The 144179-nt window shown below is 37.1% G+C and overlaps 3 protein-coding genes across 4 annotated transcripts; 2 read left to right on the top strand and 1 right to left on the bottom strand.

The window, feature by feature from the left end:
* Positions 1-19808: 19808 nt before the first annotated feature.
* Positions 19809-21175, top strand: LOC134795081 (uncharacterized). The gene has a single exon (XM_063766916.1). The coding sequence runs from the start codon at positions 19900-19902 to the stop codon at positions 21103-21105; it is 1206 nt and encodes a 401-aa protein (XP_063622986.1). The 5' UTR covers positions 19809-19899; the 3' UTR covers positions 21106-21175.
* A 1455-nt stretch (positions 21176-22630) lies between these two features.
* LOC134795176 (dentin sialophosphoprotein-like) lies at positions 22631-26592 on the top strand. The gene is made up of 3 exons (XM_063767006.1): positions 22631-22727; positions 23685-25960; positions 26234-26592. The coding sequence occupies exons 1-3, from the start codon at positions 22713-22715 to the stop codon at positions 26346-26348; spliced, it is 2406 nt and encodes an 801-aa protein (XP_063623076.1). The 5' UTR covers positions 22631-22712; the 3' UTR covers positions 26349-26592.
* A 336-nt stretch (positions 26593-26928) lies between these two features.
* LOC134794910 (alpha-N-acetylgalactosaminidase) lies at positions 26929-121101 on the bottom strand. Of its 2 annotated transcripts, none has more exons than XM_063766762.1 (11): positions 120901-121101; positions 83204-83458; positions 81508-81682; positions 45717-45810; positions 39685-39860; positions 38782-38943; positions 37475-37672; positions 34138-34302; positions 33515-33591; positions 28847-28990; positions 26929-28735 (listed from the first exon to the last, which is right to left on the bottom strand). In XM_063766762.1, exons 2-10 carry the CDS (start codon positions 83359-83361, stop codon positions 28885-28887), a joined length of 1311 nt encoding a protein of 436 aa, XP_063622832.1. In that variant the 5' UTR covers positions 83362-83458; positions 120901-121101; the 3' UTR covers positions 26929-28735; positions 28847-28884. The 2 variants fall into 2 exon arrangements, with proteins under 2 accessions (XP_063622832.1, XP_063622833.1); XM_063766763.1 differs by having other exon boundaries at positions 28847-28991; positions 33519-33591; positions 120901-121100.
* Between the last annotated feature and the right edge of the window lie 23078 nt (positions 121102-144179).

Here is a 144179-nt window from a genome sequence, read left to right on the forward strand (position 1 = left end):
ACGTCCGGAACACTTATTATATACACCATTCAGTGTGCATATGTAAAAATAAAATGTTATCGAGGTTTGAATGTCAGTTTTGCACCTACTCACCCCGTTTAAAGCTGACCACTGACTAACAGTCCGCCGGACGATATCGGCCGGTCAGTTGTTCGGAACTGTCAAATTTTTGTTCTAACTGGCAGTCCGGCGGCCTGTTAAGGGGCCCACTGATTAACAGTCCGCCGGACGGTATCGGCCTGTCAGTTAGAACAAAATTTTGACAGTTCCGAACAACTGACAGGCCGATACCGTCCGGCGGACTGTTAATCAGTGGGCACCATTAGTCAGTGGTCGGCTTTACGGTACCTACTAATTAAATAGTCGTACCCTACTTGTAGTTTTTGATCTACAAGTTTTATTCCTACAGATAGTATCAAACTATACGGGGCGAAATTGTTATCTCTGACCATACCCAGAGGGGTGGATATGTGGGTCAAACTGAGCAACTTCTACTATGGGGCCAACCAACAATCGCGAAAAAAAATCAGCTGCTCTATAGAAAACATAGACTCTGATTCACCGAAATGCATGAGACGGCAGATTTTTTAACACTGAAATCGCGAAGGCCCATAGTATAAGTTGTTAAGTATGACCTACATATTCACCCCTCAGAGTTTGGTCAGAGTTAACAATTTCACCCTGTATGAAATATTACAAAAACTAGCGAAAGCTACGTGTCAAACGATAGAAAACTGCATATTTTCTGTCAATTCAGTCATCGTATGATTTTAAAATGAGTGTTTTGCTTATAAAATAGATACTTCATACACACAAAGCTTGATATAATGCCTTATGTTATTGTAAGAAGATATACCGTAAAATGGGGTGAGTAGGTGCAAAACTGACATTCAAACCTCGATAACATTTTATTTTTACATATGCAAACTGAATGGTGTATATAATAAGTGTTCCGGACGTTTGTATTTTAGTTTTTATTTTATTTTGGGTAGTTCCATTTCATAACTTTGACGATAAACAGGAATCCCACCTCACCCCGTAGTCCCTCGTATTTGGGGTGAGTTGGGTTTTCATACAAAGGTGATTTTGGAAGATTGTTGGATCGATTTTTTTTATTATGAGTATTACTATAGCTCCATTTTAAATTGGAATACATTATTTTTGTAGCAGTAGCCTTAAAAACTCACCTCACCCCCCTCTCAATCCTTCTCTCCCCATTCATAACCCATAGCTCCCCGCGAAACCTACTCACCCCGTTTTACGGTACTAAAACAATTTACAACTACATAGTATTATAAGCAGAAGTTGAAAATATACTTCCAGTTATAATATTAGCTGAAAATTGTTGAGCATTAGAGTTTTCATTCGCCACGACATCTATTGTTAACTAGCAGTACTGATGAATTCCGCTACTGGACGCTAGATGTCCACTCCGAAATAACTCGCGTTTTGGTAAGAAAACTGATGTATGGAGTTACCACTCTTACATTACTTATATTACTCTATGCTATGCCACAGAATAAATAATAGTACTAGGTACAGAAGACTCACTCTCTAACGAAACGCGTCTGTTACGATCAGCACAGATATGGCTGCTGGGTGGCAACAGCGCCACGCGCGGCTTATGGCTTTCCCCAAAATTGGGGCGGAACGGATGTACTTTTAGCTACCTGTAGCAAAGCGACGAAATCGCGGAGTGAGCCACGCCTGGTTTTGGTAAGAAAACTGATGTATGGAGTTACCACTCTTTCATTAGGTACTTATATCTCTATGCGATGAACTGTATTACAAATACCTACTTATGTAGGTACTTAGGTACGCGTGTACGTACCTACTTTAACTGAGAACAAAGACTATGCTGTTAATAATAAAGAATACTATTCCTTAGAGTTTCCAGTTAACATGTGGAATGCATACAAACGCATAGTTTGTTTATATTAACACGTGAAGCTATTCAAAGATCGGATCGGAGATCATCTCATATAAGTATATTGAAACTCATACCATACAGTACCTATATCAGCCAATAGGTAGCTAATAGAACATAAGACCAATTCTAAGTATATATATTGAAAAATAGAATAAATGTGGGATGGATGAAATGGCGACAGGTCTCTGGAACAACTTGCGATCCACGAATGCCCCTTAAACTTAAGGGGAAAATATACAGAACGATCGTGAGACCTGTTGTAATGTATGGATCAGAATGCTGGGCGTCGAAAGTAGCGGATGAAAGAAGAGTGCACGCAGCGGAAATGAGAATGCTGAGATGGATGTGTGGAGTGACGAGAAAGGATCGTATTAAGAATGAGTATATAAGAGGAAGTTTGAAAGTAGCTCCAGTAACGGAGAAAATGAGGAGTACTAGGTTAGCGTGGTATGGGCATGTAATGAGGAGGGATGAATGCCATATAGGCAAAAGAATGTTAGGGATGAATGTTGATGGACGGAGAGCGTATGGTAGACCCAAAAAACGATGGATGGATTGTGTGAAAGAGGATATGAGAAAGAAAGGAGTGAGTGCTGAGGAGACGAAAGACAGAGGAGAATGGAAGAGAAAAACATGTTGTGCCGACCCCACATAACGTGGGATAAGGGCAGGGGAAAGAAGAAGAAGATATTGAATGAGGAATGACAAGTTAAAGCTGATGATAATTAAACAAATTATTAAAAAATGTTAAAAGTCATCCCAATAGCGCTTCTTCGCATCATACTTAGCTCAAAGGCCCAGATTCCTTTGTTGTGTCTATAATATCATTAAAAAAATCTGGAAATACCACTACCTCTAGGTACCTAAGTCCAGAATTTTCAAGTATCGTGCAGTTAATTAGTATTTACCTTATTTACTTTAATTTCTTTAGCCGATGACCGATGGAATCTACAAGTTTTGTCAAATCTGGTGCTCAAATATTCAAGGGTTATAATTGCTATAAGGTAAACGTACTGGTGCTCGACGCGGTCCCAGTAGGTACATGTCGTCTTGAAACTTAAGTCATTGTCAATAGAGGTGACAGCAAGGTGTCATCTATTGGGCATTATCATGTCGGGACTAGTACATTTACCTTAGGTACGTATACAATATATTTTAAAACAATATAAAAAAGTGACCGAAACCGTACTAAAATAAAATACAGTTAAGCTTATAAACCATTCTGAAATAAATTAACCAATTAATTTCTTTTCGCACACGATTTCTATACAGTGTGGAAAGATAAGTCGGGCCCTGGAGGGAAACTACTACCTTAAATCCTTAAACTGGCTTATTTTACTTAAAGGAGACATTCCTTTATTTTTAAGAAGAAACAAAACTGCATTCAAAGATTTTCTAAAGCTCGGTTGCCTCGCCCGGGACTCGAACCGACTAAAAATTCCAAAAAATAAACACTCGCAATTTTATTCTACTAGTCGATACAGTTAACACTTTCGCAACCGGGCAAAAAACGGCGCACTACCCCAGAAACCGGTCGTCTATATCTGCGTACAAAACAACCCGCTGGGCGGGTTGTCCGGCATCTGAGTAAAGTTTACGAGTGCCCGAGAGTCGGGTACGCGGTGTCGAATGTGTTAATGTTAAATATAACATTTCTCCAAAAATATCCATAAAATCTAATATTTAGTATTCAAGATTTTTTTAGACAAGCCAAATTGAAGAAAAAAGGAAAAATCTTTAAATGCAGTTTTGTTTCTTTTTAAAAATAAAGGAATGTCTCCTTTAAGTAAAATGAGCCAGCTTAAGGATTTAAGGTAGTTTCCCTCCAGGGCCCGACTTATCTTTCCACACTGTATAATTTCAATTTCGCAACTAGATTGCGACTGAATCGTACATTCGATTCGTGTCTACAATGTACTTTATTTTTACTTTTACCAGACTTTTACTTTTACTAGCACCGTAACAACCACTCATCTCTTTTTTTAATAAGATCTTTCTTTATACTTTACGCAAGAAATTAATATCATGTTTAGTTTTTTAGTAATTAGATAGAGTTAGGTTCGGTTGCACGTTGCTGACTTGCACCAAACCGCTTGCCACCGTTAAATTATTAGTAAACATGATATGATTTTATACAAATTATTAGTAAAATAGTTATGCTAATACCTAGTCCCAACTTAAGAATTTAATCGGCTCTTGGACACACCTAAATTTAATTAAGTAAGTACACTTTAGAGGTAATTAAAATATCGAAAGAATTAAACAACGGAGCATAGCCGTCGTAGTAAATATTATTCTAATGGTAAAAATATTTTTATAACACTAAAAACGTATAACTTATAAATTAATGGTACTTAATTATAATTATGTTTTCCAGAATGTAAGCCGTTTTTACAGAAAAGTCTTAATGACATAAAATTAGCGAAGATTTCCAAAACGGTATTCTTAACTACCGTTTATTTTTAGGATAATCGTCAGTTAACTACCTATAATACACGCTAATACTTTAAGTTAAATAACCATACACTTATTTACTATCTAATTGACCACAATTGACTTAAAACCACATACAGGAAATTACACTTAGCAATGTATACTTGAGTCGCTTAACTTCAAACTCGGGTATATCCATCTGTCAGATTATGCGATTTTGGTACTAAGAAAAGGTAATAGAGTAGATATTTGCTGAGGGTCGAATGGATTTACCCGAGTTTGAAGTTAAGCAACACACTTTAACTACATTAAGTTAATGTATAAGTTGCTATTCTACTCACTAACGAGTTTTTTTAAACCTGTCCAATTTCGAATATAGAAAATAGACTCACCGCTCGGTTCATCATGTCAACGTCACGTCACTTCACTGTGTAAACACGATTGTTAACATGATTTGTTTATATTGTTCACGTTTGTTTATTGTTATGTTTACGTGCACGCGTCCGTCCGTGTACGCCCTCACATGGGGAATGAGATGAGGTCCGCGTTCTCGGAGTTTGATAACATTGCTATTTTAATATATGTCGTCAAATAGGATGGAATCGGAATATAAAATGGGAGCGTGTTTGAGGTCATCGACATTAGGGTGAAATGTAGAGTTTGTTCTATGAATACGTTGGTACATCGTTTGCCAAATTAAAACGGCAGATGGGTTGAGTCATTTGCTATCTGCTCATGCCTAGAAAAAAAATGGCCATGTTTTTTTTACTACTGCGCAAGTAAAAATTTTAAATTTACGAAAAACTGGCATAGAGCTGAAAAAAAATGTGCGCAAAATTAAAAATTTCTAGGCCTGGGAAGATAACAAATGACTCAACCTATCTGCCGTTTTAATTCAATGACCTTTTATTTATGTAGACGTGTGACGTTCATAGTTGACAAAATTAAAAATTGATCCAACGATTTTGACAGCTTGACAGGTTGGCGTCACCCATACGCCTAACTAAATATAGGTTCCGGAACCTATATTTAATGGCTCACAATCGTGCGCCTGGTACCATATCTAAGTATCTCAATTTACTTACATCTATGTTTTAATTTGGCAAACGATGTACCAAACACCTTGTATATGTATAAACAAAATGACTTATTAAAGTTTTTACAGATGGTAAACCACGTAATTAAGCAAACAAATAAAACATGTAAGTACTTAACAGGAAAACCAAAGTGGTTTACTAAAAATGCATCTCGCCTTTCTGAATTATGATAAAGTTAGACCAAGAAAAGTCTGCAGCGATTTTGATAAGCCACGCAGTGGAAGCGTTATTTTAAACGTCAAACTTCTATAAAATTATGACGTATAAATAACACTTGCACTGCGTGGGCTATCAAAATCGCTGCAGACTTTTCCTGGTTTAACTCTATCTGATTACAAAATCCAAAAATATCAAATATCTAATCCAAAAATTCATCATGAGATAATTAAGGAAAAAATACTGTATTATAAAATCAAAACAGTGGCTTAGTCCGAATATACATATATTAAGTAAACTAGTTTTTGCCCGCGACTTCATTTGCGTGAAATTAGTTCCATCAGAGTAAGTATAGCGCCTGGATAAAGTCTAATGGCAATAATTTTGAGCATAATATGCTTAAAAATTGCTTACACCAATTAACAAGCAATTCATTATTTTTCACATTTTCACCCCCCGTTTGACCCGTAAGGGGTGAGTTCTGGGATAAAAAGTATCCTATGTCCTTCCCCGGGACTCAAACTACCAATTAAATGGGTTTAAGCGTGAAGAGGTAATACACATACAGACAGACACACCTTCGCATTTATAATATTAGTATGGATTAGTATGGATATTAAAGGTCGAAAGTGATACAACAACATCATCATCATCATCTGCAATTTAATGGGGAACAGTGCATTTTGTTTCGGAGGGCCTACCGCGAACCACGTTCGACGTATTGCCTCCCTGTCGCACTTGTAAATTCGTACGTAAGTGTGACAGGGAGGCAACATGTCGAACGTTTCGCGGTAGGCCCACAGAAGAAATGTTTAAATTTTCACGGAAGTTTAATCGATTTCTTCCACTCATTATTTGATTAACGTTGATGAAGGACCGTTACGAATAGCAAAAACACTTGCCCATTTAAGACCTTATCACCTCGCAATAAGAGCCACGAAGTCAGCAGCATCAGCGATACGTAGGTTGATTGAATGAATGAATGATTGATTTACGATTCCTCTTATGATTCGCATACCTCACGTTTGCTTACGTGCTTATGATAATCGAATTATTGTGTATGAACTTTAGCATCAAAGTAGGTTTATGTATATTAACTATGTAGAGTCTGTGCGGAAAGAGAAGAGTCGTAGAATGTATTGGATCCCATACATTTCACGACTCTTGTCTTTCCGCACAGACTCTACCTACTTATATTATAAATGATACACCGAGAAAAAACGCAACATTACATTTATAAGGTGGCTTCATTCATGTAAGTGAATATTCTTTAAGTACCATATAATGAAAAAGAATATGCTGAAAAAAAAAACGCCGTACAAATGATTACTGTAAAAACTACGCAAATGAATCACTGGTTGTCACTGGATATCATTCAGTCTTAATTACCATGCTTTTTTCTCTATGCCTGAAACAACTTTTTAGAGTTAGACTAAGAAAAGTCTGCAGCGATTTTGACAGCCCACGCAGTGCAAGTGTTATTTATACGTCCTAATTTCATAGAAGTTTGACGTTTAAAATAACACTTGTACTGCGTAGGCTATTAAAATCGCTGCAGACTTTTCTTGGTCTAACTCTAGTGTCACCTGTCGCCTTAGTTACAAATTCTTATTTTCATCGTATTAAATTTTACCAAACATGTATTTAAGCGGTAGTTATAGGTAAGCCATTTCCATAGTGGACCATCTTAGATCATCTGCTAAAACGTATTATCAAAACTGTTCCATTTGTAATAAAGAAAAAAAGAACGGGTTGCACTCCGGGAGTGCCGGCAAAAGTTAAAACTCGATGACATTGTAACAGTTTTTCGATCAGGTCACGTGTCCGTCTTACGTCTTACGAATCTTACGGTCACGTGACCTGTCGCGAGATTAACATTTTTTCCCCATCACAAAAAGTGCACAGCGCCGCTAAGGAAGTTTTCACTTCAAATAAGTTGATCCACCCCTACCTGTCTATCGAAGTCTAAACAGATAAAATGTTGATATGAAGCAATCAGCGCAGGACTGAGTAAAATGGCGTGCTCTTTGTGTTGCAGGCCAAGACTCATTTTGGGTCATCGCGCCAAACTAGTAAGTAGTAAGTAAGTAAGTAGGTAAGTATAAAGTTTAATGTGTTGTGTGGGCCGACTTTATATTTACCGATTCCCAGGCGGCTTGGCTAGTTTTTTCTGCTGGTGGGCTCTCGCCGGGAAATTTGGCATAACTACCATAATCATATATGTGACAAAACTAACGTCACAAACGAATCTGTTCCGGGGTATCAAGAATACTATTATTCATGTCAAAAATATGTTTACAAGTTTGTATCATATTGCGTTGGAATAAGGCGAAAAATGTGTCCATATATTTGACGTCATTGTAGGACAAAGTTGAACTCTAGATAAATAATGAGATTACATGTCTGCACGGGTTGCGATAAAATCCATGTTTACTTTGTTTGCCGGAAACCTTGTCTTTATTTGAATATTTATTGAAAATGTGTAATTCATAATATTAAAAAAAAACGATTGTTTTTTTAAATTGACGTTCATCGTTCAGGGAACTTACATGTACAGTCGACGTCAAAGATATGTTTACACTTTTCGCCTTATTACAAAGGAGTAAGGTGCGAAAGTGTAAACATATTATCTTTGAAGTCGACTGTACCATAAAGAGCGGCACAAGATATTAACATTTTAAGTGTGAATTAATTCCGATTTGGGCCACAAGATGGCAGTCTAACAAAAAATACAACTCCTTTCTCATCATCGGCACAGAATAAATAATAGTACTAGGTACAGAAGACTCACTCTCTAACAAAACGCGTCTGTTACGATCAGGACAGATATGACCGCTAGGTGGCGACAGCGCCACGCGCGGCTTATGGCTTTCCCCAAAATTGGTGTGGAACGGATGTACTTTTAGCTACCTGTAGCAAAGCGACGAAATCGCGGAGTGAGCCACGCCTGTCATTGGTTAAACATTAAAAACGAAATTATTTAATAAAACTTGTAGAAATTTCATTATAAAATAACCCGTCATGATTCCTCTTATGTAAGTAATAACATAAACGTGATTTTTATAGTACATTGTGCAACATGGGGCGTAAGTTGAATATTGCAAACGTGAGTAAGTTAAATCGCGACGGCTTGCCGGAGCGATTTATAGACTCGAGTTTGCAATATTATTACGCCCCGAGTTACACACAATGTTTTTCATCACACTTGCGATACAAAAATTAAGTATAAAGACAAAAAACTGTTAACTATGGCACTAGAAACTTCATAACTCCCTAGAGAGAACGCTTTTTCTATAAGTCCCGCTAAACCTGCGTGCAATTCCACATTTACTGAGCGAGTGTGATGAAAAAATTTAAGTAGGTAATAAACACACAAACGATTATAATATCAATACATTGAAATGTCACGCGCACGCGTCTGCGCAAAGAAATATACTTAATATTTTAATGGCATTTTAACGGCTCAGCGCAATCACTAATGACAGTAATGAAATGACCATCGGCCTTGTGAAGATAGCCTACTTAAAAGCACTGCTAAGCAAATACGCTAAATACTTAAATATTGACGTCTGTCCAAAGACGAGTTTGGTCAAAACAAAGATTCATTGAGTGTATAAGATGATAATGTCTATAAATTGACAAATTCGCGCTTCGCAAATCCTCTCTCAATTATCCTCTGACAATTCAGTTACCACAAAACATATGGCGCCGTACCATACCGACTTCTGACAATTCAGTTACCACAAAACATATGGCGCCGTACCATACCGACTTCTGACAATTCAGTTACCACAAAACATATGGCTCGGTACCATACCGACTTCTGACAATTCAGTTACGACAAAACATATGGCGCCGTACCACACCATCTACTTCAGCTTTTAGACTCGGGTGTACGATGTCTTTAGAAGCTAGAAGCAATCATTCTTTGGCCATACGATACCATACTACTGACGTACAAATTGTATGAGGTCCGGGCTACCGTACGTCTCAAACGCCATTACTTTTATCATCATCGTCAATATTTAAGAGCTATGCTTTTAACTCCCTCGTACGACACGACAGAAACTCTATCTTTTATTTGGCTGAGATATGTGAGCCTGGGCCTTCCTCTGCGTCTTTTCCCCTCAATCTTGCTCTCCAGCCAAATCTTCCGCCATTACTTTACGTGACTTATAATAAGCGATATAAATAATAAAGATTTATTATAACAGAATTTACTATCAAGACTTATAATAATAAATTCCACAGAATCTTGGGTTTGAGCAAGATGTATGGAATTATTTTTAAAGTCTAATTTTAAAGGCGGAAAGGAAAGCCGTGATAAGTTTAGTAGCTCCGGCTTGATTAAGAACATTACCTATACTTTATTGATTCGCGGCCACAATATGTACTCAATTTGTACTTATACCTATATGCATATCAACAACTAGTTGAGTTCGTGGTATATATTGTTTACCATGCGACGGCCACACGTGCAAATGTGTTTATGATACTAGTGCTAATAGGGTACTACCACCACCAATTACCAATTACTAACACGGTAAGCAAGTAGGTACACATACATACATATAATCACGCCTATTTCCTGGAGAGGTAGGCAGAGACCACGGATTTCCACTTGCTACGATCCTGACATACCTCTTTCGCTTCCTTCACTTTCATAACATTCCTCATACACGCTCGCCGGTTTAGGGTGCTCTTGACCTGGCCTTTCTTCAGGATTTCCCGTTGTAGAACAGTTATTTGTTTTACAAGGGGGAAAAATTGTTGTTTAACCTCTCGTGCTATTAAGATTCCAAAATTGAACCATGAGGGTAGCGATTGGTTCGAAAAATGGAATCTTGAGCGTTGCGAGGGTTTCAAGGCACAAGGGTTAAACAAATTTTGGCACCGAGTGAAACACAAAATTTTTCACCACACCAACACAAGGAAAATAGTCACTATAGAATATCAAACAAAATCAAAGCAAATCGATTCAAAATTAATGTTATTAAATATGTAATTATCATTCAAAATCATCACATAAAAGTCAATTCTACCAGCAAACATAAGAAAACAACTCTGCATTTGATTTCTTTGTCTCACATGGGAATAAAATGCAACTTTCTTATGAGTTTTTGAATAATCAAGAGAGCCTTTAACAGCTGGTGTGGTGAAAATGAAATGAAGAAATGGCAATATTATTTATAATATTCATATTTTTCTTACGTAGTGACAGTGTCGACACACTGTTTCCTTGCCAAGAGTGGCTCCTATAGCATTGTTACTGCTAACTTGCCATGTCGATGATGTAAACTTATTGTGGTCAAAGTAAAGAAGAACAAATTAACTTGTGGAAGAAGTACCTAAATAAGAACTCAATGTTATTTGATTTCAATATCTTTTATGTATGTCAAATCATCAGATCATCACTATCGAGGCAAATTAAACAAATGAAAAGAAGAAACAGATTTTTTTAGGTTATGTGTAAGTTCCATGTCCAATTTTACCTTCTTATGGCTCCTCTTCACGTTGGGCCAACGCCAACGCCAACGAGGCACGCAGCCATGCGGTAGAATGAGATAGCAATATCACTTGCTCCCTCTAACGCATAAATGCGTCCCTCGTTGGCGTTGGCCCAACGTGAAGAGGAGCCATTACATGACTCCTGTTAGCATCGTTTGTTTGTGTTTGTAGATCGTTTGTTGTGCTTAATACAGACGACGTCAAAGATATTTTTACATTTTTCGCCTTATTACAAACGAGTTCGAAAGTGTAAACATAACTTTGACGTCGATTGTACAAAAATTAGTGATATTATTACTATAGATTTGGCATCTCTTCTTCTTAGTCGGTACACTCTTGCCAGAGTGGTCGTGGTCATCATTGTGAATCTCGATGAGTGATGATCTTGCTAATACGGCGCCATTCGTCGCGGACTGCAGCTTTCCGGGTACATTCGTAAACCGAGCACTTAGTTGCGGCCTTGATCTGGTCTGTCCATCTCATTGGTGATCTACCACGTGGCCTGGTGCCTTCGACCTTTCCCTGCACTACGAGACGCTCTATGGAGTCATTACCACGACGAGAAACATGGCCGAAGAAAGTCAGAATGCGTGATGACTCCACTGTGGTTGATAGGCGCTGTCTGATGCCGAGTTCTTTTAATATGGAGTCATTTGTACGAAACTCTGTCCACGATACTCCTAGCATCCGTCCGTAGATTTGGCATACCTACCCTAATATAACAAGTATTGGGTGTTAACAGTCTCATAACTAACAACGTGTGGAGAATTTGTTTGCGCTTAGAGCCCTTACGTAAATCCATGTTTGTACAACTGGGGTGATTCATTGAACAAAATAAAATTTGGTATCTTTTACCGTCAGAATAATTTTAACCACGCATTTCTGAGGCCAAAAGAAGGAAAAAATTTAATATGAGTTTAGGTCAATTTCGCCAAAAAAAAATTTTTTTTTGTTTCTTTTTTTTGATGTTTTTAATGTATTTGTACATAAAAAATAAATGTTATTGGTAAACTTGTCACTTAAAATTGATTTTTACGTGTTTTTTTCGTAAAACCTACTTTTTGCAAAGTGTTACTTGTCACTTTTTGACATCTATCAATAAGGATATTTAGACCACGTCCTATAGCAGCAACATCACCATCAAAAAGGCCTTTTACACTATGTAACAATAAAAACTTGTATTTTTTAAAATTAATATTATCTCTGAAACTAGGCGAATTTCAAAAAAGTTTATAGGACATTTTTGTCTCTGAAATACTCGTATGATCAGGAATACGCTGTTAAAATTATTCGGTTTCCTCATGTTACACCGTGTATATTACGAGTACATATAATGTTTTTGTCATTAAATGTATTGCGTAATGTGTATAGGTAGGTACCTACATAGACGCTTCATCATCTCATCATCATCTCAGCCTGCTCAGCCATAAGACGTCCACTGCTGAACATAGGCCTCCCCCTTGGACCTCCATACGTGCCGGTTGGAAGCGACCCGCATCCAGCGTCTTCCGGCGACCTTAACAAGATCTGTCCATCTTGTGGGTGGACGTCCTACGCTGCGCTTGCTAGTCCGTGGTCTCCACTCGAGCACTTTTCGACCCCATCGGCCATCTTCTCTGCGTGCAATGTGGCCTGCCCATTGCCACTTCAGCTTGCTAATCCGGTGGGCTATGTCGGTGACTTTAGTTCGTCTACGGATCTCCTCATTTCTGATTCGATCACGTAGTGAAACTCCGAGCATAGCCCTCTCCATAGCTCGTTGAGCGACTTTGAGTTTTGAGATGAGGCCCATAGTGAAAGACCACGTTTCGGAGCCGTAAGTCATCACTGGTAACACACATTGTAACACTGGTAACACACAGTGGGGTTAGTGATAATGTTGAAAGTATAAATGTTATAATGTACGAGAACCAATGAAAAAGTTTTAATAATTTATAAATAAGTAGGTACCTACTTCATTTTAATTTTGCGATTATCACCTACCCATTCCTTACTTTGTGAACTAGTAACATATTAACAAAGATTCCTTGAAATCTTATATACTTACCTACTCAAACTTCAGGGGTCAAATTTTACTGGAAATGGTTTATAATAAGCCACTATATTTTGTGAATTAGATATCCTTACGTTATTACCATCTATCGAGCAAATTAGGCACTAACTTAGTTAGGTCACCTGTGTTAAAGTGACATCTTTGTTGATTATTATTAAACTTAACTTCGCCATCTTGTTTGACATGGATAGTGTTTGATAGTGTAAGGCCACTCACACAAACAAGCGTTGAGCAACATTTTCTCAATTTCTTAATGATTTTTCAATAATATTATTTAATAATTGGTCATTATTTTTCATTTTGCTAACATAAACGATCCATATTACCTAAATAACAAGGTTTAAAGTGCGGGAAATCAACTTATTAAGAGAAAATCTGTAAATAAAATTGAATGAAATTCGGATAAGGAGAACCACCAAAAGTAGTCACAATGATCCACTAGTTTTTCTAAGGTTAGCGTTTCTGCAGTTTGTACTCGTACAATGTAGTAGTACTAGTTAGGGTTCCGTATAAAGGGTAAAACGGGACCCTATTACTAAGACTCCGCTGTCCGTCCGTCCGTCCGTCCGTCTGTCACCAGGCTGTATCTCACGAACCGTGATAGCAAGACACTTGAAATTTTCACAGATGATGTATTTCTGTTGCCGCTATAACAACAAATACTAAAAAGTACGGAACCCTCGGTGGGCGAGTCCGATTCGCACTTGTAGTACCTATACCTACACCTGCGGTAATATGTTACACAACGAAGGCCGCAAAAATATGTGATTCGCTCTTATTGCGCTACAAATCTTGTTAGATTTTTTGCTGCCTTCGAAGAGTACCTAACATATTCTTGCAGGTGACTGTACTAATATATCGCTAATGATGAGCTAACGTAAAAACAATTAGAAACTACACGAAAATATTAACAATTACATTAAAAACTGAATATCCGCTATTAACGGATAGCAATTAATAAAAATAGTAAGGAGCTAAATCGCCTAACTGTTTACTCAATCTTTATTTATATGAATAACTCTATTATTTATCCATTACAATCATCCTTTAGTGCGGTTAACACTTACTATCTAAGTATTGTGTCTAAAATTAGTTAAGCAACCTAAAAATATCTTGAACCAATGAGCAAAACTGTGTTCACTTCTTTCCTGTAGACATACCCAAAAGTTAAAGTCTATATAGGTTAATTGTACAGTTCTGACGAACACACAAGTTTTCTCTTTTTTTTTCATAATCATAATCATAATATATTTATTGTGACTATAGGTATACATAAAAGGTGTTACATTTCATAGGTACTAAAACCATAGCCTACCATCTTAATGGTGGACATGACTATTTTGTGGACAATAGTTAACAGCTGTTGGGCATGTAGGTAATGATTTTATTATACTTATCCAAATAAAAGGAGTAGCTTTTCATGTGGATCATCATCTTCCTCGCGTTATCCCGGCATTCTGCCACGGCTCATGGGAGCCTGGGGTCCGTTTGGCAATTAATCCCGAGATTTGGCGTAGGCACTCGTTTTTTACGAAGGCGACTGCCATCTGACCGACCCAGAGGATAAACTAGACCTTATTGGGATTAGTCCGGTTTCCTCACGATGTTTTCCTTTACCGAAAAGCAACTGGTATTTCTTCTATCAAATGATATTTCATAATCATTAGGGTGGTTCAAAAAACATTTTTTTTTCCTACGAGGCACCCCCTTATTTTGTTACACTTATTATGCTGATAAAATACACCAAGTTTCGTAACTTTATCTCAACTACAAGGGGGTTCTCAACCACTTTGAAATTTTGTATGTTGTATGAAACCCAAAATAAAGTATTTATTATTCAGAATTTTATTTAAGTATCTGTGTTCACACTGTCTATTTGCACATGTCATTTATAAGTTTCAAAGTAGAAAAACATTTTTATTTCTATTTTTTAGAATTTTTTAATGTAAGATTTTTTGAATTTCACCTAAAAAAATCATAAAATTAGAAACACAAATGTTTATTTACTTAATAACTTTTAAATCACACTTTCTAATAATGTCAAAACTACTACTTACATAAAAATTAAAAAAATTAAAATTTTTTTTTTTGGATTTCATACAACTTTGAAAAATTTCAAAGTGTTTGAGCACCCCCTTGTAGTTGAGATAAGATTATAAAACTTGGCGTATTTTGTTAAAATGAGGGGGTGCCGCTTCTTGTAGCTAGAGTTTGAATTTTTCCCATACAAACGTCATCATCATCATCTCAGCCATAAGACGTCCACTGCTAAACATAGTCCTCCCCCTTGGACCTCCATTCGTACCGGTTGGAAGCGACCCGCATCCAGCGTCCTCCGGCTACCTTAACAAGGTCGTCTGTCCATCTTGTGGGTGGACGTCCTACGCTGCGCTTGCTAGTCCGTGGTCTCGTGGTCTCCATACAAACGTGAACCACCCTAATTAATCATACAATTTTATTTCGTACATAAGTTCCGGTACGAGCCGGGGTTTGAACCCGCGACCTCCGGATTGGAAGGCGCACGCTCTTACCGCTAGGCCACCAGCGCTTTCACACATCTTTCACACATCTTTCACACACCTTTCACACACCTTTCACACATCTTTCACACACCTTTCATGTGTGTGCCCCTTTTCATGTGGATAAGGGTCAAATAAGAAAATTAGCCTTTATAGCCCTTTTGAGTATGTCTACAGGAAAGACGTGAACACAGTTTCGTGTTTGACCCTTAAGGATGACTCACGTTAGACCGGGACGTGTCCGGGCCGGAGCTTCCGGACCTCACTTTTCTATGACATAACAGGCGATCACGAGATGCTTTCCATTGAAAACGATGCGCCGGAAGCTCCGGGTCGGACACGGCCCGGTCTAACGTGAGACATCCTTTATACAGTTTCATGGAACAAATGTAAGACAGATAGGCTAACATATACTTTCAGAAAACTTCTGAAATGAAAAGAACAGTTTCTCATTTCAACAAACGCTATTAAATACATAAAATATTATCGTTATCATCATTTCAGCCTTTTATGCACTGCTGAATAAACTTTTCTTCGAGTTCGCCACCTGTCTTGGTCCTGAGGGTTTACCGCGAAACACATGAATTCCTCCCTGTCACACTTCCGTACCAATTTACAAGTGCGACAGAGAGGCAACACGTCGAACGTAGTTCGCAGTTAGGCCCTCTGAGCTAAAATCTAATCTCATCCAAAAGTGATTCGCAATCTTCCGAATGTCTAATACCCATCGACTTAAGCCTGGCCGCAGACGTTCGGAATTTTCCGTACGTAATGATATGTGTCAGCGAGACAGCGCTATGCATTTGTAGAGCGACGTCCCGTTCCCACCTGTCATTCCGTACGGAAACAGAATGAAGATTCTGAACGTGTGCGGCCAGGGTTAAAGGTCACCAGTCGCTCTTTTCGTCTGAAAAATGCATAGTTATTCCATACTGACTGAAGTAAAGGATGACGAACGCTAGAGCAGTCCGGGTCCGGGCCAACGCGTCCGACACTTTGTTTTCTATGAACGTATCATGTGATCACCCATCATAGAAAAGGGATGTAACGATACATGATTTTGCCGATACGGATACCGATATCAATGACACAGTAGTTAGTTAATAAATAAAATAAATAAGGAATTATATACTTAATATGCATAAAACATACTTATGTATAATAGACACTCGATTTTGTGAAGTGTGAAAAACTGTAAAACATACAAAGAAATGCCAAATAAAAATCAAAGAAAACAATTAGGTACATATTTAGGTAACCGTCAAGCAATCAATGCAAAAGTAAATCCAAATCAGTAAATATAGTTCAATTTAGGTAGATTTTTTGTTATGGAAACAAAGTTTATTCAAATTATTAGCAACGTCATTCGTTTTCTATTAGAAAACGAAATGTTGGACGCCGCGGCCCGGACCAGGACCGTAGCGTGAGTCATCCTAGAGTCGCAAAACACTGACGATAAAGTGACAGTGACTCAATGGTAAAACCTAGAAATTGAGAGCTATTACATCACTCTTTTTTAGGGTTCCGTACCCAAACCCAAAGGATAAAAACGGGACCCTATTACTAAGACTCCGCTGTCCATCTGTCCGTCTGTCCGTCCGTCTGTCTATCTGTCACCATGCAGGCTGTACCTCATGAACCGTGATAGCTAGGAAGTTGAAAATTTCACAGATGATGTATTTCTGTTGCCGCTGTAACAACAAATACTAAAAACAGAATCTAATAAATATTTAAGTGGGGCTCCCATACAACAAACGTGATTTTTTTTTGCCGTTTTTTGCGTAATGGTACGGAACCCTTCGTGCGCGAGTCCGACTCGCACTTGACGCACTTTCTTAACATTTAATTGCCACCTTTGATCTCTATTATTTCCCTCTTATTTCCCTATATTAACTGGTATGGGAAACCTGTCTCTGAATTTTCCCAACATGCATTGTTACAGCATTCTAAGAGATTCAGTAGATTTACTTCAATGTATCACGCATCGCTATTGCTAAAGATTGTCAAATGTTAGATGTGTAAGGGCCTCTTTTTTTGGCCAGACTTTAGGTAAATTTGTAGACTTAGAGCATTTAGTAACTGGAGACGCTTTGGCTGTCATTTTCTGTACAAAACAGTCGCGTCAAATGTATGGCTATATGTACCTACATAATTTGTACGTAACGTACAAATTAAACGTTAGTCGATACAAAAGTTTGCACAATTGTGCAAGGTTTTCGGCAGAGTGGTAAGCTCTTAAAGGCGACTCCGGTTATTAAAATAAATGCTCTAAGTTTGTAGAGCTCCTTTGTGGCAACCTAGGACCCTAGTCCTAGGTTGCCACAAAGGAGCTCAAAAAATATTTAATGCACTTATAAAACAATGTGATGCAATACGGAAAACAAGTGTTTTTGAATAACAGAGTTTTAAAGCGTGAACTCCATCAATTTAAAACTATTTGAAGTGGTCGACTAATGCTTGAAGATCTAATTACCTGTTAATTATTTCAGTTATCTTGGTCTAACTCTATTATTGTCCTACTAGGCACAACAACTCCCATCAACCTTCAGTGTCCTTGGTGTTCAAAAGGTTTAGGTCATACCTAATCTTCTTTACCGTACACCGCACCGTAACACATTGTAAGAGAAACGATGAAACAACATTATTTTAACACTTTTTGGACTGGAGATCTCCAGCACCCTCACATACCTCACGTCCTAACATACCTACTAATGTTACCTATTACCATAACGTAACACGGAGGTTCAACGACCTAAGTAAGACAGGTTTTACCTTAGAGAATATAACCAACGGAGACGCCATGTCTATCATTTTCGGTACAAAATAGTCTGCCATTTTTTGCGGGGGAGGGGCATATCAAATGTATACGTAACGTAAACATAGCCATGTCAGATAAACGTCAGTCCATACATTATTTTTTGACCGACCGGTCTGGCCTAGTGGGTAGTGACCCTGCCTATGAAGCCGATGGTCCCGGGTTCGAATCCTGGTAAGGGCATTTATTTGTATGATGATACAGATATTTGTTCCTGCATGAGTCATGGTTGTTTTCTATGTATTTAAGTATTTATATATTATATATATCGTTGTCTGAGGACCCACAACACAAGCCTTCTTGAGCTTACCGTGGGGCTTAGTCAATTTGTGTAAGAATGTCCCTATAATATTTATTATTTATTTATTATTATTATATTTATGTGATTGACATGAGGTTGACCATTGGCCGCCTATTTTCGACAGAGGGGAACGCCTGTTAATGACCACTCCGTTTGGTTTTACTGACGCAAACTTGACGAGCATGTAAACACTTTTTGCTATGTTAATTTACTTTTATAATGACTTATGTGTATTGAAACCACTAAGTTTTACAACCTTGCATATTGTCACGTTTGTGGGTTGTGGTTAAGATGTGTTAAGAGGTAAAAGATTTGCTTAATGACTTAACTATGACGACGTAGGTAATACCAGTCATTGGCACCCAGTTTTTGCGAGACTGCATCTACAGATACTTTATACGATTAAGGGGCCTCAGGTACTATGATTTTCGTATGTATACAATCGAAAGTCATTGGAAAGGCCATTAATATATGATCATTGTCAAGAGGGCGCTGTTATACTGATGTACGACAGTTCAGTAAAGTATGAAAAAAATAGTACCATTGAAATTCCGCAACATGGCGCGTGATCATATATTCCTGGTCAGCCTTTAAATACACCTAAAGACGCAAGCGTACATATATAAAGTATAAAAAACAAACAATTTACGCTTCAATGATAGCATCATAGTATTTTGAAAGTTGTTTCCGACTCTACTTAGACCCTAATTGCGTATTAAATGTTTTCTTCTGATTATCTATCTAAAACTTAGGTATTGGATCAACGATATTCTAAGAAATAGGTAGATTAAACTTTGCCATCTGCGAGGTATTAAACGCATAATGATGCATTCCAATAACACTTTGAATCAACCCAAATTCTGTACCTAAGATATTAAAATAACTAAAGATAAAAATACACTATTTAGTATTTACCTGTTAATTCATCCTTCGTTCCTTCGAAACTTATTTTAAGTATTTTGTGAACGCATTTAATTATTCATCTGACGTGTAACTTTGACATGAAACTAACACGTATGTTTAAACGTATTATACTTTAAATTTTTTGTGTCCGATTCAAATATAAAAATTCAAAAGTGCTATTTAAATGTTTCACAGATTATATCTTTTGGTTCTTTGCATATTCAACGCTTCTCCAGGTCAAAGATGTGTGCTGAATTCTCGGTCTCATTTTGGAGAACCGTTGCCGGTATTTTTAAGGAATGGAAGACTTTTGGAGCCCGACGATCGATATGGCAACGTGGAGATGAACAGCGGAGACACCTTGACTCTAAGCTGTGGGAGCTCAGGGCCTATATCGCACCCCAACGCCATTCGGCAGCTCAGAACTGCTACTATAACTTGTGAAGCTGGCGATAACTTTAGAAACGATGATTGGCTAAACGCGCCGGCTAGTTTCAGCCAATTTCGCTGTCAGAATCCACCGGACTATAATAGCCAACGCACGAATCAAACTTGCTTTAATGCGCATCATATCTACGAAGTTGGGTATCAGATTGACAATGAATGGTACCCGGTATACCAGTCCTGCTTCGATGAAAATGTCCTAAGACCTGTCTATGCAAAATACACCCAGAAGCCATATAACGCTATGTATCAAACGAGAGTAGATAGACCTTATTTTAAAGCGGATGGCAATTATCGAAATATTCCAGTGGAATCTTTGTTCTCTCCGTGGGAACAGAAAGCAGCTATCGGAAAGCTCGTAGGGTCTGCTATCGACCGCTACGTTACTAGATCCGAAGAGATGTCTAGAGGCCACTTAGCTGCGAAAACAGACTTCGTATTTGCTTTCGGGGAAAGAGCTACATTCCACTACGTAAACTGTGCGCCTCAGTGGAAGAACTTCAACGGAGGAAACTGGAACACCTTAGAAGTTGACTTGAGAAACCACGTCCACGCTGCAGGATACAATACAATAATATACACGGGAACTTTTGGAGTGACCAGCCTTTTTAACCAATATGGAGAACGAGTTGATCTCTACCTTGCAAATGATAATAACAACAATCCGGTGATTCCAGTCCCTCAATATTATTATAAAGTGGTTTATGATACGGATTCTCGCAAGGGTATTGCCTATGTGGGTGTTAATAACCCGTATTACACTGCCAGTGAAGCTAGGGACCTGTTTTTCTGTGAGGACGTGTGTAGGGGCAACCCGGAATTTCGCTGGTTGACATGGCGCCCGGATAACCCATCGGACGGATACACTTTTTGTTGTAGAGTTGAGGATTTTCGGCGTACGGTTAATCATTTACCGGAATTTGAGGTTACAGGATTGCTAACGTGACTAAATAAAATAAATATGTTCGTTGTGTACTGTTCTAAGTATTTATATTTTTATAAATATATAATTTATTTGTTATCGTTTCATTTAAACATTACTGTATTATATTTTTGTGTGTTATCAACATGATTAGAAAAACAGAAATAATTAGGTACCTACTTAATTTGATACCTACCCTATTTCTACATAGATAACGAAGTCAGAAAACCGGTTTAGATATAGGTATGTATTATCACTACACCTAAAACAAAGTGTCTGTCTGTTTGTTTGTTCTGGATAAACTCAAAAACTACAATACGAATTTTCATGCGGTTTTCAACTATCAATAGAGTGATTCTTGAGGAAGTGAATAAATAATGTCATTTCTTACTTATGATCTAATCCTAATGTAACTTCTTTTTTGGTAATTAAATAGGTAATAAAGTATATTTACAAACGTGTGCCAATCACGGAATAGGTATAATGTGTTTCGAGCCAATGCCCTCTTCTACAGATAGTGACCGTTATGAATATAAGCGTCTTTATTACCACTATGCGAATATAATAACACAGCCCAAATATTTCCGTATATCTATAGGCAATTAAAACTGACTATTGTGATATTATATGAAAACTAGTCTAATCTGAGCGTAATTCCTACACTGCCCTACCAAACACAGACACATGAAAACTTATCTATACCACACCAACTCTAAAAAGCATTTATTATAAAAAAAAACCAATGAGAGGGTCGCATTTTAATCACAAGAGTGGTAAAGTAAGTTCGAGTTGTTTTCTCATGTTGGCTAGTGGAAGTGACTTATGTTTAATAACTTCATTATCGTTCATCATTCTTTCTGTCATTTCTGATTCCACCATTCTAATCAATTCACTGTCAGTAGTAATGTCATTTCTAGTATCATTACTTTGACATAACTCCAATACTGACGGAAATTATTTAAATAAACTTCATTACTTGCCGTCATTCCTACATCACAATCCCTACACTATCACTAAAAACGTCATTCCTTCAAAGTAATGTCAGTATTCATGATAGTGTCCGGCCCATATTAAATGTTGTTTTTGAAAGATAAACATTAGTTCGTATTTTTCTCGCGTTGGTTTGGTTAAAAATGATGTGTTTCACTCGTTGGCAAAGTTTGTTTAACTCTCTTGCCTTGAAACCCTCGCAACACTGAATATTTCATTTTTCCAAACAACCGCTTCGCTTTTGGTTCAACTTTTCAATCTTTTGCTTGCTCGGGTCTCGGGTATCAATATTAGCACGAGTGGCTCAATATCAGCTTTGTCCCCTTGTAATTTCAATATTGGTTCAACTTTCTATTATCATTATCAAATATGTATATGGATATGTGAAATGGTTATCACATAATGAAGTCACTTACTAAATGAACATCCTAGTGTGTAATTAGTTTATAGCCTCCAAACGAGCTCAAACCGACCTAGGAATCTAAATGGATATTAATAGCCATATTGATTATGATTCACAATCGTTCATTAAACGTTAATGCATTGAAGAAGGAAATGTTATAATTAGGCTGGCGGCCAAGATAGATGCCATTTGCTTATTGTGATTTGGTCAGGCTGTGTGAAAGTTGTGTTTGTACGAAATGAGGATATTTTTGGTAAGTTGTATTAGTTATTTACGATACAAGTGCGAAATTCCTAACGAGTGCTTTAAATCGACACGAGTTGCGAATTACCTATGTAATATGTATGTATTCGCACGTTATCGTACAACATTTTACAGTGTAGTGTACCTTTAAATTTCGACAAATTTATTTAAATCGACGTAGTTACGTAATATACTTATTAAGTTATTATCGCATAGGGTATCGTAATGGAGCACCATATGTACTGTAAATTATGTTTTGATAATTTTAAGTTTGCTGTACTTCACATTACTAATGTTAACAAGCTTCTATTACTTGGAACCTGATTAATCTGATTATCAAAATTGGACCACGCTAAGTTTACATACGTGAAGTACAGGGGGTCTGCCGCAAAATCGGAAATCGAGATTTCTTTATCTGCCTAATATATATCGCTCGAATACGCAAGAGTTAACGAAATATCGTGTTTTCGCATTAAGCCCTCAGCGCTAATAGAAGAGAGATATTATGTACTTACCTATCTAATCAGTGCATAGTGAGATAGGAGTCTAATTTAGGTACCTAATAATACTCTAAACCTGATTGGTATTGTCTCAATTAAGTACAGGTTCCATTTTGTAAACTAATGCAAGAGTTGGGGGCATGAATTGTGACAATTGAAATACCAACTACCTACTTACGTAGCAGTGGTGTGGATTATTATATAATTTTAAGACTTGCATAGCTAATATAGCTATGGTAATTTTATATAGTGAATCTACACTTATTTACTAAGCTATTTCTAACCTACTGATATAATATGATCGTGGTTTTTCACTAAAAGTGAACGTCACCGCATCAGGGCTTGGGTACCTACCCTACTCAACGAAAAAAGTTTTTTTTCGATGCTTTCTTGAGAAGGTTTTTTTACCCATATTAACATGATATTATAAGGGTGTGACTATAAAGTATAATTCTCTACTGTTTCAGATATTTTTTTCTGCGGCCATAATAATTGCATTAGCCGATGCCCAACGAAAGCCTAACATCACCAAACCGGTCGTGAACCTCGAGAAACGACCACGTACTCCAATATGGCACCGACCTGCCGAGGAGAGAAGAAAACTATCAATTTTCCCAAGAAACAACTTAAAGTTTGTGGTCACCCCCAAACCCGTGAAGGACGAGCCAAAGGAGTCACCAACTCAAAGGCCGCTAATGAGAAAATTTATAATGCAGGACAAGAACGGGGAAGGAACATGGTCATTCGCACCAAGAAAGCCTCTCATGAAGACACAGAGATTCACTGTGACTGTGGCACCGCCAAAAACTAGCAACCAAAAAGCCATTGACCATATGGAATCTGAAGAATCAAAAAAGGTTCCAATTGTGATTAGTAATATAAACACTAAGCCAGAATCAAGTAAACACCATAATATAAACAAAGGAAATCTAATTGAATCGGCGGAAATAAGAAAGGACCATTCAGCATCTAAAAACTTACATAAAGTTGAACAAAATATTACTAAGGAAGTCATTCTACAAACGGCAAAGACAAATGAAACACAAACAACCCAAATAGTTCAAAAGAACGATACTAAGCCTCGACCAACATTTGGTGAAGACTTAATCGATGTACGAAGTTTCAACGATGACGATGTTGTTTTGGATACAAACGAAACTAAAAACAAGGATCAAATTGAGTATGAGTCTCTTAATAAAACAACTGATACGCTTAAAACAGAGGAAGATACAGTTGAAAGCAGAGCAGTTGATTTAAATGAAATTAAATATCCAATTGACCATGACAATAATTCACTAAACATGCACAGTGAAGGATCTGACAATCACAAAGCAGGACAGATTTTGAACTTCAATGACCTTGAAATCATGTTAGAAAAAATTGTAAATATAACTGAACAGTCAAATATTAGCTCAACATCAGACTTGAAAGACAATGGTGCTTTCGTCATATTAAATAACGAAACCAGTATAGATGAAATACCTCAGTTTGATGTCACAAAACCAAACGATTTTTATGATGTTATAACTCTTAGCACTGATGATAAAGAAAATATTCAGGGTTCCTTTAATAAGACGAATGAAAAAATGCCCCTTGCAAGCGAGACCAATGTATTAAATGGAAAAGATATCAATGAACATGTAGCGGAGACTTGGATTGTGGGTAGCTTGGAAAACCAAATAAATATTATCGAGAACGACACAGCTGCTAATAGTGAAATGTATCAAGAACAAAAAGAAAGTGCAGGTTTAAAAGTGCAAGAATTTAAAATAAATACTGATAATGCTTCAAAATATACCACTGAAGAACTTACAAAAGATAATAAAAACAATTCGGATACCTCGAATGCGCTGAATCTTTCACTTGAAATATATGAATCTAACATGCCTTTGAGTATAGAAGAAATTTCAAGTGATTGCGACGAAAATAATTGTAACGAGTCTACGCCAGGCAAACTAAACTTAACAATCGAAGAAACCTCTAATGAAGAATTAATTGATAATTTGTCTTTCGGCGAAATTTCAAACAAATCGACCAGCGATGCGTCCAACGATTACGCAGAAGAGCGTTCTAATGAGTCATTCATGAATAAACCTGTCATCTTACGTAATGAACCTATCTCAAATGAATCGTCTTTTAATACGGCAGGCGAAGAGTTATCTAATGAGTTGAACGCTGATAAATCTAATAATTTAACTGAAGAAATTATAAGTGAATCTTTAGTAGAATCGTCTGATAATTTCACTGGAGAGCAATTCTCAAATGAGTCATCTTCAAATATGGCTGGAGAAGAGTTCTCAAATGAATTTCTCGCAGATAAATCTATAAATTTTGAAGGGATTTCAAGCGATTCCATGATTGAAAACTCCAACAGTTTTTCCGGTGAACAAATCTCAAATGAATCATCAAACATAACCGAGGAAGAGACATCCAACGAGTCTTATTTGATTGATGATATTACAAATGAAAGCATTGAAACCTCTGAAAATATAACAGAAGAGGAATCTTCAAATGAATCATCATTAAATACAGCAAGCGAAGAAATATCAAATGAGTTCATTGAGAATTTTTCAAATGAAAGTATCGAAACATCTTATAATTTAACTGCAGTGCCACAGGAATTGTCGACTGACAATTCGGACAATGTTGCTGATGAAAGGATACCTGACGAGATAGTGGCTAGTGAGCAACGAACGAGCACAGAAGAAATTGCGGAGGAGGCGTTGATAAATAGATTTAAAAGGTAAATGTCATATCTTAGTGATTTGTACATTAGTTTGTTTCTTTAATCAACATTTTTCTTAATTAACAGATTTCAAGTTTATTGTAATAATGGTTATTTAAATTAGATTGTGTTCATAATTACCTTAACACAGACTGGAATAGCAAGACACGTTCGAAAGTTTCCATGAAAATACGATCGATAATAATTAGCACTGCATCTGTATGTGCGGCCAAATGAATAGATTTGAGTACACGTATTCAATTAAAATTATGTTTTATGTATTTGTTACAGGAGCAATAATATAATTGAAGAAGAAATCTTACCGACAACCGCCAGTGGGTTCAAATACACGGGCCACGAAATCACACTAAATCACGATTTGAGTTACAAGAACATCAACGCCTGAAAAAAAGCGCAGAGCAATTTTTCAACAGTGTAAATATATGAATAGTAGGAGTTGTTTTTGTTTAGGGTGAATATACCTAATGTATGCGTAGGCCGCTCAAAAATTTTCAAATACCTAATACATACTAGTATCTTATAGGCTTATATGTCACATGCCTAATTATAATTACGTTCTAATTACTTAATTACGTTATCAATGTTGCAGTTCATTGTAGTAAGGGATGGCAAATCACTTACCCAAAATTTGCCTTAAGCACATAACTTCGCCATTTTTTGATAACATTTATATAATAATTCAGCTACGTGGGTACTTCATGAATTTTGTTTAGATCATCTATAGTTCGTTTTTTTATCATTAGAAAAATACTACGCGATCTTGATATTATAATAATAATCGTATATGATTCATAATTGTTAAATATTTGCCGTGACTTATTTTTCAAAAGTGTTTTTCAATAAAAAGACTAGTATAGTTTAAATGTTCCGTATGTTTGAAATTAAATTTATTTCCAAGTGACTGCTTAGTATAATTAAATTACGTTGTCTAGTATTAAGTTACGATTTTAAATAAAACAAGCTACTTACATGTATAATTATTTATTATATTCTTTACAAAAAAACTTACAATTACAGGCACCTAAAAATGTACATCCTTACTCTAACACGCAATGGCAAAAACGATCCTCACATTTTGTTACACGAACTCTGTTCTACTTGATCACACTGAAATGAAATATAAATAAATGTAAACTAAGGCAAGAAAACCAAAATATTATGACGGAAGCCCACAGTGGCACACTCCGAAGAAATTGAAAATTTTCTTTAAGTATATTATAAGTCTGAGTACGTTACAAAAATATATATGTGATACCCTGTTTTGAGATCTTCCTCGCGTTATCCCGGCATTTTGGTATCGTCTTGGGTCGTCCCATTCGTTTGTCGTCAAGTTCTTAAATTAGTCCTATTCTGCTTTCGTCACTCATTCTACATTGAAAGCCACCGACGATTGTGACGAATGTAGAATGACTGACGAAAGAAGAATAGGACTAATTTAAGAACTTGACGAAAAACGAATGGGACGACCCAAGACGATACCGGCATTTTTGCCACGGCTCATGAGACCCTGGGGACCGCTTGACAACTATGTACACCCAAGAATTGGCTTAGGCACTAGTTTTTACGAAAGCGACTGCCATCTGACCTTCCAACCCAGAGGGTAACTAGGCCTTATCCCCAACTCCCCATTTTACAAGATGTTACTGTGGTTACAAAATCGAAATTCGTTTAGATATTCTTCATCTTACTAAAATTACATAATCTGTTTGTTTGCTTTCGTGTGTATTTTACCCGACTTCGGCGATGCGAGCAGTTTTGACAGCTGAAACAAATGGCGCTATACGTTGCCATACATTTTGAGGTGACTGGATTTACCCCGTTATGTATTACGGAGCTGTAAACCGCCATCTGAACAGCTGTTAATACAGCTAAATTTTGTTTGGTTTTGTTGTTATTTTCCCAAGCATTGGGCTAAGAGGGTATTTCCACACGCTACGCAAGTACGCATCCCTATATTTTTAAATAATTACCCCAGTTAGCTTAATTACATTTATAGTGTACGCCGCTGTGGGTTCCGCCTCTACGGTAACTACAGACACCAATATTACAACAGAGAACAGACTGGGAGCCACTGGGCACATTTACAACAGGATCTGTCAATTGGTACAGGGATAAGGTCCACTATTTAATTACAATATACTTTAAGTAGGTATTTCATACCTTTAAAAAGATTAATCATGATTCCCAGATTTATGATTGCAATAAAAAAGTAACTGAGATTTTGCTATCATCACAGGCTCTTTAACATACTCGTATAAACTAGAAACTGAAAAAAAGTTAAGAGGGTTGAAAAAGTGGCTTGAATGGGTTCGTATGAATACACTTTCGTGCACGGCTTTTTTTTCTAAATTAGCCGGACACATTACTGTGTGTCTAGGTTTATCACGCAGATTAACAGAAAAACGCCAATGTACAAATCACTGTCTCTTGTCACACAAAAACGAACCATACCCCTATACCACAACTCCACTTCAGAAGCATTCCTCAGGCTGTCCCGTACAAACGCATTTTATTTCGTAAATTAGAAGTATACATTTTTTTCGGTTTTTAAAGCCGATGATTATTTTTCTGGACATATTTTTGACCATTTGTCATAGAGAAAGCTCTTATCGACGCACCTGCTTTTGGTAGCTGTATGCTACTAGCTGTCACTACTATTTTGTTAGAACAATAGAGGTCACTGAAAATCAATAACTTGAGCGGCTACACTTGTAAACCTTTAGAAAATTCTCGTTTGCACGGGGCAACGGTAGACAACTTCATGGAATGCTCCTTCAAGGGTCATTCTCTGAGAATATGTCTGCGTTTGCCTCAATTGCCACGACTCCTTCATACATTTTGTATGGATCACAATAGACCGCAGACATATTTTTGGAGAATGACCCTCAATTGTACTCGCGTTCAGTTCTCGCTAGATGGCGTTACTTCTTCAGCCGGAACACGTCGTTGAGCGGCGAGTACGGCGTCCGCGTCGGGATCGCGTTGTACGCGAACGCGGGCTGCGCGTCCGCGCGCAGGATCACCACGCCTGTTGGGGAAGGGTGGGTTAGGATGTCGGTGTGGTGGCAGCGCTGAAGAAGACTGGTATATCCGAGCTGGCTATACAAGTATACAGTCACATGCAATAATATGCACAACGAAGCGTGCTAAATACGACACGCTCTTATGGCTGTACAAATAAGAGTGGTAGATATTTTTACACGCGTCGTTGTGAAAAATATTATTGCACGTGACTGTACATGCGAGAAGCGTGTATGGTGTGGCAGTATCACACAGTACCTATACATTAAACACGTTTTATACAGCTCTGTCTATTAAGTCCTCTTTAGCACTACAACTGACTGGTTTACCTCTTCCAATAAAGTTTTTATACAGGGTGGAAAGGCACGACGATCCTTTCCGGAAATGGGAGATAGTTTAGCCTAAGCTCTATATTTTCTCCATAGAAACTATGTTAATATGGGCAACCGTTTCTAAATTATGACCTTTTAAATATCCACGCAAAAAACTACTTTGTTCTAACCCTAACAGGTGACAGGGTCAATGAACTTACTTGTAAACAATCAGTATTCGACAGGAAATTATGCTAATTTGTTGCCATCTAACCATTTTTAGGTCTGCTTACAGCACGGTAAGAATCATTGCAGGATTTTCGCTTTCTTAGTGGTTCCACTTGTTCAATACTTGAATGAAATAGTTATGTTATTCCTTAATATTAATAATACTAACCACAACATTGTTTACAACGACAGTTCAAATGGTGACATTGACAACCACTCAAAAGTACGCAATCGTCTTATAAATATCTCTGGTTTCCTTGACTGATAAAAAGGTTTTAGTTTCTTAACACGTTTCACAAAATTATTTTCGAATAATTGGAAACTATCTAAAATAATTAAAAATAACAAGTAGGTTGTGTTAGTTGCACCAAAGACATATGTAACTTCGTATAAGACGAATAAAGTCTAAGGAAAAAACGTGCCTCGGAATTGAAGCAAAAGTCATTCTCGAATAGATGGCGCACACACCTTTAGCCTATCCTCGGCTAGATGGCGTGACGACACCGTTTCATATTTAACAATTTTAACACATAGATATCAGTGAATGAACATGGATCAAAATGATATAAAAATAATAAAATCATTTATCCATATATATACATGTTTTGATAACTTTATACGTTTTCATTTTGAGTTTTAGTCGTGTGTCGATAGATGGCAGTAAATTTACAGTGACTACAAAATTTACAATGACAGGACCCCTCTATACTATCTATTCTTTTTGGTTGCACCAAATGAACTTGCAAAAATGAAATACTAAGAATAAATCAAGAATAAATACTTCTTCAATACCAAACTAACAAACCTTTTTGCGTGGTAGGAAATAGACAAGACGTCTGATGTTTGAAATTAAATTTTCATTGAACTATACTTATTGAATGTCATATTCTTCAAATAAAAATGTTAGATGCTCGTGGCTATTTAAATTTGTGGGGCTGTGTAAAAGATATGGTGTACCAAACCAAACGGAATGTGAAACTGCGGACGAAATGAGACAAAGGCTAATTGGTGCTTTCTGCGGAGGATAAATGACGAAGAGCATGCACTATATCGCATGTGCATCGACATACTCGGGTACGGGCTGCGGCGGCGTTGTAATACACGGAGGTACATTTGAACACCGTATGTGAAAAGAAGATAGTATTAAATATTGGAAAAAAGTAATTATCTAAGAAAGTAATAAAATTGTTTGTAATATTTTTGCATGCATTTGATTTATTTGACATTTATGCGTCATTCATACATCATTGCGATACTGTCAACGATCGGAAAAAAGTGTAAAGTCCCGAGCTTTCCCGACGGAGATCCTTAATCTAGCCGTCATGTGCACATGCTATAGGGTTATCACCACAGTTAAAAAGTAGTATTTTTGCAGTTTTTATTTTTTACTCAATTAACGATTCTTACCATTACCAATAGTCTCTGTATCACTTAAACGACCTAATACTTCCGGGAAGGATCGTCGTGCCTTTCCACCCTGTATAATACGGTAAGGGCCACTTGCACCATCCCACTAATCCGAGTTTAAGCGTCTAAAACGTTAACCTAGTGTCAAATTGTACTGGTAACCATGGTAACTCCAGGTTTAACCGGTTAACTCCGGGTTAGTGTCATGGTACAAGTGGCGCTAAGAATAGAGAACATATTCTTGACATCGATTCTGTTTCAACAATTCGTTAAGGTTTTCATTCGGTTTTGATACCACCTTGATTGTCATCACGCGCAACAATAAGTGCGAGCGAGATGAACAGACTCTGATTTCATCACGAGCACCAATCAGCGTGCTGATTGATCAGAATCGACCTCAGTTTATGTTTATTCTACGTTTAGTAGAATAGAAAATTTAATATTTAAATAAAGTAAAGAAATTTAAATAATATTAACTAGTTTTATAGGTTAAATTATTGCTTGTATTATAATACAGTATATTTAAGAATTATTGTTATAATTTATACAAGCTAGGTCATTGTGAAACTCGCCTGACAAATTACGGGCCAATTCGAGTTTTAGTTACTATCTGATTCCGATACGATACTGATAAATTCACTTTTGACACTGACAGATCACTATCGTATCGGAATCAGATCTAATAACCATGTAAAACTAGAATTGGCCCGTTATTAGTGTTATTTGTGTCATAAAATTAGTGCGTGAAAACGAGAATGGGTGCGCTTGGTTTACGTGCAATGTGCATCTAAAATCGTCGAGATATTTAATTGACCTGATGAATCGGCAATCTACCGAAAATTTCAAACATTTTGCCTAGCGAATGCTTACTGTATAATGCGTAGTAATTAATTTGGGACCCAACGACGTAATTCAACCATATGTGAAATGAGCGATTACCTAGCTACCCCAAAGCATACATAGGGCATACTGAAAATTCCTGGACTGCCGGCCTAGCCAAGGTTACAATCGCTATCGCTTCGACAACGAAAAGCATTATGTCTCTCTATCACTCTTCCATATTAGCGCGACAGTGACAGTTGCGTTTCGATCGCTACGGAGAGTAAGCGATTGGCATCTTGGCTACGCGGCCTGGCCACTTAGAAAAAATAAGGATTCTCATATATCAGAATCCAGAAACTTTCAGTATGGCCCACGTATATGTGTAAGCCTTATGATTGGGTCCCAGTACCATACCTTCACCTCCTGTCCTGGGCCTATACTATAACCGCGTAAATCGAAATTGCAGGCATTTTTCTCTGTCACTCTATTTACGTCTTAAAGAGAGTAAAAGAGAAAGATCCCCGCAATTTTCGCGGTAGGCCCGCTGGCGTTGAATGCTGCTACCTTACACCGGTAATAAAATAATATATAAAGCTTTCCCAGCTGGCATCGGGTTTGTAGCAATACAACACCTTATGAAACACCGGCTGCCGAGTGAATTTAGGGCTTCCATTCCAAAACTTTTTAAATAAACAAATCCTGATTGCGACATCACTAAATTCCTCGAGAATATGAAGTAGGCCATTATATTAATCGTAGGTATAGACGGGTCTCTATTGTTTCCCATAAAGTTTTAAGTCATAATGTATTGTTTGTCCGCATTTTCATTAGTCATAATTTGGGTTTTCTCAGGAACGTGTAACTTTTCAGGATTGTCATAAAACAAACCTAACCTAACCTTACGTAAATCCTGAAAAGTTAACGGTTTCAGAATTATGATTAATGAATCTGACAATCATTACATTATGACTTTCAATAATTATGTTAAACAAAGGTAGGTAAAGACATCTTAAAGTCTATGAACCTACAAGTTTCGTACGAAGCAAATATTTAGTTTAATCTCTTGAGAAATATTTTACAATCAATTCATCAATAGAGATGTTGACTGTAGTGAAAAGTATGAAAACACAAGATTTTTTTTTTCTCAATCAAGGAATCATTTCTGGATACAATTTATATTCAAAGAGTAGATAACTAAACCGTAACGTGAAATATTCAAAATTAAATGATTTGAATTAAAATTGAAATGCTTGTCACGTTGTCAGATACTTGTCATACAACAATTTGAATTGTCTGATGTTTTTGAATTTCCCACTTTTCTCTAGAGCAGCCATTCTTAATGGCTCCACTACACGATGGGCCAACGCCAGCCACTCCAAGGGACGCAGCCATGCGGTAGAATGAGATAGCAATATCACTTGCTCACTCTAACGCATAAATGCGTCCCTTGGAGTGGCCGGCGTTGGCCCATCGTGTAGAGGAGCCATAAAGTGTGCTGTGCAGACCACTAGGGCTCCGCAAACCCTCTCTGTAGGGGCTCCGCGAGAAAAAGCGAAAACAAATAACCAGAGCTCTCCTATATCTTCGGTCCACAGTTAATTTGTCAAACGAAAATTTTTAATTTGGAGCTCCGTCAAATTGCCAAAAAAGTTTGAGAACCGCTTCTCTAGAGTAAATGGCTGGTCCTAGTAATAAAAGTCCTAGGTATGGAAGCCCCAGCGATGTTAGTCCGCGCCCAGATACAGAACAAGCGCAACACGTTCTACCTGAGGGGTTCACTTTCACTTTGATCTTCGTCTGCGGCGACAGCACGCCGTAGTCCACATCTTCGTACAGGTCCTGGAGAAGAAATAAGGACTTTGTTATGTTTGAAGCAAATCTATTAACAATTTTAGAATTGGAAGTTGGCAAAACGCTCAAAGATATCTTTGGTAGCCAACGGGCTCCTGTTTCACCAACTTGACAATTGACACCTGACATTGACAATGACCTGTACATTTCTGGGTCGGTACGTAACGATGTGCATAACGCCAAAATTTACTTGTTAGACCAAAAATGTACGGTGAAGACGTGGTGTAATAGGAGTCAGGCAACGAAGACTAAAGAATTCATAGTTCCGCAGTGATTTTGAGGGTATGACTTACTTAATCATAAGGTAGGGCGAAAAAGATAAAAGGAGAGAGAGGCAGGAGTAGACCAAGACCAAATAAAAGAAAAACCTGAATGGTGTCGTGTAGTATCAAGAGGTCAAGGATAAGGCATACGAAAGGGAGAAATGGAAAATACTCCACCAACAAGAGGATACCTCTTAAATTGAAGAGAAGGGAGTAATGCGGAAAAGACATTCTAAGCTAAAAGATCAGGGTGTTTAGAAGACCGCCTTACCTCGACTCTGTACCCAGCAGGGTTGTTCAAGCCCAGCTCCCGTAGTGTGACGGCCACATCGGACGGCGTTCCGTCCGTCCGTCTGTTGACGAAAGCCACGGCGTACGAGTAGTATTGTCCTTGGATGGGCAGGATGGGTCGTGACCAGATTTCGATGCCTCGATGCTGGAATAGAGAAACAATTTATGAGGTTTATGGGCACAGTTAAAGAATTTGATTTCCTACCCATTTGGTACTTAGTCACAATGACAATAGTATGAAGTCTCTAGCGACTCATATTTAAGGCGTGTCCAGACGGGGACAATTTTTCGCCAATCTGATTAAATTGTCCGATCGAATCAGGCCGTGCGGACGCAAACGCCGATTTGGCTCGCCGAATCCAACCGCCGATTATGACCGATATTACCGATAAAATGGGGTGCGGACGCAAGAATTCCAATTTGTGACGCTAGTAGGTATTCGCGTTTGGGCATTTCTTTAATTTAGAGCGCTCAAATATCACCATAAATTTAAAATTGGTGAAAGTGGTCAAATTGGCGTTTGCGTCCGCACCACCTGATTTGATCGGACATTTTAATCAGATTGACGAAAAATTATTCTTGTCTGGACAGGCCTTTTTGTCACTGCGACAAGGTACGAAGTGGGTCGGAAATTTAATTCTTTGACTGTACATACATTAGGTGTTATATTATAAAATGATAAGAAAATCAACAGGCAGCGGACTCATTAAAAGATTGGCGATTTGCGTAAGACAAGAGGGATCACATTTTGAGCATTTAAATAATTAATTTACAAAAAAATACCCACTTAATTTACTACGGCAGTTTCATGTATGTTTTTAATTTGATTAAAATGATTAATTTCACGTTGTTCCTTTCTTTTAAAATACAATGTTACTTAAGCAGAGTTATTATTTTTTAGCTATTCTTTCGATTGGCATCATAAAAGTAGGGTGATTTTTTTTTGACATTTAAGTCGGTTCGGTTCCCAGACGAAGCAAGTAATTTTTAGAAAATCTATGAATGCAGAATTACTAACGTTTAAAAATAACATAAAGTCTTCTTTGAGCAAAATACACTATCTACGATATTTAAGGTACTTCCCCTTTATGTCCCATAAGTTTGGGACACCCTGTATGCTTACTTTAATGAAAAATTATGTACAGTCGGTGTCAAAGATATGTTTAAATTTTTCGCCTTATTACAAAGGAGTAAGGTTCAAAACACATATCTTTGACGTCAACTGTACACAATCAACTTCCTATTACATAGATTACAATCTTGTTTACATACCTCAAGTGTTTCATTACTTGGAAACTGTTTATAAATTGATTAAATAAATTACAAAAACTGTTTATATAAGAAACACGACGCCTCACAATCAGTCGATGAGCAATTTTCAGACAGGATGTTAACAACTGTTCATTTTAATTAGACATGCTTTTTATATGAAGTTTTTGCTGAAGGAAAATAAGTGTTTAGTGTTCGGATTGACTTTGGTAAACCATAAAGTTACTGTGTCATTAATGTCATCATAATGTAACTAAAAAACCGGCCAAGTGCGAGTCGGACTCGCCCACCGAGGGTTCCGTACTTTTTAGTATTTGTTGTTATAGCGGCAACAGAAATACCTACATCATGTGTGAAAATTTCAACTGTGACAGACAGACGGATGGACAGTGGAGTCTTAGTAATAAGGTCCCAACCCTTTGGGTACGGAACCCTAAAATGCAGCGCTTTGGTAAAGTATGAAGTCACTTGTCGTTATAAAACGTACAATCAGTCTCGATACTTTTCGATTGCGTACTTATAAAGAAAATAGTATATGCTTCCTGAGCTACAGTATAAAAGTTTGTGACCAAGTAGATAAGTAGAAATTTTGTGGGTAGTTTGGTAGACAAAAATGAGAAGGCACCGCTGATTGAGGCGGTGTGATATAGGCTAAGACTATAAACTAGTGGCTCTGTGAGCTGTAGACCTCGCGAGCAGAGCTTGAAATAACATGGTGCTAAGAGCTTTAAATACACCGTGTTTTTTTTTGATTTCCGTTAATTTCAAGGGTGCATTCCTGAGCTTAAATCAAGTAACTTTCTCAAAGACACCGATGTTCTAATTAAGTCCATTTCGGAGATAATCCATAATTTATTTTTTTACTATAAGGCCTCTACAAGCGTGTACACTTGCCTTAGGGCCGGCTTACATATTGATTAGTGTTTAGAATGAGTTCATACATTTGCTACTAAACTTAAGTACAATCTCGGTCGATTGATGTACGAAATGACATTGATATGTCACAGATTTCAATTGTTTGGTTGAGTTAAATGTAATGCCCGTGTTACAACAACGCTATATGCTACATTTAATTACTTTTTAAACAAAAAAAAAACAAAAAAGAAAACAAAAAAAATTTTTTTTTTTTGAAAATTAACTATGCCATTTAGTTCTTATAAACGTACTTAACTATACCCCGAAGTTAACGGAATTCAATAAAAACACGGTGTATAGTAAATTAAAGAAAAACAATACGAAATTTATGTGTAAAAAAATACAAAAAGTTATAATATCCCAGCATACAATTACTGGGGATCGAACCCAGACCCTCTGTGCAAACAGAAAAAGCGAACGTTTACAAACTGAGCCAAATAGTTCTTAGATGGGTTGACGAAATTTAGCTACTCCTTCTCAAATTAAAATTAGTTAAAATTAAATATCTAAATACCGCCTAAACCAGCGATAATTTTTTTCTGCATTTTTTGCTATTAACTCTGTAAACATGTCTCAAAAAGAAAAAAGTCTTATGATATCGATACGACTATTTGTTTAGGCGCCAGGTATCACGACTCCGCCATTTTTAAAAATTTCCAAAAACCGGATTGACAAAAAAATTTTATTTAGTCATAAAATTCGGTCACAAAATTTCACGAGAATCGGTTAAGAATTGCGACCTGTAGAGGAGAACATCCGGACATACGAAAGCAAAATGCCCGAGTCAAAACGTAGACCTTCGCTTCGCTTCGGTCAATTAAGGCGACAAGAATTTCCTCTTGATAGATCTATAAACCATTTAATCTTTCCTAAATAACTTACCTTGTATAATATATCCTCTTGCCCTGAATTCCCAACGGGTCTTGATCCACCTCAATAATCTTCCTATTCTACAGTAAGTATTCAGATGGTCCAGAGATGTAAGCTCATCAGTAGAGCTGCTGCCAATATGGCCTATATCGCGAACGTGTGTTTTAGATACCCGCTTCTGATAATATTCCTGATTCTGATGCTGCTTTTAGATAACCGCTTGATATAATAAAATGCCATTTTATCCTTGCTTAAGCGCTTACCTTGTATATCCTCCTGCCCTGAATCCCCAGCTGGTCTTGATCCACCTCAATAATCTTCCTATTTTGCAGTATGGCCTTGTACTCTGGCCGGATAGTCCGGAGATCTACGCTCATCAGTAGAGGCGCTGCCAATATGGCCCATATCGCGAACTGCGTTTTACTCTGCTCGTATGATAAGCCGAAGTTACCGATGATAAGCTGGAAATTGAGAAAACAACGTTTAAAAAATAGTGTGTGTCGTGTTAATATCATGTTCGTAACGTCAGGCCAAATAATAAAAGTGCAAGCTATTAATTTCCGTTTCAAAAAGTCGTATACCCTTCCTGAAATAAAATTTAATATCAGTAGGAACACATCCGTTAACGTTCTAATAATTATAGTTTTATTAATCGATTAAGTTTACTGTTTATATGTTATCGTGTTATGTGTTGCACGAATAGACTACGCCTTATAATGCAATGAAACGAAGTGTTTTAATAATAAAAGTGAAATGTTTATTATCCCCCTAGCCTACTTTGGTGGCCCACTGCTGGGCAAAGGCCTCCCCTCGTATATTTATTATATTGATTTGAAACTAAGTGTGCCTCTACTCTACGAGAACATAGCTCGCTGGGCGGCAGTCCATAATGCGCTGTCACCGCAAACCGGGATCAACAACGAACAGTAGGCGAACAACACGCGAACGCGAACGTGAAGCGATGCGGCGCGGGGTGAATCAATCCTTTGATACCTATAGAAGTGTCTTACGTGGACGATCTCGTTGCGAACGCGAACGCCTTGGGCCCGCCGCGCCGCGCCGCGCCGCGTCGCGTTCGCGAGTTGTCCGCTTACGTAAGACGCAGCGTAGATGCTCAAATATCGGAGGAATCTCGAAACATGCGCGTAGAGTGTAAAAGTTCAAAAATATAAGCGTTAATTTAATTAATTCAGATTAATAGGTTGCCAGGGTCGATAGTATCCTAAACGGCTAGTATCACGTGCTGATAATGATCGAAAGCTTATTCATCATATCAGCCCTTTATCGCCCACTGCTGAGCATAGGCCTCTCTTCTAGTTCGCCACTTGTCCCGGTCCTGAGCTAATTTCATCCAGAAGTGACCCGCAATTTTCCGGATGTCGTCCACCTAACGAGCCAACGGACGCCAGGCGCTTCTTTCATTTGAAAGCGGCCACCATTCTGTTAACATTTTAGTCCACCTGCCATCACTCTGCCTAGCAACATGTCCGGCCCAATTCCAGTTTAGTTTGGTAATGACGAAAGCTTATTGTTTACTTAATACTATTCTAGGATATATTCTAATTCTAACCATGTCAGGGTCGTTCCAATGTCCAGGCCCGGCGTTCGGCACGATCACGTCCTGGTGGTTTCCGTAGTAGTCTATGATAGACTCGACGGAAGCCCAGGAGTCTTGTATGTCGTCGAAGTTCCGCCACAAGTTGCAATGCTCGATGATGGAGGAGAAGTTTGGCTGGAATTTGGAAATTATACGTAATTTATTGATCATTCGATTAAAAAGGCCGAGGACTAAGACAAAAAGAAAGAAAAAAAGCATAACTGGATTAAATTTTTGACAATATCAACCAATCAAATGGTAATTTTTTCGTCTACGCAAAAGTATGATTTATTGGCCAATGTGCATAATAATTTAATAAACTATCGAGCTTGAACTTTAGCCTACATCTCACTGTAGATATCGTAAAAAAAGTATTTACGCCGCCTTACAGTGCACTTATATTACTACAATTACGGCTGCACTAACAATTAAAATGATATAGTCGACCATACATACCTTATGGTCGACTATATCATGAAGCGAAGCGCTATAGGCGCCCGCAGTACGCAGATGCGTTTGCCAAACTCAGAGTACAGTCGCCATCAGATATATCGGAGCGGCCAAGGTGTTCACAATATCTGAACACGCACTCTAACGCCCTGACAATAGAGGCGTGTTGAGATATTTTTGAGCACCTTGGCCGCTCCGATTTATCTGATGGCGACTGTACCTACCCTTGATTCATATTAGCCGGCTACATTAGGATGTCCAACTTTCCATCTGCATTTCAGCGTAAGTATATCTAATACACAGGCTGACTGCAAGAGTGGGTACACTATTAGTCGACCAGTCCGGTTGAACTTACGTCCAAACTCAATATGCCTTCGCTCTTCGTCAGCAGGTTAATTTAGGATAGTATATAAGTTAAAATATCACCTGCATTCCAGCATATATCTGATATACAGGCCAACTGCAAGAGTAGACCATCTGTCGTCCAGTCAGGTTGAGCTGGCGGCCGAATTCAGGGTACCCGTGGTCCATATCAGCAGGGAGGGCGTAGCACCCGTCCAGTTTCACGTAATCCACGCCCCATGACGCGAATGTGGCGGCATCTGGGAAAATAAATGATTGTATAATTTACCTACGTGTTAACCTGGATCGTAAAAATGAATCGTATGGCATCCTTTTTTATAGTCGTCGCACACGACAAAAATCATTGACATACGTATATCTAAGGACGGGTCTTACGGGCACTAAGAATGGTGCTAGTTCAGCGGTGTCAATCACAAATTCAAGCCAATCGTGCAATCTAACGCAACTAGTCGCCATTGCCACCAATCGCGCGCGTGATGCGGACTCATCAACCAATCGGACTCATCAACCAAATGGTCCTCGCTCAGTTTGGTGTCACGGTATGAGCCATATGGCACACTCCGCGACGCTGATTTTCAGTAAGGCCCAGTGGATGGACTAGGTAATGGCACCCAGTAAATGGATTATATGGACCGAATGTACAAAAAATAACGGAAAACTTAAATAAAATTAACAATCAAATTAAATAAAATTTGCCTACAAGTCTTCTGGATGCTTGTGTGTATGTATGTAGGTATGTAATTAAATGTCTATGCGATTGGTAAGTGTGCGTGTGCACGGTTGCCTTTTGCCTCCTCGAACCTCGTGCTTTCATTAACACATTCAATACCACTAAGTGCTACGGGTTACGCTCGTAGCGCGTAGCCACGGTTTCGTCGTATGTAGCGCGTAGTCGCTACGAACAGTGTACCCGACAGTCGGGTTCTTGGTGTTGAATGTGTTAAAGACTGCTAAAATCATTTTGATTGCCTTGCTTTTGATTTTGCCATAGCCAGGTAAAAAGAACTCACACGTTACACACGTGCATGGATATATAACCATTTAGATAGATAACCATTTATTAGCTTGGCTTTAAAAAGGAAATTGTAAAACGAGTCCATCATAAGAATGACACATTAAACTGCACTAATGAATGCATCAGCCGGCAATTAATCTTGCCAAGGCTGCGTAATTGAGGAAGGCAGGCTGTCCCGATCGATCGCTTCTGACAAATTGTGCCATAAGTTGGTTCCTATGTGTAGTCACCAGTTTGGCACTGACATAAACGCTAAAGAGAACGCAAGTAATATAAATATAAATTAATTTGCTAGAAATGTGGTAGGTACAGAAATAAGGTGTTAACATGCAATTATGCGAGTTCAGCACATTTCGCCAATATGTTTTTTTAGCCTACCAGTATCTTAGCTTTGTGTTTTGAGCAATTTTGAGTTTTTATATGTTTTCCGAGCAAAGCTCGGTCTCCCAGATATTACCTATTATTTGTTTAATCGTATGGCGCATTATATAATACAGATACCTACAGTATACCTATTTAAAAGGGCTATACCTACATTACTAGTAGGTATTTGTTAACGTCGGCTAAACCAAGTGTTATATAACATATATTCATTCAAGTCATAGCTAGTTCATAAAACCTACAGGATATTGCAAGTCCTAGCTAATGGACTTGCCCAGGAGACACGTCACGAGTATTGCAACACGCCTTTGGACTCGCCCGATTACACAATTCAATATCAATTGCATTTAACACTTTACATTCCAATTGTAGTTTCTTTAAGTGTAAGATGAATTTAAAGCATGTATAATAGTTTTTATGTAATGTGAAGACGTTTATGCCATAAATTACTGCTCAGCTGCTCGATATGTTGGCTCATAGTGGTGTAAAGATTCGCCCACACTGGTGCTCAATAGTAGATTGTTAACCAAGGGTTGAAAGGCACCCATTTCTGTCGAGGTAGTTTGGCGCTCGAACGCAGTGAGAGCGCCAATAGTCCGAGACGGAAATGGTGCCTTTCACCCGAGTTAAACACTCTACTTTTCATATCGAATGCGAGGAAACCAAACAAGACAAGGCAATTTTGCAAAATCAGTAATTGAAGTACCCATTAGACCAACGGCCATGATTTTTTTCCTTAGGACTTACTTGCAATCGGAGACTTTACATGTGTGAAGATTAATAACCCCTAGCGAAAATCATTTAGATTGCAATATTTAGGAAAACACACATTTTTTAACAAACTGCAGTCATTTTAAAATGATTTGTTCATTATAGTATGAAAATCAGCGGGATTGCCTCTTACTTTTTAATTTTATACTTTTTCGTTCTAAAAGCCGCAACACACTACCGGACCGCACCGCGACCTTGGTGCGCCGCACCACATAATAACATAATAAAAGTATATTAAATAACAATTTAATTAATAATATAAGAACATTTTATGTTGTATTTTATTTTATTTCATGAATATAGTGCTAAATAACTTTAAAAACCAATTTAATATCGTACAAACGTTTAACTGTGGCTGTATAAGATTCTGCCTTTGCTCATTTACGCAAGTGTAAGGTTTAAAAAAATATATTTGGTGTATTCCTTTTGGTTCCCGCCTTATGAAATCGAGTAAATAGAAAATTCATGAAAGAAATCAAGAATAATATGTTTTTAACAATTAACTTACATAATTTTTTATAAAACCAGGATCAACGTGGGATTAGTAAAATAAACAATTACCAATTGTTCCAGGCGAGGAAATAAAGACTATTTTTCCATTTTGTTTCCACCCAGTTGTTCGTGGGACGGGGACGCAGAGGAGTACACCACTTTTCTGCGCTAGAGCATAAACGTATCACTTTCTGCGCACCTTTTAGAACAACAACGACCCACTTTCAGAGCATGAGATATGAAAAACAACTAACGTTATGCACCGTACACTGACGCTACTCAAAATGCGCAAAAAATACGCAATTAAATTGAGCTGCGTCAAAACCGCAACAACTAATTGAATACATGGCGTTCTTATGGACGTGATCATACCGGGCAAATATGTAGAATACGCATCTGCAACGTTTATGAAAGTTGAAAGAGGGTAAATCTGTCGTGTCACTCATGTGTCATATGTCGTATAATACATGCCAATAGGGAATATTAGGCAAAGCTCTACGTAGGTGGCACCACTAGCACATACAGTAAACAAACCTCATTGACATCATCAATGACACATCATGCGTCACTACTGTCACTAGGTTAATCACATGGCCTACCGTGACACGACAATCAAAAGTTCGCTTTCTGCCTCTCTATCACTCTTGCTTATTCGATCGATAGAGAGGCAGATAAAGAAATTTCGATTTTCGCGTTTCACAGTTCGCCTTGGTGCATCAATGTCATAGTGAAAACTTGTCAAAAAACTGTTTAAGGCCTAGTATCTATAAGTTACTCTATGGTTTACTAAACAAATTAGTGCTGCACTCTGGGGGCAGAACATTGCAGTAATACTCCCTATTAGAGGAATTTTAATTAAAGTTGTACACTACACTTATTTTGTCACTACACTACACTGTCAAAATATACTAATATTTCTTGACCTCCCCCGTGGACAGTACACCATAAATTAGTCGCTTCACTGCGTTTACGGTGCGTCTTTGGAGCAGTGGTGTGGCCGAGTCTTTAGCCTAAAGTAGGGTAATAGTTTTCTCTAGAACGTTGATTTGTAGTCTGTCCATTGTTCGAAATGCAAATATAATTGAAATCGACGATGACAAACGAGGTTTCTTGTTATGACGAAAATATAAATTATTTTATATTGTTTTATTATGTAACTCGAATGACAACAATAAATAGTTAAGTGATATTTCTTTATGAACTACTGGATTTACTATGGTATAAAGATTAATGAAATAAATATTAGCATCTATTTGTTATTTAAGCCCGCAGGTTAGTAAGCGGTAGGCGTAAGTTTGGCGTGCGTGCCAAAGTTACCGAATGCCTTGATTATGTAGCATTCTTTAATAATGAGTTTAGTAATGTTTCATCATGTAAACATACATAAAGACAGAATATATTAGCTGGTATGCACATCACAGCAGGTGAATACTGCAGTGTAACCTTTTGAGAACCATCGCTCATATTTAAAAACGCCAGGCACACGCCTACATAATTAGCAACGCTTGATTTCAAAGTATGGAGGATATATTGACAGCGTCCGCAAACAACACTTAGTCATGAGCAATAAACCTCCATAGCGTAGCTTAGTTCTCTCTCTCTATCACTCTTCCATATTAGTGCGACAGAGACAGTTGCGTTTCGTTCGCTACGGAGCGTTAACGATTGGCATCTTGGCTACGCACCCAGGTGCACCATCCCACCAACCCGGGGTTAAGCGGTTAAACCGTTAACCCAGTGTCAAATTGTATTGGTAACCATGGTATCTCTAGGTTTAACCGGTTAACGGGTTGGCGGTTGGCGGGATGGTGCTATAGTTCGTTTTTTTAGCATTAGAAAGAAGGTAAGCGACCTTGACATGTCTTTTAATTGAAAAACTCATTTTAAAAATCTGTAACTATTACTTATGAAAGCAGAAGAATATAGATTATCGTATTAGATTCATAATTGTTACATATTTGCCGCGACTTATTTTTAAAACGTGTTTTTCAATTAATGGCCCAGTTAAATTAAGGGTTTCACCTCGGAATGAGAGATAATAAGCTGGAAACTCGTATACACCTTCGTTATGACGTAACAAAAGTTCTCTTGAAAGTCGACGCATATATCGTGTGCGCGTCGGAAGTTATTCCAGGTCAAAGGTCATAAAAATCGGTTTTTCGCGGATATCAAATTTTCTATAACTCCAATGTTGTTTACATGTATGTAAGAATTGTAGGGCATAAAATTTGCGACGAGTTAAGCATCAAACATTTCTTCATGCCATTAGCCGTTTTCAAGATATACGGCATAGAAGGCGCAGCGGCACGGAAAACGCACTATGACGCAAGGCGAGCTGGTAATCTGTGTGAATAATACCATCTATAAAGTTTTTTAATCGTTAAAATGACACTTATGGATCATACATAGATTTTAAAACAAAAGTGGCCCCTCCTGTGGACATTAGTTAACAGCTTGTGTGTAAATAAGTAATGATTTTATGACATAGTTTAATACAAAAAGGGTACCACTTTATTGAGGTTTAATCAGGAAATTAAGCTTTATAAGCCTTTAACTTAAGGTATTTCTACAGGAAAGAGGTAGATTTTAAGTACTAATAATATAAGATAATGTTTTCACATGCTTTAATTTAACTCCCGAAATCTTTATCTGTAGTTAAAATAGCGAGTTGAAGTAGTTTTCAGTTTATTCTTATTCATTTTCTTTGTTAGAAAGTACATTGTTTTTGTTTCAAAAATTCAAAAATAGATTCCCCATCCTTAATTTATCCGGAAATGATATACCACATGCCCTAATATTTATGTATAGCTTTAGAGATATGATGATTCAATTGAAGCGCGGCAGCGTCGAACTTCCCCCCTCACCCCACTAAATGTGCCGTGGCTCTCGATGGCTCCCGGTTAGAATTTACTCAAGACCAGCTAAGAATCAACTGTGCCAAGTTTCAGCGCTTAGTCACAAAATGCAAGGTGTCGTTCACTATCCAACCAATTAATAGTACGTATGTCTTATCACTGCGCTTTCTGTGCCCTATATCTTGAAAACGGCTAATCTCATGAAAAAACGTTCGATGCCTAACGTGTCACAAATTTTATGCTCTACAACTCTTCCCTACATGTAAACAGCGTTGGAGATATAGAAATCGTGATATTCGCGAAAAACCGATTTTCATGAACTTTGACCTTGAATAAGTTGTGACGCGCACACGATATATGCGTCGACTTTTAAGAGAACCTTTAAAATGTCATAACGAAGGTGTATACGAGTTTCCAGCTTATTATCTCTTCATTCCGAGGTTGACCCCCTTTTTAGGCTTAAGATGACTGGCCTATAAAAGACATGTCATGATTGTTTAACTTTTTCTAATGCTAAAAAAACGAACTATAGTGGCGCTAAGTATTCAAAGTGTAAGGGTAAGTAAGGGTAAGACGAATACCTCCGGCAAGATGTCCAACGACGCCCGGGTACCCGGCGCACGTGAAGTTACCGTAGTCCTCGTAAATGCCGAACTTGAGCCCCTTGCTGTGTACCTGCAATAGAACATTTACCTCGTTAGTCTAGGTCTACTTGGGTTGCTCATACTCATTTATCCATAAAGCCAATTTACATGTCAAAATAAAATTAGAACTACAAAAATGAGATCAAAATTCAAAATAACTTAAAATAAAAGTCAAACTTAAAATTAAAGTTACGATTAAAAACAACAGCCAATTTACATGTCGAATTAAATTAGAATTACGGTTTAAATTAAAATAAAATTGAGATCGAACATAAAACTTTACAGCTTTGGTTAGAAATGAACTTCCACTTGTATTACAAGTTACAAGGTTTTGAGAATCGGGCCCCTGGTCTACTTTCTATTACTTTTGACTAATATCAAGATCAGCCCTTTATAAAAAAAACTAAAACATTAAATTAGAAAAAAACTCGAGGTATGGCAAAATCCGACCAAAATTGTTTGAAGAAAATAAACAACTTCGCAATTATCATAATAGGCAGCTATAAGTACGTTAGTTTTTTTCTTATTTCCTGGTCTTAAAATAAAACAATATTATTAGAACAATCACAACATAACTTCGAAAAAACCACAAACCAAATCATAGTATGTTAAACTATGGTAATAATCTCTTAATCTAAATAAGCAACTTGATAATGAAAATGTTGGAACGACTCTAATTACGAAGTAATTACTTAACTATTGTTCATTGTAATAAAACACATGAACATTGCGATATCTCGTTTGGAAAAACTAACTGTGGCGGAGAGTCAGATTTATCTTTAAGCTGAAGCTAATTTGTGACGTTCCATGCATAAAGGGTCCTTATGTACATGGAGCATAAGGACCCTTTAGGCATGGAATTTTTGGCTTTCTATCCGACTACGACAAAGCCAAAATGAAGGAGGAATATGCGAAAATATCAAAAAATTGAGTGGCCGGCCTGTCGGGATAATTTTTTTTTAATCCATGCAGTCATAAAGAGGGAGAGGGAGACATCCTAGAAAAAAAAAACAAATATTGTGACCATCTTCCTCCTTTAAAACTTTGAAGTCAAAGACACAAATAGATAGTAATTAGTAACACATCTTTGTTGCCAGAGAAATAAGCATGTGTTCCGATATATTTGGTCACTTTACCCGTCACTCTGTGCTGTGAACTCAAAAATTACCTACAAGTATATGCTACTTAGGACAGTGCGCTTTTTTAGTATGGGATTGGGTATCTGTACTAATATTATATGATCTGTGCCGTCACTATCATCTGTTTGCTGCTCACTGTACCTACTCGTTCTATTCACTTTTTAAAAATTAATCCATCATTAACTATCGCGATCATTGTAACCTTTTTGCCTGTCAGAAAAAATGTAACCGCAGATTTATGAGCAGACAATCTGCCCATTGTCCGTCATTCTGTTACAAAACGACCAGCAAAAACGATATCTATGATCGTAACGATAATTTAAAGTCATTCACTTCTGGTGTAATAAGTTAAAAGTCAAGGTTGTTAACAACAAAAGAAAAAGAATTGTCCGTTAATAATGCAATTATTGGTTATATTTTTTCTCCTACTTATAAAAGTTATAGTTAGCATTGATCTTGAAGCACAGATCAAACACGATAAAAAAGTATTTGATGCAGTAAGACTTGAAACAAATCGTTTCTGGATTAAATGCTATTGTTTTGTTTCAGATAGGTACTCAATAAAATACAAGGTGTCCATAATACTCACTAACCATTTTACGAAAATTTAATAACTTTACTTTTTAACTATTGATGTAAAATGGGAGTCAGCTGTAAAATATACTGTTGAGGAGAGTTGCAAAAATTTTTCAAACGTTTCGAAATTTGAGAAAATTATTAAAGAAAACTCAGAAAACTTTTAGTTTGGAAACGGAAAATTTGAATCCCATACAAACACATGGTAAAACTAAAACTTTTCTATAAGGAAATTTCGCAAATTTGGTCCGTTTCTGACTACCATCAGTAGTAAAATAATGAATATCTAGATAGTAGACCATTAAGATCTTTGCAAAATAAAATAAACATGTCTTCTATATAACTATTAAAGTTACAACAATATAGTTACTCAAGAACAAAACAATAATACAATTATTACGCATCTGCAACACCCAAATAGTTAGGAAACACAAATCACCGTATCAAATCATTAGGTACACGTCTCGTGTGGTTTCGCGAATTGCAAAATAATATATAATGATATATTTATAACGAGGTTGATGTTTCAATTTAAATCAATAGTAAAAGTTGTTTGACGAACGACCTAGCCAGTTCCAAAATGTACTTTCGCCATCATTATAATTTAAGAAGTTGTTAAAGGAGATTTATGATTCCAATTAAAATATAGATCTTTGTTTAAAAATGATTTTATTTTTCGTCTGCACGAGATCACGAATGAAACTAATTGCATATAATTATTGAAACAATTAAATGCAGTATTTGCTCTATTGAGCACCTTATTTCAAAGAGGGTGAATATTTCGAAGATTTATGTGATCGTGAATTTTTATTTGGTTCATCTCTTTTTCATTTTTGATTTCCTAATATTATAAAAGGCTGATCTGTTTAGATTTTACATGACCGTTACAACTAGCGGGATTTTATTACCTATACCAAAACAGTAAATTATAATTTGATTTTCCCTGCACATATTGTATGTATCAATTGTTATAGGTAATACTTTGAACATTGGCTAGAAATTATTAGGCCGATCTTTTATTGGTTATCAATTTTTTTTCTTATGATTAGTATAAAATTTGGTTGGTTTAAAAGCTGTAGTAACTAAACTAAACTGTAGTTTTTGGTTGAATTCGGAGGAAGATTTTTTGGGACATACAGTGAAATTGCGCTTATATTGTAATCAGAAACACTATCTACTGTCTCTCTGTCACTCTTTATTAATGCGATGGAAACACAGATAGCGTTTCTTCGCTACGGCGCAAACGACTGTCATCTTCGAGTGAATGAATGAATGTTGTTTATTCTCCAGCAATATAATGGTACTCAACTACAAACTAGAGATGTAGGCAAAGTTGCGTCTCTAATATGTTGTCTTTATAGACCTGTTAAAATTAACATTGCATTTTATTGTTCTGTTAATTGCAAAATGCCAGTAGCATCTGATGAAATAGCATCAACATTGCACCATAAATGAATGTTGCAATGTTTGATTTACTGCCCGATTCGAACTTTAAGACACGTCAATTAATATATCTAGAAACGATACGGATTAGATGTGTCAGTGTCAAAAGTGACGTTTTGTTAGGTTTGTTCAGAGACTAGCACCACGGTGTATATCTAAAACACGCAACAACATAAGTTTTGTAACACATAACTCCGATTTTTAAAACAAATGCTAAGAGCAGCACTCATGACATACATACAAACGAAAACATAAAGTCGTAGGGTAATTCGCCAGTAACTGGCCACTGTTAGTAATTGGCCACCCTGAACTAAAAATGAATTCTATTCACCTATAAACAGAATTCATTTTAGTATAAGGCGGCTAGTTATTGAAACCTTATACTAAAATTAATTCTGTTTATAGGTGAATAGAATTAATTTTTAGTTTAGGGTGGGCAATTACTAACAGTGGCCAGTTACAGGCGAATTACCCAATGTAAATACATCTTCTTCTTTTGCTGTCATATCCTAGCGGGCGTCGGCGGCCACCTTTGCAAACTATTTCCTATTCTTGGCCAGTCTTGTTAGCGTGGCCGCGTCCTTGATATTTGTCCATTTATTGATGTTGTCGAGCCACATCATCCCCCTTCTACCCCTCCCCCGTTTTCCGTCAATTTTTCCTTCTACGGGTATTATAACTTTCAACAGATTATACTTTTCATGTCTATGTAGATGTCCAAAATATGCAACTTTCTTCGCTTAACTGTGGCTACTAAGGTAAACGTACTAGTATTCGACATGCTAATGCCCAATAGATAACACCTTGCTGCCACCTCTATTGACAATGACTTAAGTTTCAAGATGACATGTACTGGGACCGCGTCGAGCACCAGGGGCCCGTTTCTCAAAAGCTTGTAACTTGTAATACAAGTGGAAGTCCCTTTCTAACAAAAGCTGTCAAAAAGTGACATCAGCTTGTATTACAAGTTACAAGCTTTTGAGAAACGGGCCCCTGTACGTTTACCTTATTTCCTTTTTCTTTTTAATTATTTTTAGGATTTCTATAGGTATTCGTTATTCTTGCCATGATACCTACTCTCAGCTGTACAACATTTCGAGGGCCAGATTAAATACTTTTGCCAGAAACTCAATGACCCCCATATAAGTGGCACCTGATGAAACTGCACCGACGTTGCACCATAATGAGTGTTGCAAATTGCAATGTTCGATATATACTGCGCCGATTCGAACATCGAAGGCTCGGCGAGCCGGGTTCATTTAAATGCCTATCATCGGGCACTAGCCGAAAGGGTAGCAGTGCGAATGTAAAGCTGGGTGCACATTATTGAACAAAGGTACTGAGATTTATCGTGACTTATTGTTGGTTGGACTAGATCAGGGGTCTCCAAATCCCGGCCCGCGGGCCAAATCCGGCCCGCGACACGTTCCAATCCGGCCCACCGACACCCAAAGCGAGTACCCATTGTCCGGCCCGCGGGAGCCAGGCTCCAGGGGTTCAGCATTCATTGAGAGTGGAACTGTTCCTAACAGCAGCAACCAGACACCCTCCCCCGGCGCAAAAGCCGACGGTGGCCCGCACGAAAGTTTCTGAGGCGCAATATGGCCCTCAGGTAAAAAATTTTGGAGACCCCTGGACTAGATAATCCAATTGAAATAGGTTTATGGCACAAATTTAATTTTTGGTACAAGCTTTTATCGCTGACTGTACTTTTTCCACATGCAACGAATACTCATCGAGACAATTCTATAAACCCTAAACTCAATTAGGTTGCGTTGTTTTATCACAGAGTTCCTATGCCCACCTCCTGTCTAATATCTACCAACAGGTTATTTACTCTTATTAAAATGATCATTAATGAAAAATCATTAGCATTTTGATGGCCTATTTTGATTTTCATTTTGTTTAATAATTAGCAGTGTCAGAGGGATCCCAACACCTGTGTCAGTGTACACCGTTTTATATCATGTAATCCAACTTCGAATTCGAATAAAATAAATCGGACAAGTGCGAGTCGTGTTCGCCCACCGAGGGTTCCGTACTTTTCAGTATTTGTTGTTATAGTGGCAAGAGAAATACATTAGCTGTGAAAATTTCAACTGTCTAGCTGTCACGATTCATGAGATACAGCCTGATGTCAGACAGACAGACAGACTGACAGACGGACAGTGGAGTCTTAGTAATGGTCCCGTTTTTACCCTTTGGGTACGGAACCCTAAAAAGTAAGCGTATCTCGGGTAAAAACAAGCGACGACGCGCCAGATTTAAGCAGGTTTTCTAAGGGGCCCACTGATTAACAGTCCGCCGGACGGTATCGGCCTGTCAGTTAGAACAAAATTTTGACAGTTCCGAACAACTGACAGGCCGATACCGTCCGGCGGATTGTTAATCAGTGGGCGCCTTAAAGGGTCGCACCCGGGCAGACCGCCGCGCGCAAGCAAATATATTCGCGATTTTGTATTTCGAACGAGAATTATAAATTGTACAAAATTGGACTACTGGGTCTAAGACACCTTCCTTATACTGTGCCTGTGTGTACCAGCCTTACAGCTCGAACCGCGTCGTGCGCGTGCGACGGTTGCGCCAACTCGTGGGAACGCGCGTTTCGAAACACTGCGCAATGTAATGAATAATGATAGCTAATAACTTCCTGCATCTTCCCTGACGTAGGCATATGTCAATCATGCAGAAATAGGGCGGTTTTATGTGATTAACTAGCGACTCGTCCCGGCTTCGCACGGTTTACACAAAACCTTAACATTATTATACTTACCTACATCTAAACCTTCCACAAGAATCACTCTATTGATAGGTAAAAACCGCATGAAAATCCGTTCAATAGGTTTCGAGTTTATCGCGAACATACATACACACAAACAGACAGACGCGGCGGTGGACTTTGTTTTTATAAGGTGTTTTGTAAGAAGTTCAGATCACATCATCATACTGGCATAATACACACAGATAACAGATAACATGAGTAAGAGCTACTTGCACCATCCCACTAACCCGGTGTAAGCGGTTAAACCGTTAACCCAGTGTCAAAAACTACTGGTAACCATGGTAACTCCAGGTTTAACCGGTTAACCCCGGGTTAGTGGGATGATGCAAGTTGCGCTTAGAACTGTAATCCCTAAGTTGTTGGACCGATGGGTAGTAAAAATATTGCCAACTGCAATTTTTTTTTCTTTTATTCTGACATATTTTGTGTGGGTGGGTTAGGTATTATGGTGGATGTGTAAGTATTTGGTCTAAAATTTTTAGAGTTTTGAAGCAAACCCTTTTCAAGAGACCAAGAGAGTTACTCACTCTTTTAAAAGTGTAATTGCGGCTTTATAGTTTTACAAACATTTACAATACGACAGTTGACATCAATATATCGGTGGTTCTTTGAAAATTTAGAAACTGGCAATTCTTGCTAATCTTTATTATAGCTGGCTAACGGCCTGATTAGAACTTTAAGATACGTCAGTTAATAGATCTAGAATTTCTAGAAACGATATGGATTAGATATGTCAGTGTCAAATGTGACGTTTCTTCAAACCAAAACGTCACTTTTAATACTGACACATCTAATCCATATCGTTTCTAGATCTATTAATTGAGTAATTTCGGAAAATTGCCGACCGAAATAAGATCATGCGTAAACGCGTTCATTGTCCCATTAACATCAAGTAGACTCCGCACTTTACTTGCGTAGCACGTCGTGGGAACCGATCTTACAAGGTCCGCAGATATATCACGAGATACCTAACTATGTTTCACTTATACTTATTGTTAAACCGCCATTGTTGGCTGTTCACAGCGCTGTAAGGGCTGTTTCAACACTGATTGTAATCTGGCGAAAAAAATGGTCATTGTATATTGAGTTACATTGTTGAGATAGGAATTAGGTCCTTTTTGTGGTCCGTAGCGTACTCCCTGACGGCTGCGGCGAATGTTTCGCAAGCAGTCGTCAGTAGAGATGTACCATCACGCTCCGCGATTGTTGCACCATTTAGGGTCCTAGCTAAATTGGTTGTTCAATATGTACGCTATAGAATTTCCAATGTAGCAAGACCCCTAAATGGCATAACAATCCCGTGTGGTGACTGTACCTTACATTACAATCGTGATATGCAACAAAGTAGTTGCCTTCGAAGTTCTATTTCTGCTTTGTATCCAGTTGTCAATAGGCTCGATGACAAATTTTCATTTATAGTATCAATCGATCAGGTTTGTTTTTAGGATCATATGTCTATATGGGACCTATTGCATTAAAGCAATACAAAAGTCAGAAATGATAGTTAAAGTCCGAGAGTCGTACTTCACTCGCGAAACGCTCCTCACAAAACGATAAGACGAAACGAGAGTCCATCTTGAAGTATCGGACAAAACAAGAAAATTGCGTTTTTGTCGGGGAAATATTGCGTTTATGTATATATTTGCTATACAATATTTTTTTTGATAAAATGTAAGGAATCGAATAGTCACCTTACTTGTTACCTTTTTGGAAGTTCAAAAAAAACTTAAATTTTGAAACTTTCAGGTCCTGTGTTTTTGTATTATTTCCATATATTATTTTACTATCCACATTATTGTGATAAATTGCTTATTTGCTATCTATTTTAATAGATTTTGTTATAAAATTCAACATGTGTCATCATCCATATTAAAAACTCTTCGACATCAAGAAATATAAACCGAAATACGTCATGTCCTTTACGAAGGGAATAATTACCAATAGCCGAGTGGTTCAGGCACCTGTCCGGTAAACGGGGTCGATGGTTCGATTCCAGCTCTGGACACTGGAGGCTTTGGTATTTTTTCCTTCGTATATTACATTTATTTCGGTTTATAGGTTAAATAGTAGTGTGTCTACTTAAAAAATACACAAATTAAAATATTTTAATGGAAAGTAATTTAATTTGTTCTTAGAGCAGGGGTCTCCAAACTTTTTTACCTGAGGGCCATATTTCGCCTCAGAATTTTCGCGCGGGCCACCGTCGGCGCCGAGGGAGGGTGGGTGTATCTGCGGTTGCTGCTGTTAGGGCTGAACACCTGGAGCCTGGCTCCTGCGGGCCGGATTGGACCGCTGTCGGCGGGCCGGATTGGAACGCTTCGCGGGCCGGATTTGGCCCGCGGGCCGGGGTTTGGAGAGCCCTGTCTTAGAGTATCAAGAAATATGGCTTTTTTATTTGTTTGTTCAGTATTTTTAGACTAAATACAACAAAAAACTACAGATAAGAAGCATCACCAAACCAGTGAGATGAGCGGTCACTTTGACCAAATTAATAATCGCATAAATAATTTTGTCTTGGACATTTAATGTCTAATCAATTTTAAGATGACGAACGATGGAATAGAAAAGATAATCATCATAAAAACTCTTTAATGGGGCCCACTGCTTAACAGTCCGTCGTTCAGTTAGAACAAAATTTTGACAGTTCCGAACAACTGACAGGCCGATACCGTCCGGCTGACTGTTAATCAGTGGGCCCCTTTAGACTACCATCCGCGCATGCACTTATAAATGCTACATGTAGCTACTAGACTGAAACGACTTTCAATGTTAAGGTCCACCGTGGCTCTTCCTATGTCACATCCACAATTAGTCACACCTATCTGTCTCAATGGTCTGATATTCACAAATTTTTCATACCAGTATAACCTACACAGCAGTGTTACCCCGATCTCAACTCTATACGAGTATAGCTCAAATATTACTGGACAGATCACACTAGAGTTCAATATGGCTCATGAATATACCGTAACGAATGAACTTCATCAGGCGAGAAGCTCCATTCATTGTATACTTCCCAGTAACATTATATTCAGAAATAGGCGTATTGTCCAAATAGTTCAATGTTAAGACGAAACAGGAGCTGAGTTTTAAATATTTTAGGTAAATATACCCGTCTCGCTAACGGAAGCGGCACCTAAAAGTAGTGCGATAAGGACAAGGCGAAAAATCCTGCGTAAAAATCTCAAAAATCGAGATTTCGTACTCCTCTGTTTCCTCCTCCAAAACTTACCCAATCGTAACCAAATTTGGAAATCTAAATGATTATGAAATTATCTGTGTCGGACCGTTTTGCTATTTTGGCTAATTGATATCAGTTTTGAATGCCACGCCTCTCATTGCGGCATAGTCAATTAGGCCATTTTGGCCATTTTTGAAGGGCTCTAGCGCCTTAAAAAACAAAAATATCAAAAAAAGCAAAACGGTCCGACACAGATATTGACAATATTAATCTGTGTTGAAAAAATCATTGCTCTAGCTTCAAAAACCACGGAGGAAAACGAGGAGTACGTTTGTATGGAGAAATTACCACTCCCGTTGGCTCTTAATCATTCAATAGTATCATTCGACTACTACATTTATGCAGAAATGAGTCTTATTACAAATAAATTAAGGTTAACATTTTTAGATACGGTAATCATACGAGCTTTTAAAAGTTAGCTACTCTTTAGTTGTGGTATTGAGATTTGAATAGTTATTTGTATTGTAATGTCAAAGAAGAAGAAATTCGATGCGTGGGCGTTGTTTGGTTATTTAAAAAATAGTTACAGTAAAATTTAATACTATGACTTTTCCATCACAGTAGTCACGGAACAATGGTTATCCGGACCTTTGGGGGGCATGCGCGGAGCTGCAGCCAACACGTAGAGTCCCTTTTGAGACTTTAATTAAGTGTAAAGGGTACATCGAGCGGATGCTGTCTTTGCCCGTGTCATGGGACGCACGCAGAGACAGCACCCGTCAGGGTGTAAGGACTATTGAGTTGATGCAATCTAAAATGAATCTAAAATACTATGACTATTATTACAATACAGATTTTTGTTTTCAGCGAGAACTCAACGCGGTATGTCTCTTTTAGCTATTGCAAAAAAACCCAAAGGTATGAATTTATCCTTTTCACTGTACTAATTAGCTACTTACAAAAAATAGCTCTCTCTGTCTCTCAATTTAACGTTTATCACGTTTACGTGTCTTACGTGAAATATCTGTTGTACTAACTGTTAATAATTAATTAAATTATGACAAAACCTATATTTACAGGGAAATAAATTCAAAATCCATGTATCATCTAGTAACTAGAGTGTCGAAACGTCAATCAAATACGAAAATTCAATGCAAATATTAAATCAAATGACAAGTACCTAGGTTAAAACCTGACCAGGCGGCTTAGCACGGTCGCGCTTTCATCCCTTGTCACCATGCCTGTCACGTTCTAACAAGTATGTAAGTGCGAAAGGGACGCGCATAGTGATAGTCGATAAAAATGGAACCGTGCTGAGCCCGCAGGAATATATAATCACGCGCCATGTTGCGGAATTTCACTGGAACTAATTTTTTCATACTATACTGAAGTGTCACCCTATACATGAGAATAACAGCGCCCTCTTGACAATGATCATATATTACTGGTCAGGCTTTATAGTATCAGAGATACATTGATTAAGTAAGATGTGTAAAATCTAAAACAATTTCGTGCTTCGAATTTGACAGGTAAATGAGATGGCGCTGTAGGTACAGCTCCATACATTTTGCGGTAACTCTCGTTAGTCAAAAGTTGACGTTTGACAATCCAATGACCGCAAAACATATGGCGCAGTACAGCGCCATCTGTTTTGGATGTCAAAATAAGGAGCACGTTTTTTTCTTAAGACTTTACCTCTCTATCACAATCAATTCTCTTTGATAGTATTCTACAATATTTAAGCCAATGTCAATCCGTGGGAATTCGTTTCATATCGATAGCTCTATCAAGGTCACAGCGAGAGTCTAAAATCTGGGCCAAGTTTACCGACTGTTTACACAAAATGACGAAACTTAAAGAAAAATCACGCGACTTACGACCTTTTGTAAAATTAGCACAAATCGACCGACAAGGAAAATATCACTGTGTCATTTTGTCAACTCGTATTTTATCAACAATAAAAAATTATCTACAACTCTATTTGTTCATGTGTAAGGTCTAGTTTACCATAAAAGCGGTAATTAAATACGAAGATGTCAAAGAAATGGATCGCATTATGCATTATGGCATGACTGGTTACTTACCATTGATAATTAATTGCACGGTCGTCAGGTTTATAAAGTAAATAAATACGAGTAGAGTGACAGTAGAACTAATGCGAATTAACCTTTCGTTTTATCGGACTTTGGTATACGGAATGTTAAATAGGAAATACTACTAAGATATATAAAACTGTCAAAATTCGTAATATTGGTAAACTTAATTTTATACAATCAATTTCTCCGCCCGTGAGGTAAGGCGAGGCGAAATAAGTGACTTCATAATATTAGTACTTAATAAGTTTTTGCCTAAAATTTAATTTTTGGTACAAGCTTTTATGCTGACTGTACTTTTCTTTCCACAGGCCTGTAATACTCATCGAGACAATTCTAAAAACCCCAAACACAATTAGGTTGCGTTGTTTTATCACAAAGTTCGTGCATTGCATGTTAATAAAAAGCTTGTGAAAATACATATACATACTTTTATTGAGATTTTATTAAGTTTAGGATTTAAGACTTTGTTTACATAATATATCCAAAAGTAAAAACATTTGTGGGTGATGTATTACATGCAAAAATTAAGTGTTATTGTCCTTTACTCTCAGGAACAGCACGGCTACTATGAGTATTTGACACGCTAATAGCTACTGCGTGAACGTCAAGTGTCAACTCATGGTAGCCGTATAGAAGAGACTTTTGTTTTTGTGTTTGACCCACATATAATATTAGAACCTCTTTTAGATGATGATCTTATAGATTACTGGATTGATTCAAGATCGACATAAAAATAAATCTCTAAAGCATCAAAACAAACAGAATCGTTTTAGCTACATCTCAAGAAGCTCTGGCCTCGTGGCCTTGTACGTGCTTCTTGAAATAGAAGCAGACGTACTGAAGATGAAAGTGTACGGAATCCGATTAGAGGAACCAGTGACCCTTGCAACGTGACTAGGGTCTGAATTAGTTTACCCACGCTGTATAGGTACCTACTGCAGAGAATATCTTATACCTTTAAACGGGCAATTCTTGTATATTTGTATATATTTCGGGGATCTCGGAAACGTCTCTAACGATTTCGATGAAATTTCCTATATTTTTCGAGGGCAAAAATCAATCGAGCTAGGTCTTATCTCTGCGAAAACGCGCTTTTATGAGTTATTACTAAAATGTCATACAATGGTAGAGGAGAAAATCCGGACATACGAAAGCAAAATGCCCGAGTAAAACAAAGTTAAAACAAACAAACTAACCCTTCGGTCAATAATAGTGATGACAAACGAACAATTTACCTACCAGCGTGGCTACCACCAGTTTGGCTCTAACATAATCGCTATCGAGAATGTAATTTGATATTTGGCAGTTGCTTTTCGGTGAAGGAAAAACATCGTGAGGAAACCGGACTAATCCCAATTAGGCGTAGTTTCCCCTCTGGGTTGGAAGGTCAAATGGCAGTCGCTTTCGTAATAACTAGTGCCTACGCCAATTCTTAGGATTAGTTGTCAAGCGGACCCCAGGCTCCCATGAGCCGGGATAACGCGAGGAAGAGATAATGAGAAACAGCCTATGGATAGATAGATGCCTACAATCGCTGACCCTTAAAAGTTTGTAACGATTTGCTATATGATGTTATCTTCTCGAGAGCCGGATTTGAATGAAACATAAGGAAGTAATCGCAACAATCTACACGATAGTACAAACTAAATTATACTTTGAAAAGTTCAAGACCAGAGGCTCTCTTACCCATTCAGTTTATTAAAATATTAATTAAATACAATCTCACTTTTATAACGTAATCCACAAGTACAAGTACTTAGCCACATTCATTTTTGGTCTCAAGGTTTTTAATATAAACGAGTGGTATTGTCCTTTGCAAAATAAAATCAATGTGATCGAGATATTGAGGAATTGCGATTGGGCGTGACCGCCAAAATGGGAAGGTTTTGTTTATAAACATTACATTTACAAAAGTGCTATTATTACGTATTAGTATTGATGATGTGATTGTAACACTTACATGCTAATCTTATGATCTAAATCGTAAAAATGAATTTGATTTACATAAATCGAAATGGTCAAACATTATGGTTAATTATAAATATAAAAGTAATTGTTTGATCGCAAGGGCAGTCAGTTTATGCGAAAAGCAAGTACGATTTTTTTTAGATTAATTGTCAATGCATAAAAAAAGATCGTTCTAAAAGCTGCAACAGACTACCGGACCGCAGCGCGACCTTGGTGCGCCGCACCACGTAATAACATAATAAAAGTATTTTAAATATTAAATAACAATTTAATTAATAATATAAGAAATTTTTATCTCGTATTTTATTTTATTTTTATGAATATAGTGCTACATAACTTTAAAAACCAATTTAATATCGTACGAACGTTTAACTGTGGCTGTATAAGATTCTGTCTTTGCTCATTTACGCAAGTGTAAGGTTTAAAAAAACATTTTTGGTGTATTCCTTTTGGTTCCCGCTTTATGAAATCGAGTAAATAAAATTCAACGAAAGAAATCAAGAATAATTAGTTTTTAACAATTTATTTACTTACATCATTTTTTATAACAAAAGGATCAACGTGGGATTAGTAAAATTAAACAATTACCAATTGTTCCAGGCGAGGAAATAAAGACACTATTTTTCCATTTTGTTTCCACCAAGTTGTTCGTGGGACGGGGACGCAGAGGAGTACACCACTTTTCTGCGCTAGAGCATAAACGTATCACTTTCTGTGCACCTTTTAGAACAACAACGACCCACTTTCAGAGCATGAGATATGAAAAAGACAAGATATATGTAGACATTGTAAAAACATGAATAAAGACATTCGATGAAGTGTCAATCGGGAGCATGTCTTGTATTACAATCAAAAGTAACGAAAATGCCTCATTTTGCATGGAAATGTCTGCGCAAACTGACCTGATTTCATTGCTCTTCAGTGTATCGAGTAATCAAGCCAAACGCAAGTTTGATTATTACAGGAAATCAACTTTCGTTTCATTTCATGCTTAGTTAGCAACATCCGCTATTGTAAGTATCTATGTCAAAGAAAAGTAAAGAAAACCAGTGGATAAGTCTGAGAGTGATATTTAGGTCGACAATTCTAGAATCTAGAAACCTAACGACGGAACTAATACAATTGAAGGATGACTGAAGAAAGTTAGCCGCAGAAAACAATTTGCTTTACTTGAAGCGTAAACGCATAAAGGCAGTTTTGCACCGACTTTGCAGCAACACGGAGCAACTTCAACTTCATAAATTTGACCATATCGTGTCGTTTGTTAGAGTTCCGTACCCAAAGGGTAAAAACGGGACCCTATTACTAAGACTCCGCTGTCCGTCTGTCACCAGGCTGTAGTTAGGTATCTCATGAACCGTGATAGCTAGACAGTTGAAATTTTCACAGAGGATGTATTTCTGTTGCCGCTATAACAACAAATACTAAAAAGTACGGAACCCTCGGTGGGCGAGTCCGACTCGCACTTGTCCGGTTTTTACTACAATAGGTACCACTAACGCACTGCAAACTTTGCCATGTAAAACCGGCCTTAGAAAACAATTTAGCTAAACATCATAATGCTCGCTACATCGACTTAAAGATCGTTGCAGCAATTTTTTGTCGCAATATCAGTGAGACAGTGACCCGTATTCCGAAACAGTAAAGTTCAATTTGCAAAACTAAATGCTTAGGTAAGGAAAGCCGGTTGCGTTTAGATATGGTAGCCAATGATGTGCTTGGGAAATTTGATCCCCATGTTATGTTGGGTAAGACTTACATCGTGCACACTGCCTCTTCTTGGCAATGTATCTTACAAGATACTTTTAAACCATCTTTTTTATTTTTTAGGGTTCCGTACCCAAAGGGTAAAAACGGGACACTATTAGCAACATGCGGATCGCCGCAGTTCGTTGACTCTGTGACGTAAGTCGTAGGTAAATAAGTTTTTTGCAAAAAGAAATAAAGTGGGTCGAAATGGCTTGGTTTCGCAAAATCCATAAAAAATTAACAGGAGGTAATATAATTTATCTAACCAAAGAAAAGAACGAAACACGCGTTCTCCAGGACACAAAATTTAGCAAAAATAAACCAACTGTTGCCCTTGACTTTAGAACTAAAGTCATCGAGGTCAAGTCCATACCACAACTTAATAGCTATTCACCAAGCTCACCGATTCGCTACCGGTCAGCTTAAGACCAAAGCACGATAAGAATCTACGGGAATATACTTCAAGAAAAGAGGCCGTAGCCAAGATAAGAATCGATAATAGACAAAAAACCGGCCAAGTGCGAGTCGGACTCGCGCACGAAGGGTTCCGAACCATTACGCAAAAAAGGGCAAAAAAATCACGGTTGTTGTATGGGATCCAACTTAAACATTTATTATATTCTGTTTTTAGTATTTGTTGTTATAGCGGCAACAGAAATACATCATCTGTGAAATTTTCAACTGCCTAGCTATCACGGTTTATGAGTTACAGCCTGGTGACAGACATACAGACGGACGGACAGCGGAGTCTTAGTAATAGGGTCCCGTTTTTACCCTTTGAGTATGGAACCCTAAAAATCAGTCAAAATTGTAAATACCCACCTATCGCGATGCCAGATGACGAAAAGTCACGTCGTCATTTCCATACATAATTTTAAATTCGCTTAGCCAGGCCCCTAGTGCATCTTATATACAATATGTTTGAACATGGACTTTTGTTGTATAAAATTGTGTTGGATGCAACTTGTACTGTCGCCATCCGATATATCGGAGCGGCCTAGGTGCTCAAAAATATCTGAACACGCACTCTAACGCCTTTATAATAGAGGCGTGTTGAGTTATTTGTGAGCACCTTGGCCGCTCCGATATATCCGACTGAAGGAGACTGTAAGTGCTCGCGGCGTAGCATTTTACACATAAAATTGCACGGCGGCGCCCTCGCGCTCTTCGTAAACTCTTCGTAATGGGTTATGTATGTGTGTAGTCGAGTACACTAATATTTTGTGAATATCTAGAGTTCAGTACGGTTACCATCAGTTTGTCACTGACATAAACGCCGTCGAGAACGTAATTTACTTTCTATACATCCCGTTTGCACTAATATGCGAGTGCGAGCGAGATGTATAGAAAGTAAATTACGTTCTCGACGGCGTTTACGTCAGTGACAAACTGATGGTAACCGTACTGGTGTGTCACTTGCGGCAGAAGTATAATTTTCTGTATTTGGTCGTAACTGCAACACGTTGAGCTGGCGTAAAGGCCAGAGGTAAGTGTAGTTAAAGTTCAACCCGGGTAATGCAATCCGATCTACCTATTTAAACCCAATAATAAAATTATGCTAGGTACTTGTATTATTATGCATTAATTTGACTTGATAAGTGGCGACCGTGGTTAGGTGAATTGTAATAAATCGTATTTATTCCTTTTAAGCGACCTAATTTGATCGTACTTACTTTACAGGGACTACACACAATGATACCAAGTTTCATTACTTTGTAGTTTGTAATACCAAAAACAAGGCAAATCGTTTCTTCACGTCGATTCTTAATTTTAAGGATGCCTTCGAGATCAGACGTAAAATACCAATAAATAGGACTACAGTCAGCAGCAGAAATTGCTAAGCGGGCGAGGTGTTCAAAATGAGCGCATTGTCTTAACAATAAAGTCGCGTCAAGCTCATTTGTCATTGTCAAGGTAATTTTGAACACCATGCCCGCTTAGCAATTTCTGCTGCTGACTGTATATTGTCATCTGGGCTGCGGCCCTACATTTCGTCGTTGCAGTGTTAGCTTTGGTTGGACTATTTGGAAATTAAGGAGGATTATGTACTATCTATTATCAAATTATTAGATACACATAGCACAAAAAACCGGCCAAGTGCGAGTCGGACTCACGCACAAAGGGTTCCATAACATAAATATTTATTTTATTCTGTTTTTAGTATTTGTTGTTATAAGTTGTGTTTGTTAGTGTTTGGTGTTAGCGGCAACAAAAATACATCTATGTGTTACGATATATTTGGTCACTTTGACCGTCTCTATCTATTTGACGCTGACTGTACAGACAAAATGACTTTATTAGTAACCATAAATATACATTATAAACCATTTATGCACTCCACTTTACTTCCAATACCGATGACTGATAAAGAAAGCGATATTAATCATTACAAATCACGGAATGAAAGTTTTTAATATGCATTTTAAACTCTGACGCGGAACTCATTCTTCGGAACAATGATCCAACAAGCAAAATATACTTTATGGCGACGATTTAAGGTTTCTATTTCAAAAACTGTATCTTGTCAATTATGATTTATAGTGTTTAGGAAGTTTCAATTGAAATTCTGTGTTCCGTATTTGATTGTGAAAAGGAAAAATTGGGGCATGATGATGGTGACTATTAAAATTGATGTGAACTGGTTTCTCGGTACTTTACTGATTTAGTTCAACAAATTCTTTTTGACCTGGATTTTAGTCATAATATAAAACACAAAAAACCGGCCAAGTGCGAGTCAGACTCTTGTATGGGCCCCACTTAAATATATATTTTTTTGTTTTTAGTAATTATTTGTTGGTATAGCGGCAACAGACATACATCATCTGTGAAAATTTTAACTGTCTAGCTATCACGGTTCATGAGTTACAGCCTGGTCACAGACGGACAGCGGAGTCTTAGTAATAGGGTCTCGTTTTTACCCTTTGGGTACGGAACCCTAAAAATGGCAAAGATTAAAGGTCCATTTATTCAAGGGTGGTTTAAGAGAAATACATACTTGTTGGACATTAATTTATATGAATTTTAATGGTTTCCGTAGTATGAAAGCATCGAGCAAGCATATGACGAATTAAGAATAGGTACATAAACAAAAAATCTATTTCAAATTTAACCTTACAAGGTAAATACACGAATGAACAGAAAATACCTATTATGTGAACTGTCAACACAAAATTAAAATTCCTAACACCTTTTCCCAGACAAAAAATTGAAAGCCATGTCATCGGCACCCGCTAGGAAGTCAAATAATGGCATTGTTGAGTTGTATGTCTGTTCTATTCAAGTGTCACTGTCAATAACCTGGTTGTGTTCAAGTTGCTTAGCAAGTAGATTGGTTAGGCAAAACGGTAGCAAAAACGGGTATCGTCTTGGGTCGTCCCATTCGTTTTTCGTCAAGTTCTTAAATTAGTCCTATTCTGCTTTCGTCACTCATTCTACATTCGTCACAATCGTCGGTGGCTTTCAATGTAGAATGAGTGACGAAAGCAGAATAGGACTTATTTAAGAACTTGACGAAAAACGAATGGGACGACCCAAGACGATACCCAAAAACGCTCGAAATTCGTGTGCGTGAAAATGAAAAGAGTTGATGAAGTTTGACCCTAAAGGGGCCCACAGATTAACAGTCCGCCGGACGGTATCGGCCTGTCAGTTAGAACAAAATTTTGACAGTTCCGAACAACTGACAGGCCGATACTGTCCGGCGGACTGTTAATCAGTGGGCCCCTTAAAGTCAAAATATGCCTCTAAAATAGTTTAAATTGTAAAAGTTCCGAAAATAGGATTATCCGTAAAATCACGAGAAAACTAAGGCAAGCATAAATTTTCGTCATTCCTGAGATATTTACAGTAAAAAAAGCCCATTTTTTTATTACCACCCCCGGGAGTCTAGTTTTCCATATTTTAAAATAGGTATTTGTGAAACAAGTAACTAAAACTGACCAAAATACCATTCAAATGACAAGTCCTTGTTATTTTTTTTCTTCCAAAAAAGTCAATGTTTCAAGTTACTATTCTAAAAACTACCAAACTCCCAGAACGTTTTACATATTTATTTTCATAAACAAGCCTAGCACTAATTCACTAAGCGTTAGTTTAGCGTTTGGAACAACACCCTGCACTGAGGTGCCAAGTGGCAAATTTACATAAAATCTTCTCATTTATTAACAGACAAAGTTTGTTCACCGCCTAATGCAAATATGTTTATGTTTATGCTGATTAGAGTTCATTAGACGGGTGAGATGCGTAAAAGGATTTTATTTTGCATAATTATACACAAGTTTCTACCCGCAACTTCGTTTGCGTGAAATGATGATGGTCATTCATAAAAACTATCTTATGCTTCCATGAGCCTCAAACTATTTCCATACCAAATTTCAACTTAACTGGTGATAAACATAAATAAAAACTAAGCGCTGAAAAAATCTCCGCTCGCATAAAGTGGCCCATTGATTAACAGTCCGCCGGACGGTATCGGCCTGTCAGTTAAGGGGCCCACTGATTAACAATCCGCCGGACGGTATCGGCCTGTCAGTTAAGGGGCCCACTGATTAACAGTCCGCCGGACGGTATCGGCCTGTCAGTTAAGAATAAAATTTTGACAGTTCCGAACTACTGACAGGCCGATACCGTCCGGCGGACTGTTAATCAGTGGGCCCCTTTTCACTGATGTTAATGATTAAGTAGGTAAGTACTTAAGTAAACACTTTATTGTACGAAAAGAAAGGAACATGGCTACATCAGATAAAACATAAATAGGTATATGGTACAAAGGCGAACTTATCCCTAAGAGTGATCTCTTCCAGTTATTCTCTTATATGATTAAATCAGATCGGGGAAATCCTGAAGAAAGGCCAGGTCAAGAGCACCCTAAACCGGCGAGCGTGTATGAGGAATGTTATGATAGTGAAGGAAGCGAAAGAGGAAGGTATGTCAGGATCGGAGCAAGTGGAAATCCGTGGTCTCTGCCTACCCCTCCGGGAAAAATGCGTGATTATATGTATGTATGTATGTATGATTAAATCCAATTTTGGATGATAAATATAGGTATTTATTACTTAAATCTTCGAATTTCGAAGTTATGTCTACATTATCTAGTGAGTACCTAAAGACGCCAATAATCCGATATCTGACTCTAACTACTTATAATATAACTAATATACTCGTATCTTTCTGAACATTAGAATTTGCCCGATACTTATTGTTAATTTAACTCTATTGCCTAGGCAATAAAAGTTACTGGTAAGCAAAGCTACCAAAAGCGGAATGGTTAATTGTCTGGAACACATCTTAAATAAATCTCCTCTTAAACTACCATTTCACACCAATTAAGGCATAAGAAATATTGCAATATAACACGAATGTAGATCAGTCGTTGAGCGTTGAAATATGCAGTTAGTCGCAAGAGATGATCTTGATGACCATTATAAATGACTTATATTCTGTTTATGCTCCAGATGACAGTTTATGCTTCAAGGAGAGACAGATACCTATGGTTTTAAACACAAGTAGATCACGCAGTTTTGCAGGAGAGTGTTTCTTGACGTAAATCTCAATAATGATACGATTATGCTTGACAGTGCACTGTGTATAATTTGTGGTTATAATATTTCACGCAAAAAGACACTTTCAGCCGTATTCGAACTTTAAGATACGTCAAATAATAGATATGGAAACGATATGGATCAGATAGGTATGTCAGTGTTAAACAAGTGTCAAAAGTGAGGTTTCTACAAACAAAAACGTCACTTTTGACACTGACATATCCAATCTATATCGTTTCCATATCTATTATTTGACGTATCTTAAAGTTCGAATATGGCTGTTTGTATCTCCCGCGTATGATTTTCATCATGGTTATTTTTGTAAACGATTATTTAGTAATTTTTTACAAGAAGGATAATAGCTATTTAACATTGGGTACTTTGAAACTTGAATAATATAAATGAAAGGAGTTATTTCAGTAATTTTAAGAAACTGTTTGATATTTGGGAATTTCATGCTTTAGTTATTTTGAGACAAGGACAAATAAAGGCAATGGCAATATAAAATTAAGGTGCAATGACACTAAAGAAATTTACTTACAGTTCTTTATTATTTGCGATACTAAGTTGCGGCGCATGCGACGTCTAAATATGTCTTTACATTGTATGCTAAATAATGGGCTTTCAAAGTGATAATTCATCAGCGCTCACTAACTAAGATTGGCAGTAGAATATCATTATCATTAAAATGGTGTTACTGATCTGATCAGTGTCATTAATGGTTGTTAAATAAACACATTTACACGCAGCGCCTGTCATATCAAGATGAAAGGGGGAGACCGATTTAGATCTAACCATTTGTTAAGGTTTTGATCTGGTTTTGATACGACCCTGATGATCGATATTCGAGTATGTACAAGTAGTAGATACTTTAAGCACTTTCTCGTCCCTATAATCTAATACCTTTAAACGAGCAATTCTCGGAAACGGCTCTAACGATCTCGATGAAATTTGCTATATTCGGGGACAAAAATCGATCTAGCTAGGTCTTATCTCTGGGAAAACGCGCATTTTTGAGTTTTATACGTTTTGCGAGCAAAGCTCGGTCTCCCAGATGTTCTCTCTTAAGCCCCATTCAGAATCAGAATGCTTTAGGATACGTCAAATATTACGGCTAGATACGATATGGATTAGATATATCAGTGTCAAATGTGACGTTTCTTCAAACATCAACGACACATTTGACACTGACATATCTAATCCATATCGTATCTAGCCGTAATATTTGACGTATCTTAGGCCCAGTTGCACCAACCACATTTAACAGGCTGATTGACGTCAAACAGCAGTGAAGTATGAAATTTCCCATACAAATAAAAGCGAACGCTTTAACGGTGACAGACGGTTTGGTGCAACCGACCCTTAAAGTTCGAATCGGGCAGTTAATTACTATTTCGATTATAAAACCACCAAAAAACCTATGATCCAACCTTTCTATAGACAAGCATAATTGTTAATACTCGAAAGTAAAAGTCAACAAAAACGATTGGTACACTTACCACTATTATCAAACAGTTAAACGCCTTTACATCACACTAATACAACTTTCACTTAACTCCATGATAAGGCGATTAAGTGACATTACTGTGCCTAGATGATTGGGTAATGGTATTTGGTTTTAATAATAGCATTTAATTTATACCTATCTCAAATCCATACTAATATTAGGAACGTTACGTATAGGCCAAGCAATAGGAAGGAATAGAGGGAAATGCTAGGAATACAATTTTTGACTCCGTAACTTTGTTCAGACTAGTTAGGAGGTGAACATATCAAAAGTCCATAGCCCCGGTGCTGGGGGGTAGAGGGGGGGTAAGAAGGTATAATTTTTCGGTTTTTCACTTATATCTCGGAAACTTTGCGTCTTAGCGACATGACTACTTAGACAAACCGAAAACTGATAAAATTTGTTGCAAGTTTTATTTAGTCAAGTTTTTCGATATCTTGAATAGTTTTTGAGACATCCGCTCTTGAAAGTTTATTTAGGGCTCTCAATTTTATCTTGATATCTACATCAGTGAAGCTGCTAGGCCGTGTTTGGTATCATTTTCGTGTAAATCGGGGGTGCTGAATTCATGTATGGCATCATTTTTCGATGTTCGCGGTAGACCCTCTGCGGCCGAGTTTTGAATTTCTAGCACTCGATTTTAATATATCACCACTACTAGTTACTTAAATTCTACTAATAGAATTGTAAACGAGTAGTCAATACCACTATATTTCCAATTTCTATTGCTCTTGCAAAATATCAATTCACCGTTTTCCTCAGATTTTTGAGTGACGATTTTGAGCTCTCGAAATTCAAAAAGCGGCCCCCTGGCTCAAACTTCATAAGGTAGAGCTCTTTCCCACTGACGTACAGTTCTTTGCGGGTCCGGTTTTCTGCAGGATCCCGTTTTCTGTAGTATGCGTGCAGGATCCCGCAAACAGAATGCTCGCGTGTGAACGTTACTATAAAGTATGTAAACTAACGAAAAACATTTACTCAAACCCGTTAATGTGTAGGTCACACCGTCACACTGAGCAACTTTTACTATGGCACCGACCCCGAAATCGCGAAAAAAAATTTGGTTGTGTCATACATTTTGCTGGTTTAGCATTAAAATTTTCTATGGGAGAGACAATATTTTTTTCTCGATTTCGGGGTTGGTGCCATAGTAAAAGTTGCTCAGTGTGACCCATTCATTAACGGGCTTGAATAAATGTTTTTCGTTAATTTACATACTGTATTAGCTCGTATACCTACTACTAAAACGGGATCCTGCAGAAAACCGTACCTCGTAGTGTGTTAAGCGGAACAACATTTGCTGCTCCAGTGATTGAATGATGAAGTGGCACGTTTCCGGTTCAGCATGCATGCCGATCAATTAAGCAAAATACACGAACATATGCGCACGCACATATTATATTGTGTAACAATCAATTATCAATCGATGGCGCGAAACGGATGATTGATTTACATATGTACTCTTGGTTTTACAAATTCTACCCTTTTTGTCACACTTATATTGACTTATTTTAAAAACTTAAAAACATTAACTTTCTTTGGATTAAAAAAAATGTTTAGTGGAACTTTAGCAATTCACCTAAATATATCATATGGGAATTTCTGTTTAAAGTTGTACCAAGTACCGTAACAAAACGGGCAACAAAACTTTGTATGAAATTTTGGGGACACCTTTTTTCTTGTATTAGGATCGAAAGAGCTCGTGATTCTGAGTGGAAATAATATGGCACGTATTTAACCGGTCAACTAATCGAATCTGGGTAGTTAAAAAAATAGAAATGGGTACTAAAATTAATAGTTTGGCAACAAAAACGGAGCCTTAAAATATATCAATATGAGTTGTATTTTAATGCCGTTACAGCTTTTGATTATTTTTAGGCAGGTACCAAGTATTTATTTGGCAACTGAATTATTATATTGGAGACCATTTACGAAGCACATTTTAAAAAGAAAACGACTATCTATTAATTCAAAAATGAAGTTCTTTTAAAATATTTTGCTTTGTCATTACACGGTCAACCTAACACGCTCCTCCTCGCTTTGCTCGTCGTCGCACCTATCTGTTGACTCTAGCAGAACACAGTGGTAACTATTGAAATTAGTAATTAAAAATTTAAAGATCTAATAGTATAATGGCCAAGTAGGCGTTTCATGATTAGAAATTTCGACTATAAGTATACAGGTGTTTTGTGTAAAAAGTGACCAATATTCATTAAATTTAACTACTTTCGTGTTAAAATACTACCTACCTGAAACGACATGCTCAGTTATGACTATAGTTGATTACTTAGGCGTGAACAACTAGATGACATACTAAATTTTATGATCGCTTTACAATATTAGTTGTAAATTAATTATTTTAGTCGCCAACCTATCACTTTAAGTTCCCTATAATTTTTTTGGGTGGCTTGATTTTGCTGCCAGTTTTTTTAATAATATGATGTTTATATTTGAGGCTAATATATTTTTTTTGGCGCTAAAATATTAATGCACAGCCAAATTATATTATTATATGCCCAATGAAAGTTCCTGTTTAATATTTTAGTTCCCCGGTTAATAATAAGCCAAGTGATATCATCATCATCATCATCATCATATCAGCCAGATGACGTGCACTGCTGGTAATAATATAAAAATTCCAAAATCTAAAATGTACCTAAGTTTAAATATAAATGCCCACATTTAAAGAACATAAATATGTATGTGAAAACGCCTGGAGGAGCTATTGGTCCATGAAACATCTCATGAAAGGTGATCTCCCATTATCACTTAAGAGGAGACTCATGGACATGTGCATACTTCCAATTCTCACCTACGGTGCACAAACTTGGTCTTTGACAGCGTCTCAGAAGTCCAAACTCGGGGTTTGCCAGCGAGCCATGGAGCGCAGCATATTAGGTGTAAAATTAATGGATCGTATCCGGAACACCACGCTGCGCTCAAGAACACAAGTCATCGATGTAACTCGGAAAGCGGCTAAGCTGAAGTGGGACTGGGCTGGCCATGTCTGTCGTATGCCGAGTGAGCTGTGGGCCAAGATTACCACAGAGTGGCAGCCCAGCTCAAAACGGGGATTTGGCAGACCACGTCGGCGATGGCGAGACGAGCTAGACTCCTTTTTAAAAGAATGGCCGAAGACTGCTCAAAACCGGGAAGAATGGAAAAAACGGGGGGAGGCCTTTGCCCAGCAGTGGGACACAACAGGTTCTCAATAATAATAATAATAAATATGTATACCTATTTAAAATTTCTAGATCCTAAACTTCTACGGTAAAAGCACTTAGATGTTTTTACTATTTCGTGAGTAGTTTTTGTTTATCATCCTCGCGTGTCATTTACGTTTCAATTCTACTTACTTGCCATAGTAAATTAAAATCAATGTCACACCGGCTATGTGTAAGAAATTTACTACAGTACATACCATACTCGCAAACAGTTGAAAAGTAGACAGATCGCATTCGCAGTCTATCATAATTAAAAATGTTACAGTATCATTCAATGTCAATACTACAAATACTACAAGAAACTATTTTATCTCCTTGAAATCATATAAGTCACAATTGACGATTGCACGAAATTAAATTCTAACCAATTTTAAATAAAGTTTTAAATCGCATAGCTTGTATGAAAGATGTGACAGTTTAAAAAAAAGTGTGCTAAGAAAAAAGCAACAATAGTCGCACGATCTTCACTGGTGCGATTACACTGGTAGGTGCCGTATAAATTGAACTGTATTGCTAGGGTAGTAAAGTGTAGTATGCCTTGAAGTAAAATGGCCGAACTATTTGCGAACTCTTTGTTACGTCAGTGGCGCGCGCGCCGACCTGAGGCCACTTTCTCGCGCACAGAGGCACTGGCTACTTACAGTAGGCGATCAATAAAAACGATAAGTATAAAAAGTAATGACTTTTAGACACACAAACAAACATCATTATCAGAAGGCACTCTATTGCACAGAATATAACTTCAAAAAATTTGGCGCTTGTACTTTAGTAAAAAAGAATCAAAATAAAACTCGGCATCCTTACATTTTCTGAAAAGTTAAAAGAGTAACGTTCGTAAGCGAACTGGTGGAATCCTTACTGTGTTATGCCGATATTTATTAGTTTTATTACTAAGTACATACATAATTTATACGAATTTGTCTTTATAGTTCCCATTTGATATTCGCACATTAATTAGTATTTGTAGGTTAAACAGAAAATAATAATAAATCGTTCTTTCTTAGTTTTTGACGATTGTGATGTAAATTCTTATAATTTTGGCTTAGGCAAAGTTGTACTGTAATTTATTTCATGAAATAAATAATCTGATCTAATCTAATCTAATCTAATCTAATCAAGCACTAGGTAAGTGCTCAACAACTAACAAACATTGACATTGCTGACGGAAAGTTTCCGAAGACAAAATTTAAACTCTTGAATTCCTGTGAACTTTTCGAAAAGTTTTCAAAAGCTATTCCACACTTTTTCAATGTTTCTGCATCTTGCATATCAGATGTTTTAACCTAGCCAACGAGAATTTCACGACTGACCTACTGTCTTCCACTGACCTACTGTCTTCCTGTACCAACTCGCGGTTAGGCGTCTGTCACACTGCGGTAAAAAACTATTACCCCAGACATCTCTGTCGCATTTGCGGTCGTTTAACGCGACGTGATTGACGGGTTGGGGACTTCCTTGTCTAGCTTTAGTATTAGATTTTAGAACGGTTTATTGCGTAAAGCCCCTTTTAATAAAATTAATATCTGGGAGACCGAGTTTTGCTCGGAAAACATATATAAAAACTCAATGTCTATGTAGATATTTTATTTCATTAGGATCATTAAAATAAAAATTGCCAAGCTTGCATTTTATTATGCAATATGGCCCAGGGCCTAGGTGACCATTTTAAAATGATCTAAACATAAAGTTATTGCTATGTATGTAAAAGTGTGTGCAGATTTTGAACACTTCACCCGACTTAGTGGCTTCAGCATTAATTATGATGGTCATATCACGCCGATAACCGCATCCATCATACGTCCGGAAATGTATTTATAACTTAGGTCTTTATTTAACTCAAGTTTAGGTAATCTTTAATTTATTTGCTCGTAAATATTTATAAGTTCAATGATTATTCATTTATACACGTGTAAGCTTGCCTAATGACAGGTTCACACCGTAAACAATAGAAGTCATTAGTGATTTATTAGTAAACAAACAAATCGACTTATCGATTTAGTTTCACGCCCACCTGTGAGCTCATTCCACCATATAACCTCGATACTCTGACATCTGCGATTTTGATAGCCCTGACTGTGCCAGTGTTATTTTAAACATCAAAGTTCTATGAAATTATGACGTATTAAATAAACACTTGCACAGTCTGTGCTGTCAAAATCGTTGCAGAGTTATCTTGGTCTAACTTTAATTTGGTCGGTGATCTTTGAAAGAGCTAGTGTTGGCTAAGACCCTAGTCTTTTGTGTTCTCTGTTTTTACAGGTTCTATAGCTCCAATCCATTCCATAGTATAATATATAATATTAAAATTAAAAAGGCGAAGTGTGTCTGTCTGTCTGTCTGTCTGTTACCTCTTCACGCTCAAGCCGCTGAACCGATTTAGTTGAAATTTGGTATAGAGATAGTTTGAGTCCCGGGGAATGACATAGGATAGTTTTTATGTCGGAAATCATCCCTGAAGAGAGTGCAAAGGGGGGTGGAATTGAAACAGTTAATGAATTGCCTAATAATTGAAGTAGGTAAGCAATGCGCGAATTGAATTATTGCTATTTGCATTATCCAGGCGCTATACCTACTTTAGCTGCTGTTACTAATTCCACGCAGACGAAGTCGCGGGCAAAAGCTAGTTATATTTATACATCTAGGTAAGAATTGTAGATCATACAATTTGATACAAGTTATATTCCCAAAAAATTTTTCATGCGGTCAACCGTTTTAAAGCTAGAGGGCACAGATGGCGACAACTCAGCGTTTGCGGTCTCATACAAAATTAATGAGTCATCTTACATGCTCCATCTACAAGTGGTCTGTGAAGGAACAGAGGCGTGCATATGAATAAGCTCGTTGCAAAACGTGTGGGTGCCAAGGATAGCCGTCCATCTAGATTCCCACGAGAGTATTTACCACACCATTTGTTAATTTATCATAAGTAAATAAACGTTTACAATAACAAAACATGTGCCTTTAAAAACTGAGGAGTTCCCTCAATTCCTCATGGATCTCACCATCAGAACTGCACCAAATGTGGGACCACCTTGGAGGTAGGTAAGTAGTTCCTTTTGAACAAAAAATAAATCATTTAAATCGGATCACGGGTCTCGGAGTAATCGATGAAAATACATAAAAAAATATCAAACCGAATACAGAACCTCTATAGAAAGAGTTCTATGAAATTGAAGTCGGTTAAAAATAAACCCATTGCCTCGGGCTAGTACTCAAGGCTAGGCTAGTAACCGGGGCGTCATGTCATAATGATCGCGATCCCAGTACGCCTCCCCAAACGACACATTGTGGGAAACGCCGGTGTGGGTTTAGTGGGTAGGCTCAGATTCACCAGCATTTATTCACCATAAAGTATCATAAGGATTATCTACATTGTATATTCCTCCCCCTATTTCTCAGTAGAAAGAGCCGGGAGAGTCGTACATACGTGGTACATACACCTCGAAAACGGGTCCACCCCAGGCCCGGGGTGACGACGTGTACAGTGCATAATTATTTTCCTTCGTATTTCCACGGAAACGTACGAACGCGTCTTGCTATTTCAGTCAGTCTCGGTACAAAAGGTAGGTACTGAGGTTGAGTGAAGTAGCATGACAAGTACGAACGTTTCCGAGAAAATACGATGGAAAACAATTATGCATTACACCCGTAAATGCATTCCGACACCATCTAAAAAATGTTACATAAAAGTTTTTCAATCTTCCATTTGACATGCATCTTAAGTATTAAGGGGCCCACTGATTAACAGTACGCCGGACGGTATCGGCCTGTCAGTTGTTCGGAACTGTCAAAATTGACAGGTCGATACCGGCGGACTGTTAATCAGTGGGCCCCTTTATGCTCAGCTTCAAATGTAACCAAACTAATAAATGTAGTAACGAGATGACAGGTACCATTTATAACAACATGAAGACTAATCATGTAGGATTATTACAAAAGCTTAAGCCAGATATGCCTACATCGTCACTTTACACTATCGCCTACGGAAAAACAGTTTGTTATCATTTTAAAATGCTTAATGTCCCAGCGCGCATAAGTTGTTCGCAGAAATCGCGAAGCGTCTGGTTGACGTAACTGGTGACCGAAGAGCTGGCGGCTACCTCGCACAACGTATCAGCATTGCGATACAGCGAGGAAATGCCGCCAGCATCCTTGGTACAATGCCTCAAGGGTCTATTTTAGATTTAAGCTAGTTATTAATTTCGTTTAGTAGTACCATTGTATATACATGGTGTGTCTGACCATGGGGCTTTAAATCCAGGGCTTGATTTTACTCGCTAAACTGAGCTACTTTTACTATGGGACCAACCCTAAAATCGGGGATAAATGTTTGGCTTTTCCATAGAAAACGTCGACATCTGATCAGCCAAAATGTATGGAAAAGTAAAAATTTTGGGGGGTTGGTGCCATAGTAAAAGTAGCTCAGTTTAGCGAGTAGAATCGAGCCCTGGATTTAAAGCCCCATGGTCAGTAACACACTGTATATTGTATTTCCAAAATTCGTCATTAAATGCTTTAATTAATAACTAGTTGTAACCGCCTTGCAGGTCAGGATTTCGACGACTCAAATAAAAATCTGCAATTCTTAGTGAACTGATATAATCTTCCAAAGTACCTACTGTTTTACAAGGCTTCTTTGACAAAACCGTTAAATGCAGAAGTGGTGGTTATTGTATGGAGGATGATGAATAAGTACTATTATAGCCTCCTAAGGCCCAGCCATACAAATTAAAAATGCAAAATTTGGTTCCAATCGAATATGATTTAAATTTAATTGAACTGAATAAGTACTACCTATAGATAGGACCTTGGGCCTTAGGAGGATAGCATAGTTTTAGATTTTATACAAATAAAAGGTTGCATTCGCAACATTAGTACTTATTTAAACATTATATATGACGCTGATATTAAAAGAGGCGATAATGTAAATAATCACCTTGCTAAAACGCCAAAATATCAAATTCTTTATTTTATCTAAAACCAAAGATCCGAATGATTTATTTATGACGCCTATACAACATAAACATTTATTATGTCATCTCCAAACAAGTTAGACAATCAACAAGACTATTTTTATTACATCCATTAGTATAATAATATTCGCTAATCCTGTCCATTATAAAAATTCGTGATCTATGAAAATTAGCACATTCCTATCTAATTTCTAAAAAACCAGCAGTGATAAAATTGAATCGCAAAATGACCTCACGTGTATAGTTTTACTGAATAAAGTTTTCCAAAAGCCAGGTGAAATTATACCTTGTATCACTGATATAAGATTGACATTTGCACGATTATTTGACCAAATATGTAATAAAATTGATAAACTGCCTCAGTATATGGGCGTTGACCTGGCGGCCAACATTATGCCTATTAACGTGTTTATAATGGTTTACTGATCTTGCTGTTACCATGGCTGTTGCCTACTTAAGCAGACGTTTTTAAATAAGATATTGAATTTTAATTTAGCAAATTATATCATAAGGAAGGAAAGCCGAAAACATACGAATGTATATACAATGTGTATTTATTGCACGCCTTCCCAAATGGTTTGAAATTCGGTATAGGTAGAGATAATTCGAGTCCAGTTTTATCACGGATGTCATCATTCTATGCAAATGAAGTCGCGGCAGAAGCTAGTCTTGCAGGAATCTGTACACAGTAGCATTAAAAATCTGGGTTATACAGATGTCGTATAATCCGCTTTTTGCACACCTATAATTCTCCCTAACGATCCTTATGCAACAGATTTAAAACATTGATCCGTATAACGCAACTGAAGAGTCGTGGGAACATCGAACGAATGTAAAGTTTAAACCATTCATTCACTTTTATTCATCATTAAATAATGAATTTAATGATGTTATTCAATCTACAATTAATTGGGGTTTTTGTAAGTGAGTTGTTAATGGAGTGTCTTTTGTCATGGAGATAGTTAATTCAAGCCATTCAGTAATCTAGATGTCAAAAGACTATACTAATGAAGCCTATATCAATGTGAAAACAATTAGCTGAAATAGCTTGACGACGTGCTCTAATGGATAGGGACGAATTTAATATTAGAAATTCATGAATTAGTTTAATATGGACACGTAAAAAGTTTTAAATACAGGGCATATTGGCTTCTCTACACCATCGGCAATGATGGCCCACGGCCCATTACAGAATGGGCAACGATTCCATCGTGCATCGTGCACGCGCACAATCATGGCCGCCACATCCTTTGTAAGAAATGTAAGAAAGTAGACATAGACATAGACATTTATGTTCTATCTGATCTAAGGGCGAACTTATCCCTAAGAGGGATCTTTGCCCGAAAACCGACACTATGGCGATTACGCTCCATCATCGCCGAACGCCGAACATGGGCTACTGTAGGCCATTAAGCCCTCCACACGATCGGGATCACCTGCAATCGCCCATCATGGCCAATAATATTCTTCTTGATGAAGATGGCCAATAATGTAGAGCAGCCATTAGATTTTTCTTATAGAACTTCCAGCTTTTTAAAAAGTACGCCACGTCCACATGAATGGATTTAGACCCAGTCGCGGATTTGCAGTCTTTGCCCCAGGCCCTGGAGCCGCCCCTTTCTCAGCAGCTCAGCACCCATCAGATTGACTATATTTTGAGTTATTTCTTGTTATCATCGGCGAATTTTTTGTCACAATTCGCACATCCGCCAATGTTTAGACCCCATTGGTTTAAAATACATGTGCGGGAATCGACCAATGGCATATTGGTTGTAAATGTTGTAATCCATCGGAGCGGAGAACAGAATCTGATGTGAATTATAACCAATCCCCAGTGGAAATGCAACCTAAATATTGCCAAAACTTTTAAGTGTCCCTGTGCACAATCTCCTTAGAGCATTTAATCTGGAGTCGCCTTTAAGAGCTAACCCCTCTGCCGAAAAACTTGCACAGTTGCGCAAACTTTTGTATGGACTGACATGGCTATTTCTACGTTACGTACAAATCATGTAGAAATAGCAATACATTTGACGTTAATATCGCCCCTCCCCCGCAAAAATCGGCAGACTGTTTCGTACAGAAAATGACAGCCATGACGTCTCCAATTACTAGATGCTCTAAGACAATCTCTGAGAAAAAAAATACTCTCGTTTCCAGTGTTACCATTTCACTTCACCCATTAATCTCAAACTTTTTCCGAACATTCTCAATTTTCCTTTCATCGTTTCAAGAATCCACAGCTAGTTCATTGACTACACCCCCAACTTTACTTACACAAAAGCCTAAATCGTATGAAAATAGCTGTCAGTTACAACCTTGTTTAATCAAGTGATAATTCCAATGTGCGTGAAGGAATTACGTATAGATTGCCTTTAATCGGCAAGTAAGCGATTCATCAATGCGCTAAAGAAGTTGGATTATGACTAAATTTTGATGTAACTGGGTGTAATAGAGTATGAGAGAGTGCGTTTGAGAAAAACCGGCTATCAAGTGCGAGTCGGACTCGCGCACGAAGGGTTCCGTACCATTACGCAAAAAACGGCTAAAAATCATAAGAATAAGAATCAGAATGGTTTATTGCCACATACATGAAAAATAACATATAGTTAGAATTACTTAAGTACTTACATAATAAAATACAACCGTTAAATTATCAATTTATACAGATTTTTGTATTAGGCAAAGGGTTCCAGTCTCAGCGTGTGCCAGGCCTAGATGCCCGGCGCTGGTTTTCAGACCGGTTCCTCATGTTTGTTGTATGGGAGCCCCACTTAAATATTTATTATATTCTGTTTTTAGTATTTGTTGTTATAGCGGCAACAGAAATAATCTTTGAAAATTTCAACTGCCTAGCTATCACGGTTCATGAGACAACCTGGTGAGTCTGGTGACAGACAGACGCACAGACAGATAGACGGACAGACAGACAGACAGACGGTACAGCAGAGTCTTAGCAATAGGGTCCCGTTTTTACCCTTTGGGTACGGAAACCTAAAAAAAGATCTATTAATGAAGCCACATTCGTGAGGAGTTTTGATAAATTGATGGCTAAAGTAATGTTTTAATATGAGTTACAACTACCTATAATTACGGGTTTAACGAACTTAGGCACCGCTATACAATCGAAATTACGCTCTCATTTTAAAACGACATGGTTATATCGACGACGAGATCCGTAGACGAACTAAAGTCGCCGACATAGCCCACCGGATTAGCAAGCTGAAGTGGCAATGGGCAGGCCACATTGCACGCAGAGAAGATGACCGGTGGGGTCGAAAAGTGCTCGAGTGGAGACCACGGACTAGCAAGCGCAGCGTAGGACGTCCACCCACAAGATGGACAGAACCCGGAAGACGCTGGATGCGGGTCGCTTCCAACCGGTACGTATGGAGGTCCAAATGGGGAGGCCTATGTTCAGCAGTGGACGTCTTATGGCTGAGATGATGATGATGATATCACATGAAATTTGTTATATATTGTAATACGAATAAATTAGAGCGAGTAAGTAGAAGCTTTGCATACAAAAGGCGAGTTGTTCAAAATTACCTTGACACGCTAGTCGCGTCAAGATCATTTTGAACACCTCGCCCGCTTAGCAACTTCTGCTGCTGACTGTGTAACAATGTACTAACTAGTATAGGGATCGAAATTTTCCGTTTCTACGATGAAATTTTCCTTAAATTTCTGAGAAATTTCCGAGATCTTTCCAACTGTTAGATTTTTTTAGGAACTTTCACATCTGTATCTATATTAGGTAATACTCAAATTTCACCTTTTTATACGAATATATAAGCAAAGTATGAAAAGGCATTAAAGACTTATCTGTTTCAAAGATATGTATCACATTCGACGACATTGCGACGTAGGCGTTATTACAATAGTAATAACGCCTACAATACCATTTTAGCATAAAAAATGGTTATATAATTGCATTAACATAAACATTCCAAACAGATTACCGATGATACAGTCCATATGTCAACCATAGACAAAGAAATGATAAGACACGAATAATATTATAGCCACAAAGACAGCTAAAATATTGGTGGTGGGATGTTTAGCGACCTGTCTGGCCTAGTCGGTAGTGACCCTCTGCCCGATTCGAACTTTAAGATACGTCAAATATTACGTCTAGATACGATATAGATTAGATATGTCAGTGTCAAAAGTGACGTTCTTTGAAGAAACGTCATATTTGACACTGACATATCTAATCTATATCGTATCTAACCGTAATATTTGACATATCCCTAAGTTCGCATCGGGCCGTGTTTCTAAGCATACAAATTTCAGGGTCCAGATTATCATAATGCATTGCATACGTTGCGCACGTGGGCTAGTGTGTCTCTAGCTTTAATGTTGCATGTTTGTTGTTATACGTTAGCAACGCCTGTTACTTTGTAGAAAAACGAGATTTTTGCATTTGATTATCGTTCAATTCACGATTTAGATTTCCTCTTTTGACCTTTTCGCTAATCGAATTTTGGCCATATTTTGTCACGTTTATTTTTGAATGCCAAAACGTGGCGTAAATTTTTAGAACGTTAAACAAGATTTTACAAGTTTTAAGTTCTTGGTTTAAAATTATACATATTTATTATGTTATCTCAAATAACATAAATCTGTCACACAGGATAGAGACATTTCGCGTACGCGGTTGCGGGTGAATATTGGATTTGGTTTTCACCGTGTTATGGACAAGGTAAAACGCCGAGATCTGAGAGAGATGTTATTTATTTGTTTTTTTTTGGAAAAAAATTACCACAATCTCACCTGATGGTAAGTGCCGATGCAGTATATTAAAATGTGACGTGTGTGATACCTATTCATGTATGAACCCGCGCCAGAGTCAGCAAAACGCGCATGAAAGATGCGGATAGTTCGAAAAACTTGCCCAGCTAGAAGATATTGATGTCAATTTTAGCCAGTCTTTCTCCGAGACCACGGAGACAATGCCGTACTTAAAAAAATTAGAGGTAAAAGCGTAAGCGGAACTTGAAGTAAATTTGACAGATGGATACGCTAGAGGACAAAATATTTCAAAATTAGGTACCACTAAACAAAACTACACTCCAAAATCAATAGTTTTTTCACCCTTATTCAAATTTATGACGTGATTTAAACGACATAGAGTAGTATGTGTATATCTGACGATACATAAGGTATACCCGCAGGGCCGTCTTAAACTATGCTGGGGCCCCTGGGCACATAAGAATTTGGGTCCTTTTTGGAAAGTAAAGAAAGTTAAATTAAACTAATATTTTTCTACAATGATTTTCTATTTACTATGGGTAATCAAATATAGGTACTGTTACTGGCTGTCCTTCGGGGCCCCCTGAGGATGGGGGCCCTGGGCACGGGCCCCGTGTGCCCTTATGGTAAAGATGGTACTGTATACCCGGGTAAGACCGGACTATTTTTCAGCGAGTTGGAAGGACGTCACAAAAAACTATATTACTTACACTAACTTTTACCTCCGAATGTTTATTAAGTCAATAATAATGTGTGAAACTCGTGAAAATTCAAACAGTTCATAACTAAAGTACTTACATAGTCAGAGAGACTCTTCATGCCGTACGGGAACCGTTCCCGATCCGGCACCAGCCTGCCGCGAGGGTCCCGTTCCCTCTCTGGCCAGCAATCGTCCACGTTGATGTATTCGTATCCCGCCGCCGCGTAGCCCTCCGATACGAGGATATCCGTCATTGTTCGGAATAGTCGGTCACTGGAAATAAGAAGTTTGACTGAAATTTTACAAAATATTGTCCTCGGTTACCGCAATAGTTACTCATGGAATAGTTAAAACGATTGAAACTGATTATATCGCGTATATATAACCCCGCGCACGATGTAATCCGTTTCAATAGTTTTATTTCATAAATTTTACAAGCCAGTGGCGTAGCTAGGCGTGGGCGAAATGGCCTCGCGGGAGGCCCCTTCGGGCACATTGAAAGAAAAGGGCCTCGCAGATGCGACTTCGCCCACGGCTAGATTAGTTCACGCTAATACCTACGCCACTGTTACAAGCTTTTATTTAACTTGCAATGTTTGTATGTTGGGGTCAAATCTTGCAAGTTAAATTAGACCCATTTCCCACTATTCGATTGAGCTGAGATTTCACATTCATATGTAACTTGGGTGACAATGCAATATTATGGTACCATCGAGCTGATCTAATGATGGAGACAGGAGATGGCCATAGGAACTCTGTAATAAAATTTCAAACATCGGATCACGTCGTGACGTACATCAGTCGAATCGTGGGCATATATGTATTAGGTATATCGCATGCTAAATTATGCGTTATCGTTACCCAACGCATGCTAATCTGGATCTGTTGCAAACTCGAACCCGCTTCCTTGGACGGTAATCATTCATGCAATGCGAAACATTTAAACTTGTTGAAAAATAATCTCATAGTAACTATAATCACGGAAAACATATACATTATGATCCTTGCAGTTGACTACGAAGCTAAAGGGCCACAAGTCTTAAGTAGGCGCCAGTAATAGAATTTTGTGCAATATACTCGTATATTATAGGTTCCCAAATAAAGGGGGCATGAGGAAAACGTCATGTTCCGCGCCTTGTACTTATTGAGCTCTCAGGTTATCATAGGTTTTAAGTTCGCATTGATCTTTTTAGGTACCTATACACATATGCACATTGCAATATGCGGGTCCACACAAAACGAGCCGCCTCGTGAGGAAATTGCCGCGCGAAGCAGCTCGGTCTGTGTAGACGTGCCTCGGCCGCATTGTCTCGGGCAAAGGGCCTAATCACGTACAGCTACTAACGTCATCCCGAAAACTAGTGCTATCTGAAGAATTGCTATACGGCTGCCTTTCCACTGAGGCGGAGATGAGAGGAATCAACCAATAGCTTGGACGCTATCTACTGGAGCGGAGAAGAGATGTCGAATGTTATTGGTGGAAAGGCAGCTTAACGTGTCGGGGATGGAACGCACGCTCCGAGCGGGGCTGATTTAGACGGCGCGCGAACTCGCATGCGATTTTAGTTACCTTGCGGACTGTTGATTACGTCAAATTCAACCGACCGATCAAAAACCGCAATGTAATGAAACTCGCATGCAAGTTCTCGCATCATCTAAATGAGCCCCTACGTACACGCTCGAAGTTGACGTCGACCATTACATTGGTGACCAAACATTATAGTAGTTGGCGCCATTTGTACACTTAGCGCGTGCATTTCGTGGCCTTCAAGTACTCATAAACTTATAACTTACCTTATACAATTCTCAGGATCATTCTTACAGTCAGTGTTGCACCTAAACCGTTCCCAGGCCAACCACCCCATCGGCGGCGTCAGGGCCAGACCATTGTCCAGCGCTAAACTCCTCCCCACCACACACAACACGAAGGTCCATACCGCCACTGACGCCATCGCGGAAATACTAGTGTTATCTAGAGAAGTCTATACTCATAGTTTGGTACACTGTTGGATTTGGAGACGCGGAGACGTCAGGCATGTGACAGGTTATCTGTAACAAAGAGAAGGTTTTTTGTAAAACGGTTGGTTTTCATAGGTTTAATAACTTTAATAGAGTTAGACCAAGAAAAATTTATAGCAGACGCAGTGCAAGTGTTATTTCAAACGTCAAAGTTCTATGAAATTATGACGTATTAGGTAAATAACACTTGCACTGCGTATGCCATCAAAATCGCTGCAGACTTTTCTTGGTTTAACTCTATAATAAAATAAAATAAAATATTGTTTTTAAATGTTGTGTTTAGTGTTTGATATTTAAGGGCACTGGTATATTATATTTTTTACGGTTAATTTATACATAAGTATTTAAAGTAAGTTTGTTAATAAAAACCTGAAAATTATAATCGAACAGTAGTAAGTATAATAGCCAATAATGGCAACTATTTTTATTTTGTCAAATTATTTGAAGTGTACGTCAAGGTAGGTACTTACTTTACTCTTTGGTCAAGACGAAGCAATTTCTACGAAATATCGCGAAATAGTTGGCACAAAATTAAATGTGGGTTAGAAAATCGTTACTCGTATTTTAACATTTTATTGCTGTGCGTGTAAATGTTCAATATATTCGTCTTTCTTCGTATTACTAATTGTTTAAATAACAGGAGAAAGTGAATCTGTAACACACGTTTGTCTGTGTATAACAACTTTTGGCTATGTGTTTTCAAGAAGAAACTAATAAATAATAACACCACCCTTTAGGCTAAATTCATGGATGCATCGCCAAAGTTTCAAGGTTTGAAATATAAAATAGTAGATAAAGTAGTAAATAGAAAGTCCATCCATATCATGGTATAATAATATACTCCGCCTGGTACTCCATTCCCGTCTTTTCTAGGTCACCTAACTGACACGGGCCTACGTCATCATGCGACAGCGCTATATGATAATATGCGATAGCGCTATATATAGCGGCCATGTTGTTGTGACGTAGCCCCGTGTCACTCTGGGAATGGAATACCATGTTTTATTAGACTATGATCCATATTAAGTGATCAGCAACGCAGGCTTCGTCAAGTGGACATAAAAGCAGGTTTGAGTAATTTTTACTAATACTTCTTAAATGTAATTTAAATACAAATAGATAACTGGGTCACCAAGTATGTTTTGTCGCAACTTAATACCTACATATCTACGTCTATTTATTTTATTCTTCACGCTAAGATTTTGATTCGATCGAAAATGAGTGTCTTTTTCTATCTGGAGTGCCGTAACAAAATATACTTAATGTACTTATTTATGTTTAGTTTGATATCCTACGCTGTATAACGGTTTAATATACATTGTATTACAAGAATATGTTGATCAGAGTATAAGTTCCTGTTATCATTCTCAGTTGAAGGTTAATAATCGAGGTATGAGCAAGTATCGATATATGTGATATATGCAATTATGCATCAGATAGATATTGTTATTGTCGACATTGTCGTGGTATTGGATATGTTATTTCCTTGATAGCTCATCTGTATAGCAACCGGGTTCTTTGTGATTTCTGCATATTATTTTCTTAATAATATGCAACATTATAATAGAACGCCATGCCTACTATGTGGGCATTTCTATTTAAAGTTGTAAGTACTCCAACTGTTGTGTTAGAATTAGGGGTTTTCATATTTATTCTACACTATCCCATCTTTACCGGAAAAAAATATGTCCTCAAATTTTTTTGGTCTATTTGTTTACCTTTCCAATACAATCAACCTATGATCGTAACAAAACGGCCAACAAAAAATGTAAATGAAATTCAATACTTTACCATTCTATTTTTTTGGTTTTATATCTATCTAATCGGGTAAATAAAGTATTAAACAAAAAAACATGAAACCGTATTTGGGAGTATAATTTTTATTTAACATTCGACTATTTTTAGGTTTTCTCTAGGACTACACACACCTCATAACCTCCTTGAGTTATACTTAAGGGGCCCACAGATTACACAGTCAGCTTGTCAGTCGTTCGGAGCTGTCAAATTTTGCGTTTAACTGACTGGCTGATATCGTCCGGCGAACTGGTAATCAGTGGGCCCCGTTAAGATTGTGTACGCATATCTATCAAATGGAATTTCTTTAAAAAAAAACATATTTACACGACAACAAAATATCATCTCTTGCTCCCCACTACAATAATAATCTTAACAGACATCTAGCCTTTGTTTTATAACTACCACATCATCAGCAAATTGATCCTATAACATCGTGTAGGTCACGGACTTGAAGACAAAGAGATTACCGACATGTATCGTGGGCCATGGCATGGTAATTATGATATCGTTCATCTAGGGGTCGCGGCGATTATATTGATCGTCGTGGCAATTAGAGGGAGATAAGGATGCTGGGATAAATAATTGATGGTATTTCTTGATGAAGACATTGAAAGTTGGTGTAACTATTGATTAGTAGATTAGGTATTACGTGATGGTAATTAGGTTTAATAAGTAGGTATGCAATGTTTGCAAGCAAATTTGTAATAAGTAGGTAATAATGTAATACCTACTTACGGGTAGTCTGAAAATAAAAGTTTCGTTTGAGCTGTATTTTAGTTTGTATAAAAATGAAATTGTGAAGATTCACATTAAATATTTCTGGAAGAGATCGCATACGGAGTTCGCCTTTGTTGTATTACTTACTTGTATTTAATTAACTGTGTAACGTAAGTGTGTTTCTCGTGTTTCTTTTTCTATGTACAACGTACCTACATACATATTAAAAGCGGTCCTTATTTAATAAGTATACCAACCGAATTAAAACATTGACTTTATAATTTAGTTCAATTTCTACAGACTTCAATATGTTAGGTTTTTTGTAAACTTTAATACTTAGCTATAAATATAAAGTAAAAGATTTGTTGATTGTTATAATTTAGAACAATGTTAAGCAACATGTAACCTATTTAACTAAAATCAGTTTCACGCTTTGAACAAAGCAAATATCATTGACCAAACCTTTAAGGAATAACGACCTACTTGTTTACATAAAAAGGATTATATTATTTTGAAATTCTTGTTACTTAAGACGTTTTAAGGTACAACAAGTGACCTTAAAGTATAATAGGAGCGCTCCAAAAGGGCATAGTCTTGGGCAACTTAAAACACGATCATGCCAGGCTTATGGGTAGTCATTATATGTTATATATCAATTCACTTAGTATAGTGACTCTAGTATGTACGATGACACGGAAATACGTGGTTTGAAAAAATAAGAGAATTGGTTGGTGAAAGCTTACATTTTCGTACAGGTTCGAAAAATCGATCTACCTAGGTCTTGTCCCTGGGAAAACGCGCATTTTTGAGTTTTTATATGTTTTCCGAGCAAAACTCAGTCTCCCAGATATTATAAATAGAATTCCGCAACTTCTGCTATCATTGAGACTATTTAGAGGGTCATTACTCGTTCATCTCAAACATCTTACGTACAAAAATTATACTCGATTCTAAATGTAAAAAGGTTTCATAATAATGTGGTGTATGGAGACGGACATACGCCTTGAACTGAATTCGAGAATTGAAATGAAGGATTGCGTAGAAAATTGAATTGTAATGGGCTTACATAAATAAGTATGTAATGTAAGAAACAATGAGTATGGAGTTGATTGTGGTATGTGATCATTTACATATATTATGATTATTATACTGCATCTATTTGCATAGTTGTTAGATATTGTTCATTACATAATAGGATGCTTAAATGTCAATATATAATTGGAAATAAAACTGTTTATTTTTAATTAAAATGGAACCTGATCTCGTAAGTAAATATAGAGTTTTCTGGCTATTTTTAGATATACATACCTATTATGTACGCTATAAATTCAATAAGAGTTTCAAACTCTTTATTTGTCCATAGCCACTGTAAGGACTGTAAAGGCTGTAAGGGTATAGACGGACTGCAACCTGACTGCAATTTGTATGGGAACTGCACACCGACTGCACGCCAACTGCAACGTCGGCGTGCAGTTCCCATACACATTGCAGTCGGGTTGCAGTCTGTCTGTACCGGCCCTAAGAGATACGACCATGCATCCCAGTAACCTGGCATATTCTTATAGCCGTAACACACTGCCCCACACCCTGGTCGCGGTGCGGTGCGGTAGTGTATTACGGCTTTTACAACGCGTTCTTGAGGTTATAAAACTACCTACCGAGACTAAGATAAATAATGACGTAGGTAGTAATCAACTGATCCTGATTGCGTAATATAATTATACAATCTTGCGTCTTCAACAATGACCAAGTACAAAGGCAGCATATAAATTATAGATATTATCAACGCAATAAGTATAATTTCTAGGATACCAGACTAATTAGTTTTCCTAGTGCTTCATAATGCATGTGTTTTTAAGAAGACGATTATTGTAAAACTAATAATCTACATTTACAACATAAGCTTGAAAGTAGTCAAACCAGACGCATTTGTTGAAACGCACACGAAATTTGCAATATTATTGAATCAGTTTTTAAAGTCAGATACAAGGATATTTACTAAAATATACTAATTACTATATTAATACCCTGGTTTCACGGACATAAAAATTAAGAAATAAAATAAACTGACTTTAAGGAGCACAATAATCTGGGCAGTCCGCTCACAATCTTGGTCATCTCGAAATCACCTGTGTGCGTCATGATTGCAAGTAATTGCTGCCATTGTGGCAGCAATGCTTATCATAGTTTTCACTGACTATTGTCATGTTACCGCAAATTAGTAGCAGATTGTGTGATAGTGCACATTAGATGACACTGACATTAGTGACACGAGTAGTGACAGGATGGTTGCTTTGTCTAGTGTTGGTATTAGGAACTCGAGTCCTTTGAGTCTGAATTTGAAGAACTCAGCTCGTTTTTACGAGACTCTGCGCTCAAAAAACTTCTGAGTCTTAAGTCCCGAGTCGAGTTTTTTGTTGCGTCTTTTTTAAGAGCAACTCAAAAGGACTCGAGCCTCCGAATAAAGACTCAGTGAACCATTTTTTTTTCTAAATACCAGTAAAGATAAAGAAATTAGGCGTTATTATATGATATATGTACCTATAGACCGGGAGACAGTGACACATTTTACTGGGTCATTTGTACCAGTATGGCGGTTAGTCAGGGGTCTAAGTACGTTATGAAGGAAAGAAAAATGATGATCATAGCGCTGGTACCGGCGGCCCAATCGCGTGGGCGTTAGTCGAACGTGTCGGATAAAATACGAGTGTCAAACGATTCCACAAAAATCCTCGTATTTTCCGATAGTCCATAAAAAAGAAGTAGGCGGTAGAGTAATGCCATACTTCTCCGGTGTGACTTACAGCCCGCCATACTGAGGTGAACACATTAATTAAAAAAAAACAATTCAACCATTTGTGCCAAGCTAATTTTTGCACAGGTGATCATCGTCGAGCAGCCATTCATGGACATCACCATGCCATACTCTTCGGACGGTTCCAAATGGCCGCCATACCGCCGCAAGGGAGTTAATTTTTTTTTTGCTAAAAGATTTGTACCAGTACTGCATTTAAATTTTTGGAAAGTATTTGATAAAATGTTACCGTTATTATAATTGCCATACTTATAGTAGGGGGAAAAAGTGCTGCCATACTTGAAAAACTTATTTAATCGACACGTTTCAAAAATACGACTATACAATACGTAAAATATTTTTTTACAGTATGGCATCATCATATTCTGTTTGTTTGGATACAATTATACCTAAAAAAAATATTCCACATTATAACTACGGGGCGGACGACTGTGAGACTTAAACCAAGACTTAAAAATAAAAATAAATTTTTGACGGTTTGTACCAGTATGGCATTTGGATTTTTGAAAATTATATGATGCAATGGGACCATTTTTATATTTGCCATACTTCTAATAGGGGGAAAAAGGGGCACCATACTTTAAATAAAAAAAAAATATTGTACATATTTGCCACCTCCTACAGGTATGGCATTATGAGATTTCCATTTATGATCACACAGAAAGTGTTGAAAAAAATTTCAAGATGGTACAAATCGTTTAGCAAAAAGAAAATTTACTCCCTTGCGGCGGTATTGCGGCCATTTGGAACCATCCGAAAAGTATGGCATGGTGATGTCCATGAATGGCTGCTCGACGATGATCACCTGTGCAAAAATTAGCTTGGCACAAATGATGGAATTGTTTTTTAAAAATTAATGTGTTCGCCTCAGTATGGCGGGCTGTAAGTCACACCGGAGTAGTATGGCATTACGCTACCGCCTACTTCTTTTTTATGGACTATCGGAAAATACGAGGATTTTTGTGGAACAAATCGTTCGACACTCGTATTTTATCCGACACGTTCGACTAACGCCCACGCAATTGGGCCGCCGGTACCAGCGCTATGACCATCATTTTTCTTTCCTTCATTACGTACTTAGACCCCTGACGAACCGCCATACTGGTACAAATGACCCAGTAAAATGTGTCACTGTCTCCCGGTCTACTAATCTGCAAATTATTCATAAAGACAATGCATTTCGAAATTGATTGTAAAAAAAATCGAGAGTTCTCTGAAAAGGACTCGAATCTCTACAAGAGACTCGGGTCTCTATCAAGTTGAAAAGAACTCATATCTATCGAGTTCAGACTTAATTATAAGAGTCTGAAAAAATTAATCCGAGTCTTGAAGCAGAGGACTCAAAGGACTCGAGTCCTACCCAACACTGGTTTTGAATCAGAATCAGAATTGTTTATTGCACTCATATTAGTATACAGTTCTTAAAAACTACTAGTACAGTTCCACATGAACCCTGTAAGGGTATAGCAATATACTTAACACTAACTTATGAAATAACATGCATCATAGGCTTAAGCCAATTCCATAATGTATGATTTACAATGGTCTCTCTTGTAACCTTTTTTACAAATTTATCTCTTCTCTGTGCCAGTTATTCATCCATATTTTCGTTAAAAAAATCATTTAATGTATAGTACGCTTTTTTTACTAGGTAAGTTTTTAATGCATTTTTAAAGTTACTATAATTATTTATTTCTTTGATTTCGTTTGGGATTTTATTATATATTTTTATGGCCATGCCAAAAGGGCCTTTATGGATCATCTGTAAAGTAGAGTTTTGTGTGGCTAGTCTAGTCTTTGGTCGTAGATGGGCCGCTCGCGAGTATTGAGGAAAGAGGTTTCCATTATTCTTTACGAATAGACACACTTCCAATATGTACATGGAGATTAAGGTCAGGATTCCTAACTTTATGAAGTGAGGTTTGCAGCTTTCCAGTTGATGAATATTTACAAGGATCCTAACACAGTGTTTTTGTAATAAGAAAAGATTGTTCACGCTTGGACTGTTTCCCCACAGTATGATTCCATATTGTAACCAAGAGTGAGCATAGGCGTAGTATGCATTGGTGGCTATTTTTATGTCAGTACATTTTTTTAGGTGATATAGTGCATAAATGAAGCTACTTAATTTGCTACTTATTTTATTTATGTGATCTTTCCAGTTAAGGGCCGAGTCAATGTTAATACCTAAAAATACTGTTGAATTAATTGATTCTATTTTATTATTGTTGTAAGAGTAATTAATGTTTAATGTGCGCTTTTGAAAAGGTTTAAATTGTATAATTTTCGTTTTTTCGAAGTTTACTTGTAAGTTGTGGTCACCAAGCCAGGTTACAACTTCTTCTAGGGTAGAGTTTAAGTCACTGTTCAAGTTTTGTTTGTTTTCGCACGATATAACAAATGAAATGTCGTCAGCAAACAAGGTACATGGGCTATTTATTATTTTGGGTAAATCATTTATGTATATCAGAAATAAAATACACCCCAGAACACTTCCCTGAGGTATCGATTGGTTTACTTTTGTTATTTGAGATTGGACATAGTCTATTGTATCTGTGTTGTAATTGTGATTTGTCGTCTACCGTGTCATGTATACGACAAGGTGTCGGGTCGGCCATGATGATAAACTGTAAAACCTCATGTTGGGCCAACGTAGGATGCAGAGCGTAAAGGGAGGGAGCGGTACCTAATACCTATTGCTATCTCGGTCCATGGTTTAATGGCCTCCTAGCCTAGTGACCCTGCCTACGAAGCAAGATATCCTGGGTTCAAATCCTAGTAAGGGTATTTATTGTGTTCATCTCAGATGTTGTTCCTGAGTTATGGATGTTTTCTATCTATTTAGTATTTAATCTATATCTATATAAAGCCTGACAACAGTTTATTTAACCCTGAGATAGTGTCGCTGCAAACAGCTTACGTATGGCAATAATGTGCGTACGTCATGTATAGTCGGGGTAGTGGGCATTGGCTTCATGTTGATACTCGTATAATGTCAAAACATTGCTTACAGAGAATTCGGTTCTTTCAATTTACCTATTCGTCAAAATCTGATTCTAAATATTCAATATTTAAATATTCTTCGTTTTCTAACTCTGACGAAGTCTCATTTTCATCAGATGTTGTGTCGCTTTCAGGACCACCAACCTCGATTATAAAACGTTCAGTCTCCAATTCGATTATAGGATTTTTATCGTCGATCTACATAAACCTTAAATGAAATATTAAAGTTTAAACCAAACAACTAACCAGTTCAATAAAACCGCACTATAAAATGTCAATACCGGTCATGTCAACAACCAACTTTAAAACATTGTTTATTGGAATGCTATGTAATCCTTCGTCTTTTTTAAGCTGTAAGTATTTGATTGCATTCACTACAATTTTTTTCGCATCTTTGGTAAATTTTTTTTGGCATTTTTGTAATAAAACCGTTTATATTTGAATATATTCGTAGATATTTTCCGTTTGTTTACATCGGTGACATTCGATGACATCCTACGTTCGTTGTCAAAGAGTACTTGTTGCCAGTAAAAGAAATTAGTACCATTGAAAATCCGCAAAATGGCGGGGGTCAAATAAACTGTTGTCAGGCTTTACCTATCTATTATACATATCGTCGTCTAGTACCCACAACACAAGCCTTAGGTATTGAGCTTAATGTGGGGCTAGGCCAGGTGTAATTCAAATTTGTGTAAGGTTTATTATTTCATAGTAATATTTATTTACTTTTGGCCCAATATGACTTAGGCCCCCACGGTTATTTAACGTGGTTAGCACAATGGCATTTTGTATTGACAAATAATATTTTTTAAAGGTCAATGAGCTTCAAAGTCAAGGTCAAATTCATAATTCATTGTTTTCAGAAGATTACAAAGTTAAAATTAATATCGAATGAGTTGCGATGAAACAAACAATGAAATACAAAAAAAAAAACATTAATATTATTTAAGATTAAAGACTCCAATTCGGTTACAAACAACAACATTAAATTTTCTATCGCATGTATAAAGCCGACCACTGACTAACAGGCCGCCGGACGATATCGGCTTGTCAGTTAGAACAAAAATTTGACAGCTCCGAACAACTGACAGGCCGGTATCGTCCGGCGGACTGTTAATCAGTGGGCCCCTTAACTTGTCCAGTCCCACGATGTGACGTCACCATAAGCGTTGCGGCTCATATATGAGTCGTGGGAGAGGAGGGGTTCGGGGAGTGGTCCGATGAATTATTCTGATTAATCCCTGCCGCTTCGTTCCGCCATCGCTCCTGACAATATTTCCATCTTCACCACATAGTTAGCATTCCTCAACTGTGCGTTCCAGAAACTTCCTGCTTTGCTCAAAATTGGTGTGGGACGGATGTACTTGTTGACGAAATCGCGGAGTGAGCCACGCCTGGCTAAACTGAGGAATGAGAAACTATCGCCCGCGGTATTTCCGGACCGATAAGACCTTCAAAAGTTCAAACCTTCAAGGAAAGAGCGTACTCCCATCTTAAATGCCAGTAACGCACATACTACCCCTCTGGGTGTCCATGGACGATGGTAATCGCTTATCATCAAGCCATTCGTCTACTCCTTTGCCTCCTACCGTAATAAGTTAACTGCGATATTATATTCCCAATCAAATACAGTTGGTCCTCTTATTTTTAGGGTTCCGTACCTCAAAAGGAAAAAACGGAACCCTTATAGGATCACTCGTGCGTCTGTCTGTCTGTCCGACCATTCCCCCCCCCACCCCTTTGTCTCTGAAACTACTGGGTCTAAAATTATGAAAATGCACAAAATAGTACTTTACCTATAGATGACAGGAAAACCTATTAGAAATGTCCAGTCAAGCGGGAGTCGGACTTATGTACGGAACCCTTGGAACGCGAGTCCGACTCGCACTTGACCGGTTTTTATTTTCAATTAGTATTGGTATTCCAAATAAAGTACAGTGCACTATGAGACCTCACGAACCAATCTAGCCATCACTCAAACTCCATTCTATCACAGTACGGCTAATAACACGAATTACTGTCAAATTAACCAATAATACAGGCAATTTGCTGCTGCGGGTAGTGCAATACGGTGAAATGCCACTTTGTAGGTGGGAGTTTTCAGAAAAAATGCTACCATATACTTTTTATCGAAAAACTAACAACTTTTGGGATAATTGGACTCAGAATCACATTGACAAAAAGACTTCATTTGTACACTATCTGCCGTATTCGAACTTCAAGATATTCACAAGAGACGACACGTACTAGATCCATTCTAGATACGTTATAGTTTAGATATCAACTAGTTCTCTTTTGCAGCGCAATTCGGGCAACCAATGTCACTTTTACGTTAGATAGAGTAAGATATCTATTAGATGTGAATTGGATCTCTAAGTCATATCCTGTGGAAATCGTTCAACAGTATCTCCAGAATCGCGCAAATGTCAAATTTGACAGGTTAGAAATTTAAACATATCGTTATCGTATCTTGGTGATGTCTAAAAGATGTCTAATATATGTCTATTTCAAAATCCGAATCGGGCCCTATGGCCCTACATCAAAATTTCCCCGTAATTATTACCTATGGTAGGTATGCAATACGGTATCATTATGGATGAAGGTCTAACTAATTTATAATAAACAATTACTTTACACAGCCGAAAACATGTAAATAATAAATTATAGATAATTATGATAAACGTGAGACGCGTTATATTTAATTCGCGTCCGGGCGACGTAATATTTATGTAACGGACTGAACCAAATGTAACGTGTTATACCTCCACTTATCATTCATTACATTTGTATCCTTAATAGAAAGGAATAAGGTGCAAATTGTAATACAAGCTGTTAATGAGTACATGTAACGACAAAGTGGTTAGTGAAAACTGACTAAAAATGGCACTGAAAGGGGGGCTATAGATGGAGATGTAGCTTTATGAATGAATGTTGTATCGTAAGTATGGAACTAAAAGCCAAGTCAGGTTTCAGAAAAGGCTAGTTTGCTTACTAATACAGGATTTTTTATTGCTAACTGACCGCACTCCACTATACTCGTACCTACTCTGTACCTTTAGGTATTTAAATAAAAGTAAACAAACAATTTGTACATTTTCGGGTAGTTATACCTAATATTTATTGGTTAACCAACCAAATACAAAACCGCCTGGATTTTTGAAGTGAAAACTTCTTTAGCGGCGCTGAGCACTTTTTGTGATGGGGAAAAAAATGTTAAACTCGCGAGAGGTCACGTGACCGTAAGATTCGTAAGACGTAAGACGGACACGTGACCGATCGAAAAACTGTTACAATGTCATTGAGTTTTCACTTCTGCCGGCACTCCAGGAGTGCAACCCGTTGTTTTTATTTCCAATATACAATAACCTGTGTGGTGTCATGAAATATATAATTTTTCATATTTTCATTTTTCATGATCTTTTAAGGCGAACTTTTATTAATATTACGCTCTTACATATAATACGCTTAGTGCCACTTGCACCAACCCACTAACCCGGGGTTAAGCGGGTAAACCGTTAAGCCAGTGTGAAATTGTACTGGTAACCATGGTAACTCCAGGTATAACCGGTTAACCCCGGGTTAGTGGGATGGTGCAAGTGGATCTTAGTAAAACAATACATAATGGAACTTAAATGCAAAAGTAAGTAGGTAAATGTAAACAAAGAATTGCTAAATCTCCATGACCCTTAAAACCGTCATCTTCGTTAAGTGTAATGTTTTGTTAAAGTTGTACGACCTCTGTGTCCGAATGTACAGTAAAGTACGGTCTTGTCCGCCGGACGTTACTCAATATTATAATATAGGTCGCCTGACCGGTTTGTGCGCTGAAACTTAGTATTAATAGCGTTTTACGAGAATTCTAAAGAGCGTGTCATTATAAATACGACCAAACCAAAGTTGAGCTCAGAATACTCACTCCAGCAGCAGAAGTTGCCAAGCGAGCGAGGTGTTCAAAATGATCTTGACGCGACTTTATTGTTAAGGGAATAAGAGCGTGTCAAGGTAATTTTGAACACCTCGCCCGCTCAGCAACTTCTGCTGCTGACTGGATAATATTCAAAATATTTATGAATTATTCGGGAGACAATCTACTAATGATATTCAAAATATTTATGAATTATTCGGGAGACAATCTACTAATGATATTCAAAATATTTATGAATTATTCGGGAGACAATCCAATAATATTCAAAATATTTATGACTTATTCGGGAGACAATCCAATAATATTCAAAATATTTACAAATGAATTATTCGGGTGACAATCTACTAATGATATTCAAAATATTTATGAATTATTCGGGAGACAACCTACTACAGATTTAACCCAGTCCCATCCCAAGCAAGTCTTGTAGAGTCGGATCAAAATAACTCTGCATGGCATTTGTAATAACATAGTGTGGCCATCTTTTGATGAATGTCAAATTTTTATAAAAAAATGACGTTAATAATGACCCTGCCTCAGTTTGTTCTGTTCAAATCGGTGTAAAGCTAGCTTAGGCGGACTCTATAGATCTTGTACTTTGTAGTAGATTAGACAATTCATTCATGACAAAAAATACCAACGAACTTTATTGTATTCGAGTAATAAAATGCAAAATGTTAAAAATAACTACTTTTACATTTTCTATAGACTGGTCGCTTTAAGACAATTGGGTAACATCAAATTGTGACTTAAACCAACATAGAAAAATCTAAATTCGGGTTCAGCCTCTCTATCGCTTTTTCATATTCGAGCGACAGAGAATGATAACGATATAACAAGGCATATAACGATTTACAATTTTTTGATGTTGGCGTTAAGCCCTCTGATCCGTTAAAGAGTTTCAGACTCTTTTAAAATTGTATCACCAACCATCTTCTGACGTCAAATAGCTATATAACTGCCGAGTTGACCGCCAAATGCCTTCATAAATAAAACATTTACTTATTGACACAGAAATGCACCCGTTAACACGCTTGGAAGCGGACTTGCCACTCCTCAATACAGTTTCAACGACCGCTGGGCCTATTAATTTCTTAATACCTTTATAATGCATAGTTTGACGAAAAATAATTTGATGGGATGGTGGCCGCTCTCGGATGAAAGGAGCGTCTGGTGTTAGTTGGCTCGTTGGGTAGACGACATTTGGAATATTGCGGGTCACTTCTGGAGATTTGCTCAGGACTGGGATGAGTGGCTTATTAGGTGGCTAGGCTTATGATAGTTATGATCATCAGTGGGCGATAAAGGGCTGATATAATGATGATGATGATGAGGATGATGAGTTTAACGAAATTTTGCTTAGTTGAGTTAAGAGTAATGATCCAAGTTTGATTAACTTCGTCCTTAATTCATGTCCGATACAAGGTATTTATTGTTTTGTTTTATGCCTTCAAATTGGTATTAGTTAACATCATAAGTACCTATCATGAATAACAAAATATCTAGATTTGGGCAATTGTAGTACAGTAGCAAATTTCTACACGAAGCACGGACTACACGTAGTGATTACAATTTCTTTGACTTTGAATAATCACGTAGGTGTAATGCCCATACACAACACATATTTAAATAGCATGTTCGTAACAAGATCACAATCCGATGCATTCTAATGAATCCATAATTATAACTATTGACGAATCGATTTGCACTGGACATACATTTCTATTGCGTCTGCGATTGACATGTGCAGCGTGCACGCTTCGTATTTATATAATTTTAAGGTTACGTGATTTAGACAAATATAATAATGTTAATAATGCATTCTTCATCAATTATCTTCATAATTTTAAATGTGTGTGTTTATAACTTTCTTTTTGTCAGTATTCATAGTTATTATTTGATTAATACATTGCTTGGAGTTCCTAATGCTTTGGACTGCTTTTAAATTGATAGTCGATAACTTAATCTTGCTTTACGAATTGTATGATCAATAGGTACTAATCTATTACCTACTTCACTAAATGCGTTAGTTTATTGACTTCGTATTCGGTGTTTAATGGTTTGTAAGTGTAATTAATTAATAGTAGTAGTAGTAGTAGTAGTAGTAGTAAAATACTTTATTGTACAAAAAGAAATATAAAACATGAAAGAACACACATCATTAGTACAAAGGCGAACTTATCCCTTTCAGGGATCTCTTCCTGTTAACCTTTGAGCGATTGAGGGAGAATTGGAGAATAGGCCTTCCAAATAGGTAATCGCGGAACCAAGAAAGTGCTAAGGGGGACAGATTGTAATTACGTAAGATAGGTAGCTAGAAGTACATCAAAATCCACGGTGTTGAAAGCACTGCTAAAATCTAAAAGAACCAAAGCCGTTAGCTCTTTTGTCTCTATATTGAGCCGAATGTCGTCGGTAACCTTGACCAAAGCTGAGACAGTACTAAGCCCGGGGCGAAAACCAAACTGTAGGGGATTCAAGAGGTTATAGTTATTGAGAAAGGAAGAGAGAAGTTTGTGTACAAAGTGTTCAATTACTTTGGAGAGGATTGGGAGAATAGAAATGGGACGGTACTGAGAAAGGGATGAAGGATTAGATACTTTTGGCAAAGGAATTACATGTGCAAGTTTCCAAGAAGAGGGGAAGGAGCCAGACGAGAAGGAGAAATTAATGATTTGGGCCAGAACGGGTGCGATAATTTCCGCCACGAGCATAATCATGCCCAAGCTAAGGGCATCTTCACGGCTTTAGTTTTAATTGTTTTAAGGATTGCCAGGACCTCCTGCGGTGAGATAGAGCAAAAGTGGAACAAAGACGTAGAATAGATAACGTCCGTTGCTTTACAGAAGGGTCAAGCTCAACCGGGGAAGAACTAAAGTGCCGACTGATAGCTTCTAAATCGAGGTTACATATCAGAATACCGAAAACTGATTTACCTAATGTTGAATCACCTATGCTTGATTCACCTATTTTTAAATGACCTATCGATCATTTTACCTAAACATTGACTGACCTAAGTTTATAATACCTAAGCTCAAATAACCTAATGGACGAAACACCTAATGCACGATATACGTAATGCACGTTTTACCTACTGCACGTTTCACCTAAAGCTATTATACCTAATGAACGAATCACCTATAGCTGATATACCTAATGGACGATACACCTAAAGCTGATATACCTAATGAACGATGTACCTAAACTTGATTTACCTAATGGTCGAAATACCTAAAACTGTTAAACCTATCGCACGAAATACCTAAAGTTGATATACTTCCTGAACGAATTACCTAATGTCGATATGCCTAATGCACGGAATACCTAAAGTCTATATACCTAGTACAAAATTCATGTCATTTTGCGGAATGATCCAAGTGGCAACCAACTCCACCCAATAAATCGTATGATTTCCCAACCTTAAAGTAGAAACTGTTTGTTTGGATAACAACTTAAAAATACACTTTTTGAAACGCTACTTTTTAGGTAGTAGACTGATTTCGTAAGTCTAATACAAAATTAGTTATCTTATCTTATCAAAAACTTAATTTTTGTAAGTCAACATCATGACGATGAAATAAAAGTCGGTTTGTGCACTGTTTGGTCGCAGTTAACCTAACACGCTCCTCCTCGCTTTGCTCGTCGTCGCACCTATCTCGACTCTGGCAAATGACTAGACCTTATATTATACATAATAAAAAATGGTAAGCCAATTGAATGATTTGGCTAAAAAAATTATACCAAATGTTGTATGTACTAATAATATTCTACTAAACAATAATTATATTTTTGATTTTAGGTACATATTTCGTTCATTAAGTCCATCAACTTCAGGCATTTCGTGCATTAGGTGTATCAAATTTAGGTATTTCGTTCATTAGGTATGTTAACTTTAGGTAATGCGATCATTAGGTATACCGACTTTAGGTAATTCGTGCAGTAGGTATGTTAACTTTAGGCAATTCGATCATTAGGTATACCGAGTTTAGGTATTTCGTGCATTAGGTATATCAACATTAGGTGTTTCGTGTATTAGGTATATTAGCTTTAGGTATTTCGAGTATTAGGTGTTTCAACTTTAGGTAAATCGAGCATAGGTATTCTGAGCTTAGGTAAACCAATTGTAGGTGAAACGTGCAATAGGTAATTCGTTCATTAGGTGTTATGAGCTTAGGTTAATTGATCATTAGGTATTTTAAAAAATAGGTGAAACGAGCTCAGGTGATTCAACATTAGGTAAATTGATTTTCGGTATTCTGATATGTAACCTAAATCGAGTACACCCGTGTGACATTGATGACTCTTGCCCACCCCAAGAGATTTAAGAAATTTCCACAGTTTTGCCCATTGCCCTAACACTATTATTTATAGCCAACTCTAAAGGGGCCCACTGATTAACAGTCCGCCGGACGGTATCGGCCTGTCAGTTAGAACAAAATTATGACAGTTCCGAAAAACTGACAGGCCGATACCGTCCGGCGGACTGTTAATCAGTGGGTCCCTTAAAAATGCCCTGTGGGTTTCTCAAACAACTTTCAACTAATTGTATATCATTTGGTTGCTTTTGATTCAAATGTCGCTCTCTTACATCTTTAGAATAGCAAATTAGCATGAACACAGAATAAATGAATTCATTCAAATGCCTATGCAATTTTTCGGCTTGGTGTACATACTAACAAGTAAATGGTAATCTAGTTTTCTGAAACGTACGATACACCAATTACTCAGTATCTAAGGCCTTGCAACTAATTGTATCATTTAGTGCTACACTGTGTGGCCGGCGCGCGCGCATGAAATCGAAAGCGGAGAAAACAAAGCGTGACGCAACCGATGGGAACCGATGATAATGGGCATTAGCGTTAAACGGCCGGAGTAAGGAAAAATGTATAAGACATATAATGTGGGTCCGCGCAGAGAACCCTGAGGTAACCCTATAGAGTTTAACCGTATCTGCATGTGTTTAGTGTTTATCAAACACATGATCTGAATTAAATTAGATCATGACCAATTTAGCAATTTAATATGTATCTATTTTTAAATTTTATTTTATTTTTCTTTGGTGCAATAAATAATATTTATTGTTTTCTTTATTTATTTTTCGTCTTAAGTTAGGTTGCTTATAACATGAATATAAAAGTTAAATTTATTGTTATTATTACCTATTTTCGTGTTGTAACTTCTTAGTTACCTGCCCTGCTACTGAATGATGTCTAACGAATCCCTACTATTACTATAAATGAGAATGTAACTATGTATGTCTGTCAGTTACCTCTTCACGCTTAAACCACTGAACCGATTCACATGAAATTTGATATGGATACAGTTTGACACCGGGGAAGAATTGGATTTTTATCATATCCCACGTAGACGAAGTCGCGGAGAATATCTAGTACCTACTTAATCTATATCCTATTAAATGTATTTCGTTTACTGTCACGTGCATGCATGTTCTAGCGTCTTCTTTTTCTAAATGTAGGTAAGATGTTGTAGCGTTAAAATAAATGTATTTTCTTTCTTTCATATTTCATTTCCGAATACGTGTTTACTGTAATATTCTCAAATTTGGTTAGAAATGTAAAAAATGCGGCCACAACAATTACGACGTTGCATGAATATACATCTTTAGTTAATTGGCCAACTTGCACCACGGATTATTATCTATTTGGGTTAACGTGGGCTATGAGAACTGGTTTTATTAATAATATACACATAATAAACCATTTCATTTATAAGTATTACAAAAATACAGTTATTGTGATACTGACAACCAAAATCATCTTTCAAGGTCCAAGTTATCTTCATGTTTGTTAAAATAGTTATCTCAATTTAGTCTAGTTGTAAACGTACTTATGTAGCTGTTGTACACTTAATTAATATATTATCATTAACGGGTCACAGAAGGAGAAGAGAAGAGAAGACGGGTACAAATTATCGTCAACTTGAGAACCAGTGATTCAGATGTTGAAACCAAGGGATCTATCTTCGTACCAGTGTGCGGAATTGCGGATATTGTTAGTACAGTACAGATACCTAGTCAAATTAAAAAAGAAAGAGATTAGCGTGGTCTGTCTCACTCTAACATTAAGCGTTTACAGCGAAAGGTCACACGACGATATTTACGTTGAGTACTGTTACATTTTAGCCTAATGTATGAATATGACTTCATATGCAACAAATTAGCAATGAAATCGAGAGCACTTTCCCAAGGTCTGGTTGCTCAACCCGTGAATCAACGTTAGACAAAGGGGGATGCACACAAGAAGTGAAACAAGAACTAGTGTTAAACGATTATTCATGACTTACGAGTCTTACGACACTTGGGGTCGGTGTTAGCGACAGGAGGTAGCGATTATTCATGACTTACGAGTCTTACGACACTTGGGGTCGGTGTTAGCGACAGGAGGTAGCGATTATTCATGACTTACGAGTCTTACGACACTTGGGGTCGGTGTTAGCGACAGGAGGTAGCGATTATTCATGACTTACGAGTCTTACGACACTTGGGGTCGGTGTTAGCGACAGGAGGTAGCGATTATTCATGACTTACGAGTCTTACGACACTTGGGGTCGGTGTTAGCGACAGGAGGTAGCGATTATTCATGACTTACGAGTCTTACGACACTTGGGGTCGGTGTTAGCGACAGGAGGCAGCGGTTATTTATGAGTAACGACACTTGGGGTCAGTGTTAGCGACAGGAGGTAGCGATTGGAGATCATCTGAAGACGTGACCGATTTATAAGGGTACCTACAATCGGTTCCCTAACATAATCCACTTTTATATACAATTAACTAGTATGGCAACTTGGGTAGGTACTTAAGTTGGGGAACTGAGCGTACAGTCAGCAGCAGAAGTTGCTAAGCCGGCCTGGTGTTCTAAATGATCTTGACGCGACTTTCGTTTAGAAAATAAGTGCGTGTCAAGGTAATTTTGAACAGCTCGCCCGCTTACCAACTTCTGCTGCTGACTGTACATAATAAGTTGATAAGCTTGATAATTATTTGAAACGTTTCGTAAGCGGCATTGTCTTCACGGTTTTGAAACTCCCGAAAACTACACCGGGAAATTGTGGACGAAGGAAACAACTATGGGGCTTCTTAACTTCGGGTTCAAGTCGGACATTCTCCTATTTTCTACCCCCAACTTCTTAGTAGCTTGATAATGATAAAAGAGCCCTTTTCCGCTTCCTCTTGTACTTTAAACCGTTGCGAACTAGATCTTCGCGTGCACCGCTTACAACACCACAATGCTCTGATTTGCATGTCAATCGAAGAGCATAATAATATGTGAGAACTAAGAGCAAATGATAATTAGTGGTCACACCAGTCAGGTGGTTACTTAAAAGGGCTTTTGTTCATACAAATGTTATGAGACTTACGACCTTATTGACACGAGCATGTGTGTTGTACAACTTGTACAGTCGACGTCAAAGATATGTCTACATTTTTCGCCTTATTATAAAGGAGTAAGGTGCAAAAGTGTAAACATATCTTTGACGTCGACTGCTTTTATCGCTGACTGTACTTTTCTTATCATAATCATAATCATCGCATTTATTCGTGATAAACTATAATTTACATACACAAGTACTGAACAACAAAGAAAGTTAAACATAAAATAAATAAATAGTTTACCACGAAATGGTCCCGCCTCAGCATAATGCTAACCCAAAAGCCTTTTTTTTTTTCTAGGATTCAAGTAGGCATATTACAATGCGCTTATGAACGTCAAATAAACCTTTACCGGCTCCAACCGTACACCTCTGCCCCGAGAAGATTTAAATCCCCCCTCAATTGGAGGAGGGTATCCCAATATGGGACCGGCAACAAACTCGGCGGGACACATCTTTTCAAAACATTATTACATCTTATAATTAACATGCATTACGAGTAATTAAGAAAAATACAATTTAAATTACTATAGAATTCATGCAATTATACTCAGTGAGTACATAACTTTATACAAATACGTAGCTCTTTCAGAAAACATATCAAATTCTTACGAAAGGAAAAGAAAATAAAAACAATAAAAGAAATGAGAATACATATTATATGAATCTGACTGATTGTTATGAGATGCTTTCATACAATTTGATGTGCTTTCTTACCTGAGCTGAATCACCTTTAGTCAGCGCTGATCTTCCGGTGAGACCATTTGTGGGTCACCAACGCAGCTGTACAGTCGCCATCAGATATATCGGAGCGGCCAAGGTACTCACAAATATCGGAACACGCCTCTATTGTCAGGGCGTTAGAGCGCGTGTTCAGATATTGTGAACACCTTGGCCGCTCCGATATATCTGATGGCGACTGTACCTTATCTTAACCTTAGCGTTGTTTCATCACCGAGTTCCTATGGCCACCTCCTGTCCCCATCATCAGATCAGCTCGATGGTATCATAATGTTGCATTGTCACCCGACTTACATATGTAGGTATACAAATTTTAAGCTCAATCGGAAATCTGGAAGTGGGTCAAATTTAGCTTCCAAGATTCGACCCACACTATCAAATTTAAATAAAAGCTTGTAATAATAACCCTGTCCCTAGTGACACAGTGACCGTTATTATAATGGGTACGCGTACTTCATGCAAGCCAATCCGGAACACGAAACACATGCAGCCGACTGTTAAATCCGCATTATGGCATTCGGTACACGGAATCATTTCATTACTAATTCGAAAGGAAGAAAGAAACAGTAGATTAGGTACTAGCTTTTGCTCATTAATTGCCTGTACAAAGTTTCAACCCCGACTTTTAATACGAAAGTGGAGGACCCGTGCGTAATCGCCTTTTTCATATAAAGTACTCGTAATTTTCCTCTCTGGATATTAATATTTATGAAAATATTTTGACACAATTTGTTGTATATCAACCTCAGCTATGCTCCTACGTTTGATTTTTTTCGATTTTTTTAATTATTATAAGAGATAGGAACATTTAAAATTTTGCATGAAATCTGTTTTTCGCTCCAAATTTTTACAACAGTTAAAAACTTGAAAAAAGTCAAACGTAATAGGGGCATTTTCCATAATATCAAATTATCTAAAAATATTTTTCTTGCCAATATCCAGAGAGGAAAATGGGGACTACGTTTGTATGGAAGTGGCTGTCCCTTTTCCTCTTTAGGGGTGAATTTTGGGGTAAAAAGTATCTATTTGCACTTTCATGTTCAACAAACACAAGAAAACTTTGCCATATGCCTTTTCGTGCGTTTCGAATAGCGGCTTATTTCTTCATCAGCGCCTACACTTCGAAGTAATCGTATTTACCTCGCTCGGAGCAATGCGATCAAACATATAATTTAGCAGATATATTTCCATCTGATATCAACATGAGCGCAATTATGATTTCAGATATACGAACAGCACGAAACCACACACAATTGACTCATGGCAGACCTTGTGACGTTGGAATAAGGCATACAAATGGTGATTTTCTGTGATAACTCGTAGTTGTAATATATGATCCCCAATGCAAATTAGTTCGTCTAGTTCCACACAAAAATTTTGTTTATTCTAATAAATTTTACACATGAAGATAAAATTACCCAGAAATGGGAACCATAAGAGTAATGTTTAATCTAGTCTATTCTGATCGTATAATAAAATTGCATGAGAATTTTATTGCTGAAAAAAATGTACTTTTCAAAAATGTTGTCCAAATCATATTGTCCTCTCCTACAGCACTGCTGCATGCATGGGCTCGAAACAAAATTGTCAGTACATTGGCAGAGCCGTGTTGCTTTCCCCAGTAATAGCCCTTTTCACATTGTTATTTTTTCTTACAGTACAAACGGTATTTCTCGTATTTGGATTTAGTTATTGTAGAATAGTACCATATAAAATTAAACTACATTAGTATAAGGATGAAATATTAGTGATTGTTAAACTAAAACATTATTTTTGTACAAACGCGAGAACCTCAAAAAATGGTCTGACTAGACGAAAACATATGCATCGGGGCTCGTACAACAAAAGTTAAAAAAATAAACAGGATCTCGTAATAGCGGCTGCAGTGTTCGTATAAGCTCGGAGCTATTCGAGACAAGGTTACCATATGATATAATACATCGCTAACAGACGCTATTCCTATTGCGTTAGCGCAGAGCAAGCAATTTAGCTTTGGCTAAACCAACTTAAGATGAATCTTTCATTTTTGCTTACGACGTTCGCGGCTGCTTCGTTAAACAAACGGATATCTAAATTAAATATGTAGATATTCGGCCCGATTCGAACTTTAAGATACGTCAATTAATAGATCTAGAAACGATATGGATTAGATAGGTATGTCAGTGTCAATGTGACGTTTCTTCAAACAAAAACGTCACTTTTGACACTGGCACATCTAGTCCATATCGTTTCTAGATTTATTAATTGACGAATCTTAAAGTTCGAATCGGGCAGATTATAGATCATAATTAAAAATAAAAATTAGGTCACGGAAGTTAATTGTTGAGACATTTAGGGTTTACTTTACATTGGATATTTCATACAGTTAGTATTAACAACCAAATTAGCTTGAACCTTAGATGAATCAACAATTAAAGTCTGTGACCGTACAGTCGCCATCAGATATATCGGAGCGGCCAAGGTGCTCACAAATATCGGAACACGCCTCTATTGTCAGGGCGTTAGAGCGCGTGTTCAGATATTGTGAACACCTTGGCCGCTCCGATATATCTGATGGCGACTGTACCTACTCAAATATAAATGTATTTTAAGATTTATGAGGGAGGGAGGGAAAATCAAAAATCCAGGTTTCGTCATCTGCTTTCCTCCTCCCAATCGTTTTTCCATATTTGAGCAAGAGAGAGGCACATATATACTATGTTTATATGTTTATCCCGAGGCAAACTCGCTTGATCTGAGAGCATTGAGAATATCACCGCAGAGCTGTATCATATATTGCGATATAAACTTACATAACTAGATACATTTCATTAACTATCGCAAAATCATATCTGAGTTTGCAAAAATTATCTAATTTCAATCTAAATTCCTTTCAACAAAGCTTAATTAAACCATACAGGTTACTACACTGTGTTAGTTTTTGTGAAATATCGGTCAACATTTAGCTTAATCCGATATTACAGAGTAAAACGGATTAAGATTATGTTTCTTAGCGTATTTAATATCTCATTAGTTTGGCGTTGATTGACAGTAATGGCTGATGATTGACAGAGGGAGGTGAAACAAGGTTTTGTAAAATGCTATCAGGTTATTTAACCTTGCTTAATTTATAATATAATTTTGGTAAAAGGTCGTTTAGTTTGCTTTAAAATAGGGCGCTAAAGTTATTAATCAGTTGAATGTGAATAATCTTTCCATATCCTGATATGTAAACTGAGAGGTAGAGCTTCAGTCGCCATCGGATATATCGGAGCGGCCAAGGTGCTCACAAATATCTGAACACGCCTCTATTGTCAAGGCCAGGCGAGGCGCTAGAGTTCGTGTTCTATTTTTGACAATTTCGGCCACTGCCCCGATATATATGATGACGACTGAACCTGTAATACTAGACCTAACACTCAATTTACATACAATTCGTGAAAATTTTAGATTTAATGTAAATAAGGAGAAAATTAGTTTTATTTCATCAAAGTGTATGGCTCACCCGGTATTGTATTATCCTAGCTCGAAGGAGGTATACTGTATTGCATGGCAGGTTTTAATGAAAATAGTGCTCTAACATTAGTATTTAAGTTTTGTTACTAACACTTATATGGGGTCATGCCTGAATGAAATGATTATTTAATTAAACCTTGTGTCGTTGATAACGCCAGTTCAGAAAAGTAAACTCTACTTACACTTTCTCCATGATTCGATCGAAGGAAATATGTTTCTATAAATAGCACGGATCGTAAACAAAAGCCGTACAAAAATAGCAATTTAACAAAAGAAGCCGTAAGTTCACAATCAACAGAGCATTAAATTTACAATAGGAGTAAAAACAAAAGAAAATCAATCATCTCAACCATGGCCTTGTCCTAGTTATTCACGGCATTCATTAGCATCGCCAAATCGTTTAACGTACAGCGATTACTAAAAAATGACAGACAGACACCCACACATATTAATGACTAACGATTTCTAGCATCTGTTTTGAGACGGGAATTTAAACATTAAGTTATTAAAACATTATTAATGTCTTCGGTCACTGCAATAGTTACTCATGAACTAAATCTATGTAAACGGACTATCGCGTATGATGATTATGATGAATTTAAAATACATCCCGCAACGTTTCGAACCCTTTACAGAGTTCGTAAGCAAAACATCAGACGTGGTCAAACGTAGGGGTGTATTTTATATTAATTATACTTATAATTTTATCATAAACATATCTCAATAAGGGATATTACTGCAATGTTCTGCCGCCAGAGTGCAGCACTACCGACTCAGTAAATGGTTACATATCAGAATACCGAAAATTAACTTACCTAATGTCGAATCACCTATGCTCGATTCACCTATTTTTAAATTACCTAACGATCATTTTACCTAAATATTGAATGACCTAAGTTTATAATACCTAATCTCAATTAACCTAATGGATGAAACACCTAATTAACGTTTTACCTAATGCACATTTTACCTAACGCACGTTTTACCTAAAGCTATTATACCTAATGCATGAAACACCTAAAGCTGACATACCTAATGGACGATCCACCTAAAGCTGATATACCTAATGAACGATATACCTAAAGTTGATTTACCTAAAGGATAACATACCTAAAACTGTTATACCTAACGAACGAAATACCTAAAGTCGATATACCTAAAGGACGGAATACCTAAAATCGATATACCTAATGCATGTTATACCGAAAGTCGATATACCTAATGGACGATATGCCTAAAGTTAATTTACCTATTGAACGAAATACCTAGAGCTAATATACCTAATGCACGTAACACCTAAAGTCGATATACCTAATGCACGACATACCTAAGGCTGGTATATGTTTTAACGAACGAAAATACCTACTGTAAGTTTTGTAACATGGCCGAATGACTTCGTTTACAGTGACATATTGGTTACCACGGTTACCATGACCTATTAAATGGAAATACCAGCGGGCTCAGCTGCCACCACCATTTAATGCCATAATAACGTTTAACTGTGGCATTACGTCTTTTTAAGTTTTTACTAGAGATGCCCCGAATAGTGAATTTGGCCGAATACCGAATACCGAATATTGGGCGACCGAATTTTCGGCATGACATGCGAATATTTTGAGTCACAATTATTATGAAAACTGTTCGCCAACTAAGCACAACGTTTGCGAAGATATATTTTTATGTTGAACAGAATTAATTAATGTAGTTAGAGTCAATCAAATCAGATCCATATTAAAAATAAAATATTTTGTAATCAACAAAATAAATGCTAACAAACGTGTCTTCGTATTTAACTACTTTCCAAGAATTCATTCTAAATATTAAATATACCTAGCTTTTGGTTATTTTTTGTGTAATTTTTCGTTTTAGGTAGGTGCAATTGGATATTCGGTATTCGGCCGAATAGTGGGCAACATTCGGCCGAATATCGAATATTCGGCAAAATGGGCGAATAGGCCGAATACCGAATAGTTGCCGAATATTCGTGGCATCTCTAGTTTTTACTATGAAGCGGAGACTTTTTGCGATAACTTAAAACGGATAAATTTATCATGTTTGCTATAGTTTTCTTTGAATGTCTTTCTTAAGCTCTAGTTCCACAGTTTTTTTTATATTTTTTGGATTCATTGTTCAAATGTTAGAGGGGGACACATTTATTTTTTCTTTCGGAGCGGTTATTGCCGAAAATATTCAGTTTGTCAAAAAATGTAGGTTGAAAACCCCTATTCGTTTTAAAAACCTATCCAACGATACCACACACTATAGGGTTGAAGCGAAAAAAAATTCCATCCCCACTTTACGTGTAGACGAGGTTTTTAAAAGATTATTTTCTACGAGTTTGTTGGATTTATTGATTTATATATTTATGTCAAATTGCAGCTTTCTAGCACTAACGATCACGGATCAAGGCCTCGGACAGACGGACAGACAGACAGACGGACATGGCGAAACTATAAGGGTTCCTAGTTGACTACGGAACCCTAAAAAATAGGATTGTATTATAAATTAATTTAAGTTTGACATTCTAATTTATTTTTGACTGCGCGTAACATTATACGATTTAAACTATTTTTTGCTTTTTGTTTTAGAGTTTTTAATTTTAATCTAAATTTAATTAATAAATGTATAGATGTTATCATTTTAAATTTGATAATTTTATTATAGGTATCTATTAATTACATTATTACAATATTATTTTTATTTTAATTATTAATGCTATATTTAGGTATTTCGTTGATTAGATACAGTCAACTGTAAAAATATGGGTGTAGCCAACTTATTTAAAAATATGTCCCATAGTTCTTAATTCGCTGACATAAGAGCTATGGGACATATTTTTGAGATGATTTGTGCACCCATATTTTTACAGTTGACTGTACCTAATGGGTATATCAACTGTATGTGTTACGTGCATTAGGTATATTAACTTTAGGTATTTCGTTCAATAGGTAAATCAACTTTAGGGATATCGGACATTAGGTATATCGACTTTCGGTATTACGTGGATTAGGTATATCGACTTTAGGTATTCCGTGCATTAGGTATATCGACTTTAGGTGTTTGGTTCGTTAGGTGTAACAGCTTTAGGTAATTCATGCAGTCGGTATGTCAGCTTTAGGTAATTTGTGCATTAGGTACATCAAAATTAGGTGTTTCATGTATTAGGTAAATCGGTTTTAGGTATTTTAAGCATGAGGTGTATCATGTTTAGGTAGATCGATCATAGGTATTCTGAGCTTAGGAAAAACAATTATAGGTGAAACGTGCATTAGGTAATTCGTTCATTAGGTGTTATGAGCTTAGGTTAATAAACCATTAGGTGTTTAAAAAAATAGGTAAATCGAGCATAGGTGATTCGACATTAGGTAAATCAACTTTCGGTATTCTGATATGTAACCCAGTAAATTCATAGACTAACTTATACATACTGTGCCTTAAACAGTTTTTTGACAAGTTTTCACAGACAATAAAATATGACATTGATGCGTCAAGGCGGTTTGTTAACAAGGGCCTGCCGGTAAATGCGAAAATCGAAATTTAGTTATCTGCCCCTTTATCACTCGAATATGCAAGAGTGATAGAGAGATTAGATAACGATATTTCGATTTTCTTTTTTCGCGGTAGGCCATGTGTCAATGTGGTTTGTTTACTGTATGTGCCACAAAGGTGCCACCTACGCAGAGCTTTGCCTAATATTTCCTATTAGGTACTAATACAGGGTGATTTCGGGGTCGTGGAGCAAGCGAGCCAGACATCATACAGAATTCAAAGATGAGCCTAATGATGTTGTTAATTATTGTTTATCACCAATAATGATGATTATTTTCCAGATGACAAGTAGGAAAAAACTTTTTTGCATACAATTTGGTGACCCTACTCAATGTGACGTCTTGTCGCTTTCCATACAGCGTATATCAAAAGTCATAGGGTGACCATAATTACTTTGTATAACATTAATTTTACTTGAAGAATAAGAAAAAATTAACTAATTCTATTTTAATCAAATACTACCATATGATAATGTGGATCATTTACAGAGTCAGAAAAAGTGGTTCTGACTCACGACCCCGAAATCACCCTGTATAAACAGTTAACGGATGAAAACGTCCTGAAACGAAATGTTCAATAAATGTCGATGTTGGAGGCAAAGCTAGGGGGCGTGGTCAACTCATAATCTCGCGCCAAACTGTAGTTATAATGTAAAGAGGCGCTATGCTAGATCATTTGTTATTGTAACTGACATCCTACATACAGTCACTTTTTGCAACCGAGGTCACACAATCAATAATCCCAACACACAAAAACTCATTGTAGTCATTGTATGTAGTTACTTAACTAAATGAAAATTCAAATAACGTAATATACGTAAGAATATCTATTTCTGCTGCATTTCGTAGTTTTATTGCAATAACGTTTAGTTTGTTTTAATAGTTGTCGTCAATTAAGCCATTGATTTTCTTTCAACGGGGTCATTAAAGTTATTTGTCAGCCTTATTGATGAAATAAAAGATATTTATCTACCAACACAAAAATTATGTGCATATACTATAAAAATATATGCATATATATTTATATATTCTTTATATAAATAGCGAAACCGCTGATTTTCAGTCCCCAACCAAAAAACTTATAGCTAATTCTTACCTAAGTTATCAAGTAACCAAACTAACTAGCCAAATAATTTCCTGCCAAGACGATTGTATGAGGCATGCCACAACACAATAAAAGGACGAACGCATTAGACAAACATACGGAATCTGTATACAATTCAACAATCAACTAACTATAAAATTGCTGAGTTAGTAAGTACAATTTCAAAGTAGATTAAACTGTGTTTAACATGGAATGTAAACCTGGCCGGAAATTTTGCAGGGTCCATTTATTTGAAGTAATGACGCGTGCCGTGCTGCAAGCTGCAAGTGAGTTTAGGTAAGTACAAGGCGCGGTTTCGTCAATGCAATGTAACTACTTCTTTATTATTATAATAAACTAGATTTGGCATAATGTTACCTCGTCTTATACTTGTATTTCGTTTTCTGTGTATTGTTCAACTTTATGGTGCACAATTAAATTATATTTACTTACTTAATTTTGCTTATTAGTCTAGATTTTTTTATGGACAAGACTATATAAGTTCTTTAATCTCATGACCTTTTAACCTTAACCTATGAGTATGATAAGGATCCTGACCGAATGTTTAGTCATCTTTTTTAGGGTTCCGTACCCAAAAGGTAAAACGGGACCCTATTACTAAGACTTCGCTGTCCGTCCGTCCGTCCGTCCGTCCGTCTGTCACCAGGCTGTATCTCACGAACCGTGATAGCTAGACAGTTGAAATTTTCACAGATGATATATTTCTGTTGCCGCTATAACAACAAATACTAAAAACAGAATAAAATAAAGATTTAAATGGGGCTCCCATACAACAAACGTGATTTTTGACCAAAGTTAAGCAACGTCGGGCGTGGTCAGTACTTGGATGGGTGACCGTTTTTTTTTTTTTGCATTTTTTCCGTTTTTTTTTTCATTATGGTACGGAACCCTTCGTGCGCGAGGCCGACTCGCACTTGCCCGGTTTTTTTATTTTTTTCGAGAACATTTTTTTCAGCTCTGTACAACACAACCGAGGTTGGAACCTACGAATTTTGACCACCAAACACACATAAGTATATGCAAGGTTAATCAATGTCGGTTAAAATGGTCAAGGCCACAACGTAAATCAACCAACACTTGCACTAATTAGATGCACCCAGCCAACTGCATGTCATTACCAATGAGGTCATATTAATTCACCTGACTCTGAGCAATTACACCCGCCATATAATTGGGTCAAATCAATAACGCTTGCCTTTTGATGTGGCAGTTATGTATGAAATCGATTTTATACGTAGTTGCTTGGTTATAAATCCTGTGATTTAAGAACATTATTAACACCAGAAAAATAACTGGGTATACTAAGATATATTTGTACTTATGAAATAGTTCAAACCTAATATTTTTTTGCTTTTGTTGTTATTTTGGTGTTTCCTCGGGAAGTCTTCTTGGACCAAAACTGTTGTACAAAACCTAATGTAACTAATTTATACTTAGTTGCTTGGTCGTATAATTAGATATTTATGAATATCAATAATATCATGAAAATGAACTATTATTGGGACATGTAGTTTGGCTAAATCAAATAAATGTTGGAGCTGTATAAAAACGTACTGGCTTGCATATGATAGTAGTTTAGACACTTTAGACTTTCGTAAACATTTTCATATGTTTAGACTCTAATTAGTGGATATCATAAGCTACTTAGAAATTCTTTACATTTTGTAAGAATAGGTGCTAACTTTTTACTAACAATGAAACAAGTTATTTTGTATACAGTATCGTAATATTTCTCACGCAATCCATGAGGAAATATAGAATAATGTTTAGTCAAACTCTGCTAATTGTCCATATGTAGTAATAATTACTAGGGAATCATTAAACACTTTTTTACAAATTACTATTTCAAAATACCGTGAGTAAATATTTTGTAAGTAATTGGTGTTTGTAATATTTAGTTGCCTATTTTAAGATGGTAGTCATCGCTAGTAATCTTGAAAAGTTTAAATTGATGAAGAAAGTTGATAAATAAAGTTAATGTACCTATATTTTGTAATATTAGGATCTTAGTAGAAGTATGTATGTATGTATGTTGGCACGTAATTTAGTCATGGCGTCACATCACATAATTATCTTTGTTTCAATACATTGTTCATTGGATTGGACTATTGGACTGCTACGCAAACCTTCGTCCTTTTATTCATATACCTAAATGTTAAATTTTATTCAAAATCATTTTATTCGTATTTTTGACAATCTTTTTTGGCATTTGGCAATCATTTGTGGTCAAAATTGTGAAATCTTGGCGATCACACCATGAACGGCGAAAGTCAAATAAAATCTGTGCCAGGGTATGCTTGGCTAATACATACTTGGATCCCAATTTTCTTAAATAATTTTATTGTTCACGTCCAGATTCTCGTGTTCCGCGGTAATTTCTACCATTAATTTCAAACCCAATGATCGTGACAAACTGTTTTATATGCAAAACGGTGCGTTATACTGCTCCCAATATGGCAAAAGGGCGTAAAGCATTTGTGTTGTTTTCCCACATTTTCATGTGTTATTTTTTTCGAACTTGTTTTATTTTTTCGAATCTTAATCCTTCACTCACTTCGTTAATTTTGCAAATAAACCAATGCCTAATCCAAATCCAATCCTAGGCTAAAATTTAATTTAATACCGATATAGGGCTAGGCTATTAAGCTAGGCTTTGGCCATTTGTTCGTGTCTATGTTTTAGACCTTGCTTCTGAACAGTAAGAATATTTGTAATGACCATGATAAAAATCCTTAACTTTCAAGAGCAGATAATATTATTTTCAGTAAAATATGAGGGAATTGCAAAAAAATTGTACATAGTTAAGCACCTGTAATTAGTCTAAAGTTAATTGATTACATTGTGTTACCACAGTTAAGCCATTTCTATTTAAGTTAGATGCATGAAAGTGTGTTAGGGTATGCTATAGACTTAATATGTGTACGGATTAAGTACAATAAATACAATACAATTTACATAGTTAATTTTCGTAACACAAATACAAATACAAATACAAAATTCTTTATTTCATAAAAAACTGTACATATAATTTGAGGGATGGTGTATCCCGGTAAGCAATATATGCCTGTGTTGGGAGGCACCGCTCTTCCGTTATTATTGTAATCTAACTAATACTAAGCTACACTATTTACAAGTCATAAAACATTTACTACCTATACTATTTACAAATAATCAAATGAATCAATTACCTAAGTTAAGACTAATCACAGCTTGAGTGACATGACCGAGCTACGTGTATAGTGATTTGTGAGTTGTATCGCTTGACAATACGAATTACATATTAATTATGAAAAATGAAAAAAAAAATGAAAATGAAACATATTGATTTCGTAACGTATAATTAAATTTTTCACATCTGTGCCGATGACTCTTTTTAAGTAATAGAGATACATGTAGTAAGAAGCACCGCTCTTCCGTAATAGTACCTTACAATGTTGGTGTGTACATAGTACAACAATTATAAGTAATGACTTTAACCTATTACTTTGCATTTATGTCCTAATTATTAAATTTGTGAGTTGTATCGCTTTGCCTTTGTGCCGTATAAGAATGTCCGGAATTGGTCTCGGCGCCTTCCGCCATTGGTGCGTACGACGGGTTTTTGCCGCGAGAAAGTAACCGATGTTAAACCGATCCGTTCAAATCGGATATTCAGGGTAATTCCACATACGAACACTCAACGATATCTTGACATAGTTATAGTTAAGCCAAAGAAATGTGGCATTGACATTTAGGCTGCCTTTCCACTAAGGCGGAGATGAGAGGAGACGTGCGTGCGGGAATTAACCAATATCATCGTAAAAACTAATGCCTACGTCAATTCTTGGGATTGTTGGGATTAGTGGCCATGTGGTCCAGGCTCCCGAGCCGTGGCAATATGCCGGGATAACGCGAGGAAGAAGATTGGTTGTAATCCACATCTCTTCGCCGATCCGCTGGAGTACCATCGCCCACACTGTTAACTGTACACCGGTGGACCTTATGCCGTTTGTAATAAGGTCCACCGATGTACAGTTAGGAGTGTTGCTGTTCGTACAACCAGTGCTATCGGTTGATTCCTGCACATCTCTCGTCTTCGCTCATCTTCCCCTCAGTGGAAAGGCAGCCTGAAGCACATTTTTAGGGTTCTGTACCTCAAAAGGAAAAAACGGAACCCTTACTTATAGGATCACTCGTGCGTCTGTGTGTCTGTCTGTCCAACCATCCCCCCTTCCCCTTTATCTCTAAAACTACTGGATCTAAAATTTTGAAAAAAATATACAAAATAGATCTATACTATTTTGAAAAGTATTGTGCAGTTGAAACGTAATAAAATGTTATATATTTCCGTAAAATTACCAGAAACTTTGCTCACGCTACCGGCTCACACGTCAATTGCAGTCAATACACGTATGTGCGGCCGGAACTAGAACTAGACTACACTAATTAATAACCTAGTAATTCATAATTGTTGTACAAGTAATTACTACCTACTTGATTACTTTATTACAGAGTTGGCAGATAAGAATTTTTGTAGAATTTATCTGTAACCTAAATCACGCTTCGGCTGGGGAATTTACTCCCTCCCGGTGATATGTAAGAAATCTTCAATTCAAGCCTCATTGCCACCTTATAGAGTCATTGTGCTAGTTTTCGTCCAGCTCTTGTTTTCGTCCACTAATCTAAGGTACCTTACATTCTTTTATTGTATTGGGCAAAATTATTTTTTAAGGAGATGGCGGGACGATTTAGACGCCTTCATCAGTAACTGGCCGGAAAAAGCACTACAACGGGAGTTGTGGAAATCAAGGGGAGAGGCCGTTGCCCGGACACTATAACTAGCTAATTTAAAAAAAACCGGGCAAGTGCGAGTCGGACTCGCGCACGAAGGGTTCCGTACCATAATGCAAAAAAACGGCAAAAAAAAGGCAAAAAAAACGGTCACCCATCCAAGTACTGACCCCGCCCGACGTTGCTTAACTTCGGTCAACAATCACGTTTGTTTTATGGGAGCCCCACTTAAATCTTTATTTTATTCTGTTTTTAGTATTTGTTGTTATAGCGGCAACAGAAATACATCATCTGTGAAAATTTCAACTGTCTAGCTATCACGGTTCGTGAGATACAGCCTGGTGACAGACGGACGGACGGACAGCGGAGTCTTAGTAATAGGGTCCCGTTTTACCCTTTGGGTACGGAACCCTAAAAAGGCATTTAATTTAAAACGAAGGCCCTATCTGTAGTTTGTCAAAGGACTGTCTCATTTCAAACATAGACAGAGAGAATCATACTATTATCTTTGTCTTACACTAGTACTAGCATCCAAAAGAAAAGGATGGTTATCGTTTTTTTTGTTCTTATTTACTGACAATTTTTATCTGACACACACAACCTACCTAGTGTTAGCCAAATTAAAAAAAAAACCTTGCTACATTTTTATCTTACGAGATAAAAGGCCAATCTACAACTCGTGAGAAATAATGTTCCGAGAAATCAGCTCGATTGTTATCCTTCGTCATTCCGTTTGACCTTGGAATCAAGGTTGCCAGTTCATGCATGTTTATTTCCAATTGAATACCTTTATATTTATAGACATGTATGAAAATAAATAAAGTGGAAGGTAGCATTGACCTGAGTGAGGTTGTTTGAGGAAACATCGATGATAAAGTGATGGGAATTAATTTGCATTCGTTCAATGTTTCTTGTTTACACATAGGAATTTCTGACCTAAATATAGCATAAACCTAGTATTTAAGGTGCGGCTTGCAGTCTATCAAAAGCTGGATAAAGTCATCTGTTAGAGTAAGATGGTATTACTTACATAAGTATCTGTCTTTTTCACTCTAGTAGATATTTTCATTTATTTTGAGTTAAAAGTAGTTACTAGGTTGTAGGTGAATGTCTTTAGCGTTAAAACGCTATAAGTAAATAAATAAATTCTCAGGTTATTTTTTATTTCGCTCTCTTAATAAATTCTAAGCATTTTAATATTATTTTGTAGTTTATTGTCAAATGTACATTGTTATATTGCAAGTTGTCTTAAAATATAGTCATTGTCAACGCGTTTTACTGTTTCACGTTTGTTATGGCAAGTACGGTTACCATCAGTTTGTCACTGACATAAACGCCGTCGAGAACGTAATTTACTTTCTATACATCCCGTTTGCACTAATATGCGAGTGCGAGCGAGATGTATAGAAAGTAAATTACGTTCTCGACGGCGTTTACGTCAGTGACAAACTGATGGTAACCGTAAAGGTACTAAAGTCAACATGCAATGAAATACATACATTGAATACTAAAACCAAATGAGTATTAGTGACTTTAACTACAGCTCTCTCTTGTTCGCGTTCGTATATGAAACGTGTTATGAATAGTATTTTACTATAAAGCAATACATATAAATCCCTTGTTTGAATAGAGTAGCATTTTGACAATATTTATGCCAAAAAATATATGTACAGTCAACTGTAAAAATATGGGTGTAGACAACTTACTCAAAAATATGTCCCATAGTTTTTAATTCACTGACATAAGAGTTATGGGACATATTTTTGAGATGATTTGTACACCCATATTTTTACAGTTGACTGTACCTATTAGACTCCTTGTTTTCTAACTTAGATAACCATTATCGCAACTTTTTGTACATCATATTTTATTTTGGATATAAACTCTAAAATGTATAAAAAGCCGCCGTTTCGGTATTTGTTTGTAATCAAATCAATGCATGTAAAATTTAACCCACTTCCCAGAATTTAGCAGATACTTGTTTTTTTTTTTAAGTTCTTAAAAGACATATTTTCCTTGGATTTTGATAATGTTTGGTAAGTTTAATATAAAGAGCTCCTGATTCTGGGCGGAATTAACACGAAATTCCAACTTGGGATATAAAAAAACGTATGTATGTTATTTCCGTTGAGTAAAAAAAATATTACATTATTATTTAACATTTTTTTTTAACGTTTACGAAAAATTTTAAGGACATACTGTGAAATTGCGTTAGCCACAAATCTCATCCACATCTAATGACAAAAAAACGAAAACAAAATAAAAATCGTCTCATTATGATTTCATACCCCAGGTAACAAGTCTGTACTACTTTATGCAAACGCAAAAGACTGGCTAATAGCTGAGCCGGTAGAAAATGCCTAATTCGTCCGTAACTGCGAAACCTGCTCCCATATTCACGTGTTTTTACATAACTGACACTCTTGCGCAAGTTGAAGAGCCTAGTGCCGTAAGTGTAACGATTAACGATCTAGTTGAAACGCGAGTGTAAACATACGTAATATGTTCATTAGGATAGGTTCATAAGAGGCCAATGGACAACAAGAGAACCTAAGTATTTTAAAGGGATACAAAAAAAACAAAAGAAGGAGATTATCTTATGTATGTTTTTGTTTTTTACACACTTATTATTTTATGGTTTGAATTTACACTACCCATTAAAAATAAATACTATACTACTTTAAATAATTAAATTAGTATTCTTTTTATTCTTAATATCTGAGAGACCGAGCTTTGCTCGGAAAACATGAAAATGCGTGTTTTCCCAGAGATAAGACCTAGCTAGATCGTTTTTTCGCCCCCCAACACCCCCATATAGCAAATCCCCGAAATATATATATATATAAATAAATAAATATACAATAATTGCTCGTTTAAAGGTACAAGATAATTATATTTTTTGTTGAATTCTTTCAATGTAGAATATAATTTGTATAATTATGTTTAAACATGTATTAAACTAGATCTAGACACACGGTAGCGAGTCAAGCCAAGTTCAAAAGAAGAGAACTGGCGACGCAGCGGCCGTGTGTTATATTACACGAACCATTTGGGGAAGTTTTTATACCAACAAACTAAACTTTAGAAATGTACGTAATATAGACAAATATAATACCTATAGCGTGTACGTAAAAACTAGCCAAGTCAAATCCTGAACGTTAATTACATCCCAAGCAAACTAGAACTTGGCAGCCATATAGATCTCAATTCTTTTTCCGGCACAACAACGACGAATATCGGAAGATCAGCGCTGGAAGCCACCAGCAACATGCTGAGATGGGGCCATTTCGTGGCACTTTAATCCTATTTTGTGTTTTCTCTTTTGTTATGTACTGTCTCGATTGTTTGTGCTTACGAATAAATACTATTCTATTCTATTCTAATATTCTAACTAACAACAAAGGCAAGAAGTAGAGTCCGTCAATTCTTCATGTAACCGATGTAAAGTAGGTTTTATGTAACAAGCTTTTTAGCGCGAAACGTTGATGTCTTTTCTATCAACTATATGGAAAGCACGAACAATTTTTTTTAAATAAGTATTATGTAATTTATATTATAATATCATAAATGAGAGAGTATATTTTTTTCTACTTTATAAAAAAAAATCACTTTAGAGAACAACCATATTGTTAAATATTTAGTACGCCGGTAAAAAAAAACCAAATGTTGTAATAAAACAAAGTTTTAAACAGAGAGAATAATTATCACTTCTTAAAACATTTTTTAAACCCCATAAATTATTTTTGTTCTCTTTTCTTCGATTTGTATCTACCAAAAATGCTATGTGGCACCACTAAGAAAATATGTAGGTTAAGTACCTACCTATGTATTGTTTTTAATATTCGCAATAATTCCAATATTTTCACACAATTCCAATTAAAAGATTACACAAAATAAGGAGTGAAAACTCTCATTAATATCTTGTGTTAAATTCCATTTTTTGTCGGACAATGCACACAATCGGTACACTAAAGTGCAATCATCTCCAAGATCGCGTTTACCAGTTATTCTAAGACATATAATTTAAACATTACGAAACCTCAGCAACGAAAGAAAACGAAACTGATATAATTAAGGCAGCACGCTATGTCGCGAGATGATTAGCTCATATACGATTATCAGTATCATTCACACTAGAATTACCATTACAGCATCATTTTCACTTACCGTAAGAATAAACGACGAAAAGCAGAAACAAAACTACAAAAATATCCGTCAATATCAATCTAGCAACACTGATTTTAAATAAAAAAAAATCACGAGCCACTTAAGTACGCGCGATTTCGAAATGTTCGAAATTTGAATTCGCGGGCTTCGGGTGCGTTCGGATACGCGCGGCGGCCGTCCGTGCGAAAAGGCGACTGCGCCGAGTCCGCGAACGGCGTTCGTTCCCCCGCGTCGGTCAACGCGGGTCGCGTGATGGAACGCAACTTTACGCTCTTAAAAGCTTTCTACTGTACATTGCTTCTTTTCTTCTAATCAACAAAACCAGCTACCTTAATAAGGTTGTGTTGGTTATGTAGTTCGAAAATGTAATCGCTTCGTCACGTGCGAGGCAAACGAGATATATCTCAGTCACACATAAGCTTCATTGAAATTCAGTGAAAATAGTTAATGAACAGAAATTTAAGGAACACGAATATTTGTTGGTAGTTAAATAAATCACAATAACCAATAAATATTGACGAATGTAATAATTAGTCATGGTTAGAAATCGTTTTAATTAAATTCAATATTGACTCTATATATAGATTTCGTAACAGAGTTTTAGCAGCATTTTTATTATATTTTAAGCCAGAATAGTTTTTTAGAAATCACCTTGTATAAAAATCGATATGGTAGAATCATAATCACAAATAAAACAGGTATATAATGCTAGTTTATAATTTATTATGTTATTTGTGCCGTTTTTGTAGAATTTCATATCTGCGTTTCCTTATTTTAGATTTTTAGTAAGTACAGTCAGCGGCAATAATATGTTACGTTTCGAAGGCCGCAAAAATATGTGACACGTTCTTATGCCTCTACAAATAAGATCGTGTCAGATATTTTTGCGGCCTTCGTTGTGTAACATATTATTGCAGGTGACTGTACGTAATAAAACAACAAAAATGTACCTAAGTATTAGTAACTATTAAAATAAATCGGACTTTTGCATTTTAGTACTCTCAAAACTTTGTTCACGAAGCACTTAGAATCACTTCGGTTTTCTAAATTGGTAGGCATTTATTATTTATTTACATTAAAAAAAAAACATTTTAAATTTATAATATCGTATCGCTCACGTATTTTAGTCGGAGAGGGGGGAGTGACCCATTAAAATATATTTATTATTAATTTGTATGTGTCTCATAAAAAATATTACAGTGGAACCTCGATAGCACGAATCTCAAGGGAAACGCCAAAAAAATCGTGTTCATCATATCGAGGGTCTCGACTTAGAGAGGTTTGTGTTCAACTTAAGGCACTTGTCCCACCGCCGACGATGAGCGATAAGCGAGTAGAACGATAAACTAGAAACGAGTTGGCGAGCGGCGAGAAGCGAGTGTTAGCTCCAATAGTTTTGTCGCTCGGCCATAGGCGAGTGTTCGAGTACGACGGGCTATTACTCGCGTCACTCGCTCGGACGGTGCATCGTAGCCGAACACGCAGACTGATTGGTCTCGCAGCTTGAGTTCTAACTACGAAGCGAGCATCACCGAGCGAGTACCGCTGAGCTAGTTTTATCTTATCGCGGCGAAAAACCAGTAGAGCGAGTGTTCTCGCCGGCAGTGTGAACAGCCAGCGATGAACTATTAATATATGTGTCTCTTTTACTAACACAGGATCCTAATCTTTTGTTCGTTTCTTGGGCGAGAGTTAGTTAGTTAGTTAGATAGTTAATCGCTTACTCGCTCTTGGTGGGACAAGTGCCTAAAGAGGTTGAGGTTAGTTTAAGATAATGTCGAGTTATAGAGGTAAAATCAATAAAAATTTCGTACTACTGAGGTAATTAAACAAACACGTAAAGTACCAATCTAATTGTTTTATTATAGTTATAAAGGTTTTGAACATATGTAATTAATTACCTTCGAGATAAAGAGGTAATTCCTTCCTTCGAGATAAAAGTTTAATATTTCGAGGTACAGAGGTTAAAAATATTGTTTCGAGTTATAGAGGTAAAAACTGTACTGGATTACCATGAAGGGAATCGTTCGTTACTTCCTCTTAATGGGGTTAAATATTTCGAGCTGTAGAGGTTTTTGGTTTTAAAGGGAAGGGATTCGCGTTTTATTTCACGTTAACGAGGATTTCGAGAGTTGCGATGTTCCACTGTATATAGTTACGTCTTTAAAATTGTTCTAAATCGTTATTCACTGATCATTTGATCAAATAATAAAAAGCTACATTCTCTTCCGTCAACAATACAAACTAAACTAAACAAATCAACAAAAGCTCCGTTCAGTGTACTGTTACGCCAGTCATGTAATAGATATATTGTCACGGCAATCGATTATTGCGGGCCTGTCCGGATGGCAAGCACTTCGTGACCGACCTTGATTATCTATTGCATAGGTACTTGTATCATTTTTTTTATTTAGAGTTAGACCAAGAAAAGTCTGCAACGTTTTTAATACCACAGTGCAAGCGTTATTTATAAAAATAAATATTTGTATGGAACATGATACAATTTTGAACTGCAGTTTTTGAGTAAGTATAATCTGGAAATTTTATAAAGATACTGTACATAATATGAGTTTAATAAATCTTCTCCTATTTTGAGATATAAATTATTTTGATGGTTTTGCGATGATTTGTCCCATCACTGGTCATAATTTCATAGAAGTTTGTCGTTTAAAATAACAATTGCACTGCGTGTGCTATCAAGTCGCCGTAGAATCTTGGTCTAACTCTATCAGTACAGTAGCTTTGTAAAAGTCGAGAAGGTGCGAGTCGAGTAGCCCTTCAAGTGGCGGTCAACCCGTGAATGGTCGATGCGAAAACCAGTAAACTGTCATCCACCTGTGAGTGGTTCATGAGGTGTTGACGTATTTAGAGGTGAAATTGAACGCATTTAAGTATAGTTACGCTCTTCTAGCGCCCAAAATTAGGTAGCGAGTTAGAGAAGGATAGCATACCATAAGAAACACAAAAACACCTGGTATAAAATTTGTTGGTGAGGACCATTGATTCGGGAGCGACCGCCTAGTCCGAGGTCAGTCTCGTTTTTCAAGAGGTTGTTTTATAAAAGAAATTGTACCTTAGGTCTTTTTTGTTGATTTAATCTGAAAGATAAAAGTCTTCCTTTGATAATTAAATAGCAATTACCTCCAATAATCAATTAGTTTTATGGTGGTAGTCATTTTTAACAAGGAAGCTGGAAAACTGTCATTCTTCCGGAGTTTGATTACGTCTGGCCAAATGTATAAACATTAGAATAATTTAATTGCTATACTCAAATAGCCTATATAACGCTGATTCTAACAATATGTGATTTAATATACTTTCAAACATAGAAAAGCTTAAATCGACTATTTTGTAAAATTTTCTTAATCGTCGCTGACCACCCACCGGGGCCCCGCCACTTGACTACTTTTCGCGTTTTCGGTGGCGCCACTTGAAGGGGTAGTCTAACTTGGCTTTCGTAAAATTTAGTAATTTTTCTTCTACAAATGTCAACATCTAATTTAAAATAGCATTTTAGCTTACTTACTGCCTTGTTCATTATTCATCTTTTTTTTTTATTCCATACTAAAATCTTACATTAAATTTTGATTAAATCAAACAGTAAAGTGCCGTGAAACCCTATCGGCTTTGTATCGACACTACTACATTCGTGGATACATTTTACAATTTAAACATTGTATCACATATATAGGACAAACAAAAGTTATATTGAAAACAGTATCCTCGAGATAATAAGCACACATATTAATTTCGCAGTAATACAGTTACAGACAGAACGACAGACAGACAAGGACATCCGGCATTACGCAATATCATCTCAACGTGCTACAATTCAAACGAACGGACGTACACATAGATAGCCCTTGTTTTCCCATGCCCGATTCAGATTCAAATACTTGTTACGGTTTTGAACTAGTTTTGATACGACCTTGACGATCGTCTTGGTAATAGTATTTTCCTATTAGTCAAATCGACTGAAAACTGTCAAAACGATTTGCTAATATGGAATTTATATGAAACATTAGGTACATCGTGACGTCACGTCACGTCACCAACTTTTTATTAACAAGCTCTTATAGGAACTCTCGACCTGTATTTAACTAACATGTAATGGAATCTAAGGTAACTAATTTAACCATCTTCCAAGGATCGTAGCGTCATGAAAATTGGCAGCTGTATGTAGTTCTGATGACAATACAATACAATAATATCTTCTTCTTCTTCTTCTCAGCATATTTGCGTCCACTGCTGAACATATGCCTCTTTCATGGATTTCCATGTTGTTCTGTATGCGGCGGTTCTATGCCAGGTCGGCCCTGCCGTCTTTCTAATGTCGTCCGACCATCTGGCTCGTGGTTTTCCGTCCCTCCGGCTTCCCAGTCGAGGTCTCCAGAACAGTACTCGCTGGCCCCATCGGTCGTCATCCCTGCGGCAGATATGGCCGGCCCATTCCCACTTCAGTTGCGCAATTCTTTTGGCGATGTCGGTAACTCTCGTGCGTTGGCGAATGTCCTCATTCCGAATTCTGTCTCGCAGGGAGATCCCGAGCATCGCGCGCTCCATGGCTCTCTGTGCCACTTTTAGCTGGCGCACCCTTCCGACGGTCAACGTCCATGTCTCGCATGCGTAAATCATCACTGGGAGGACGCATTGGTTGTAGACCCTGGTTTTCAGTGACTGTGGGACTTTGGACTTGAAAACATCGCCTAGCTTTCCAAATGCGCCCCAACCCAATTGAATACGCCTACTAATTTCGGCATCCAAGGGGTTACCGTCAAGCGTTATTTTCTGGCCCAAATATACGTAATCGCTTACTCTCTCCATCGTTTTGCCTTCCAATGAAATGGTTGCCTTTTCAGCGGTGCTCATCCACTTTGTTTTCTCCATATTCATTTTTAGACCAACTCGCATCGATGCCTGGCTTAGATCATTGAGCATGTGTTCGAGATCTTCAGGTGTCTCTGCGAGTAAAACAATGTCGTCAGCAAAGCGTAGGTGGTTTAAGTACTCTCCATCTATCTTGATACCTCTGCCGTCCCAGTTACAGTGTTTAAATACATCTTCTAGTGCATTTGTGAAAAGTTTTGGAGATATTACGTCACCTTGACGCACTCCTCTTCCGAGTGGTATTGAGGTTTTGGAGCCTTGAATTTGCACTGTCATTGTCGCTGAGCGGTAAAGGTTTTTCAACAGCTGGATGTATCTGTAGTCTATTCGGCAACGTTTTAAGGAGTCAAAAACTGCCCAATGCTCCACCGTATCGAACGCCTTCTCATAATCCACGAAGGCAAGGTAAAGTGGTATATTGTACTCAAGTGACTTTTGTATCACTTGCCTTACTGTGAAAATATGATCGACTGTACTAAAACCGCTCCTGAAGCCCGCCTGCTCTTTAGGCTGGTATTCGTCCAATCTTCGTGATATTCTCGATGTGACAACTCGTGAGAATACTTTGTACACTTGGCTTAGGAGGGCAATAGGGCGGTAATTCTTAAGACTTGTCTTGGCGCCTTTCTTGTGAAATAATGTGACCATGCTATTCTGCCACTCTTCTGGTATTTCACCGGTGAACAGAGCTTCGTTAAAGATCCATCGCAGTTCTTTCAGTATCGGGCGTCCACCTGCTTTGAGCAGTTCTGTGGTAATGCCATCTTCTCCCGGAGCTTTGTATTGCTTAAGTTGTTTCATAGCGTGCTTAACTTCATAGGTACTAATATCTGGAATGTCTTCAGTGTAATGTTTTGTCAGAGTTGCACGTGAGCACTCTGTACCGCCCGTCAAGTAGTGTGTATTTTGTGACTCATATAGTTTCCCATAGAATTTGGCTGCCACGTTTAATAGCCCTGGAGTGTCCGTTACTATATGTCCATCTTCGTCTTCCAGTTTGTTAAGCTGGCTAGTGCCACTACTCGTGGCCCTCTGAAACACCTTTGGAATACAATAATATGGTACTGTCGAACTGATCTGATGATGGAGACAGGAGGTGGCCATAGGAACTCCGTGATGAAACAACGCAACCTAATTGTGTTAGGGGTTTTTAGAATTGTCTCGATGAGTATTAGGTCGATGACATCGTAAAGTATGTGAAAACGAAGACCGGATTCATCCTGAGGGTCGCGAAGTTGGAATCTCGACACAATGCGAATTTTAATTCGTTTGTGGTGCGCGTTCCGGCTGACCATCTAGCGACCTTCACCAAGGAGGAGTTTTGGCCGAAGGGTGTCAAGTTCCGGCGGTTCCGCGGCCGGCTCCCTGACACTGCGGGGTTGCGTAATGCATCGCAGCCATAATGTGATATGTAGTGTTTAGTTTTTTTAAGTTTAGTTTTAAAATATATTTTTATATAATATGTATGCTAGTTTTAAGGTACCTATTTATGTATGGGCCATTAGTTGCCTGAAATAAAAAAAATCATTAGTTATCTGTCGTAAGAAAAGTACAGTCAGCGATAAAAGCTTGTACCAAAAATGAAATTTTTGCCAAAAACTTATATTTATATCAGATTTATTAAATAGAACTTGTCATCATCATCATCATCTCAGCCATAAGACGTCCACTGCTGAACATAGGCCTCCCCCTTGGACCTCCATACGTGCCGGTTGGAAGCGACCCGCATCCAGCGTCTTCCGGCGACCTTAACAAGATCGTCTGTCCATCTTGTGGGTGGACGTCCTGCGCTGCGCTTGCTAGTCCGTGGTCTCCACTCGAGCACTTTTCGACCCCATCGGCCATCTTCTCTGCGTGCAATGTGGCCTGCCCATTGCCACTTCAGCTTGCTAATCCGGTGGGCTATGTCGGTGACTTTAGTTCGTCTACGGATCTCCTCATTTCTGATTCGATCACGTAGAGAAACTCCGAGCATAGCCCTCTCCATAGCTCGTTGAGCGACTTTAAGTTTTGAGATGAGGCCGATAGTGAAAGACCACGTTTCGGAGCCGTAAGTCATCACTGGTAACACACATTGATTAAAGACTTTCGTCTTGAGGCACTGAGGTATGTCGGACGAAAAGACATTACGTAGTTTCCCGAACGCTGCCCAACCGAGTTGGATTCGGCGGTTGACCTCTTTCTCGAAGTTGGACCTACCTAATTGGACTACTTGTCCTAGGTAGATGTACGAGTCAACAACTTCGAGTACCGAGTTCCCAACAGAGACTGGGATGGGCACAACATTGGCATTTGACATAAGTTTCGTCTTGTCCATGTTCATTTTCAAGCCCACCCGTTGTGAAACTCGGTTGAGGTCATCGAGCATCATGCTGAGTTCCTCCATCGACTTTGCCATGACTACGATATCGTCGGCAAACCGAAGGTGAGTGATGTATTCGCCGTTGATGTTGATTCCAAGTCCTTCCCATTCCAGGAGCTTGAAGGCGTCTTCCATTACGGCAGTAAACAGTTTCGGAGAGATAACGTCTCCCTGCCTTACGCCTCTTCGCAATGGAATCGCCCTCGTGCTCTGCTCCTGTACTCGGACCGACATGGTGGCGTTACTATACAAACACTTCAACACTTCGATGTACCGATAGTCAATATGGCATCGCTGAAGAGACTCAAGCACCGCCCATGTTTCCACCGAATCGAAGGCTTTCTCATAGTCCACAAACGCTAAGCATAGCAAAATAGAACTTGTGTTAAAAAATAACTCCTATCTGTGTTTTTCTAATAATTATCTGCTGCTTTATTCCTTGCATGGTGTAAAATAATTATTTTAAATACAGTATAATACTCTATTGGCGCGCATCTCACCAGGGGTGCGAAACTCCTCCCTTCGGGCAAACTCGGCTCCGTTCGGCTCAGCATTGCTCCGAGCAATTATAAGGGTCGACACATCTTGACGTCCCTTTGCGTGCACGACCACAGATAAGATAATGGGTTGAATTTTGACAACCCTAAATAGCCGAAAGGGATAGTGCCATATGTTAGAAAGATCATGCTGATTCGACCCTGAACCGCTGTCAAACTTCTGTTTGGTAGGAAGTGTCCTTTCTGTACGGTAGTAGGTACTTTTACTTATTCTGTGTTACGGTTTTGAACTAGTTTTGATACGGCCTTGACGATCGTTTTGGTTATTGGCGTGCATTTCACAAACAGCTTTCACTTCGTTTGGCATGCACTAATTAGCGTGTGCGATTTTCGAGGTCGCATCAAAATAAGATCAACATCGTAACACGTTGTAACATCTGAATCGTTCTCCTTGTTTTTTCCCACGACTATGCAAAATTTAGAAAGGAATATATTCAAGGTGGTCCGCTCTGGAAGGAATATATCCTGATATGATACAGGATGTTAGTATGCAGCAGGGATGTCAGGAATGTCACATTCTTCACATTCGCGAATGCGAATGCGACTCCGAATGTCCAGGATGCGAATGTCCGAATGCGACTCCGAATGCCCTGGATGCGAATGTCCGAATGCGACTCCGAATGTCCAGGATGCGAATGTCCGAATGCGACTCCGAATGTCCAGGATGCGAATGACCGAATGCGACTCCGAATGTCCAGGATGCGAATGTCCGAATGCGAATACGAATGTTAGGGAATATCTAGTTTTTATTATCAACCCTAATTAGAAAAAAAACAATTAGAACAGATAACATATGTTACCGTAGAAACGGGATGTTTTAAAGTGTTCAAAAACGCTGTCTACTGGTCAAAATGCATTAGATACTTGAAAACAGTTTACGTGCACTGCCTACATTGCGCACATTCGCATTCCCAAACCATTAGCTTTAATTGATGCGAATGCGAATGTCGATGCGAATGTTTAAAATGATGCGAATATTCGTATTATACGAATGCGAATGCGAATATTCGTGACACCCCTAGTATGCAGTGTAAAGGAAATAGTAATCGTATCGAGATAAATTTGATAACCTTGAATGGTTTTACAACTTGTTCGATACTATTTTGAAGTAATTGGGACATTTTTTACAAAGTTGCACACTATTCTTTTTTTTGTGGATGTAACGTTAACGGAATGGAAGGAACGAAAGACGTATGGAAATTTTGGTTCATTTTTTTTCTCCCTTTAAAATCGAAAGAGCTCGTAATTCTGAATACAAATAACATAAGAATTCCCAAATCCATGAATTTAATGTATAAATTTAAATGAAAATGCCCGAGTGTGCGTTTCGTTCAGACGAAACAGAATAAAAATTTATTAATTCAAATATTATTGTAACTCAATTTATTTTTGTTTCCTATTTTGACCTGCCAGCTATTGAGTCGAACAGATAGTAAGGTAATGACCGCGGCCGGCAAAATATACCACTATGTCGCTTGCCATAAGGACGCCTTGTCAGGTTATTCATATAAAGATACAAGCAAATCTCGTCCTTATGGCAAGCAATATGTATATAAAATAAGAGACAAAGATAATTTTAAAGGAACTGGGTTGGTTGAGTAAAGGACCGTTGACTGCTAGACTTAGACTAATTTATTCCATTATCACTAAGCGTTTTATACATCATTGTTATCTTAACATCACATCTCTAATCTGCGGCGATACATACATTATCTCAACTGGTACAGCGCGTGCTCCAACCTATACTAAGTTACCGACACGCGCTGATTATAGTGATTATATTTTGCTGACCGCCATAATAATCAACAATAAATTATATTATTACTAAGCATCCTTCTTTATTAAATTATATTATTAGCAAGCCTCCAGAATCTCGCGAACTAAATTGACTTGAGTTTGACACATAAATCGATACCAGGAATAGCAAAGAAAAAATAGTCACGAGTATATGTCGATAAAATGATATCGATAAGTAAGATATTGCACTTACTACCCATGTGATAATTGTTTAAGGGTCACAAACGATTTCGATTCATATGAAAGTGACGAGAAAAGTGGTTGATTCGATTGTAAGATTGTGACGTTACGATCAAACCAGGAGGTGCGGATGCGAAATTGACAAATTTCGATGTTAGTATGCAGGTTTGGGGGCAAGATGCTTATTTCAAGAGCTCGTTTCTGGCCATAAATCTAAAATTGGTGATTTAATTTTGTACATGTGGCCGCTATGAGATTGACCCATAATTATTTTAATTCTGACCTAATTGTCAACTTGAATGTCAAGCAATAGGGATCACCGAGACAATTTAATTTTTGCATCCACACCACACAATGTAAATGAGAAATTAATTACATTGTACGAAATATTTCCCCGTCTCGGCTGGCCTTATTTTTATTTTGAGCCAAAATCACTGTTTCTATGTTATCACCTAACTAAGTTTTTCTAACAAATGAAACGAAATAAATAAAATAAAATATTTATTTAATTACAATATGTTTATCCAATATCTTTGTCTCTATTCAATTCGTTTAATTCGTTTATTCCTATAAAATTGCACAATTTACGAAATACCAAGTAACATTTGTAAAATAACTTAACAAAATTACTTAAAAAGATAAATTTAACTGACCGCGCAACAGTAGTGCCCCTAGCGGTGAATTCTCGCGATATTCTCACTTCTTCAAACTTTTTTGAAAATATCGATATGAACAGCACTGGCCAAACTGTGGTATCATTTGTGCACATTGACCTGTCAATTTAGTTCGCGAGATTCTGGAGGCAACTTTAGTAGCTCTGTGAGCTGTAGACCTCACGAGCTTAACTTAAAACTGACCATATGTATGGTTCCGCAATCTTGAAAACATTCAAAAACTAAAAAATCCATTTACTCATCGAACCTGCTCACAATTTTTCAAGAGAATCGGTTCAGAGAATTTCTATCTGTAGAGGACATACCAATTGACATACGAAAGCATTTTTGCCCAAGCTGAAACGGAGACCTTCGCTATATATTATCGTTCGGTCAATTAAGACAAACGTACATTAATTGTACTGATACACACACAAGAAAAACATGTTACCTAATACTCGTCAGTACTAGGTATTATTTCTACTTCATGAATTTTATGTTACATATTACCTAATACCTACTTTAATTTTGTACTTCGCTACTTATACAATACAACAAACTAACAAAAGATAAATATCGCAATAAATCGCTATGATAATGTGTCATTTCTTTTATTTTGAATTATTGCATAGCATTGGTTAGTACACACACATTATAATTATAATCTTAACCTAGTGTTAATCGTTCCATAAAATGTTCTTAAATAATTTCATAATTATAAATAAATAAATGTTACAAGGTCAAGATAATAACATTACATTACTTACAATGTAACCTAATTTTAAAGTTTTTCTCAAATTAATTGAAAATAAAAATTAGGCCGTTATTTAAAAAAAAATACCAACCTGACAATAAAATAATAAACGTAATAAATTATGTTGTATTCATGAGGATCAATCTAATGAAATATAATTCACAGGCGATATCAAATCTTCTTAAAAAAACACACAGTCCCAGCTAGCATACGTACGTAAAAATTACCTATAACAACATATTAATTTAAAACTACACTCCCGTCTTAAAGTTGTACAAAGTTACATGACGTTATACGGCATTATACGACATTGTTGAACTGTAGAGCGTCATATTGACGTTCACGGCGCCAAAGGTTTTGATGAATATAGGTTGATTTAATATAACACGTAGGAGCTGCAATAGTTCCATATGTTCTGTATTATCTGAAAATTAGGTCATTACGTTATACGACATTGTTGAATTGGAGAGCGACGCGTTACACGATCTTGTAGAACTGGAGAGCGATGATAGTGTAGCTCGCGACGATGCTGAGGCACGCAGGCATCAGCGTCATGTTGACGTCAATACCACCAAAGGCTTTTACTTTTATTGGTCGCGTTGTAACGATTAGCAAAAACTGTTTTACTCTCTTTAGCTTATATTCATCTGGAAAGATTAAAACATTTATTTTGTGAATTTTATAATGTATATTAAGAGACGAAACTACAACTGTTAATCTAACCTGCATGTTCATTCGCTTGTTCTAGTACGAAAAGCAGTTTTAAGCAACGCGTCAGAGCGCTGGCGCTGTTATGTATATTCTGCGCTGCCTGTGCGGTTCCATACATTATCCACATGGAAATGCCCGTCCCAGTGTAAAACAGCAACATTCCAACATTGAGGTAGCCCTCGAAAGAAAAAAGGGCTATTAGAAAAAAATAAATATATTTTTATTTTAAAATAATTTAGTGGTAGAGACCTCTTTGAGCCCAAAAGCGACTGTACTGTAGCTTGAATGAATATAGCGCATTGCGACGATACAACACGATGAAGCCAACTGAAACAATAAAATCACATTAAAACAAACAACATTCTTAAAATATCAAAATTAACAGTAAAATTGTAGATATACCTGTATGCCAAATGATTCATTTAAGAAGACATTGCATTTGTTGACATTTATGTAATTTTGGCGCCATTTCTCTATATTTATTGTTTGTGTTACGTCGCCATCTTCACAATGATATAAATTTCTTCCAACAACAGATCTCGTTATGCATTGCAGTTGTTCAGATATAGTATGGAATGTAAAGCATACAAAATTGATTTCAGTATGTAAACGAAGCACACTTAGTGTTCTGCCTAAAAGGACAGCCCTGTGTTCTCCTTTGCGGAATACAACGTGTACATTGTTAATTTCAGAAATTATTACCGTCACAATATAAAGTAATATATATACACAGATGCGCTTGAGGCCAAGTTTAAAATGTGACGCCACACGTTTGAAATATATCTTGTCATGTAAAAAATCAACAAGTATATCGTTGGAATTTAAGCAATTTATAAATTTCATATACGATTTTGAATAGTAACAGGAATTCAAAATAGATAAAATAGAATGTAACTGAAAGAAGCAAGTCAAATATACTTCTTTAAAATGGTCGAAGTCAGTAATATAAATAACGTATAAACACAAAGATAATTCAATAGAAATTATGGTGATTGCAATTGTTTTTCTTAGCTTGCGAAACGTGCTTATATTTTTGTAGAGACCAAAAATGTTTTCTGTTAAAATAAATATGTCCTTCAGTGGTTTCAGTCCGATATTCATTTCTAATACTTTATAATCTTAGCCCGCTCGCATGGAGTTTATGTTTGTTAATATCGCTTGAGGTATTACATGATTCCAAAAACAATAATGAATACCAAATATTATAAGTGCTACTTAATCAAATTAAGTGACTATGGCATCGTGTATATGACGTAGGTATTTTTAATCAATTAACACAAGCTAATGAACGGAAATTGGTCGATATCGCTTTATCATTGTATGTATTTAAGTAAAATAGATAGTGCTGGCACTGCATTATCGAAAATGCTGGTGTTGATTCTGTAATGTTGTATCTACTACTGTAAACATTCTAGATTTATTAAATTGTACAACGGGACTTAATCGCGTATTTAAGTTTTAAGATTTACCAGTCGCAGGGAGCCTAAGGACGTTATTCCGTTCCAGCAAAGAGAATAGATAGTATAGAGGGGTCCTGTCATAGTAAATTTTGTAGTCACAGTAAATTTACTGCCATCTATCGACACACGACCAAAACTCAAAATGAAAACGTATAAAACTATCAAAAAATTAATATATATGGATAAATGATTTTATTATTTTTATATCATTTTGACCCATGTTCATTCACTGATACCTATGTGTTAAAATGGTTAAATATGAAACGATGTCGTCACCGCCATCTAGCCGAGGATAGGCCAAAAGTGTATGCGCCATCTGTCCGAGAATGACTTTTTCTTGACTTCCGAGGCACGTTTTTTCCTTAGACTTTATTCATCTTATACGGAGTTACATATGTCTTTGGTTCCAGTCACCTGGCGTGTATAAAATTGATTGCATTGTGGTAGTTCCTATATCGGAGAAACAAAGCGCACCATAGCAGAAAGAGTTAAGGAACATATATCGCAGCTGTCAAAAATCGTCAGATGAACAAGTCTGCCGTGGCTGAGCATTTACTGGAGTCAGGACCAAACCACTGGATTGAGCTGCACAACCCTAAAATCTATTCCACGGATCGCCATTTCTACAGTAGTAGACAAGTGCGGGAAGCCATTGAATTAAAAAAACATTGCAATTACCTACAATCGGGACCATGGTCTAATAAAACATGGTCTTCTATTCCCAGAGTGACACAGGCCTACGTCACAATAACATTGCCACTTTATTGCAACATAACATGTTACATGGGTACATTATACCTATGGTTAATAAGTTAAAATATTTCTTTATAATTTTATAATTTTCATTTATATGGTTTTTATCTTAAATTTTACAATAACACGTCATTTTTAATTATTCGTTAGCAATATCTTCCGATTCACGAAAGAAATTTCAGACGTTCGGGTAATTCTGTTTACATTACTGGCAACACAGGATAGCGCTGTCAGCCTGTCACATTTGACAATTCGGATCTAGATAACTTCATGCCCTGACCGTCATCCTTGTCGAACGCGTTTTAATTGTTATTTCCTTCTCGCTCAGTGTCAGCAGTCGCAGTGATTTCCAAACTTTTCACGTCGTAAGCTTGGTAATTAATGTGTAACTGTGAATTAGTTTTTCAAACGTTTGTCTTGTATAGATAAATAAAGTTTAATTTAATACATTAGATTTGTTTTATTTTACTATGTTTCTACATGAATAACTTAAAATTAATGCCGTTAAAATAATTTTCACCGTTGGTTAAAATTCTCCCACATTTTAAAGTTTGAGAACCTGTAAACAGCATGATGACGTAGGCCCGTGTCAGTTAGGTCATACGCGAATCTCGGAATAGAGTACCAGGCGGAGTATATTATTATACCATGATCGGGACGAGGGTTGTAAGATCTCATCCTCATGGAATCCAGTCATTAGTAAATGTAAGCGGAAACGAATATCGACAGTCGATAAATTGAATATCGTCAGTGTTGTGTGTCGACAGAGTAACATCCGGAACATTCTAGTGCGCAAAACGTTCAAACTGATAAACAAGACCAAGTGCGGGTAGTTAAAAAACTCGCGCGGCTAGAAGATGTTGATATCAACTTTAGCCCATGGTATAATAATATTTAGACCATGCTTTAGCCAGTCTTCTCCGAGACCACGGGGACAACGCCGTCCTCGAAACGTCGGAGGTAAATCTTAAAACTTAAATACGCGATTAAGTCCCGTTGTACAATTTAATAATGTGTAAAAATCGAGAAAGTTTAAATCAGAATTTATATTAAGTATATATTTTAAATGATTAAAGAAAATAGGTAGTTAATACTTCGCTGGTCCAATATTTCAGGGTTCTATTTATCGAACTGAAATTTGAACATTGTCATAGTGACATTAAGTCGAATTTCAACTATCTTGAAAATGTAACTTAGAACCCTGTAATATTGGGCCAGCGACTTGTTGATTTGACACGAGTTATTACATTAAACATCATCATTCGCTTGCCCTTATCCCATTCATTTGGGGTCGGCGCAGCATGTCTTTTTCTTCCATACCTCTCTCTCGCCCGTCATCTCATCATTCACTTGCGTTCGTTTCATATCATCTCTCACACAGTCCATCCACCTTTTCCTCGGTTTTCCTCTCCCGTTAATTCCCTCCACATTCATTCGTAATACCTTTATCGTCACATGACTTTCATCCCTCCGCATCACATGCCCGTACCACGCTAGGCGATTCGCTCTTACTTTTCCTACTATGGGTGCAACTTTCAGGCTTCCTCTTATATACTCATTCCTTATCCTATCCATTCTCGTCACACCACACATCCATCTTAACATTCTCATCTCCGCTACATGCAATCTCTTCTCATCCGTCACTGTCAATTTTCGTGATAAAATGATGTGACTAATTTCCATTCTCAGCTGTAATGCGGCAATGAACGTCACTCTTACCAAAAAAATTCAATGTAATCTCGATGACCCTAGGGAGAGGGGCCACCATGGTCTAGAAATGCTTAGGGCATCAAAATATCTTAATCCGGCACTGGTCGTTTACGGAGTCAAACGATTTGGGACTCACATTTAATACGCATTACCATGCCTTCCAGAAAAAAATCCAATCATTCGCGAAAGTCTCGCAACGCACAATTGAGGTTACAAGGGGCACGTGGTCTTCCTCAGGAGTCTGAAGAAGACACACAGTGAGTGGCGCTCTAGCCAGGCAGGCCGCTTCGCTTTCGCTCGCGCGCGTATACCTTACTGTATGGTCCGATATACATCTACTACTCTGTCGTTTAAATCACGTGTAAAATTTGAATAAGGGCGAAAAAAAACTATTGATTTTGGAGTGTAGTTTTATTTAGTGGTACCTAATTGTAAAATATTTTATCTGAACTGCAGTCCTCTAGCATATCCATCTGTCAACTTTACTTCAAGTTCCGCCTCCAGGGGAGAGGGAGAGAAATTAGGATTAGAAATTAGCCGCTTACTGACACAGACCGAATTCCACGCGGGCGGAGCCGCGGGCACTGCTAGTATTAAAATAAGTGTAGAATAATGTTACAGTTAATTTAGGTGTTAAGAAGTTAATTTCGAGCTGTAATGTCCAGGAGATCCAGTTGAATGATTTTTAATTTTTACTGGCTGAATGGCATTCCACATATTACGTCCTTAAGTTACAAGACATTGTTGAATTGGAGAGTGTCGTATTATACGATGTTGTTGAACTGGAGAGTGACGACAGTGTAGCTCGCGACGACCGTGAGGCACGCGGGAGCTAGCGTCATGTTGAAGTCAATTCTACAAAAGGTTGTCAGTTTTATTGGTCTTAATGAAACTATTCTTACTAGCTGTCTCACTGCCCTTAGCTTAGTTTGATCTGAAATATCAAAATATTTGTTAATTATTTAAAGGCTAAGTAAAAAAAAAAAATATAGGTATAATTTAATAATTATAAGTCCATTTAAACTCGTAATATATTAAAATTAAACTAATTTACGTTTTAGTTAGTTTTTTATATTACTAATTAATAAAAGAAATAATTTTATTTAAAAGTTAAAAGAAATTAAAACGACAAACGTAAATCTCACCTGAATGGATATTGCCTTCGCCACGTGCGAGTATTTGTTTTAAGCAGCGCGTGAGAGCTGCGGCACTGGTTTGTATCTTCTGCGCCGTGCGAACCGTCGCACACATCATAGAAATGGAAATCAATATCCCAAGTACATAAGGTATTACTCTTAAGGCCGTTCCCGTACCCAAATGAAATCTACAATCAAGCCGCTCCTCACGCCACCCGTCCCGCCCCTAGATACAATGACGATACAACAGCGCCACGCAAGAAGTAGCGACTTAAATGAACTAACAGGACACTGATTTGTAAAACGTATTACTAAATACTGAAAATAAAGCATGCTGCATCTCATAGATGGCGTTAAAGTTAAATTGGAAAAATAAATGAAACATAGTGTAAATTAAATATTCATTTTAATGAAGTCAACTCTTATCTCAATAATATTTAATTATAAGGGTAAATACAGTTTATATTTAAACAAATTAATGACTGCAAGTTTTCTATAATATCATTATTTATTAGGTATACTGTGCAGGTATATCATCGATATTTATTAAAAAGTTAGGGCATACCTATACAAGTGCGAATAATAAAAAAAAAGTAAGTACCTAACTAATCCGCCCCGCCACAAGTTTCGTCATACAAATATTATAATAAGTATAGAAAAATGTTATAGGTAATTTAGGTGTTAAGAAAACAGTTAATTTCGAGCTGTAATGTCCAGGAGGTCCAGTTGAATGATTTTTATTTTTTATTTCCTGAGTGGCATTCCACATATTACGTCCTTAAGTTACAAGACATTGTTGAATGGGAGAGCGTCGTATTACACGATGTTGTTGAACTGGAGAGTGACGACAGTGTAGCTCGCGACGACCGTGAGGCACGCGGGAGCTAGCGTCATGTTGAAGTCAATTCCACAAAAGGTTTGGCTTATTATAGGCCGGTAGCTTGAACATGTCATGCTCGCTTAAAAGTCTTTGCTTACGGTGGCGTCGTTGATCGAGTCGCCACTTTCCCGAATGAAGGTTGAGGGAGGCGATGGCTGAGATACGCGTCATACTCGTGAACGGGTGCTGTTTGTGGAGACTGGTCTGTTTAAGCTAACACAAGCTATTATACTTAGTAACTTTATTTTTATTAATTAATTACAGTGAGACGCCTCATTCTGCTCTCGTATGTTTATTTTCTCTTAATGAATGTATTAATTATACAGGATATTGACTCTTGGAGACCCTATACATCTCTAAGGATAACTTGATAAACTATATAATCTTATAGTTCTGACACCTAGAGACATTTACACCTCTAAATATTATAGATTTTTTTTTTTTGTGTTTTGTATCTGTATTTTTTATGTAATTCGACATTAAGAGACCATATACATCTCTTAGTAATTGTAATACGTTAGATTGAATTGTTAGTTTTATTTAATAAAATTGTTGATGTTATTATTTTTCCTTGTATGTAAATTCAATGATGACGTGTAAAAGTGCCCTTGTGGCCTATTTGCTGAATAAATGTTGATGTTTGATGATGTTTGATGGTTGTCACTTTTATTGGTCTTAATGAAACTATTCGTACTAGCTGTTTTACTGCCCTTAGCTTATTTTGATCTATAATCAAAATATCAAAAATATAAAAAAAAAATTATAGGTATAATTTAATAATTATAAGTCCACTTAAACTCGTAATATATTAAAATTTTACTTATTATACGTTTTAGTTAGTTTTTTATATTACTAGTTAATAACGAAATAATTTTATTTAAAAGTTAAAAGAAATTAAAACGACATACGTAAATCTCTCCTGAATGGATATTGCCTTCGCCACGTGAGAGTATTTGTTTTAAGCAGCGCGTGAGAGCTGCGGCACTGGTTTGTATCTTCTGCGCCGCGCGAACCGTCGCACACATCATAGAAATGGAAATCAATATCCCAAGTACATAAGGTATTACTCTTAAAACGTTTTGGTAGCCACTTACTTTGATACCAAACAAAACGGCGGTGTAGCATATCACAATATAACGTATTGCGATGATACAAAAACACGAAGTGAGCTGCAACATTTAAGTAAAACACATTAAATGAAACATTATTACAAAATATCAATATGAACCAACAGTAAAGCTGTACCTGTATACCATAAATTTTATTAAAGTATCCCGTGCTTTTTTTCGAATTTGTGTAGTATTGGCGCCATTTCTCTAGATTGATCATTTGAGCGCTATCTTCTTGATAAAATAATTTGCTTCTAAAGGGGCCACTAATTAACAGTCCGCCGGACGGTATCGGCCTGTCAGTTGTTCGGAACTGTCAAAATTTTGTTCTAACTGACAGGCCGATACCGTCCGGCGGACTGTTAATCAGTGGGCCCCTTAACGGCAGATCTCATAATGCATTGCAATTGTTCAGATATAGTATGGAATACAAATACAAATACAAATACTTTATTAATAACGCCAAGTTACATGTCAGGTACAGTCCGTATCGAATTTAAAATTATAGAAATTTAATTAAATTGGAACATTATTTAAATAATACACTAAAACATTAAAATACTGACTAGAAAAATTATATAAGTAGTAGGGAGTTTGTAGAACTCGTTTGCAGAATAAAATATAAAATATACTATAGAAAATTGAAATACAGTTGCATTCAACGTGTAAACGCATTATACTTAGCACTCTGGCGAGAGTTAATATCCTTTCTTCTCCTTTGCGGGATGAAATCTAAACATTAAAAACTTCGATAATAAATAACATTAAACAATAAAGAATTAAATATGCGCATAATCGAAATAAGCCAATTTTAAAATATCTAGCCAAACGTTTAAAATATATCTTGTCATTTTGAAAATCAACCAGTACATCATTGGCATTTAAGCATCTAAGAAATTTAACGTACGTTTTCGAATAGTAACAAGACAACAAAATAGAAAGTATAGAATTTAACTGAGCGATACACGTATATGAATTTTTAAAATTGTTGAATTTAGTAAAAACTATCCACAAACACAAAAATAAAATCGTTTTTCCCATTTTGCTGAAGCAGATATGTAGTAAATATTTGTTAATGTGTTGTGAGTTATTACATTGTTTCCGGAAAAAATTGTTTGGTTACCATTATGTGCTACTTACTTCTTCATCAATCTTTCAGTAAGTAAATGTTTAATACATAATAAATATAAGTACTTAACTGTTCGTTTAATGATGTCATTAGTGAAGTGCACGAGGTACAAAATGAAATAACTGAATTAAAACTATTGAGGCAATAGTTCTAATTCAGTTATTTTACATATTTATCTCAAAATTAGAAGTTTTGAGATTACATAAAACTGACCGGTATCGTATCACAACGTCATGTAATACAAAAAATAGTGTAACATTATTATTCATGATTCTAGGTTTTTCCTGTCACTTAGAAGCACAATTTGACAGCTCCGAACAACTGACAGGCTGATATCGTCCAGCCAACTGGTAATCAGTGGGCCCCTTTACCATAATACTATACAGAGTTTAGTGGTGGCTCGGACACTTAGAGAGAATGGGAGAGGATCGTGCCGTGAAGAGAGCGCAGGTACTTGGGACAACAAAATGGGAGACGCCCGAGTGGACGTCCTAGGTACCGCTGAAACGACGTAGTTGCTCAAGACCTGCTCAACCTCGGCCATGGCGACTGGCGAGAGCTATCGCAAGACCGAGAGGACTAGACTACCTATGTTTGTATAAAAAGGCGATTTAAGGGCGGTGGTCGTCCATATTCGTCTTAAGGCGAAAATTAATCTAATGAACGTTTTTGCAACTAAAGAGAATAAGAACAAATAATAATTTTATCTTGAAACAAGTTTTAAATAAATACGTATAGATGAAAAAATACAATCTTGCCTTTTATCAAATCACATCATTTTTTGACAAATTTGCGAATTGAGTTATCCAAATAACGGCTACAAATAAGAAATCCCTATCACAGTTTTAAACCATGGCAGGGTTGAATACATAATAATGTCGGTATTTAACTAAACATAAGACGAACTCTTTATTTCATTTATGCGAGCGGAGCTGCGGGCCCGGCTAGTAAATTATATTATTAATAGTAGCTCTGTGAGCTGTAGACCTCACGAGCTTAACTTAAAACTGACTAAATGTATGGCTCCACATTTTTGAAAAATAAAACAAAAATGAATTAAAAAGAAATCCATTTACTCATCGAACCTACTCACAAATTTTCAAGAGAATCGGATCAGAGAATTGCTATCTGTAGAAGACAGTATACGAATTGACACACGAAAGCATTTTCGCCCGAGCTGAAACGGAGACTTTCGCTATATAATATCGCTCGGTCAATTAAGACAAATGTACATAAAACATGTTAGATATACAGTATACACACACAAGAAAAACATGTTACCCACTCGTCAGTACTAGGTACTATTTCTACTTCAGTAATTCTATGTTCCTTATTACCTCCCTTCCTTATTTTTGTACTTCGCTACTTATACAACAGACAAAAGATAAATATCGCAATAAGCCGCTATGATAATTTGTCATTTGTCTTAATTTTGAATTATTGCATAGCATTGGTTAGTACACATTATAATTATAATCTTAACCTAGTATTATTCGTTCCATAAAATGTTCTGAAATTAATTTCATAATTACAAACATGTAAATAAATGTTACAAGGTCAACATAATAACATTACATAACTTACAATTTAACCTAATTTTAACATTTCTCAAATTAATAACAATAAAAATTAGGCCGTTATAAAAAAAAAAAAATATCAACCTGACAATAAAATAATAGACGAAATAAATTATGTTGTATTCATGAGGATCAATCTAATGAAATATAATTCACAGGCGATATCAAATTTTCTTACAAAAGCACACAGTCCCAGCTAGCCTACGTGCGTAAATATTATAACAACATATTAATTTAAAACTACACTCCCGTTTTAAAGTTATACAAAGTTACATGACGTTATGCGGCATTATACGACGTTGTTGAACTGTAGAGCGACGACGGTATATGATATCATGATATGATGAGCCCAACGCACGCGGGGACCAGCGTCATATTGACGTTCACGGCGCCAAACGTTTTGATGTATATCGGTTGATTTAATATAACACGTAGGAGCTGCAATAGTTAATTTTGTTCTGTATTATCTGAAAATTATAATAACTAGTTATAATATCAGTTATTTTACCATGTAGAAATATTAAAGAGACTTTACTCAAGGTAGTATTTGCAGAATCTGCATTCAAAACTCAAAAAAGGTTCTACATGACAAATTATATTAAACATAACTTTAAGCCAAATAAACCATAAAAAACGTTATGTACAGTCAACTGTAAAAATACGGGTATGAACAACTTAATCAAAAATATGTTCCATAGTTCTTAATTCACGGACATAAGAGTTATGGGACATGTTTTTGAAATGATTTGTACACCCATATTTTTACAGTTGACTGTATCTACATATGAACCAAATATTATGCACTTTGTAATTTTACCTGTTTGTAAGCACGCTTGTAAGTGTAGTTGTATTAAACAGCGTGACGAACTGTCCGCGTTGTTCTTTAGATTTTGCGTCGATCGAGTAAAATTTATTTCAATTGTGATGGAGAGTAAAACAGCAACATACGTCCCTACAGCACTGCCAACTTCGAGCGTCGAAGAATAACCCTTAAACATAACAGGTGTGTAAACCATTTACATATTATCTTGATCTGATCAATGGAAATGGAAAACTAATTAGTATCCATATTTTTGTAGCCTGTATTAGGATAAGGTAATAATACAAATTAAGACCAGAATCAAAAAATGACCAGAAGAACATTTTGATAATAAGGTTGCAAAAGCACTTAGTCTAAGGTCATTTTCCGAATTTATTATGTATTTGATTTCTGCGTCAGATATCACTACTTTATGACTTTTTATTAATAACAAATGAACAAAGTAAAAGAAAGGGAGGTATAATAACAGGTAAAACCAGCGATAGACTAGGCGACAAATGACCCACGACACGTCTTGCCGCCAGCGACGTCGGTTGATGTGGCGCGACATTGCCGGACTTCGCTCGACATGTCAGGCGAAATTGCGTTACATACGATGTCACCCGATATGTCGAGCGAAGTCCGTCAACGTCGCGCCACATCACCCGCCCGCTGGCGACACATGTCGTTGTCGTGGGACATTACTAACCTAGTCTATCCCTGGCTTAACTATTACTTGCCTTGATCCCACTGCAGACAAAACTGTAAAATAATGTAATATAATATGTAACAAATATGCTGAGCAACCATGATATCTGCAACAAA

The sequence above is a fragment of the Cydia splendana genome, chromosome 11 (genome assembly GCF_910591565.1).
Source record: "Cydia splendana chromosome 11, ilCydSple1.2, whole genome shotgun sequence".
NCBI lineage: Eukaryota > Metazoa > Arthropoda > Insecta > Lepidoptera > Tortricidae > Cydia > Cydia splendana.

Excerpts from the sequence above, each read along its gene's own strand:
- LOC134794910 (XM_063766762.1), bottom strand. The coding sequence starts at position 83,361 with ATGGCGTCAGTGGCGGTATGGACCTTCGTGTTGTGTGTGGTGGGGAGG. Across the intron at positions 81,683-83,203 it reads GATCCTGAGAATTGTATAAG|TGACCGACTATTCCGAACAA; the intron begins GTAAGTTATAAG and ends TCTTATTTCCAG. Across the intron at positions 34,303-37,474 it reads AGGGCAGGAGGATATACAAG|CATCGAGGCATCGAAATCTG; the intron begins GTAAGCGCTTAA and ends TCTCTATTCCAG.
- LOC134795081 (XM_063766916.1), top strand. The coding sequence starts at position 19,900 with ATGTTTCACAGATTATATCTTTTGGTTCTTTGCATATTCAACGCTTCT.
- LOC134795176 (XM_063767006.1), top strand. Across the intron at positions 25,961-26,233 it reads TTGATAAATAGATTTAAAAG|GAGCAATAATATAATTGAAG; the intron begins GTAAATGTCATA and ends TATTTGTTACAG.